Source organism: Pelobates fuscus, chromosome 11 (assembly GCF_036172605.1).
Source record: "Pelobates fuscus isolate aPelFus1 chromosome 11, aPelFus1.pri, whole genome shotgun sequence".
NCBI classification, from domain to species: Eukaryota; Metazoa; Chordata; class Amphibia; order Anura; family Pelobatidae; genus Pelobates; species Pelobates fuscus.
The window spans coordinates 6,901,013-7,007,728 of NC_086327.1; the positions used below are offsets into that span (position 1 = coordinate 6,901,013).

Here is a 106,716-nt window from a genome sequence, read left to right on the forward strand (position 1 = left end):
GGTCTGAAGGCTAATTCAGGACTTTATATCTGTTGAATTACCTTGGAGAAAACGTAAAATCACACTAAGTAATATTTAAACAGATCTGTCTTTGTATCTGATCAATCCATGCAGGTAATGTTAATGTTTAACTGTGCTTTGTGTTTGCTATGTAAACATCTATCACATTGTTTGAGTGTCTCTGCACTTTCTTTCACACAGAGAAATCTCCAAACATTATTTATTCTAATATTTACACAATGGCCCCTGCGATGGCTATTGACCCCTATTTAGATATGTGTCCTGGGGTGTACTGTGGAGGGGAGTGGGGTATGAGAAGCCCTGGGTCGAATTACATCCCCATTTCATTGTTAGCCCAAAGTCTCCGGAAAATAACACCTATATTGATATAATTTGTGATTGTGCCACTTTAATGCGTTGTGTTTGGATTTAATTATACAGCACAGTGTGGGGGTCTTCCTGTGGGTGCAGGATTTTAATGCAGTGAGGTGAAGGGTTAATGCAGCAGGTATGGGGTTAATACATCATGCTGTAGGGTTAATACAGCAGGTGTGGGGATAATACAGCAGGTATGGGGATAAAACAGCAGATGTGGTCTTAATACAGCAGGTGTGGGGTTAGAGCAGCAGATATGGGGACACTATAGTCACCTGAACAGCTTTAGCTTAATGAAGCAGTTTTGGTGTATTGAACATGCCCCTGCAGCCTCACTGCTCAATCCTTTGCCATTTAGGAGTTAAATCCCTTTGTTTTTGAACCCTAGTCACACCTCCCTGCATGTGACTTGCACAGCCTTCCATAAACACTTCCTGTAAAGAGAGCCCTATTTAGGCTTTCTTTATTGCAAGTTCTGTTTAATTAAAATTTTCTTATCCCCTGCTTGCTTGCTAGACCCTGCAAGAGCCTCCTGTATGTGATTAACCCCTTAAGGACCAAACTTCTGGAATAAAATGGAATAATGACGTGTCACACACGTCATGTGTCCTTAAGGGGTTAAAGTTCAATTTAGAGATTGAGATACAATTATTTAAGGTAAATTACATCTGTTTGAAAGTGAAACCAGTTTTTTTTTCATGCAGGCTCTGCCAATCATAGCCAGGGGAGGTGTGGCTAGGGCTGCATAAACAGAAACAAAGTGATTTAACTCCTAAATGACTTTGAATTGAAATAAACTGCTAAATGAATTGAGCAGTGAAATTGCAGGGGAATGATCTATACACTAAAACGGCTTTATTTAGCTAAAGTAATTTAGGTGACTATAGTGTTCCTTTAAGTTCTCAAACCTTCATTTACATAATGTGTGTCTCACGCGGATTTCGGAACCACTTGTTCATTTAAAGTAACATTCAGTTATCATCAATTCAATTACATATCTAAACAACATAATATTTACAACAGCTAATCACAAAAAAGGTAGAAATACTGTAAATAGCTATATCCCAGATATACAGGGCTAGTAAACAGCTGTATCCCAGATATACATGGTTAGTAAATAGCTATATCCCAGATATACAGGGTTAGTAAATAGCTGTATCCCAGATATACAGGGTTAGTAAATAGCTATATCCCAGATATACAGGGTTAGTAAATAGCTATATCCCAGATATACAGGGTTAGTGAATAGCTGTATCCCAGATATACAGGGTTAGTAAAGAGCTATATCCCAGATATACAGGGTTAGTAAAGAGCTATATCCCAGATATACAGGGTTAGTAAAGAGCTATATCCCAGATATACAGAGTTAGTAAAGAGCTATATCCCAGATATACAGGGTTAGTAAATAGCTATATCCCAGATATACAGGGTTAGTAAATAGCTGTATCCCAGATATACAGGGTTAGTAAATAGCTATATCCCAGATATACAGGGTTAGTAAATAGCTGTATCCCAGATATACAGGGTTAGTAAAGAGCTGTATCCCAGATATACAGGGTTAGTAAAGAGCTGTATCCCAGATATACAGGGTTAGTAAATAGCTGTATCCCAGATATACGGGGTTAGTAAATAGCTGTATCCCAGATATACAGGGTTAGTAAATAGCTATATCCCAGATATACAGGGTTAGTAAATAGCTGTATCCCAGATATACAGGGTTAGTAAAGAGCTGTATCCCAGATATACAGGGTTAGTAAAGAGCTGTATCCCAGATATACAGGGTTAGTAAATAGCTATATCCCAGATATACAGGGTTAGTAAATAGCTATATCCCAGATATACAGGGTTAGTAAATAGCTGTATCCCAGATATACAGGGTTAGTAAATAGCTATATCCCAGATATACAGGGTTAGTAACTAGCTGTATCCCAGATATACAGGGTTAGTAAATAGCTATATCTCAGATATACAGGGTTAGTAAATAGCTATATCCCAGATATACAGGGTTAGTAAATAGCTGTATCCCAGATATACAGGGTTAGTAAAGAGCTGTATCCCAGATATACAGGGTTAGTAAATAGCTGTATACCAGATATACAGGGTTAGTAACTAGCTGTATCCCAGATATACAGGGTTAGTAAATAGCTGTATCCCAGATATACAGGGTTAGTAAAGAGCTATATCCCAGATATACAGGGTTAGTAAAGAGCTATATCCCAGATATACAGGGTTAGTAAGTAGCTGTATCCCAGATATACAGGGTTAGTAAATAGCTGTATCCCAGATATACAGGGTTAGTAAAGAGCTATATCCCAGGGGATACAGCTCTTTACTAACCCTGTATATCTGGGATATAGCTACTTACTTACCCTGTATATCTGGGATACATCTCTTTACTAACCCTGTATATCTGGGATATAGCTATTTACTAACCCTGTATATCTGGTTAGTAAATAGCTGTATCCCAGATATTCAGGGTTAGTAAATAGCTGTATCCCAGATATTCAGGGTTAGTAAAGAGCTATATCCCAGACAGGGCCGGCCTTAGGCATTTGGGCGCCCTGTGCAAAAAATCTTCACAGCGCCCCCCCTTCCCACACACCCTGTCACACACACACAAGCAGACAGTCCCACACACACACGCGCAGACAGTCACACACACACGTGCAGACAGTCTCACACACACACAGGCAAACAGACACACACAGGCAGACAGCCACACACACACACACACACACAAACAGACACACACAGGCAGACAGCCACACACACACACACACACACTCACACTCACTAACAGACAAACACACTCACAGACACACACTAACAGACACAGACACACACTAGCATACACACACACACACACTCACCCACCCACATTAACAAATTTTTTTAAATTTATTTAGACACCCCCCCCCCAGCCTCCTTACCTTTGGGAATGCTGGGGGGGGGGGGGTCTCTTCCTCCCTGGTGGTCCAGTGGCTGCTGGGCTGGGCGGACGGCGCTGGCGGGCGGCTGGCGAGGGAGCACTTCCTCTGAGCTGTATGCTCAGCTCCCTCGCGCGCCGCAGAGTGAGACTGGGAGGCGGAGCCGGATATGACGTCATATTCCGGCTCCCAGCCTCACTCTGCGGCGCGCGAGGGAGCTGAGCATACAGCTCAGAGGAAGTGCTCCCTCGCCAGCCGCCCGCCAGCGCCGCCCGACCGCCCAGCAGCCCGGCATGTCTGTTAGCCGCAAGGCTAACAAGACATTTGCCTTGGGCATTTGGGGGCGGCTTTTTTTGCCGCCCCCTGGAAAATGCCGCCCAAGGCAAATGTCTTGTTAGCATTGCGGCTAACAGACATGCCGTGTGAGCTATGCGGACGCAGGGCGCCCCCTGCACCATGGCGCCCTGTGCGGCCGCACAGCTCGCACACCCCTAAGGCCGGCCCTGATCCCAGATATACAGGGTTAGTAAAGAGCTGTATCCCAGATATACAGGGTTAGTAAGTAGCTGTATCCCAGATATACAGGGTTAGTAAATAGCTGTATCCCAGATATACAGGGTTAGTAAAGAGCAGTATCCCAGATATACAGGGTTAGTAAATAGCTATATCCCAGATATACAGGGTTAGTAACTAGCTGTATCCCAGATATACAGGGTTAGTAAATAGCTATATCCCAGATATACAGGGTTAGTAAAGAGCTGTATCCCAGATATACAGGGTAAGTAAGTAGCTATATCCCAGATATACAGGGTTAGTAAAGAGCTGTATCCCAGATATACAGGGTTAGTAAATAGCTATATCCCAGATATACAGGGTTAGTAACTAGCTATATCCCGGATATACAGGGTTAGTAAATAGCTATATCCCAGATATACAGGGTTAGTAAATAGCTGTATCCCAGATATACAGGGTTAGTAAAGAGCTCTATCCCAGATATGCAGGGTTAGTAAATAGCTATATCCCAGATATACAGGGTTAGTAAATAGCTGTATCCCAGATATACAGGGTTAGTAAGTAGCTGTATCCCAGATATACAGGGTTAGTAAATAGCTATATCCCAGATATACAGGGTTAGTAAGTAGCTATATCCCAGACATACATGGTTAGTAAATAGCTGTATCCCAGATATACAGGGTTAGTAAATAGCTGTATCCCATATATACAGGGTTAGTAAATAGCTATATCCCAGATATACAGGGTCAGTACAGAGCTATATCCCAGATATACAGGGTTAGTAAATAGCTATATCCCAGATATACAGGGTTAGTAAATAGCTATATCCCAGATATACAGGGTTAGTAAATAGCTGTATCCTAGATATACAGGGTTAGTAAATAGCTATATCCCAGATATACAGGGCTAGTAAGTAGCTGTATCCCAGATATACAGGGTTAGTAAGTAGCTATATCCCAGACATACAGGGTTAGTAAATAGCTGTATCCCAGATATACAGGGTTAGTAAATAGCTGTATCCCATATATACAGGGTTAGTAAATAGCTATATCCCAGATATACAGGGTTATGAAATAGCTGTATCCCAGATATACAGGGTTAGTAAATAGCTGTATCCCAGATATACAGGGTTAGTAACTAGCTATATCCCAGATATACAGGGTTAGTAAATAGCTGTATCCCAGATATACAGGGTTAGTAAATAGCTGTATCCCATATATACAGGGTTAGTAAATAGCTATATCCCAGATATACAGGGTCAGTACAGAGCTATATCCCAGATATACAGGGTTAGTAAATAGCTATATCCCAGATATACAGGGTTAGTAAATAGCTATATCCCAGATATACAGGGTTAGTAAATAGCTGTATCCCAGATATACAGGGTTAGTAAATAGCTATATCCCAGATATACAGGGCTAGTAAGTAGCTGTATCCAAGATATACAGGGTTAGTAAGTAGCTATATCCCAGACATACAGGGTTAGTAAATAGCTGTATCCCAGATATACAGGGTTAGTAAATAGCTGTATCCCATATATACAGGGTTAGTAAATAGCTATATCCCAGATATACAGGGTCAGTACAGAGCTATATCCCAGATATACAGGGTTAGTAAATAGCTATATCCCAGATATACAGGGTTAGTAAATAGCTATATCCCAGATATACAGGGTTAGTAAATAGCTGTATCCCAGATATACAGGGTTAGTAAATAGCTATATCCCAGATTTACAGGGTTAGTAAATAGCTATATCCCAGATATACAGGGTTAGTAAATAGCTGTATCCCAGATATACAGGGTTAGTAAATAGCTGTATCCCAGATATACAGGGTTAGTAAATAGCTGTATCCCAGATATACAGGGTTAGTAAATAGCTATATCCCAGATATACAGGGTTAGTAAATAGCTATATCCCAGATATACAGGGTTAGTAAATAGCTGTATCCCAGATATACAGGGTTAGTAAATAGCTGTATCCCAGATATACAGGGTTAGTAAATAGCTATATCCCAGATATACAGGGTTAGTAAATAGCTATATCCCAGATATACAGGGTTAGTAAATAGCTGTATCCCAGATATACAGGGTTAGTAAATAGCTATATCCCAGATTTACAGGGTTAGTAAATAGCTATATCCCAGATATACAGGGTTAGTAAATAGCTGTATCCCAGATATACAGGGTTAGTAAATAGCTGTATCCCAGATATACAGGGTTAGTAAATAGCTGTATCCCAGATATACAGGGTTAGTAAATAGCTATATCCCAGATATACAGGGTTAGTAAATAGCTATATCCCAGATATACAGGGTTAGTAAATAGCTGTATCCCAGATATACAGGGTTAGTAAATAGCTGTATCCCAGATATACAGGGTTAGTAAATAGCTATATCCCAGATATACAGGGTTAGTAAATAGCTATATCCCAGATATACAGGGTTAGTAAATAGCTGTATCCCAGATATACAGGGTTAGTAAATAGCTGTATCCCAGATATACAGGGTTAGTAAATAGCTATATCCCAGATATACAGGGTTAGTAAATAGCTATATCCCAGATATACAGGGTTAGTAAATAGCTGTATCCCAGATATACAGGGTTAGTAAAGAGCTGTATCCCAGATATACAGGGTTAGTAAATAGCTATATCCCAGATATACAGGGTTAGTAAATAGCTATATCCCAGATATACAGGGTTAGTAAATAGCTGTATCCCAGATATACAGGGTTAGTAAATAGCTATATCCCAGATATACAGGGTTAGTAAATAGCTATATCCCAGATATACAGGGTTAGTAAAGAGCTATATCCCAGATATACAGGGTTAGTAAAGAGCTGTATCCCAGATATACAGGGTTAGTAAATAGCTATATCCCAGATATACAGGGTTAGTAAATAGCTGTATCCCAGATATACAGGGTTAGTAAAGAGCTGTATCCCAGATATACAGGGTTAGTAAATAGCTGAGCTATATCCCAGATATACAGGGTTAGTAAATAGCTGAGCTGTATCCCAGATATACAGGGTTAGTAAATAGCTGTATCCCAGATATACAGGGTTAGTAAATAGCTATATCCCAGATATACAGGGTTAGTAAATAGCTATATCCCAGATATACAGGGTTAGTAAAGAGCTATATCCCAGATATACAGGGTTAGTAAATAGCTGTATCCCAGATATACAGGGTTAGTAAATAGTTGTATCCCAGATATACAGGGTTAGTAAAGAGCTGTATCCCAGATATACAGGGTTAGTAAATAGCTGAGCTATATCCCAGATATACAGGGTTAGTAAATAGCTGAGCTGTATCCCAGATATACAGGGTTAGTAAATAGCTGTATCCCAGATATACAGGGTTAGTAAATAGCTATATCCCAGATATACAGGGTTAGTAAATAGCTATATCCCAGATATACAGGGTTAGTAAAGAGCTATATCCCAGATATACAGGGTTAGTAAATAGCTGTATCCCAGATATACAGGGTTAGTAAATAGCTGTATCCCATATATACAGGGTTAGTAAATAGCTATATCCCAGATATACAGGGTTAGTAAATAGCTGTATCCCAGATATACAGGGTTAGTAAATAGCTATATCCCAGATATACAGGGTCAGTACAGAGCTATATCCCAGATATACAGGGTTAGTAAATAGCTGTATCCCAGATATACAGGGTTAGTAAATAGCTATATCCCAGATATACAGGGTTAGTAAATAGTTGTATCCCAGATATACAGGGTTAGTAAAGAGCTGTATCCCAGATATACAGGGTTAGTAAATAGCTGTATCCCAGATATACAGGGTTAGTAAATAGTGTTATCCCAGATATACAGGGTTAGTAAATAGCTGTATCCCAGATATACAGGGTTAGTAAAGAGCTGTATCCCAGATATACAGGGTTAGTAAATAGCTATATCCCAGATATACAGGGTTAGTAAATAGCTGTATCCCAGATATACAGGGTTAGTAAAGAGCTATATCCCAGATATACAGGGTTAGTAAATAGCTGTATCCCAGATATACAGGGTTAGTAAATAGCTATATCCCAGATATACAGGGTTAGTAAAGAGCTGTATCCCAGATATACAGGGTTAGTAAATAGCTATATCCCAGATATACAGGGTTAGTAAATAGCTGTATCCCAGATATACAGGGTTAGTAAATAGCTATATCCCAGATATACAGGGTTAGTAAATAGCTGTATCCCAGATATACAGGGTTAGTAAATAGCTGTATCCCAGATATACAGGGTTAGTAAAGAGCCGAGCTGTATACTGGATGTAAAATGTATAAATTGTGTTTCAAGGAAGGTTGTACATGAAATCATATTTATGCTCTTATCCTGCATTTAATAGAATTCAGAGCTGACCTATAATTAGTGCTATTGTTCATGAGGAAGTAATGGAAGAAATGTCATGCAATGTGTACAATGTGCTGCTTTGTAATTAAATCGCTATTACAGTCGTAGTTCGAAATGTTTCATATTCCCTCTGGCTGATAGCGGAATCTGCTGTGTGTTCTGGCTGTGCAGGAATTCATGTTAATATCCAGATCGGAACAAAGAGATGGGATTCGTATTGCACCAAAATATTCCATGAAGCAGCCTGGAAAATCATTGAAAATATTGTTTCAGAATTACACAGTATAATCTCTAATTCCTGTCAAATTCCAGATTTTATTCTTCTTTATCATTTTGTATAATACAATTCATTATGTTCACATGGCAATGTGTCCAGTATTTCCTCATTTAAGTTATTGTTGTAAATGGTGATATAATTTCACTTTGTGTATGCCTCTTCTAATCGACAATGTAAGATAGTATCAGATTGCTTGTATGGATTATTTAAAGCCCCTGTTTCCATATCTCATCATTGGCCGAACTCAGGTTGATCTCACCCAGCATTCAAATTAAATAGTTTTGGAATCAGCCTGGAAATGTTATTAAAATTATATAGAACCACAGTACAGCGCCGCTGCAAATGTTGGCACTTTAGGAATAATAGATAATAATAGGTAATAGACATAGGCTCCTGTAAGCGGATGAGGGTGTCTTTCAGGACATACTAAACATATCCCCTGCAGATTATTAATTAATAATCCTGCTAACTTGCTGGAGACATTTCACCTGTTCTGTCATTGAGAGATTAGTGCCACAGCAGCTGTCCAAACATTGTCCCACAGGTAACTAAACACAGGTAGCACAGTGCTCGTAATGCCACAGGCAATCAATCATCGCTGGGTTAACGTGGGTATAAAATTAGTTTTTTCGGTTTAATGTTGTAATAAATGAATGGGGGTTTTCGGTTTAAAGTTGTGATAAGGCAAATTTTTTTGTAGAGAGTCATAAGTTTGAGCTTATAAATGCGATTGCTTCATAAAATGAAGATGAACATTTTGAGCGTGTCGGAAGGTAAAATGTTCCGTTCATTAAAAGGGGCACTCTAAGCATTATAAGCAGTACGGCTTGCTATAGGGGTTATGTTGCCTAGAGGGGTCTGCGCCAATCCCTGCCTTTTCTCTTTATGTGAATTGGGACGTTTCTTCGCTTCCAGGGATCGCCCACACCTCTCTCGGCTACTTTAACAATGCAGAATCAAAGGCAATAGGAATGTGCATGGGCAAAAAAATTGGTTCGGTTCGGCACTTCCGAAATTCGGGGCTTCGGGAATTAGGTTCGGCACTTCTGAAATTCGGGGACTTTGACAATTTGGGAATTCGGCAGTTCGGGACTTCAGGAATTTGAGACTTCTGCAATTCCCTAACCCTACCCCTGCTCCAAACCCTACTTCTACCCCTTACCCTACCTCTACCCCTTACCGTAACCCTACCCCTAACACTACCAGGGTTAGGGTTAGGGTTAGATTCCTCCCATCATTCCCTTAATTGTCCCTCCCTCTCCTGTGTAGCCACTATTCAGAAATCTGAAGCACTTCGGCAATTGGTTCGGTTTGACACTTCCAAAATTCGGGACTTTCGGCAATTCGGTTCGGTTCTGCACTTCGGGAATTCGGACATTCGGACATTCGGAAGCATCCGAATGACCGAATTGGCGAAATTTAATTTGGACCGAAATGAATCGCACATGTCTAAAAGGCAAATATTTTTCCATCCTAGATGACATTTATTGACGGAGAGTGCAGGGTAAGTATTAGATAAAAATTGCCAAATCTGAAATATTCTCCAAGTCAGCTATGTTTTCAATTCAACTACATTGGCTTAAAATTTCGAATTCACTTTAGAATCCTGATAATTCATGTATTTAGTTCTTTACTATTAATACATTTTCTTGGAACTTTTCTATTTCTGCTAAATATTATCCACATGGTTTACATGTCACTGCCCCTCCCTGCCAGTTATATGCGTATTGCAGCAGGTTATAATACATCACATATAATCCTATTATTCATTGTAGTGTTATCAGTACAAATCTGTAACAGCCTTATTGCTGCAATAATGGCAAACCTCGCCTATAGAATCCTTTGACACAGCGACATATTTTAAACATAATGTACCAGATCGCGGCATTCCGAAGGTTGAAGGCTGGATGCTATTGCTGATTGCTAACTATAGTGGACTTTGCTAGAGGCACAGGTTAGTCACCCCTGCATTACCCTTCTAAATAATGGCCCATTTATTCACCGACTTAGCCTGTAATATATTTATGGCAGTAGTAATGTCATAGATGACGTACAATAATCTATTTGTGATCTCTTAGAATTAAAGGCACCCGTACCACTTCGTCTCAATGCAATGGTCCTGCTATTTAGTCCTGCAATTAAAAACATTGCTGTTTAATAGACATGGCTTTGATCGCAGGAATAAGCACACCTCTAGTGGCGGTCTTTCACTCAATTATGTGACGTTTAACGTCGAACGACATCAAACGCTGATCATAGTGAAGCATTGGATCGCTGCACATGTGCTTCTTGGCTCAAATGCTCTTCTATGAGAACCAAGGAAGCAGATCCCGTGGACTCTCACTGCTGGAAAAAATGTAAGTAAAAATCATCTTCTTTTTTTTTTTACATTTCAATATATTGTTTTGAAAACAATCATTGCAAAAGTCTATCTAAAAATATGAAATCATTTTGAAACGCTTATCCAAAAATATTCAATTATGGACATAGTGTTCCTTCAAATGCATTGTTCTTGAAATCTACCATAACTCCAAATCCGTCTGTCCCTCTTTCCTAGCCCACTGTTCCTCTTTTCTAGGAACTCCATATTTTTGGTGTGTCAACAGAGCTCCACAGCAATAATACTCCCAGGAATGTGTCTGAGTGTATAACAGAGCTTCACAGCAAAAATACTCCCAGGAATGTGTCTGAGTGTATAACAGAGCTCCACAGCAATAATACTCCCAGTAATATGTCTTAGTGTATAACAGAGCTCCACAGCAATAATACTCCCAGTAATGTGTCTGAGTGTATAACAGAGCTCCTCAGCAAAAATACTCCCAGGAATGTGTCTGAGTGTATAACAGAGCTCCACAGCAATAATACTCCCAGTAATATGTCTTAGTGTATAACAGAGCTCCACAGCAATAATACTCCCAGTAATGTGTCTGAGTGTATAACAGAGCTCCTCAGCAATAATACTCCCAGTAATGTGTCTGAGTGTATAACAGAGCCCCACATCAATAATTCTCCCAGCAATGTATCTGAGTGTAGAACAGAGCTCCACAGCAATAATACTCCCAGTAATGTGTCTGAGTGTATAACAGAGCCCCACATCAATAATTCTCCCAGCAATGTATCTGAGTGTAGAACAGAGCTCCACAGCAATAATTCTCCCAGCAATGTATCTGAGTGTAGAACAGAGCTCCACAGCAATAATACTCCCAGTAATGTGTCTGTGTGTATAACAGAGCTCCACAGCAATAATACTCCCAGTAATGTATCTGAGTGTATAACAGAGCTCCACAGTAATAATACTCCCAGTAATGTGTCTGAGTGTATAACAGAGCCCCACAGCAATAATACTCCCAGTAATGTGTCTGAGTGTATAACAGAGCTCCACAGCAATAATACTCCCAGTAATGTGTCTGAGTGTATAACAGAGCTCCACAGCAATAATACTCCCAGTAATGTGTCTGAGTGTATAACAGAGCTCTACAGCAATAATACTCCCAGTAATGTGACTACGTGTATAACAGAGCCACACAGCAATAATACTCCCAGTAATGTGTCTGAGTGTATAACAGAGCTCCACAGCAATAATACTCCCAGTAATGTGTCTGAGTGTATAACAGAACTCCACATCGATAATACTCCCAGTAATGTGTCTGAGTGTATAACAGAGCTCCACAGCAATAATACTCCCAGTAATGTGTTTGAGTGTGTAACAGAGCTCCCCAGCAATAATACTCCCAGTAATGTGTCTGAGTGTATAACAGAGCTCCACATCGATAATACTCCCAGTAATGTGTCTGAGTGTATAACAGAGCTCCACAGCAAGATTACTCCCAGTAATGTGTTTGAGTGTGTAACAGAGCTCCCCAGCAATAATACTCCCAGTAATGTGTCTGAGTGTATAACAGAGCTCCACAGCAATAATACTCCCAGTAATGTGTCTTAGTGTATAACAGAGCTCCACAGCAATAATACTCCCAGTAATGTGTCTGAGTGTATAACAGAGCTCCACAGCAATAATACTCCCAGTAATGTGACTAAGTGTATAACAGAGCCACACAGCAATAATACTCCCAGTAATGTGTCTGAGTGTATAACAGAGCTCCACAGCAATAATACTCCCAGTAATGTGTCTGAGTGTATAACAGAGCTCCACAGCAATAACACTCTCAGTAATGTGTCTTTAAACTACAATAAATGTGTTTAGAAATTGGGTTTTTGTTAATATAATACTTTAGACTTGCTCTATATCAGTAACTTATATTTATCAGTAAATCACCTAAAATGTTCCAGAAAAGTCAGACCCTCTGTAATGGGTGTGTCCCTGTTTGGCCACCAGAAATATTAGGAGTCTTGGGTTTGGTAATAGATGTCATCAGATATTGGAAACCATTGTGGCAAATCTGGCAGGATCCTGGCTCAGGTGATGGCCCTCCTGGGGATAATTTCTATTATAGTCAATATTGGGGGTAATTCATTTTGCCCTGAGTGGGTCTCCGGAGAGCAAAATTCTACGGTAATTGGATTGTGGTATATAATGAAGAAATTGGCCCCAGTTATGGGAAAACTCGGCATCTTCTTAGAAAATGATTTAATTCCATATTATTCATAGAAATTAAATTATCCAAAACAAAATTTCCAAGTAACTTGGAAGATATTGGGGTAAATATGGGATTTTATCATTAGCATATCATTCAGTGCTGTATTTAACACGTGGCTAATGAGGCATTTGCCTTGAGCGTCACTTTCCAGTGGGGGAGGGGAGGGGGGCGGTAAAAAAAAATACCCCGGCATATGCCTTTTTAGCCTTGTGTCAAAAGGGGCCCAATAGCTGGTGGCTGCCAACCTTAGGGCCACTCAGTGAATGAGTGTGTGTCTGTTAGTGTGTGTGCGCATGTGGGTCTTAAACAGGAAGGGGTGTGGCCTTGACAGGAAGGGGTGGGACAATTTTAGATTAGGGGGTGCCCGAGTGTAGTCATGCCTAGGGCAGCACAAAACCACTTATATCTCTGGTGTAAATATGGGCATTCCCAAGCTATTTTGTGCAAAAATTATAAAATGCATTCATTGGGGCATATCTACTAAATAGTGATTTCAACTTTTTGGCCCATTTGGGAAGTGGAGTGTCCCTTTAGGACTACACCAGGCCCTAGGCAGGTTAATGGTTTGCCTCCACCTCCCGCTTTATTCTTCTAATAGGGATGGTGATTGGGCCTCTAGTTAAACCCTGTGCCGTAAATGTGAGATTGTAGCTAGTGCTGTTTTTCTGTTATTGTGTTCATGTTAAACACAGCTGCTGTTCTAGCTGGCATGTTCTGTCGTTGACATTCTGTTGCTTAGTGTTTATATTTTTGTGACAATTACATGTATTTGTGTTTGTATTGTGTTTGCATAAAGTGACGGACAAACAGAGAACTTTTAGAACAGGAGTGTGAGAGGGTCACTGAATGTACATGGGTGTGAATGTCAATGAAAATGTATTTGTGAGTGTGTGTGAGTGTGTGACGGCTGTCTACTTGTGAGACTCGATATACATCTTTACATAAGCAATTATTTGACTGTGTAAATAGTAATAATAATCTTGTCAAACTACATCCCCCTGTTGGTAAAATTGACCTCCCCCTCAGTTGCGCAGTGTATACGTGACAGCCGTGGGTATGTTGTGACTGTGTGCCTAACATCTAGTACCATATGTGGTCCCATCACAGACGGCCAGAGGCTTATCAGGCCCTACAAAGCTTATCGTACGCCGGGTTAATGATTAAACTGTGAGTGATTGTGTGTAATAACAGGTGAGCAGTAAGCGGACAGAAATCCCCAGACTTTACGCCAGAGCAGCAGAGAGAGATGTAGGATCATCTTGCCATTAGACAGTGGCATATCGCTGGGCTGGTACGGACAAGGAAGGCTCAATGGATTCTCACAGAACCACTGGAGAGAGTCTGGAATCGGCTGCTTACCTTGGGCCATGCACGGAAGAAGGGGCCAACAAACATGTCCTCCACACAGAAACTACCAAATCAGATACCACGACGATATCTGCCCAGGCAGTCCTACCCGTGGGCAAAGACAACCAGTCATATTCAGCAGCACCGATGCCAAGGCAAGACAGCCTTAATTCTCCTTCATCACCGCTCTCAGAAATGGACTGCCCTGTGTGCTTCAGCAAATATGACATCTACAGAATCCCCAAACGACTGGCTTGCAATCACAACTTCTGTGCGGTATGTTTAAAACTTCTGATCCGGAACGAGACGGGCAGCTGGATTATAACATGCCCAATCTGCCGGGCCTCCACGTCTGTCTTTGGGGGTCTAATATGTACCTTAGAAAACCAAGAGTCATTAATGAACAGACTGGAAAACCAGGAAACTCAAGCAAAATCTGGTGGACCTTCCCAAAGATCTAAGGTCTCTTGCCAGTTGGACATGGACTCCCACCTTGGTAGCATTGATGAGAGTAGTGGGAATTTGAGGATCGCAGCTCGTAGAGTCGTGTCTCTCTGTTTAATCCTCCTGATTGTTCTGATTATTATCCTACAATTTGTGTACGGGGGAATAATAAAATGGGTTCTTGGTTTCGTACTTGGGGTGGTAGTAATCATTGCAGTCCTGCTCTGTTTGAACCCAAACTGCAAGGTTAAACTGACTAGCAGCACTGATAATATTCAAAAGGACAATTACGCCAATTCATCTGTATGAGAAAACCACCGCCATGCCCGAAGATTGCCACCGTTGTTTGAAAGAACTGATTTTAGGACAATTGTTGCCCGTACCAATAAACATTTATACTGATTAATCAAGAAATAGCCAGGAAATCGCAAGAACGGTGCGTCTATAAAAACTGTATTGCACTGTAATGTGTAGTTTTATGTATGTTAACACCATAGTAAATAGGGAGGGATGGTAAGTGTTTGTTAAAAAACAAACAAAAAAAAACCCCAACAGATAAAATCTAAACTCAATAAATCACTATATCACTAATCTACTTACATTGAAATTTATATTTTGTATCTGTATAAGTATAAAAAAGGTTGAAAAAAAATTACTGTTTCTATGTTTTCAAGATATAAAAATTAAAGGTCTCATAAATATAGGGTTATGGTGTGATTCTGTGATAAAACTGATCATTTATAACCCATGGACAGAAAGTAACTGCGTGACTGTAAATTGTAGTGAATTGAAAAACAGAATAGGCGGATATTATTGTGGATAAAGAGTGCAGCAACAAGATTACTGCATATTCTGAGTTCAGGGTTTAGAAGATCTGTAGGGTTCAGTGTTCAGTCTATGGAGAGCTGCATGGTTCAGTGTTCAGTCTATGGAGAGCTGCAGGGTTCAGTCTATGGAGAGCTGCAGGGTTCAGTGTTCAGCCTATGGAGAGCTGCATGGTTCAGTGTTCAGTCTATGGAGAGCTACAGGGTTCAGTCTATGGAGAGCTGCAGGGTTCAGTATTCAGTCTATGGAGAGTTGCAGGGCTCAGTGTTTAGTCTATGGAGAGCTGCAGGGCTCAGTATTCAGTCTATGGAGAGCTGCAGGGTTCAGTGTTCAGCCTATGGAGAGCTGCATGGTTCAGTGTTCAGTCTATGGAGAGCTACAGGGTTCAGTCTATGGAGAGCTGCAGGGTTCAGTATTCAGTCTATGGAGAGTTGCAGGGCTCAGTGTTTAGTCTATGGAGAGCTGCAGGGCTCAGTATTCAGTCTATGGAGAGCTGCAGGGTTCAGTGCTCAGTCTATGGAGAGCTGCAGGGTTCAGTGTTCAGTCTATGGAGAGCTGCAGGGTTCAGTGCTCAGTCTATGGAGAGCTGCAGGGTTCAGTGTTCAGTCTATGGAGAGCTGCAGGGTTCAGTGCTCAGTCTATGGAGAGCTGCAGGGCTCAGTATTCAGTCTATGGAGAGCTGCAGGGCTCAGTATTCAGTCTATGGAGAGCTGCAGGGTTCAGTATTCAGTCTATAGAGAGCTGCAGGGTTCAGTTAATATAATACTTTAGACTTGCTCTATATCAGTAACTTATATTTATCAGTAAATCACCTAAAATGTTCCAGAAAAGTCAGACCCTCTGTAATGGGTGTGTCCCTGTTTGGCCACCAGAAATATTATGAGTCTTGGGTTTGGTTATAGATGTCATCAGATATTGGAAACCATTGTGGCAAATCTGGCAGGATCCTGGCTCAGGTGATGGCCCTCCTGGGGATAATTTCTATTATAGACAATATTGGGGGTAATTCATTTTGCCCTGAGTGGGTCTCCGGAGAGCAAAATTCTACGGTAATTGGATTGTGGTATATAATGAGGAAATTGGCCCCAGTTATGGGAAAACTCGGCATCTTCTCAGAAAAAGATTTAATTCCATATTATTCATAGAAATTAAATTTTCCAAAACAAAATATCCTGCCATTCAGAGGAAGACATTGGGGTAAATATGGGATTTTATCATTAGCATATCATTCAGTGCTATGGGGAGCTGCTGGGTTCAGTCTATGGAGAGCTGCAGGGTTCAGTCTATGGAGAGCTGCAGGGTTCAGTGCTCAGTCTATGAAGAGCTGACAGGTTTAGTATTCAGTCTATGGAGAGCTGCAGGGTTTAGTATTCAGTCTATGGAGAGCTGCAGGGCTCAGTATTCAGTCTATGGAGAGCTGCAGGGTTCAGTCTATGGAGAGCTGCAGGGTTCAGTGTTCAGTCTATGGAGAGCTGCAGGGTTCAGTCTATGGAGAGCTGCAGGGTTCAGTATTCAGTCTATGGAGAGCTGCAGGGTTCAGTGTTCAGTCTATGGAGAGCTGCAGGGTTCAGGGTTCAGTCTATGGAGAGCTGCAGGGTTCAGTCTATGGAGAGCTGCAGGGTTCAGTCTATGGAGAGCTGCAGGGTTCAGTGTTCAGTCTATGGAGAGCTGCAGGGTTCAGTATTCAGTCTATGGAGAGCTGCATAGCTCAGTATTCAGTCTGTGGAGAGCTGCAGGGTTCAGTGCTCAGTCTATGGAGAGCTGCAGGGTTCAGTCTATGGAGAGCTGCAGGGTTCAGTATTCAGTCTATGGAGAGCTGCAGGGTTCAGTCTATGGAGAGCTGCAGGGTTCAGTGTTCAGTCTATGGAGAGCTGCAGGGTTCAGTGCTCCGTCTATGGAGAGCTGCAGGGTTCAGTCTATGGAGAGCTGCAGGGTTCAGTATTCAGTCTATGGAGAGCTGTGGGGTTCAGTGCTCAGTCTATGGAGAGATGTGGGGTTCAGTATTCAGTCTATGGAGAGCTGTGGGGTTCGGTGCTCAGTCTATGGAGAGATGTGGGGTTCGGTGCTCAGTCTATGGAGAGATGTGGGGTTCAGTGCTCAGTCTATGCATATGTCTATGTCTCTCAAGAAGATATATCAGAAGATCTGCATAAGAGTTTGCATACTGATTAATCTGTAGGGAGCTATAAGGTCCATTGTTCAGTTTATGTTAAAGGTCTCTATGTATCTGACAGACTATTTTGAACAATAAAAATCATCACTATTATGCTGGTTAAATTCTTTGTTATCACTATTATCCTTTATTTATTGATATATTTTTACGTGACATTTTCCTAAATAAATTAATGGAAGAAACATTGTCTACAATAAAAATATATATTAAATATTAGGAAAACAAGGTGGTTGGTACAAACACACAAAAAAAAACGAGAAAGTGACAAACATAGTGAATATGACAGTACCTGCAACAGATAAGTATATTACAAATAAAGCCACTTGAATCTCTAACATTAGCATGAAGGCAATGATAACCGGGCGAGATATATGGGGAAAGCACCCGAGCAAGGGAACAAAATGGCAGAAAGGACGATGGAGGCCTCTTCATAAGACCCAGCCGGTGTTAGAGTGAAAAGCAAACTCAATAAGGTCTCACAAGATGGCCCAAAAGCAATTGACTGTGTCGACGTCTGCAAGATGACCACTGAAGCGTGATCCACACAGTTGAATCGATCGCTGATTCAGAATTCCTAAAGCTCAATAAGCACTCCAGTAATTGGGCAAATCATACGCTGGTGTGGCATCTTTCGTTAATGCCTCATAGGTCATCGTCCACAAGCTGAGTATTCATAACCCAGTAATCACCTTTGTTTAACAGAGGCTACCTTATAGCAAGTTGCTCAATATATATTTGTACTCGCCTAGAACCAGCACTGACCACACTGACTGCTATGTGGCATTAAGACAAATGTTGTGCTTATTGCCTCCGTGGACCTTCACTTCTATCTATGGGACCTTCACTGCCTCTGGGCTTGGTCTGCAGGTGCTGCTACTGCCTGCAGTAAGTCTCTGGCCCTTTACCTGCGTACTATCCACACTCCCTATGCACATTTCAATAACAGGATGATGTTAGTACTACTCAAATGGCTATTACAGTCCAAGTTCTCCTGCCCTGTGTTTTGACTGAGTACTGCTGTAGTCATTGCTGCCTCTCAGGAGTAATTGGGGGTTTGAGAGCAGGGCTTAGTTTGTGTGTTTGTAGTCTCTGGCCATTTACTGACTGTGTGTGCAGGCTGTGCGTGCTGTCATAGCTGCTTGGCACCTAAGGGTGGGAAACATGGCAGGTAGGTGCTGTTGTAAGTACCTCACATCCCATCGGCATTCTGCTGTAGTCAGTATGTGCAGATGTTCACTATGAGATACTGCGCACGGAGTTTAACCCTTTTTTCACTGGGGCTTCATTAGCCAGACGAAGTTGCTGGCTGGATAGTCAGTTTTGTGCAAATTTGACGTCTGGCACAGACAGCATGCTGGCGACAGGCGTCCAATGGTGGTATGATCCACCCTCTGTGCAGCCCAAATCCTCGCCTAAGCCATGTACTCCAGGATGTCTGATGTCCCCCCACCCCCCTTCAGCGATAGACAGTGATGTCAATAGAGAAGGATAGGGCTGCCAGGGAGTTTAGGCTTCTATTTATTTATTTTTACTTTTAGTAAGAGCACCAGGATTGGAAGGGTTACTATAACCAATATATTATTATAGTAAAACCCTGTTTTCTTAGGGGAGTATCCTAAAGGGACACTATAGTCACCTGAACAACTTTAGCTAGATGAAGCAGTTTTGGTGTATAGAACATGCCTCTGCAGCCTCACTGCTCAATCCTCTGCCATTTAGGAGTTAAATCCCTTTGTTTATGAACCCTAGTCACACCTCCCTGCATGTGACTTGCACAGCCTTCCATGAACACTTCCTGTAAAGAGAGCCCTATTTAGGCTTTCTTTATTGCAAGTTCTGTTTAATTAAGATTTTCTTATCCCCTGCTATGTTAATAGCTTGCTAGACCCTGCAAGAGCCTCCTGTATGTGATTAAAGTTCAATTTAGAGATTGAGATACAATTATTTAAGGTAAATTACATCTGTTTGAAAGTGAAACCAGTTTTTTTTCATGCAGGCTCTGTCAATCATAGCCAGGGGAGGTGTGGCTAGGGCTGCATAAACAGAAACAAAGTGATTTAACTCCTAAATGACAGTGAATTGAGCAGTGAAATTGCAGGGGAATGATCTATACACTAAAACGGCTTTATTTAGCTAAAGTAATTTAGGTGACTATAGTGTTCCTTTAATGTTGGCGGTGAATAATGCAGGAAATAACAGCTGTTGACGTACAGGGACACTGTGAGTGGGAAAGTGGGAAAAGATCATGGTAAGACACAACTAAGCCTTAGATGACACTGCGTGATATACTCTGTGTATGTTTCCCTGTAATATACAGTAATTAGTCATGGAGTCTGCTGGGTGGTGGTGACCATAAAATACATAGCTAACTAGACTTTGAGTCACAAACGCAAACAGTAGAGTCCTTGACACAGACATAGCAGATTGCCGCCTGGTACAGTATCTGTGCAGCACTGCTCGGCTGGCGCCCAAGGATTGGCACTTTAGGTGACGCTTGGCCCTGTGTTAATGAAGAGAACACAAAAGCTACAGCAACTCTTCACTTCATTAATGGGTCGATGAACGTCACTCGTTAGAACTATCAAGTGGAAATTAAAAAAAATAACATAACATAAAAACAAATATCAAACCACTAGTGTTGTCCTGTGTGCGGCAAAATGGCATCTACTCAGGTTGCAATGTTAATGGCCCTCTTGGGTCTCTCAAATAGAATCATTTGGTATCTCAAGATGGCCGAGATTGTGCCAGCACTGAACAGCTGGGAACAGAAAATCTAGAATACAGAAAGTTGTTTGTTCTCAGTAATAGATACACCTATGAACCATGCCTGCATTAACATGTCTGATTTGTCTAGAGAGCGGTTCAGTCAGAATTACAGGAATCTTACACCTTTTGGGTCCATTGGAGCAGTGACGGCTCTGGGCACATGGTATATAGGTCTCAGTGACACATCATTCTACCCAGGAACATGTCCACATCAAGCGAACCTTAGCTCTGAGTTTCAGGACCTCAAAACCCATACTTGAAGCCCCAGTCTGTACATTAGTTAATGAACAGCACTTGCGATTAACTGGATCCAAAACTCAGATAATATACTTCAATCAGTTGGTTATTGCAAAAATAAAATAGCCTAAATTAGAGCGAGATAAATCCGATGAGGCCATTTAAGGTCTTTATGTTTAACATTAATTCCAGGCAATTAAGAGATTGACATTTACCAACCTCTCTGAAACAACCAAAACCACCTACAAATTGCCTCAAAATATCCCCAGATTTTACCCTGCATAAAGTAATTACATTTGGACCAAATAACCCCAAAATTGCTATGGCTGTTGCCCCAGGTACAGGATGCCCAGTTGCTATGGCTGTTGCCCCAGGTACAAGGATACCTGGTCGCTATGGCTGTTGTCCCAGGTACAGGATGCTTGTTTGCTATGGCTGTTGCCCCAGGTACAGGATACCCTGTTGCTATGGCTGTTGATCCAGGTACAGGATGCCCGGTTGCTATGGCTGTTGCCCCAGGTACAGGATGCCTGGTTGCTATGGCTGTTGCCCCAGGTACAGGATACCCAGTTGCTATGGCTGTTGCTCAAGGTACAGGATGCCCGGTTGCTATGGCTGTTGCTCCAGGTACAGGATGCCCGGTTGCTATGGCTGTTGCCCCAGGTACAGGATACCCCGTTGCTATGGCTGTTGCCCCAGGTACAGGATGCCTGGTTGCTATGGCTGTTGCCCCAGGTACAGGATACCCAGTTGCTATGGCTGTTGCCCCAGGTACAGGATACCCAGTTGCTATGGCTGTTGCTCCAGGTACAGGATGCCCGGTTGCTATGGCTGTTGCCCCAGGTACAGGATACCCCGTTGCTATGGCTGTTGCCCCAGGTACAGGATGCCTGGTTGCTATGGCTGTTGCCTCAGGTACAGGATGCCCGGTTGCTATGGCTGTTGCCCCAGGTACAGGATACCCAGTGGCTATGGCTGTTGCTCCAGGTACAGGATGCCCAGTTGCTATGGCTGTTGCCCCAGGTACAGGATACCCCATTGCTATGGCTGTTGCTGCAGGTACAGGATGCCTGGTTGCTATGGCTGTTGCCTCAGGTACAGGATGCTCGGTTGCTATGGCTGTTGCCCCAGGTACAGGATACCCAGTTGCTATGGCTGTTGCTCCAGGTACAGGATGCCTGGTTGCTATGGCTGTTGCCCCAGGTACAGGATACCCCGTTGCTATGGCTGTTGCCACAGATACAGGATGCCCGGTTGCTATAGTTGCTATGGCTGTTGCCCCAGTTACAGGATGCCTGGTTGCTATGGCTGTTGCCCCAGGTACAGGATGCCCGGTTGCTATGGCTATTGCCCCAGGTACAGGATGCCCGGTTGCTATGGCTGTTGCCCCAGGTACAGGATGCCTGGTTGCTATGGCTGTTGCCCCAGTTACAGGATGCCTGGTTGCTATGGCTGTTGCCCCAGTTACAGGATGCCCAGTTGCTATGGCTGTTGCCCCAGGTACAGGATGCCTGGTTGCTATGGCTGTTGCCCCAGATACAGGATGCCCGGTTGCTATGACTAGTTGCTATGGGTGTTGCCCCAGGTACAGGATGCCCGGTTGCTATGGCTGTTGCCCCAGGTACAGGATGCCCGGTTGCTAAGGCTGTAGCCCCAGGTACAGGATGCCTGGTTGCTATGGCTGTTGCCCCAGTTACAGGATGCCTGGTTGCTATGGCTGTTGCCCCAGTTACAGGATGCCCGGTTGCTATGGCTGTTGCCCCAGTTACAGGATGCCTGGTTGCTATGGCTGTTGCCCCAGATACAGGATGCCCGGTTGCTATGACTAGTTGCTATGGGTGTTGCCCCAGGTAGAGGATGCCCGGTTGCTATGGCTGTTGCCCCAGGTACAGGATGCCCGGTTGCTATGGCTGTTGCCCCAGGTACAGGATGCCTGGTTGCTATGGCTGTTGCCCCAGTTACAGGATGCCTGGTTGCTATGGCTGTTGCCCCAGGTACAGGATGCCCGGTTGCTATGGCTGTTGCCCCAGTTACAGGATGCCTGGTTGCTATGGCTGTTGCCCCAGATACAGGATCCCCAGTTGCTATGACTAGATGCTATGGCTGTTGCCCCAGGTACAGGATGCCCGGTTGCTATGGCTGTTGCCCCAGTTACAGGATGCCCGGTTGCTATGGCTGGTTACTATGAGAGGTGACTAATCCGTCTCTGTAGCAACCGCTCAAAGTCCGTCTGCCAGCACACTACGCACTTAGCGTATCTCCGCCATTCACCAACCTGCTTCCTGTAACTGCGCTTTCTCCGTAACCTCACTTGCACTAACGTGGCATTCCCTGCGCCGGCGGCGTAACATTGCTATTCCCGTAAATCACGGCGTACATGCGGCCTGGATGTCAGTGATCGGAGTGCCGGCCGGACACGGGGTGAGTGTGAGTGAGCTCTGCACGGGTCTCACTCCCTGTCGAGACATTCCGCCCATTCACTAACCGCAGAGTGATTTAGGGGGTGGATCAGGATCTGCCCCCCGGCTGCGGTGGTTATATGATTCCCAGTTACCACCGCCGCCGGGAGGCAGATCCTCCTCACACAGATTGGGAGCAATTCATAGTCCGTGGTCAGTCCGTGTGTACCAGGGCAGCCAGCAGCACTCCGCAGGCTCTGCACTACATCTCCCGTGATGCTTTGCCGGCGTTATGGCTGTAAGAGCATTGTGGGAGATGTAGTCCATAACTTCCGGAGTGCTGGTGGTTGGCTGCCCAATCTGTGACCATTATACATCATCCCTGTGGAACCCAGTGCCCCCTGCTGACCCCAATCCCATGACCACCAATGGAGGGACTCTGCCATAATAACCACATTAATAACATTACTCATACTGTGCCATAATAACCACATTAATAACATTACTCATATTGTGCCATAATAACCACATTAATAACATTACTCATAGTGTGCCATAATAACCACATTAATAACATTACTCATATTGTGCCATAATAACCACATTAATAACATTACTCATAGTGTGCCATAATAACCACATTAATAACATTACTCATATTGTGCCATAATAACCACATTAATAACATTACTCATATTGTGCCATAATAACCACATTAATAACATTACTCATATTGTGCCATAATAACCACATTAATAACATTACTCATATTGTGCCAGAATAACCACATTAATAACATTACTCATATTGTGCCACAATAACCACATTAATAACATTACTCATATTGTGCCATAATAACCACATTAATAACATTACTCATAGTGTGCCATAATAACCACATTAATAACATTACTCATATTGTGCCATAATAACCACATTAATAACATTACTCATACTGTACCATAATAACCACATTAATAACATTACTCATATTGTGCCATAATAACCACATTAATAACATTACTCATATTGTGCCATAATAACCACATTAATAACATTACTCATACTGTGCCATAATAACCACATTAATAACATTACTCATAGTGTGCCATAATAACCACATTAATAACATTACTCATAGTGTGCCATAATAACCACATTAATAACATTACTCATATTGTGCCATAATAACCACATTAATAACATTACTCATATTGTGCCACAATAACCACATTAATAACATTACTCATATTGTGCCATAATAACCACATTAATAACATTACTCATAGTGTGCCATAATAACCACATTAATAACATTACTCATATTGTGCCATAATAACCACATTAATAACATTACTCATACTGTACCATAATAACCACATTAATAACATTACTCATATTGTGCCATAATAACCACATTAATAACATTACTCATATTGTGCCATAATAACCACATTAATAACATTACTCATACTGTGCCATAATAACCACATTAATAACATTACTCATAGTGTGCCATAATAACCACATTAATAACATTACTCATAGTGTGCCATAATAACCACATTAATAACATTACTCATACTGTACCATAATAACCACATTAATAACATGACTCATATTGTGCAAGTATCAAACTGCTTGAGTTAAATGGGGAGATCCCCAGGACTCCAGGGAAGGAATCAACCCAAATCCTTTAATGTTCCATCAAAGATATAATGTTTGTGAAAAAATGTCAAGAAATGAGCATTTAGTTAGCCAAAAATGTCAACATATTCAGAGAGACAAAATCCATTATTTAGGAGGGAGAGAAGAGACACACAATGTGTCAGGACGGGTAAGGGACAGGGACTGTCAGAAACCTGTTACCCTGTTTGGGATCCTGTACCTTACTACGTGTCAAATTACAGTACGACCCTATGTTAGCCCTAGCACACTAAGAGATCTTACATTCATAGCAACAAATGAGTATGTGCTAAAATTTAAAGGGAAAGCACATGGAGAGACAAAACACGTAAACAAGGCTAGGTGTAAACCATATAAACACTCCCTCAGGTGTTCAAAATATCCAAACAGCCATAAACTACAGAATGCACACTATAATCACTTATTAGTAAAAAAAAATACAATGTATTATGTACATAACTAGTACCTCACAAATAATACAAAAATCAGAAAAAAAATGACAGTAGCAAGGGCAAATACAATAGCAAATAGTACAATACCAATAAAAGCTCCACACAGCCCTAGGACAGAAACACGAGGCACAAGACCCCCAACATTTCGGCAACCAACTGCTGCCTCTATAAAGAGGAAACAAAAGTGAGATAAGGTTATACAATGTTTGTTTTTACATTTTCAAGGATGTGAATTACCGGTATATTGTATATTAGATTGTCATGGCACAGCCTGGCATATTATGTAAATCATGGATTCCCATAACCCACAGTGTGCATGAGCAAACACTTATATTATTAGAATAGAAGATGTACATATTTAGCTCTGCTGCACTTCTCACCCTAGTTAATACAGTCTTAGCATTTTCAAGGGATGGGGATAGATACCAAAGTTGCCCAAATTCGTTAGGTACAGGAGCACCGGGTGCCTGAACTCCACCAACTTCAACTTCATTGTCCAAGTTATATGGATGGAAATCACTACCTCAAACATCCGTTTTATTGAACTGATTCCTAAATTCTGAAATCCAATTTACCACCAAAATAAAGATGGGTTCTCAGCTACTTCCTATCTTGTTAACAATATAAATTCAGTCCTTGAAACCAAACTAAATGACCTAGTAATGTTCTCATTTAAGAACTTGTATCACTGTTAATTCATCCACCTTCAGGATAAGAGCTCAGTTTGTTTTTGGTTTTTTTCCTGTACAGGTCGGTCGCCAGGGTTACGCCATAATGCAGTCAGAATCAGATGGAAAGGCAGAGGGCGCTGTATTGGGACAATCCCTGAGCGAACCGGGAAGGTTTGCATATGCAGGCCTGTGTGCTCTCTCATTGGCTCAGTTATTTCCTGAAAAAGAACAGAGGTGCGTTGTATATTGTGCAGTGCGTGACCGTGTCGTAAGTAAGATTTGAGTTTTATTCTCTTCCTCGTCTTTCAGGACCTTCTGCACTGAGTTTGTGGAAGAATTGGTGCGATGGCTCGATCTGTCCGTGTCAGTGGTTCCAGCAATGGTGGCATTTGCCAGTGGCTTTGGTGGTGAAGGAACTGAAACATTCACTCAGGTTTTAATGGGCGATTCAGTCTTGAAAACAAACCCAGCAATCATTACTCGGGTAAATCTATCTGCGATGTCGCTAGCCTTGGACGTAGCTTCCTGTGCTCGCGCGCTCTCTCTCTGTCTCTCTCTCTGTCTGTCTCTCTCTCTCTCTCTCTCTCTCTCTCTCTCTCTCTCTCTCTCTCTCTCTCTCTCTCTCTCTCTCTCTCTCTCTCTCGGCACGAATTTGTGAAGATGTTGGGGATTAAATATATATTTAGGAATATTTGCTACACTGCATAGAATAGCGAAATGGTGATCTTTTAATACTTGATATCCTGCGAATAGGGCTATTATTGGCAAGTGAGATTAAATGTGTGTTTTATTGCAATTTGTTCCCATTTGTGTATATACAGCTATTTAGTATCAGGAGAAATGATATAAATAAGATCTATGGGGCTTGTTTCCATTCTTGTCCCAATGTTTTATTGGCTAGCCACTACTCCCTAAAGTGCATGTTGCCAGTGTTAGCATATAGTGACTGTTTACTGACTGCAAACTTTCACAAGGCATATTATTATGATTATTATTGCCATTATGTAGCGCCAACAGATTCCGTAGCGCTTTTATGAGAGGGGGGATTTAACTATAAATAGGACAATTACAAATAAACTTACAGAAACAATAGGTTGAAGAGGACCCTGCTCAATCGAGCCTACATTCTATAGGAGGTGGGGTGTAAAACACATTAGGACAGGAATTTGCAATCAAATAAGGTGGGCTGCCCTTTAGGAGAGAGCAAGAGACAGGTATGTGAGGTAGAGGTTACTCTGGGAGGCCATAAGCTTTCCTAAAGAGATGGGTTTTAAGGCACTTCTTAAAGGATTGAAGACTAGGGGAGAGTCTGATGGCGGTAGGCAGGCTATTCCATAGGAAGGGAGCCGCCCGCGAGAAGTCCTGCAAGCGCGAGTTGGTCGTACGGGTGCGAACAATGGACAGGAGGTGGTCACGGGCAGAGCGGAGAGACCGAGAAGGGACATACCTATGAATCTGTGAAGAGATATAAGAGGGGCTAGAGTTGTTCAGTGCTTTATAGGTGTGAGTTAGTACCTCAAATTGACTCCTATAAGATACAGGAAGCCAATGTAAGCACGGACAGAGGTGTGAAGTGTGAGAAAACCGACTAGAGAGGAAATTCAGTCTGGCGGCAGTGTTCAATATGGACTGTAGCGGTGCAGTACGGCTTTTGGGAAGACCAATCAGGAGAGGGTTACAGTAATCCATGCGGGAGATTACCAGAGCATGGACAAGCTCCTTGCGTAAGAAAGATAGCATCTACAGGATTTGGCAACATACTGGATGTGAGGCTCAAAGGTGAGGCCAGAATCAAATATGACACCAAGACAGTGCGCTTGCAAGGATGGACTTATGTGGATACCACTAACTTGAAGGGAGAGCGAAAGAGGAGGATCAGTATTAGGAGGCAAGACAAGGAGCTCAGTTTTAGAGAGATTGAGTTTCAGAAAGTGGGAGGACATCCAGTCAGAGATGGAAGAAAGGCAAGCAGTGGAGAGAGATCTGATAAGGTGGGATGGGACAGGATCGAATAGGCAAGTGGTGGGGCGAGAGGAACAAAGACGTGCAGCCACCTCTTGGTCAGTACCCAGGGAGAAAGTCTGAAAGGTAGGAAAGGCATGATCTACGTGTGGTTGAGAGAGAGAACAGCAGGGTGGGGATAATTTTTTCCTTAGCTGTTCAATCTTGTCGGTAAAGTAGCATGCAAAGCTATTGACTGTAAGGTTACTTTGGGGGGTGGCCACAGCAGGGCGGAGAATAGAGTTAATGGTGTCAAAGAGACGCCTGGGATTGCGGGAGCATGAACTAATGAGAGAGGAAAAGTAGGACTGTTTGGCGAGGGCAAGGGCTGTGCTGTATGAAAGCAACATGAATCTATAATGGAGAAAGTCTGCCTGGGTGCGAGACTTCCTCCAGGAGCATTCAGCACAACGGGAGCAACTCTGCAGATAGCGTGTTGTTTGGAGCGGTGCTGCAGCGTTCAAGGCAGAGGTGAGGCTAGTGTTATATGTGGAGATGGCCAGTGAAGGACAGGAGAGGGAAGGGATGGATAGAAGTTATGAATCAATATCAGCTGACAGCTGCTGGAGGTCAAGAGATTTAAGGTTCCTCCTGAGTTGAGGGGGGTTGGGCGAGGGGATACTCGAGAGCAAATGATCTATATATCCAGCTGCCTTATGTGAGTGCGCATGCTCAGGGCAGTGTGAGATTGCTATGGTGACAAGTGCACTGTGCCGATATAGGAGTGTGATGTCCCGTAGCGTGCCGGTCCTATTTTTTTAAATTGAGGTCTGTATGCTGCCGTATTCTGCTTGTGTTATTTTTACTGCAGTTGCTTTGTATCGTTGTATTTGTCCATATATGAGCTATTATATTGTATATATTCATTAATAGTTTATGGTATTGTGTATGATATGTATGAATGTGGGCTGTGTATGAGGGCTACTTATGGAATTGTGTGTGGATAGATATGTCACATTGTGTGTTTGGTAGTGTGTGTATGTGTGGGCTGTTTGGGGTATTGCATGTGAGAGGCTGCATGTGGGGTTGTGTGTATGTGTCTGGATTGTTAGTGGTGTTGCGTTTGTGCAAATTGTGTGTATGTTTGTTTGTGGGCTGTTTCTATTATTTGTATGAGGGGAGGGTTATTGTGCATTTCTGTGCATATTTAGCAGTGTGGGTGGCTTCCCTGGGTTCCAGTGGGGACCAGGCTGGCCAGGTACAGGAGCTGCAACAGCAGCTGTGGGCTGCTCTACTACAGTATGGATTCCCATTTACAAGTGCTGGAATGAAGTGATCTGAGATCAGTTTCTCTACGTGCTGCAAAGTATAAATTGAGGATTGTCCTTCACTACCTCTTCGTATTAGCAGATATCTGGTACTCCTGATAGGCCAGAGCCTGTTTGGCTCTAGCAGCCTTGAGTGCCGTGCATAGACACCTTGAGTGCCGTGCATAGACACCTTGAGTGCCGTGCAAAGACACCTTGAGTGCCGTGCATGGCACTAGTGCCGTAGGTTGCCTACCCCTGGTCTAGAGCATGCCGTTGGTTTCCACAGTGACTGCTCCACTTTTTTGAGAGTTTTGATGCAGAATTGCTCTTATACAGAACTCCACTTGTGACTCTGTTTGGGGCATTATTCATAGTAAGAATTACCTTTCTCCGCCACTTGTTTCCCGGGCACCTGGGAGCTGATGTAAAACGTCCGCTATCTGTTCCTAAATTCAGACTAAAACAAGTTGGAGCATTTTCCAAATTCAGCTATTTTGGCCTAGATTTTAAATAGTTTTTTTAGTTCAGTACAATTCAGTCTTTAGTGAATATACTTTATTTGTAGGTCTTATTTTAAGCAGCATTCCACAATGTGGTCATCTTTAGACAATATTGGTTGTAAAGCCAGCACAATTCACTGTTTTCTGAATGTACCCCATCATCTGTTTTCAGGAATGGAGATAAATGAGACTGGCTGTGGAGGGGCTGGGATACAAGATTCATATTTCCTGTTATTTTAACATCCTAGATAAAAGGTGAACTGTTTTATTTTTACTGTATATTAATCTCCTATATTCTATTTCTTTATAGGATCTGGTTTCTTTCTGCCTCAGGGAGGGTGAGTGTTGTGTGATTTTTTTTTTTTTAAACAAAATTTTAACGCAAATATTGGAGTCTTAAACTGTACGATTGACATTAACTCCTGACCCATTTTATTTCCCCGTCCCACATTTTGACATGTGAAGGAATAATCTTTGCATTCGCCATTCAAAATGTTACATCTGTGAGCATGCACATTACTTTAGAAGGATGTATGATGCTTTCTTCTCTGGCACTCAAAGGGTTAGTGCTTTAGGAAGCAGTGCATTGTTTGCCTCTCTGGCACTCGAAGGATTAAATGGTTCCCCCCCAGCCGTGCCCATTAAGCCGCTGTTTCTTCCAGCCGAGCAGCACTAAAACCTGTGATTGACTGAGCTGTTCGTTTCACAGAAGTGAAGTGATAATTGGTTCGATACAGTAAACGCACTGTGAGCACAAAACCCAATTCTTGGGTTTTCCGATTGGGTAGAAATCTGTAGTTTTTTGTTTATTTTTTGTTATTTAAATGCAAATTCTGAAGGTGGTGTGTTTTTATGGCAGTTTTGTTGTAGAAATAGAAATAAACATAACATATGTCAGTCCTCTGCAGCTCTGGCGTCCTGTGCCTCTGATACTGCATGATGCGCAATACTCTAAAACAAACAACGGGTAGTCTCATTAATGATATTGTGCTATCCAGACTGCTAGTAAATTCACAGGTTCTATATCATTCTTAAAGGGCCATGTTAAGCATCATAACCACCCTGTTTTATTGGATAGGGTACACTGCGGATATTCACAAACGGGTTCACTTGTCAACTGAGTGTCACCTTTCAGCTGTTCAAAATAAAGTCTGATTTTGTTATTTTGTATTTATACTTAAATTCAGTAACTGCTAAAATCAGGCGAATCTCTATATATCTGTGTTGATTTGGTGATTCCCTTTAGCTATTTGCTCTCATTTCTCAGATTCAGATCGGGGATATTGCATCCATTCATCTGAGCCCCCCTAACCCTAACTTGCCATAGTGATTGCATATTAGCTCAATAGAAGGCAATTAACTGATCACATTTTTACAGATAATTTGGTGAATAAACTCATGTAGTGTGATCTCCTCCGGTGCTGTAATCTCAGCCCCTGTTCTTCTACACCAAACGTGTGTTGGCAGATCTGCTCATAACCGCATTCATTGAAGAAAATGAATGATGAAAGAGGATCAAATCCTTGGGATTTGCAGCTGGAATAGAATCATGAATGTTAAATCAATTCCTAGAAGTTCTTGAGAATCTATAACTGATTTATTATTCTAACAAACAGGATATTATGACGCTAGAAGCCGCGTCCTCATCTCACACGTGTCGTGGCTGCTGCGTGTCCCACCAGAGACTATGGAAATCTGTGAGGAATCCCTATTGAAGAGTCTGAAGCAGTACACGGATAAACCCTCAGAGTAAGAACCTGGAAAGGGGCACTGGGGTAAAAGGTACACCCCAAAATCTAGATCCCAGTATGTGTTTTCTCTCTTTCCAGGATCCCATATCTTTCCTGGGTCCCATATGTTTCCAGGGTCCCATATCCTTCCTGTACCATATCCTTCCAGGGTCCCATATCCTTCCTGTCCCATATCCTTCCTGTACCATATCCTTCCTGTACCATATCCTTCCAGGGTCCCATATTCTTCCTGTACCATATCCTTCCAGGGTCCCTTATACTTCCAGGGTCCCATATGCTTCCTGTACCATATCCTTCCAGGGTCCCTTATACTTCCTGTACCATATCCTTCCAGGGTCCCATATACTTCCTGGGTCCCATATCCTTCCTGTTCCATATCCTTCCAGGGTCCCATATCCTTCCAGGGTTCCATATCCTTCCTGTACCATATCCTTCCAGGGTCCCATATACTTCTTGTACCATATCCTTCCAGAGTTTTATATCCTTCCTGTACCATACCCTTCCAGGGTTACATATCCTTCCAGGGTCCCATATCCTTCCTGTCCCATATCCTTCCAGGGTCCCATATAATTCCTGTACCATATCCTTCCAGGCTCCCTTATACTTCCTGTGCCATATCCTTCCAGACTCCAACATACTTCCTGTACCATATCCTTCCAGGGTTCCATATCCTTCCTGTACCATATCCTTCCAGGGTCCCATATCCTTGCTGTACAATATCCTTCCAGGGTCTCATATCCTTGCTGTACCATATCCTTCCAGGGTCCCATATCCTTGCTGTACCATATCCTTCCAGGGTTCCATATCCTTCCAGGGTTCCATATCCTTCCTGTACCATATCCTTCCAGCGTCCCATATCCTTCCTGTCCCATATCCTTCCAGGGTCCCATATCCTTCCAGGGTCCCATATCCTTCCTTCACCATATCCTTCCAGGGTTCCATATCCTTCCTGTACCATATCCTTCCAGCGTCCCATATCCTTCCTGTACCATATCCTTCCTGTACCATATCCTTCCAGGGTCCCATATCCTTCCTGTACCATATCCTTCCAGGGTTCCATATCCTTCCTGTAGCATATCCTTCCAGGGTCCCATATCCTTCCTGTACCATATCCTTCCAGGGTCCCATATCCTTCCTGTACCATATCCTTCCAGGGTCCCATATCCTTGCTGTACCATATCCTTCCAGGGTTCCATATCCTTCCAGGGTTCCATATCCTTCCTGTACCATATCCTTCCAGCGTCCCATATCCTTCCTGTACCATATCCTTCCAGGGTCCCATATCCTTCCAGGGTCCCATATCCTTCCTTCACCATATCCTTCCAGGGTTCCATATCCTTCCTGTACCATATCCTTCCAGCGTCCCATATCCTTCCTGTACCATATCCTTCCTGTACCATATCCTTCCAGGGTCCCATATCCTTCCAGGGTCCCATATCCTTCCAGGGTCCCATATCCTTCCTGTACCATATCCTTCCAGGGTCCCATATCCTTCCTGTACCATATCCTTCCAGGGTTCCATATCCTTCCTGTAGCATATCCTTCCAGGGTCCCATATCCTTCCTGTACCATATCCTTCCAGGGTCCCATATCCTTCCAGGGTTCCATATCCTTCCAGGGTTCCATATCCTTCCTGTACCATATCCTTCCTGTACCATATCCTTCCACGGTCCCATATCCTTCCACGGTCCCATATCCTTGCTGTACCATATCCTTCCAGGGTTCCATATCCTTGCTGTACCATATCCTTCCAGGGTCCCATATCCTTCCTGTACCATATCCTTCCTGTACCATATCCTTCCAGGGTCCAATATCCTTCCTGTACCATATCCTCCAGGGTCCCATATCCTTCCTGTACCATATCCTTCCAGGGTTCCATATCCTTCCTGTACCATATCCTTCCAGGGTCCCATATCCTTCCTGTACCATATCCTTCCAGGGTCCCATATCCTTCCTGTACCATATCCTTCCAGGGTCCCATATCCTTCCAGGGTCCCATATCCTTCCTGTACCATATCCTTCCTGTACCATATCCTTCCAGGGTCCCATATCCTTCCTGTACCATATCCTTCCTGTACCATATCCTTCCAGGGTCCCATATCCTTCCTGTACCATATCCTCCAGGGTCCCATATCCTTCCTGTACCATATCCTTCCAGGGTTCCATATCCTTCCTGTAGCATATCCTTCCTGTACCATATCCTTCCAGGGTCCCATATCCTTCCTGTACCATATCCTTCCAGGGTCCCATATCCTTCCTGTACCATATCCTTCCAGGGTCCCATATCCTTGCTGTACAATATCCTTCCAGGGTCCCATATCCTTCCAGGGTCCCATATCCTTCCAGGGTCCCATATCCTTCCAGGGTCCCATATCCTTCCAGGGTCCCATATCCTTCCAGGGTCCCATATCCTTCCGGTACCATATCCTTCCAGGGTCCCATATCCTTGCTATACCATATCCTTCCGGTACCATATCCTTCCAGGGTCCCATATCCTTTCTGTACCATATCCTTCCAGGGTCCCATATCCTTCCGGTACCATATCCTTCCAGGGTCCCATATCCTTGCTGTACCATATCCTTCCAGGGTCCCATATCCTTCCTGTACCATATCCTTCCAGGGTTCCATATCCTTCCTGTAGCATATCCTTCCTGTACCATATCCTTCCAGGGTCCCATATCCTTCCTGTACCATATCCTTCCAGGGTCCCATATCCTTCCTGTACCATATCCTTCCAGGGTCCCATATCCTTGCTGTACAATATCCTTCCAGGGTCCCATATCCTTCCAGGGTCCCATATCCTTCCAGGGTCCCATATCCTTCCAGGGTCCCATATCCTTCCAGGGTCCCATATCCTTCCAGGGTCCCATATCCTTCCAGGGTCCCATATCCTTCCAGGGTCCCATATCCTTCCGGTACCATATCCTTCCAGGGTCCCATATCCTTGCTATACCATATCCTTCCGGTACCATATCCTTCCAGGGTCCCATATCCTTTCTGTACCATATCCTTCCAGGGTCCCATATCCTTCCGGTACCATATCCTTCCAGGGTCCCATATCCTTGCTGTACCATATCCTTCCAGGGTCCCATATCCTTCCTGTACCATATCCTTCCAGGGTCCCATATCCTTCCTGTACCATATCCTTCCAGGGTCCCATATCCTTCCTGTACCATATCCTTCCAGGGTCCCATATCCTTCCTGTACCATATCCTTCCAGGGTCCCATATCCTTCCTGTACCATATCCTTCCTGTACCATATCCTTCCTGTACCATATCCTTCCTGTACCATATCCTTCCTGTACCATATCCTTCCAGGGTCCCATATCCTTCCTGTACCATATCCTTCCAGGGTCCCATATCCTTCCTGTAACATATCCTTCCAGGGTTCCATATCCTTCCTGTAGCATATGCTTCCAGGGTCCCATATCCTTCCTGTACCATATCCTTCCAGGGTCCCATATCCTTCCTGTACCATATCCTTCCAGGGTCCCATATCCTTCCAGGGTTCCATATCCTTCCAGGGTCCCATATCCTTCCTGTACCATATCTTTTCAGGGTCCCATATCCTTGCTGTACCATATCCTTCCGGTACCATATCCTTCCAGGGTCCCATATCCTTCCTGTACCATATCCTTCCAGGGTCCCATATCCTTCCTGTCCCATATCCTTCCTGTCCCATATCCTTCCTGTACCATATCCTTCCTGTACCATATCCTTCCAGGGTCCCATATCCTTCCTGTACCATATCCTTCCAGGGTCCCATATCCTTCCTGTACCATATCCTTCCAGGGTCCCATATCCTTGCTGTACCATATCCTTCCTGTACCATATCCTTCCAGGGTCCCATATCCTTCCAGGGTCCCATATCCTTCCTTCACCATATCCTTCCAGGGTTCCATATCCTTCCTGTACCATATCCTTCCAGCGTCCCATATCCTTCCTGTACCATATCCTTCCTGTACCATATCCTTCCAGGGTCCCATATCCTTCCAGGGTCCCATATCCTTCCAGGGTCCCATATCCTTCCTGTACCATATCCTTCCAGGGTCCCATATCCTTCCTGTACCATATCCTTCCAGGGTTCCATATCCTTCCTGTAGCATATCCTTCCAGGGTCCCATATCCTTCCTGTACCATATCCTTCCAGGGTCCCATATCCTTCCAGGGTTCCATATCCTTCCAGGGTTCCATATCCTTCCTGTACCATATCCTTCCTGTACCATATCCTTCCACGGTCCCATATCCTTCCACGGTCCCATATCCTTGCTGTACCATATCCTTCCAGGGTTCCATATCCTTGCTGTACCATATCCTTCCAGGGTCCCATATCCTTCCTGTACCATATCCTTCCTGTACCATATCCTTCCAGGGTCCAATATCCTTCCTGTACCATATCCTTCCAGGGTCCCATATCCTTCCTGTACCATATCCTTCCAGGGTTCCATATCCTTCCTGTACCATATCCTTCCTGTACCATATCCTTCCTGTACCATATCCTTCCAGGGTCCCATATCCTTCCTGTACCATATCCTTCCTGTACCATATCCTTCCAGGGTCCCATATCCTTCCTGTACCATATCCTCCAGGGTCCCATATCCTTCCTGTACCATATCCTTCCAGGGTTCCATATCCTTCCTGTAGCATATCCTTCCTGTACCATATCCTTCCAGGGTCCCATATCCTTCCTGTACCATATCCTTCCAGGGTCCCATATCCTTCCTGTACCATATCCTTCCAGGGTCCCATATCCTTGCTGTACAATATCCTTCCAGGGTCCCATATCCTTGCTGTACAATATCCTTCCAGGGTCCCATATCCTTCCAGGGTCCCATATCCTTCCAGGGTCCCATATCCTTCCAGGGTCCCATATCCTTCCAGGGTCCTATATCCTTCCGGTACCATATCCTTCCAGGGTCCCATATCCTTGCTATACCATATCCTTCCGGTACCATATCCTTCCAGGGTCCCATATCCTTTCTGTACCATATCCTTCCAGGGTCCCATATCCTTCCGGTACCATATCCTTCCAGGGTCCCATATCCTTGCTGTACCATATCCTTCCAGGGTCCCATATCCTTCCTGTACCATATCCTTCCAGGGTCCCATATCCTTCCTGTACCATATCCTTCCAGGGTCCCATATCCTTCCTGTACCATATCCTTCCAGGGTCCCATATCCTTCCTGTACCATATCCTTCCAGGGTCCCATATCCTTCCTGTACCATATCCTTCCTGTACCATATCCTTCCTGTACCATATCCTTCCAGGGTCCCATATCCTTCCTGTACCATATCCTTCCAGGGTCCCATATCCTTCCTGTAACATATCCTTCCAGGGTTCCATATCCTTCCTGTAGCATATGCTTCCAGGGTCCCATATCCTTCCTGTACCATATCCTTCCAGGGTCCCATATCCTTCCAGGGTCCCATATCCTTCCTGTACCATATCCTTCCAGGGTCCCATATCCTTGCTGTACCATATCCTTCCAGGGTTCCATATCCTTCCAGGGTCCCATATCCTTCCTGTACCATATCCTTCCAGGGTCCCATATCCTTGCTGTACCATATCCTTCCGGTACCATATCCTTCCAGGGTCCCATATCCTTCCAGGGTCCCATATCCTTCCTGTACCATATCCTTCCAGGGTTCCATATCCTTCCTGTACCATATCCTTCCAGGGTCCCATATCCTTCCAGGGTCCCATATCCTTCCTGTACCATATCCTTCCAGGGTTCCATATCCTTCCTGTAGCATATCCTTCCAGGGTCCCATATCCTTCCAGGGTCCCATATCCTTCCAGGTTCCCATATCCTTCCAGGTTCCCATATCCTTCCAGGGTCCCATATCCTTCCAGGGTCCCATATCCTGTCAGGGTCCCATATCCTTCCTGTACCATATCCTTCCAGGTTCCCATATCCTTCCAAGGTCCCATATCCTTCCAGGGTTCCATATCCTTCCTGTACCATATCCTTCCAAGGTCCCATATCCTTCCTGTACCATATCCTTCCAGGGTCCCATATCCTTCCTGTCCCATATAATTCATGTACCAGGGTCCCATGGCTTCCTGGGTCCCATATACTTCCAGGGGAGAAGGAATCAGGCCGTAATTAAACATCATACATAAAATGTAAACAATAGCTTGAGAAAGGCCTCACAGGTCGAAACGTTGCTGTTTGACATTTGGTTCAAATATAAAATTGCCTTCTTGAACCTTAGAGTGCCTAAACCTCTTTCTATTGTTTACATATTGTACCTGGGACCTGGTGCTGGGTGCAGGTTTAGCGGCACCCTGGCTCATATTGATGGGATTGAGTGCAGTTCCTAACTCATTTTAGAAAAACATCGGACATAGGCATGCATAGGGTTAATCCTCCTAACCTGCTGGATGATGGCTGAAAGGGTTAATTCTGCTAATCTGCTCGATGATGGCTGGAAGGGTTAAGCCTCCTTCTTACCTGCTAGTTGATGTCTGGAAGGGTTAATTCTGCTAACCTGCTAGTTGATGGCTGGAAGGGTTAATCCTTCTAACCTGCTAGTTGATGGCTGGGTGCCACTGTGCTACCTGTATTTTACTCAGCAATCTCTGTAACCTGACTGTGACTCCCCATTAATAGGCTTTAATGTTGTCTGTTTCCACTTTCTATTCCCTGTGTTTATCACTTGTAAACAGTTAGTGTCAGCATTCATCATTCTGCCCCTCATTGATCTGCGCATTATCTCTGCTTTATAGCAGCTCTGGTGTAATTGCACTCAATTCTGGGAGGGAGGGAGGGGGCGTTAAGAAAACTCAGAATTCATTCCACAAGGATTCAGTATAAACACGCAAAGGAATGGAAAGAGTTAAAGTGAGGAGCAATGAGCCAGGTGTGTTTGCAGGATTACTCTGTGTTTATTATCGGCAGACAGATCTGTGGCTGATACCAACTCAGATCACATCTCAGGCCTCACCTAGAATGCAGCATCCGGAACTGGAGACAGTGTCCTCAGAAAGACATAATTTAGGATATACGAGATATCCACAGAAGGGTTACTAAACTGTCACAGGGTCTGCAATCTAATTCATAACATCATAACTATTCCATGGGAGTGTCATAGAACCTGACATGCCAGGGATTTACCAAAGTGCAATTAACTCTATAGAACAATAGGCCAGACTCTGAATGTAGGGATAATGTCAGGTAATACTTCTTAACAAAGAATTGTAGATGCACAGACTAGCCTTACAGTTGGCACAGAGTCCAAGGAGGAGTGAAATAGAAATAAGAAGTTTAAATAAAATGAAATTAAACACTGCTGTGCTTTTTAGGAAATAAAACCAAGAATAAGCGTTGTAGGTTTATAACGTATCGTTTAGCCAGTGATCTCTACGTGATTTATTATATCGCTGTTAGTTATAACGTATCGTTTAGCCAGTTACCTCTATGTCATTTATTATATCACTATGAGTTATAACGTATCGTTTAGCCAGTGATCTCTACGTGATTTATTATATCACTATGAGTTATAACGTATCGTTTAGCCAGTGATTTCTACGTGATTTATTATATCGCTATGAGTTATAACGTATCGTTTAGCCAGTGATCTCTACGTGATTTATTATATCACTATGAGTTATAACGTATCGTTTAGCCAGTGATCTCAACGTGATTTATTATATCGCTATGAGTTATAACGTATCGTTTAGCCAGTGATCTCTACATGATTTATTATATCGCTGTGAGTTATAACGTATCGTTTAGCCAGTGACCTCTACGTGATTTATTATATCACTATGAGTTATAACGTATCGTTTAGCCAGTGATCTCTACGTGATTTATTATATCGCTATGAGTTATAACGTATCATTTAGCCAGTGATCTCTACGTGATTTATTATATCACTATGAGTTATAACGTATCGTTTAGCCAGTGATCTCTACGTGATTTATTATATCACTGAGTTATAACGTATCGTTTAGCCAGTGATCTCTACGTGATTTATTATATCGCTATGAGTTATAACGTATCGTTTAGCCAGTGATCTCTACATGATTTATTATATCGCTGTGAGTTATAACGTATCGTTTAGCCAGTGACCTCTACGTGATTTATTATATCACTATGAGTTATAACGTATTGTTTAGCCAGTGATCTCTATGTTATTTATTATATCGCTATGAGTTATAATGTATCGTTTAGCCAGTGATCTCTACGTGATTTATTATATCGCTGTGAGTTATAACGTATCGTTTAGCCAGTGATCTCTACGTGATTTATTATATCGCTATGAGTTATAACGTATTGTTTAGCCAGTGATCTCTATGTTATTTATTATATCGCTATGAGTTATAACGTATCGTTTAGCCAGTGATCTCTACATGATTTATTATATCGCTGTGAGTTATAACGTATCGTTTAGCCAGTGACCTCTACGTGATTTATTATATCACTATGAGTTATAACGTATCGTTTAGCCAGTGATCTCTACGTGATTTATTATATCACTGAGTTATAACGTATCGTTTAGCCAGTGATCTCTACGTGATTTATTATATCGCTATGAGTTATAACGTATTGTTTAGCCAGTGATCTCTATGTTATTTATTATATCGCTATGAGTTATAATGTATCGTTTAGCCAGTGATCTCTACGTGATTTATTATATCGCTGTGAGTTATAACGTATCGTTTAGCCAGTGATCTCTACGTGATTTATTATATCGCTATGAGTTATAACGTATTGTTTAGCCAGTGATCTCTATGTTATTTATTATATCGCTATGAGTTATAATGTATCGTTTAGCCAGTTATCTCTACGTGATTTATTATATCGCTATGAGTTATAACGTATCGTTTAGCCAGTGATCTCTATGGGATTTATTATATCGCAGCAAGTTATAAAGTATCGTAATTAGGGATCGACCGATTTTTGAGAGCCGATACTGATAATCTGTGAATTTTCAGGCCGATACCGATATTCTATACATTTACCGTTTAAAAAAATAAAAAGTAACAATTTTAACACAAATCTACTGTTAACTGAACATGTTTAATTTTTTTGCAAATCTTTTTTTTTATTAAGTGTTAAATGCACAAAATATACATGCCGGTCAGATTTTTTTATGTTTTAAAGAATATTTAGTTTCCTCTCCCCTCTCTGTCCCATAGTGTACCTATCCCCTCCCTGTCCCGTTTTATTCCTCTCCTATCCCTTCCCTGTCCCTTAGTGTACCTATCCCTTCCCTGTCCCTTTGTATTCCTCTCCCCTCCCTTCCCTGTCCCTTAGTGTACCTCTACCTTCCCTGTCCCTTTGTATTCCTCTCCCCTCCCTTCCCTGTCCGTTAGTGTTCCTATTCCCTCCCTGTCCCTTAGTATTCATCTCCCCTCCCTTCCCTGTCCCTTAGTGTACCTATCCCTTCCCTGTCCCTTTGTATTCCTCTCCCCTCCCTTCCCTGTCCGTTAGTGTTCCTATTCCCTCCCTGTCCCTTAGTATTCCTCTCCCCTCCCTTCCCTGTCCCTTAGTGTACCTATCCCTTCCCTGTCACTTAGTGTTCCTCTCCCCTCACCTCCCTTCCCTGTCCCTTAGTGTAACTTTCCCCTCCCTGTCCCTTAGAGTTCCTCTCCCCTCCCTGTCCCTAAGTGTTCCTCTCCCCTCACCTCCCTTCCCTGTCCCTTAGTGTACCTTTCCCCTCCCTGTCCCTTAGAGATTTTATCTCCCCTCACCTTCCTTCCCTGTCTTTTAGTGGTCCTTTCCCTTACCTGGTGTGCCTCATTACCTCTCTTGTAGCGTGGCGAGCATAGCGGACCACGGTACAGGAGCTTCACTTTCCTGTACCCGGCTGGACTCACAGGAAGTGCTCTCTCATTGAGCACTTCCTGTCAGTCCTGCTAGGTTCATTAAAGTGAAACTCCTGTACCGTGGTCCACTGTGCTAAGCTCGACTACGCTGCACTGAGTGACTGGTAGGGGGGAGCGCTGTGTGCTTCCCTCCTGCCAGCCACACGATTGTTGCACCCCAATAGCCGGTGCGCCCTAAGGAGGCTGCCTGTGCCGCCTTATGGATGCGCCTGCCCTGCATGTGCTAGGCCACCGCCACCTCTCACTTTATCAGTATCAGCAGTGGGCAATACCGATATTTGCCAAAATCCGGAATATTGGCTGATAATATCGTAATCTTTAGGGATCTTTTTATAATCGAACGGACGGTACATTATATAGGTGTGTAACTCCCATTGTACAGCACTGCGGAATTTGTTGGTGTTAATAAATAATAATAATCTGTCCGTGCTGCTCAGTGCAGGTGCCAGTATAACATTCACAAAACAGAAGCAAAAAAAAAAAAAACAGGAAATGAGAACAAATCTCACTTTACACGCAGCAATAAAGTGTTATTAGGCCAATAAACTCCCTTTCTGGGAGATCGTGCTGTGCCAAAGTGAGTGGTTTTATCTTGTTTACAGTAGCAACCAAATATAAATACAAATGGAAGCTCCATGGTTCCTGTAATAAGTCCATTATATGGGACTGTGCTGTCAGTCACCATATCCAGCCGCTATCTGTAATCCCAGCACCTGCTGCCAGACAACATGGAAATGAAGTGTTCCGCTTGATTGAGAGCGCTGGCCCCCTCTACTGGTTATAATATAAACCACCAGCCTAAATAAAGATTCTTCTCTCTAAATGGAAGGCGTTAAGGGAGTTTTTCAATGACATTTTGTTGTTTGTTGTAAACAGACAGTAATTTTAAAAACGGACTTACCTGTCAATGCCCTCTACATAAATTACGCGAGTAAAGGCTACAGTGAATCTGGCTGACAATAATAAAACTGGGGAAAACTTGAGCTCGTTTAAAGATGAATTTCCTTTTTGTCCCCGCCGGTGTTTGACTCCCTGTCTGTCTCTTTATTTGAAAGAGAATATGCAGCTTTGTCTCCATTTCAGCTCCGTACTAGAGCGTTTACAATTCTAAACGGCCAAACTAGTGCTGACAACGTTTCTGCTGTATCCTGCTTCTCCCTCTCATATTAACGATACAGAACATGTTTCTTTGTCATATGAAATTGCTGGACATAATGTAAACCCAATTAACAATAAATACATGAAACATTTATTTTATAATGAGATACAATAAATGCTTGTGCTTTCAGTGAAGCAGTGCTGGTGTTTAACGTTGCTGTGAACATGTGATGGTTTAAGGTGCATTCTGTGCGGGCAGATGATGGGATATTTAGACATGTCAGTGAAATCAGTCCTTGTTTTGCCATTAATCTCTCTCTTTCCCTCTGTCCTTGCTGCCGCTGAGATAGGATGTGTGAGGAAGGTATGTAATTGGTTTGAAATCAGTCTCACTCATGCTTGCATGGTAAGGCCTCTGTCAGGGTGGGACCACACGGAGACAATTCCCATTCCCTTCTATCGAAGTGACATCGTTTTACAATGTTGTTATTATACTGCAGCTCGGTGTATATTATAGAAATGACCTAATAAAATCTAGCAGGTCTATTTAAATTGCTGCTGCTGCTGCTGCAACATAAAACAATTACCCAGAACTGGGATGTCCAACTTTAACCCCCAGCTGTGCGTAGTTCACAGAAATTCACATCAACCATAACTGAGCACCATGAGTTAGTGTGCTGTGTTTTATCGTAGTGCTGTCAGTGTGTGTGCTGTGATTTATTGTAGTGCTGTTAGTGTGTGTGTGCTGTGTTTTATTGTAGTGCTGTTGGTTTGTGTGCTGTGTTTTATCGTAGTGCTGTTAGTGTGTGTATGCTGTGATTTATTGTAGTGCTGTTAGTGTGTGTGTGCTGTGTTTTATTGTAGTGCTGTTAGTGTGTGTGTGTGTGTGCTGTGATTTATTGTAATGCTGTTTGTGTGTGTGCTGTGATTTATTGTAGTGCTGTTAGTGTGTGTGTGCTGTTTTATTGTAGTGCTGTTAGTATGTGTGTGTGCTGTTTTATTGTAGTGCTGTTAGTGTGTGTGTGTGCTGTGTTTTATTGTAGTGCTGTTAGTATGTGTGTGTGCTGTTTTATTGTAGTGATGTTAGTGTGTGTGTGTGCTGTGTTTTATTGTAGTGCTGTTAGTGTGTGTGCTGTGTTTTATTGTAGTGCTGTTAGTGTGTGTGTGTGTGTGTGCTGTGTTTTATTGTAGGGTTGTTGGTAGTGAATCTAAAGAGTCAGTGGATGTCAGGATAAAATCACATTTTCCCCAAGTACCCTTGAGAGTGACATTTACCATGTTCTTTGTTATAATATATACGTGGAATGAATTTTAGTAGATTTCTAGCTTGTCTTGTAGTGACCGTTAATAATCTGTGTGCTATTAAACCAAGCTGAGCAAATATTACGTCTAACACCCGCCTATAAAACTCTCTATATAGAGTACGGCATCTGCTGGATTCTAATGACTAGTAACGCCACCCAGGCCTTTTACGTGACATATATTGCGTGCCTGATCGGTGCCTTGATTATATCCGGCATTATTGAAATGTATTTCATGTTCACGTGTCTGATTGAGGTCTTTATCCTCCATGGTATAATTTTTGTATTAAATTTAAGCTGTTATAGCTGGGAAAAGACAGTCTGTAATTTAATGTTCTCCAATGTCTCTTTAATTCCTCATCTTCCGATCTGCGTTTTTAACATATGTAATGATAATCAGCCACAACGTGCTGTCTGTTAGCCTATTTAAATATGTTACTTCTTTTTAAACAGGTCCACGCAAGAATCCCGCCGAAAAAAGGAAAATCGTAAGAAGCTAAAACGGTACCTGCTCATCGGACTGGCTACGGTAGGCGGAGGGACTGTAATAGGTTAGTACCAGCTGTCTGCACATGGGAATCCACTGGTATACAAACAGGACGCTCTCTGTGTCATCAATGGCGGAAGGGGGTATTAAAGGGACACTGTAGACGTCTCATTGAAGTAATTATAGTGCCTGGAGTATTCTGGCACCGTCACTCCAGTGGTAAACCATTTTTAAGAAGATTTTGATTAAAAGAACAATTTTGAAGGAAAGGCTAACAGTGGAGCAAACACTTGTTGGGCATAAAACTATCAGGGAGTTTAAAGAACGAATTCCTGCACAATGGAATTCTGGGAGCTTTAATGCAAATCACACTCTCTGATTGGTAGCGGACATCATTTTCTCGGCATCTTTATTTGTTTGTTTTATCAGCAACTTTCACAGTTTAAAAATGGTGATGCAAGATGACCGTCTCCGCTATGAGTCCCAGTAAGATCTTCACGTGTTACTCCCAGCTAAACGTGCTATAGCTGGTTAGATGAAAATATTATTAATCTGTTTGCATTATTCTTTTTAACTGATTCATGGAAATAAATGTTGGGATAACAAGTTCTAGCTCTCATTCCCCATAATGCTCGGGGTTGTACCATTCTTGTTATACTCTGTGGCCTGTGACAAAGTCTCATTTTCCACGTCATGCAGGTCTCACTGGGGGTCTGGCAGCTCCTTTTGTAGCTGCTGGGGCGGCTACCATCATAGGAAGTGCCGGAGCAGCAGCACTGGCATCCACGGCTGGCATTGCAATCATGGCGTCGCTCTTTGGTGCCGCAGGGGCCGGGTTGACAGGTGAGCTGTAAGAAGCTGTCGGTAGGGTGTCTGTCCGCGAGCAGGGTTTGGGCAACGCTAATGGACCTGTTTCCATGCCTAGGTTACAAAATGAAGAAAAGAGTGGGAGCCATTGAGGAGTTTGAGTTTTTACCGTTAACAGGAGGGCGGCAGCTTCGTATCAGCATCGCTGTCACAGGCTGGCTGAGCACAGGAAAATATGGTAAAAAGACTTTACTTTTACAGCATCTATAGAACAAAATAAACCTTGTGCTTTATTCACCAAATACCTGTTTCAATTGCATTTACTTGTATAGCACCAACATATTCCACAGCGTTGAAGCTTGTCTTGTATTAGTGGAGGATGACTTCTACGTATTTCATGCTCTAAGAGATTTGGGTTACTCTGTTCACAGATGACTAATGACCAATTAAATTTACTGTGTAACCTTCCTGCTGAAACATATCATGGGGAATCTATGCAATCCCGCCCCAGCCATCCATAATTACTCATTTCAGTACGAGAGCAAACCATAATCCTGGTCATTGTTCTGAATGGAGACATTTAGCATGATACTAAATGCTAAGCACAGTAATGATGGGACATCAACCAGCTCCCAAAATGAAAGCTTTTCCAGTCTGTTCCAAAATATGATGTGAGGCTAGCAGCCGAGGAGCTGTCAGTAATAAGAAAATAAAGTAAAATGGATATTTGGATTTAGAATTGTTATAAACGTTTAATGGCACTCTAAATGAAAGTAAAGGAGCGGGTCATGTCTGGACCAGAGTGTCCCCTTAATACATCATTAGAATAGGAATAATTTGATGAATACATTAGATTCATTAAAAGTAAAATGCATTTATAATATCAATCGTATTACAAATAATTTCATGGGTTAAACAACACCAAGAAAATGAAAAAAAAAATGTTGAAAGCTGAATTTTTGGAAAGCTTAACTTATGTTAAGTTGTTTATCATTGTTCTAATAATTGCACTTTCTTAATTAGTCAGCGTACTGGGGTCTGAGAAGTGGGACGCCCATATCGTCTAAGGAAGTGCGTTTTGTGAGCTCGAGGTGTGTAGGCAGTGTTCCAGCACTATTAAGCTATCCACTTTCTTCAAGTGCAATTTATTTCTTTTCAGAGGTAATTCATTGTTTTAATATTACTCGAGGTTACATGAAATACATTCACATTGATTTTGTGGGAACCTCGTGAATAGAGACAGATGGCGTGCTCTGCTTGGAGGGGCACTTCAGGCGCCAGAATATGTTTGGTGCAATATGTAGGTTAGGTTACATTGTGTCAATTTTCCCCTCAATCTTTGTTAGCTAATTAGCATCTTTATTTTTAGTTTTTTTGGTTTAGGGTTTCTTTTGGGCATATTGTGAATATACAGTACATTAAAAAATAGAAGTGTTTTTTTTTTCCCCATTAAAGGAACTGTATAGAGAAAAAAAAAGTTGCATATCCTCCCCACTCCCCAACAGTAAACCTACATTTTCGATTTTTACTTTGATCGGGTTTTTTGCTCCCCCTCTGATTGCATGTCATTTCCCCCTTTGCGTTTTCCCTGATTCCTCTTTTTCAGCTGAACCGTCCAATTGCCATGCTTCAGTGATTCTCTATGAGAATCAGTAACCGTAATGCAATTTGCATTATTTAACACATGCCCACAATGCCTGCCCAAGAAGTACTCCACCACAGTTACTGTTAACCCCTGTTATCTGCAGATCCGTCTGGTAACCCCTTCCCTGCCAGTCCCTGTTATCTGCAGATCCGTCTGGTAACCCCTTCCCTGCCAGTCCCTGTTATCTGCAGATCCATCTGGTAAACCCTTCCCTGCCAGTCCCTGTTATCTGCAGATCCCTCTGGTGACGCCTTCCCTGCCAGTCCCTGTTATCTGCAGATCCGTCTGGTAACCCCTTCCCTGCCAGTCCCTGTTATCTGCAGATCCCTCTGGTAAAAACATTCCCTGCCAGTCCCTGTTATCTGCAGATCCCTCTGGTAAAAACATTCCCTGCCAGTCCCTGTTATCTGCAGATCCCTCTGATGACGCCTTCCCTGCCAGTCCCTGTTATCTGCAGATCCCTCTGGTAACGCCTTCCCTGCCAGTCCCTGTTATCTGCAGATCCGTCTGGTAACCCCTTCCCTGCCAGTCCCTGTTATCTGCAGATCCCTCTGGTAAAAACATTCCCTGCCAGTCCCTGTTATCTGCAGATCCCTCTGATGACGCCTTCCCTGCCAGTCCCTGTTATCTGCAGATCCCTCTGGTAACGCCTTCCCTGCCAGTCCCTGTTATCTGCAGATCCGTCTGGTAACCCCTTCCCTGCCAGTCCCTGTTATCTGCAGATCCCTCTGGTAACACCTTCCCTGCCAGTCCCTGTTATCTGCAGATCCCTCTGGTAACACCTTCCCTGCCAGTCCCTGTTATCTGCAGTTTCCTCTGGTAACGCCTTCCCTGCCAGTCCCTGTTATCTGCAGATCCCTCTGGTAAAAACATTCCCTGCCAGTCCCTGTTATCTGCAGATCCCTCTGGTAAAAACATTCCCTGCCAGTCCCTGTTATCTGCAGATCCCTCTGATGACGCCTTCCCTGCCAGTCCCTGTTATCTGCAGATCCCTCTGGTAACGCCTTCCCTGCCAGTCCCTGTTATCTGCAGATCCGTCTGGTAACCCCTTCCCTGCCAGTCCCTGTTATCTGCAGATCCCTCTGGTAAAAACATTCCCTGCCAGTCCCTGTTATCTGCAGATCCCTCTGATGACGCCTTCCCTGCCAGTCCCTGTTATCTGCAGATCCCTCTGGTAACGCCTTCCCTGCCAGTCCCTGTTATCTGCAGATCCGTCTGGTAACCCCTTCCCTGCCAGTCCCTGTTATCTGCAGATCCCTCTGGTAACACCTTCCCTGCCAGTCCCTGTTATCTGCAGATCCCTCTGGTAACACCTTCCCTGCCAGTCCCTGTTATCTGCAGTTTCCTCTGGTAACACCTTCCCTGCCAGTCCCTGTTATCTGCAGTTTCCTCTGGTAACGCCTTCCCTGCCAGTCCCTGTTATCTGCAGATCCATCTGGTAACCCCTTCCCTGCCAGTCCCTGTTATCTGCAGATCCGTCTGGTAACCCCTTCCCTGCCAGTTCCTGTTATCTGCAGATCCCTCTGGTAACGCCTTCCCTGCAAGTCCATGTTAGTATTACTAGCATCGTTACATTACATTTCAGTACATGTAAAATTGAGGTGCTCTATGCCTTTAAATATAGTGAGTAAAACTAATATATAAATTGATTGATAAAAAAATTAAAGAGTAAATAACCGTATATACATATAAAAAACATTTAGTTGATAAACCCCTAAGTGCAATTACAAACAAAGTGTGTAAATTCAATTAGTGATAGTGATCACTCTAATTAATTTACTGACAGATAAAGGCTTTATGGAAGATCACACAGGATTTGTCAGTCAGTTCATTCCTTGGAGTGATCACTATCACTAATTGAATTTATGCACTTTATATTGTTTCATCTTTGTTTGTATTTGCACTTAGGGGTTTATCAACTAAATGGTTTTTATATGTATGCATAGTCGTTTGCCCTTTTGTAAAATATTTTTTTATTTTTGTCGTTCACGATTGAACACGTCCGCAATATGCCACAACAGCGGTATCAAAAGACATAGGGATGCAATCTGCAATACAAGGTGTGACAGTTGGAAATCAACAATTTTATGTTAAAGGTATCAGATAGTTATGACCGATCAGTAGATTCACAGCTAGAAGAGTAAGTAGATGAGGTTGACTTGCGTGTGTACATAAAGGAGACAAGTGTGGCCAAGCGTGTATTATTGGGCTGATCTAGTGATTATACAAACAGTGTACCTCACTTAACGCACTTGCAGGTATATTGTCAGCTATGATGGTATGAAAAAGCTAGTGACGCCTCCCTTGTCTGTGAAGTATGTAGAACTAGGCGGTAAGGGGTATTAAACATGTGTTTGTGTCTGCCGTGCTATATCATCAGGGGTGGTTCTCGCAAAATAAGAGCTATACGGTAATAAAACATAACAAAGTATAAAATAATGCGAGAAAAAACTAAACCTGTGCCTTTAAAGTAGGGCTGAGTGTGAGACTGTTCTCAGGCCGTGGCTGTCGCAAGCTTCCACTGGATGAAAGGGGTGATTGCCGCCGATATCCATGCGCCTGGAGATCTTTGAGCGGTGGTGGGGTCTTTACTGATCAGATTGTCCTGCAGTAGACCCAGGTCGCGTAGCAACGCTGTTGCATCTTGAAGGTCTTGGAGCGAGTGTGTGGAATCTCTATGCATGACCAGGAGTGTGCGAGACAGGCGCCAGCGGTAGCGTATATTTCTTTGTTGCAAAAGTAAGGTAAAAGACTTGAGGGACCTCCACCAGGCCAGGGTGCTGCTTGAGAGATCCTGATAAAAAGCTAGTGACATGTTCTCAAATTGATATAGGGACGTCCCCTTGAGGGCCGCAAAGACTGCTGCTTTGTCTGACCAGACTGGAAGTGGACCACCAGATCCCTCGGGACAGCTACTGGTGCTTTAGCCAGTTTGGTGATCCGGAATAGGCCATCAAGAGCTACAGCTGTGGCCTGCAGCAGGGCTACCATAAGTCTCCTCATTAGGTGTGGTAATTCGGCGTCGGATATCTTCTTGTGCTGCGAGGCGGCGTTCATATGTTTGGTTCTGCCTTTGGAAGTCTCGGACCTCTTGTTGCAGTGTGTCCATGCGCTGTGTGCCTTTGTGGGAGGCTTCCTCCACCACTCCGAAGTGGCCTGTCAGGCCTTGTAGCCCTCCGCGTATTGTGACTATGTCTGCCTGGAGAGTGGTTTTCAGATCCGCCAGGAGCTCTTTGAGAATGTCAGTGGGGACTGGAGCTGAGTCTGGTGGCGTCGGACCCGGCTTTGGCTTCGGGATTGCAGGTAAGAGTCCATAGACCGTCCATAGACAGCTCATCAGAAAAATCAGAGCAGCCTCCCGAGAAGGCGGCCATTTTAGGTCCCCATGCTTGGTCTATCGGTCTTGGGCTTTTTCGATTTGCACCCCATGTCTCCTGGCCAACTGGTGATGTCCCCAAGTCCAGTAAGTGGGTGTACAGGCTTCAATAAACAGGTTTTCAGTGGCAAGCTCGGAACTTCAAGAACATGCGACCGGTTGCTTCAGTGGCTAAGCTCCATCCCCTGTCATTTGCCCTTTTTTAATTCCTTTTTTGTTAGAAAGATAAATGTATTAATCAATTTTTGTATTTGTTTTACTCAGTATATTAAATGTTTATAATGTTTTACATGTATTGCAATAGGGGTCGTTTTATCTGGTCTTTGCATAAGTTTGCTGCTGTATATATTAAATTGTTCGCATAAATTAGGGCCATATATTCACTTTTATAAACCACAGAGGAAATCGATTTGTTTAACTGTGAATGCAAGTGAATAACCCCCTTGGCTCATGGTATCGCTCCTCTCCTGCAGGCAGTTTTGTTGCACCATGGCAAAGTTTGCTTCACTCCACGGAGCAGTATTGCCTGGCGTGGGAGTCAAAATATCTCATGGAGCTTGGAAATGCGTTGGACACCCTACTGAATGGCATTATGAATATGGTAGCCCAGGAGGCCCTGAAATTCACTGTGCTCTCAGGTAAGAGGTGTGCTTGGTGGCTAGCCACGTGAGATCACACTATCCATTCTACAGAAAGCTGACCCTGCTGCTCTTTCCAGGTATCGTCACCGCACTGACATGGCCAGCATCACTGATTACTGTGGCCAGTGTGATCGACAATCCCTGGGGTGTTTGTCTCAGTCGGTCGGCAGAGGTGGGAAAACATCTGGCACACATTCTGCTAACCAGAAAGCAGGTACCACACAAGGGGCAATAGCTGGGCTATGTTACTAGTCTCTCCTACTAAGTGAGGGAAAACCCAACTACAACTTCCATGATGCTTTGCCAGCCTTTAAAGGACCACTTCACCTACTTTGGCAGTTAAGTGCTTTATATGTCTGGAGTCTGCCATATTTGTGACAGTTTATGTTCCCCTTTTTAAGATTACAGTTCTATAACAGCTGGTATGATACATTCTGGCCACCCTTCATATAGGGCTTGGAGATTGGTGATCCCAGCTTAGTATGTTCCCTCCAAAGCACAGAGAGGGCAGCAATATATTAATTAAATAAACTAAAATACATCGGGTCACCCAATTCACAGGAAGGCAAAGTGGACTTGAACAAGATCTACACTCCTCCCCCAGTGGGACCAAATAAAACAAAAGTGGGGGGTCCCTAGACCATGGAAACAGCTCCAACCCCTTCATTTACAAAAACAAACCCAAAGCAGAGGGACTCTAACAATAGAGTTTCATACTACACCCCAATTCCCTTAATTGTCTCTGACACCGGGGGGCGTGTCCGACTTCCGGTCTGAACGGACGCATGGAGTAAGAGCTCCTCTCCACATTGAGCCGTAAAACTGCCCTAATTGCACAAAACACGACTGGAAAAGCAACTAATAGAGGAAATATAGCGGGGAGCATACTCCTTCCACGATAATGTCCCCCTCAAAGCAAACAAAACTAACTGATCCGACCAGACCGCCGAAGAAAGACAGGCACAAGCCGTCCCAAGATGGCGCAGAGACGGTTCCCGCCAACCCAGCTTCGGATCATGGGACAAGCACGGACCAGCTCTCTGACCCTGATCTGGAGGGACAGGTCACCAAACTCTACCTAAAGACAATGCTGCAGGATCTACGATCCACTATCAAGGAAGACTTCACTACCGCAGTCTCCAGCATCCATCAAGAATTAGCGGAACTAGGAGACCGGACTGACCACCTGGAGCAAAAAACCGATGAGCTCTGCTCGGCACATAACGTTGCAGCAGATAAAATTCAATCTTTAGAAGCTGACAATGCAAGATTATGGCAAAAACTGGCAGACATAGAAGATAGATCACGTAGAAACAACGTGAGATTCCGGGGGATAGCGGAATCAGTCGCCACGGATCAGCTCTACAACTATGTCACTGCCATGTGTGCAGAGTTAGTGCCAACGATAACCGGCATGGCGTGGGAGCTAGACAGAATTCACCGACTACCAAGGCCCCCGCGCCTCACTCCTGATACACCACGAGATGTGATCGCAAGGTTTCACCACTACAAATCCAAAGAGGCCCTTCTCCAGGCAGCGAGAGCAGCGAAAACCTTACCATCACCTTATGGCGAGATTCAACTGTATGCTGATCTCTCGGCCCTAACAATGGCACGAAGACGAGATTTCTCCACGATCACCAAGACCCTACGAAACCACAGAGTGGCGTACAAATGGGGATTCCCGACTAAACTCCTGGTGTGGCGTAATGGCAAACAACACGTGCTGGCGGATCCGGACCAAGGACTGTCCGTTCTGAAAGGCTGGGGCCTTTGGGATCCTCGAAGTCCGGACAACCCTACAGGACTATCCCCACAACGTATCCGACCAGAATGGAAAATGGTGGGCCAGAACGAGCGTTAGCCCGACATAAGGCACCGGACTTAAAGACTGCTCAAATGACTCTTGCCGCTACCTACCGAACGGCGACCTGCTGAACTGGTATCAGTATCTGTGATGCGCTCATTATGTTTGTCTTTTTCATCTTTTTTTTGTGTTTGTGTATATAGTTCATAGAAGTAATTTCCACTATAATTCCCGCGCTCAAGTATATACTAATATATAGTAGCATAGAGGTGTAACTTACGAGCGGGCACACTGCCAACCCCTCCCAGCCCACCGGCATACTGGCGGTACGTGTGACACCCTATAATGTCCGCGAACAATACACCACCGACCCCACTCAGTAACACACCCCTTAGATCCTACTGGTACACCATGATGTTAAAGGCATGCTTAATCAATGCAGTCTAAACTCCAGATCTTCATATATATGCCCAGCACAATAAGCACAGACGCACCATTTATCCGATCTTAAGGGGCCAACGCTCAAATGTGCTCAACTACTACTAGGCCTAAAACTATAACTACATGGGTCAATATACACAGCGCTACATCAAAGTATAGTTGGTAAAAGTAGAAAACACAAAAACAGAAACAAACAGAAGAAAAAAAAAAAAAAAAAAAAAAAAAAAAAAAAAGAAAAAAAGAGAAAAAGGGAAAAAGAGGAAAAATATTTAAATAAATTAAAAATTATTTGCAAATTTACGTACACGTCACAGATTACCAGCTTCACGCAGAAGATAGCAGGTACGCCTACAACTCCTCCCCTTGTTATAAAGTAGACGGCCAAACTAACACTTCTAAAAGCCTGGTGCCGAAATACAGAATTTACCCCCAGGCTACCAATACTGACGCATTGTTACCTCCTCTTAGCATTCTCATGTGCTGTAATTCTACTTACCTCATTTGCTACGGCTCTGGAGCGAGCCAGCTCCACACGTTCCCATAACAGGATGGTTACTGGAAGCGAGCATGTTCGACTTCCAGCCCACCCATGGTTAAACTCTCGCAGTAGAGAGTTTGGTTTATACTTTATTTGTAATTTTGGTTATGCTTTCCCACGTTGTTTTCCCCCCTTCACCCCCCCGAGCCTATGTTTGTTTTACCTCCAAGGTACAATAACTCTGTCTAGATCCAAGCCAAAAGATAATTTTCGGCATCACAATGCTATCACCCGACCACAGGGGCATTGCAGGTCCCACCATGCAGCATCCCATGCCTCACGGCAATACAACCAAAATATTGACCCCCCATCTCCCCCATAATGGCACACCAATTCAAATGCCTCTCTATGAACGTAAATGGCTTGAACAGCCCGTTCAAGAGACATTCAGCGTTGAGAGAAATACACAACTCTAAAGCAGCTATCGTCTGCCTACAGGAAACCCACCTCTGTATAAGGAACCCTCCAACATTCAGACCCCCCTGCTACCCACAAACGTACCATGCACTCTCACCCCACAAGTCTAGGGGCGTCTCTATATTATTTCACCAAGATTGGGTCTTTCAACAGTCTGAGATATACCAAGATACACAAGGCAGATTACTAATTCTGGTGGGTACAGTAAATGGCATTATGGTAACAATAGCTTCTCTATATGCTCCTAATGAGGCCCAAACCCCCTTCCTACACACGGCACTCAACAAAGTGGCTAGCATCAGACAAGGCCACACCATCATCTGTGGGGACTTTAATTGCACCTTAGACCCCAAACTGGACATTCAGAGGACCCAGAATAAACAGCCTTCACACCAAGCTATGCAGCTTAGTCGTAAACTGTCAGCACTCCTTCACACGCACAACCTCTATGACACTTGGCGTAACCTCTTCCCCAGCGGGAAGGACTACACATACTTCTCACACGTACATCACGCATATTCACGCATTGACATGTGCCTGGTAGACACAATAACACTACAAAACGTAACAAATGTCGAAATTGGTAACAGAACATGGTCTGACCATGCCCCCGTTATCACAACGTTCAAAACCCTATATCCAGCAAGGGGCAGAAGTACATGGAGGCTAAATGACTCCCTACTAAATGAAACGACATTAACAAACAAACTGACTAATACTATTCAGCTATTCTATCAGGACCATACTAACGATGGGACGTCCATCTCGACACAATGGCTGGCTCTTAAAGCCGTATTGAGGGGCCTTCTCATACAAGCAGGGGCAAACCGCAAAAGGAAAGGGAACCAAAAGAGAGAGCGCCTGTTAAAGGAGCTAACTCAAATTGAGACCCAAAACAAACACAATCCCTCTAAAAAATTGACCGCCTTGACAAACAAAATTAAATCAGAGTTACACACATTATCCCTACACACTATGGAACAACGCATGCGCAAACTAAACTTAACTCACTACATGCAGGGCAACAGGGCCGGCAAATTACTGGCACGACGCCTGAAGGCACGTAGCCTGCAATCCAAACTCCCATACATGACATCTTCCACTCACGAAAAACTCTATAATCCACATGATATAGTGGAAGAATTGGCCTCCTACTACGATTCGCTCTACAATCTACAAAATGCGGTTGACACTCACCAGCCCTCCAAGGCTGAAATCCTAGATTTCCTCAGTTCAGTAGACCTTCCCACCCTGACAGACGCACAAAAATCCTCCCTGCTAGCACCATTCACAGAGGATGAAATACTCCAAACCATCAAAACGCTCCCCAAACACAAAGCACCAGGGCCAGACGGCTTCCCCAACTCCTTCTATACTAAGCTGGCTGTGCACCTCACACCTCATCTTACCAACCTATTTAATCACATTAAAGACACAGGGACTATCCCGACCGAAATGCTCCTAGCTCATGTCATAACTTTGCCGAAGCCAGGGAAACCCCCCACAGAATGCGCTAACCTGAGACCGATCTCATTATTAAATGCTGACACCAAATTATATGCAAAGCTCTTAGCATCACGCATCAAACCAATGCTACTAGATCTGGTTTCCCCGGAACAAGCAGGGTTTGTCCCTTCTCGCCAACCAGGAGATAACACACGCCACTTTCTAAACATGATACATTGGGCACAAACTACTCAACAAAAAGGCATACTGCTGGCACTCGACGCTGAGAAAGCGTTCGATCGCCTACATTGGGGTTACATGTCAGCAGTGATGACTAAACTGGAGATACCTACACAATTTCAACATAGCATAATGGCTCTATACTCAAATCCCTCGGCCAAAGTATACAACACAGGGTTTCTCTCCAGACCGTTTTTAATTACCAACGGCACGAGACAAGGTTGCCCTCTCTCCCCACTGATTTTCATACTCTGTCTGGAACCACTAGTCAAACACATAAAACAATTGAACGACATCAAAGGGCTCCAAACACCCTTAGGGCCGATGAAAATTGCGCTATTTGCAGACGACGTTCTGCTTTTTCTTACAGACCCATCTCACTCCCTCCCCCATCTCCTAGCGTTACTAGACAGATATGGCAGAGTATCTTACTACAAAAACAACGCGAAAAAGTCACAGGCCCTAGCGATTCGTGTGCCACACCACATGCTGCAACCCCTCCAATCCAAATATCCCTTCGATTGGCGGAAATCTTCAATCTCATACTTGGGCATCCAGTTGCCTACCTCACACACCCTAGTTACCAAAGCAAACCATTTACCCCTCTTGCAAAAATTAGACCTCCAACTCAAACAATGGGATGATAGAGGAACATCATGGCTAGGCCGTATAAACACAATTAAAATGATGATCCTCCCACACATACTATACCTCTTTCGCACTCTCCCCATAGCGGTCCCAAACACGATACTAAAGAAACTCCAATCTACTATAAACGCACACATTTGGAAACGGAAACCCCCCCGAGTTACACAAAAATTGACATGGAGGCCCTTCTCAGAAGGAGGCCTTGGCATACCCAATATACAGTTATACTACAAAGCGGCAATCATGGCACAGGGCATAACTGTCCTGGAAAGCAAAACATCCCCCATCTGGTTGGCATTGGAAAATGCCTGTATGCCGAGGGGAACAGTAGAGGATGCACTGTGGGCACGCCCAGACCAGAAACTACCAACCACCAACATGCTACCCCCGACAGCAAATCTTCTCCGTATATGGAATCAGGCGCTGATCCAATTAAACATTAGTAAAGACCTTCTGCATGCTGCACCACTAAAGATACTCACACTCCACACACCAGACTTAAACCTTGACCTGTGGACAAGGCATGGTATCCACCATGTCGGTACCCTGATCAATACAGAGGGTATAATACCATACCCACAGCTACAACAGTCCTTCAATCTCCCCCCTAGGGAACTATTTACATATCTCCGCATAAAAAACATCCTACAAAACCACAAATTACACGGGGACAGAAAAGCACAAAAGCCACGGCTTGTCCTCAAATGCCAAGGTACCTTAAAAGGCGCCAAGACACTCTCCCTGTGCTATAACTCCCTCATGTCCGCAGGGGATAAAGAAACTCCCTCCTACATGAAGGCCTGGGAGAAAGACCTGAACTTACAGGTAGAACAGGACGCATGGAAAAAAACATTGAGTCAGATTAAAAAAGCCACACGCAGCATTGCCCACATGGAAGCATACTGTAAATTACTAATGAGGTGGTATCTAGTACCATCGCGACTAGCACATATATACCCAGGTACCTCCCCCTTATGTTGGAGATGCCACAGTACCACAGGCACGCTTGTACATGTGTTTTGGTCATGTCCGAATATAGTGAAGTTCTGGGGAGAGTTGGAAACATTTTTAGCAAAGAAGCTAAACATCAAAGTACCCAAGACCCCAGAAAGCTATCTCCTACATCTTTTCCCACATTCCCTAGAGAAGGAGGAATTGCACATACTTACCCATTGCCTCCTAGCGGCAAAGATAGCGATAGCACACAGGTGGAAATCACCACAAAGCCCCAGCTTATCCGAAGTCATTACTCGCATTGACACGACAAGTAGATATGAACAAATGGCTAGTCGTCTTGAAAATAGAGAACACACATACACCGCACGCTGGCACAGATGGGCCCAGTTCAGAGCCCAAAAGGAACTATCCGAAAACTCGTTACTACACGCTAGCCACAAAGCTCCCCAAACCTCCCCAGAATAAGCAAATATCTATCCCAGATGTGCTAATGTCTATCTCACCATTGGATATGTTTTAATGTATGGAATGATGTATTAGTATGTCTGTAAGATCTCTTGTAAATGCCCAGTATGAGATGAACACGGTACCTACATATCATGTTGTCGCCTATCATTAATTGTGACTGTGCACGAGTTCCCCTGTACACTTGATCTGCGTATCAAGCACATTGACTGGATCTACAAAAAGGCTGTTCCCCCTCCCCCTTTTTCCTTCTGTATCCATGTTTATTTTACCCTCATATGTATACAATATTGAAAAATGTCAATAAAAATTAAGACATTGAAAAAAAATTGTCTCTGACACCCCAACTTTTACCCAGGCACTCACCAGCCAGCTTTCTTATTACTTCATACACAATATTATTATTATTGAAGGCGACACATTCCGTAGCTCTGTGCGATATACACCATTTACTATTTCCCAGCAAGATGCTGTGTGACAGACTGACTCCCATATAAACCCCCTTGTTGTTCTATCGGGATAAAAAATGAAACATGGCTGTGTTTCTGGATTGGATGGTGGGGGTCACAGAGCTGCCGGCGAGGGTTGAATCAGATGGGTTTTTGGAGCATGAGTGGGATTGTACTTGTAATTTCCATCAGCCTTTGTGTGACGACCATATGTTCCTATTAGTTAAAAATGCTAATTGCATAGCTGAGTGTGGATTAAATGCAGCTCCTTGACAATGTCTATCATAAGTAATGGAAGCATCTTCCAGTATCAGCCGCAAAGTGCGCTACAGGAAACAGCTGCGTGGGAGGGGAGCATGTCTCCCATGTCTAGTGAAAGGGAACTTGTTAACCCTCTGATAGGTGTAGGTTTATTCTATATGTCGTGCTGAAAAATCAACAGTAAATTCTAGTTTAAAGGGACCCTCCCGGCTGGAGTTATGTAGATAATGAATTAAATTGCAATAATACTCATGCGTGCTATATTTTAGTCTGTGCAGGTACAGTGTGCAGTAGTGGTTATAGTGCCTGTAGTGTCCCCCATTTATCTGGTTCTTTACCTGCGCTTAGCTCAGACAAACACTTTCTAACTCTCTGTTTGCAGTAGTGGTTATAGTGCCTGTAGTGTCCCCCATTTATCTGCTTCTTTACCTGCGCTTAGCTCAGACAAACACGTTCTAACTCTCTGTTTGCAGTAGTGGTTATAGTGCCTGTAGTGTCCCCCATTTATCTGGTTCTTTACCTGCGCTTGGCTCAGACAAACACTTTTTCTTACTCTCTGTTTGCAGTAGTGGTTATAGTGCCTGTAGTGTCCCCCATTTATCTGGTTCTTTACCTGCGCTTAGCTCAGACAAACACTTTCTAACTCTCTGTTTGCAGTAGTGGTTATAGTGCCTGTAGTGTCCCCGATTTATCTGGTTCTTTACCTGCGCTTAGCTCAGACAAACACTTTCTAACTCTCTGTTTGCAGTAGTGGTTATAGTGCCTGTAGTGTCCCCCATTTATCTGGTTCTTTACCTGCGCTTAGCTCAGACAAACACGTTCTAACTCTCTGTTTGCAGTAGTGAACTCAGGGAGCGTTGCCTGGTAAACCCCAGGTAACAAATCGAATTGTTCTGAAATAGTTTAACACTTCCAACAGGCAGGCACAACAGCACTCCTGACACCATAACCACAAGAGCACACTGTAGCAGTTATGGGGCAAGGAGTGTTCCTTTACATTTTGGAAGCATTGTTCTTTATGAGATTTATGAAATGGGACAGGATTTGTGCGATCTATTTACCCGCAGTGTCTTAGCTACGTTGCACTTTATTCATTTTAATGATATATTAATTTAAAGATAGTGCTGGATGCGATCTGATGAACGGTATCTATGGCTTTTCAGTGGGCACTGGGCAGAGATAGAGAGGATACATAAGCGGTATTTGCCATGATTTGTTGGTAATTAGCCAGTTTTTTTAATCATTCATAAAGTTTGTCATTGAGCGCCGTGGGTGGGGCGAGTGCTCTTCAGATTGTGATTAAATTAGTCTGAAATGAGCTGCGTTGTTGATTTTAATGCACACACAGGGAGTATAATTATCTCTGTAGGGCTCTTCTGTGTCTGCAAGGTTTTGAATGACGGTAATAAGCCTGTTGCTCTCTGACCCCTCTATTCTCTTGCAGGGAAAGCGTCCTGTGACTTTAATTGGTTTCAGCCTGGGAGCGCGAGTTCTATACTTCTGTTTGCAAGAACTGGCCCAGGAAGCAGGTAATCAGAGCTATTAGAACAAAGGATATAGGTGGCGCCAAAATGAAAACCGTATAAAAACAATATTGTAATTAGTAATTAAAAAGGTACCAAGTAAAAAAGATAACTGTCCTTTTGAGGTCTTAAAAAGTCTTTAAATGTTGAATAAGATGTCTACGGCTTGGTATAAAACATCAATGGCATATGTAAAAGAGAATATAGGAGACCAATAGTGCAGTATTGTGAGTCTATGGACTATAGACAACATAAAAATGACCAACTCACGTTTTTCAGCGCTATAACCAGCTCTCAGAAAAACAGCTTACAGTGGTATTTAAACTCCCCACTTGTAGGATATCCCTCTGACAGTAGTTGTAGTATGGATAGTATGCAATTAAAGAGAAAGAAGGCCCATAGTGCTCTCCATATATGCAAATATGTAATATTATAATGAAATGTACTCACAATTTTGAGAGCAGACAAACCGCTCTATGGTAACAGCGCAGGTAGAACAATCTCCACCTAGGATACTTTTGATGGTGGACCTGATGTGTTTGGAAGATAGGTTGTGCCAGGTACAAAAATAAAATGAGAACTAAATAAAAGTATAAAAGACTGACCCAAAGCAAATAGGTAGTCTAAAAACTTTATTTTATTTTAATTATAATACAAGGACAACGGGTTTTGCCCTGTTAGGCTTTTTCACGTGCAGCCCCCTTGTGATCAGTTATTGTAGCGCTGTTCCACCCTTGCTTTTTGTAATCAGAGCCATTAACCCTTCGACACCAACAAGGACCACACATCTTTCCACCAATGTAATGTTTCTGTTAATATACCTTTTATCCGGTAGGATTTCTTTTACAGCTGTGATTGATAACATTTCCCAGTAGGCTCAAGCCACAGATTGTGTGTGTCTGTGGCAGATAGTGACACATAACGATCTGTATAGTCCACGTAACGATGTGTGAATGGGTTACATATTTAACATTATAATTTATAACATACAAAACTGAATTATCATTTGTCTAAATATTGCCCAAAGCTGTGTCTAAGTGATGGTTATCAATGAGCTGGGCACGGCCGAGCACACAATGTTAAATTCCTTTAATCTCCGTCATGACGAGTGTTAGGGTGTGGAAAGGATATGCCAGGGATTGCAATGACTTGCTGTATAGATACCTTCCTTGCAATCCTCACTCTGTTAAGTCCTCCAGTAGGGATCGAGACATTTCAATAAATAGCTGAAGTGGTGACAATAATGATTTCATTGCCCTCTGCTTTTTATATCTTGTGGTAACTATTATTTGATATCAGTTTGTTGCTCACACACTTATCACACTGTTCTCCATAATAATACATTATTCAGGGCCCCCCACTAGCCATTGGCAATTAGAAATTCACCCCTGATCAGTGTGCCATGGGCCATTTGGGCTTACATTGGTGAGCAGTTATTGGCCTGGCTAGTAGCCGCGAATGAATAATAATATATTAATAAAGAATATTTTACTTGTTCTTTTTTTGACTCAAAGGGGGTGATTTGTAAAAATGTTACTAAACACAAAAAAGAAAGGCAATTACCATGGGAACCAATAGGATAAACAGGGACATTCTGTTGCATCGTACCCAGTGCTCTTTCCTCCTAAATAGAACACTGTAGACCAGGGCTGCCCAGAAGGTGATGTAGAACTACAACTCCCACAATGCTTTGAGTGCCTTTAGACTGGCAAAGCATCATGGAAGCTGTAGTTTTTAGACATCTGGACAACCTTGCTGTAGACAATATAGCTAGTTCATCTAATTGAAGTGGTTATAGTACCTGGAGTATCCCATAGTCCTGCCCACACTGGAGGTGTGGCTAAGACAGAGATTACACACTTCCTTCTAGCCATACCCAATCGTACCTGCAATGGGTGCTGTGATAGGCTGGAAGCAGTCAGCTGACACTCTCAGGCTTCCTCATTAGCCCAAGCAGCACAGAGGGGATTGACTGTTGGTGAATCTTGTTTAACATTAAAACATTAAAAGTGGTTTAATGCTGAATGGGAGAACAGCTCCAGGAGACTCCAGCCACTATAACCACTTTAATGAGATGAATCAGTTACCGTGCCTACAGTGTCCCTTTAATAGGGTGAGTGTACTGAGGCTAATAGATTATCAGGGACATTTGTTTCTATCCTTTCCAGGTGCCGAAGGGATCATTGAAGACGTGGTGCTGTTGGGGGCCCCTGTGGAAGGTGACGTTAAGAAATGGAAGCTGCTAACGCGGGTTGTTGCTGGAAGGATCATTAACGGATATTGCAGGTAAACTGTCTAGAGGAAGGAGGGAGCAGTTGGAGCGAGTGGCACCTAGATAGTATATGGATAGATTCCAGGTGTAACTGGTTCATACATTGGAAGGATTTGTAAGCTTTGATTGCTTGTGACGCAGGGGAGATACAGCAAGCCTCCAACAACACTGCAGTCAGCAACATAATAATAGATAATGAAACCAAATGTAAACTGTATTTTACTTAAAGCTGTATCTAAGGGCAGGGAGTGACTCATTCTGATGAATCACTTGAAGCAAAATATATATTGGAATATATATAGTGCTGTCTCTATGTGCATAACATCCTTTCTCGTCACTTTGCGGTCTGTTTATTAAAGGCCCAGTAACAATGTACATATTCGATAAGTTATTTTAGCCAAGGATAAATAAAACTAAAAACTAATGTTGAACCCGAAATTTATCTATATCTATATAATGGATCTAGCCATGCGTTCGTTCATAAACTATAAATGAGAGCCAGTCTGGATGATGCCATCTCGTACATTCTTAAAGGAAAAAAAACAAAACAAATGTGCTAGTCTGGCTAAGCATCATAGGAGTTACACTGTATGGGGAAAAAAGACTGACAGCATTCCATGGCTAAGCGTCATGGGAGTTAGTTTAATTATGGCGCAAGGCTTGTCTAACAAATCTCCTGACTGAACCCTTACCTTTCTTTCCCTCTCTAGAGGAGATTGGCTTCTGAGTTTTGTCTACCGCAGCTCCTCCGTGAAAATGAGTGTGGCCGGACTACAGCCAATAAACCTGGATGACCGAAGAATGGTGAATGTGGACCTGTCTTCTGTGGTACGTGGCGAAATATTTTCAGGGATTACGGAGCGTCTGTCAGACATATGAACCCTCCTGGCAGACACTGGGCATACAGGACGTACAATCACACGTACACATTCCTTCGTTATTGGGATCTATTCCTGCAAACCCATCTTCTACCTGCACTTCTGATTTGGCGTTAGTTTGTGCAGCAAATATTAACCCCTTATAGGCCTGCTAGATCGCACAGCTTGGAACAGAGATAGAAACATAGAATGTGACGGCAGATAAGACTCATTCGGCCCATCTAGTCTGCCCAGTATTCTAAATACTTTCATTAGTCCCTGGCCTTATCTTATAGTTAGGATAGCCTTATGCCTATCCCACGCATGCTTAAACTCCCTCATTGTGTTAACCTCTACCACTGAAGGAGTTTAAGATATTTTAGGATTACTTGTACAGAGCAAGTGTTCTGAAACTCATTATTTGTCTCATATAATTCATGCAGGAAATGAGAATCACTAAACCTGGGAAAGGAAAATGATTCAAGGAATTGCGAAACTCATTCATTTTGGTCTAAATTTGCATTTTCCCTGCCGTGAAGTAAATGTCTGTTTTGGTGTCGCCATAACTTGTAGTTTAATGAATAGATCTCTTTGTGTCATGTAACAACTTAAAACTTGTAATGATAGGGACAGAGTGGCAGTGATGTCGCCCCGGTAACTCCTCCAGTTAAAGCTTACAGGTTATCTATACGTGGCCCTAGCCAGACTGATTACAAATGTGTAGATGGAGAGTTATACAGCTGTTCATTGACATAGCAATAAAATCGAGAATCCTGGAAGTTTGTGAGGAGCGGTGTGTGTGAACGGCAGGTAAGGTGGTGATGGACAACCCATCAGGAATCATCGTTTGCCTGTTCTCCATTGACTACAGGACACCATGTGTGAGGTGGACTCGCTCACTTTATAGCTCTTGGCTTTGATGCTTACACCAAGTGATGTCCTAATAAACCAGTCTGTCAGATCTGCTGCTGGTATTCTCCCCTATCTGTGATTAAATTGCTCTTGAGGGAAATGAAGGCTCAGTCTGCATTCTAGTCCTATTCAAATCTAATTATTTTGAAATCCACTTTCCGCCACTTCTATATTTATGACTCTTAATAAGTTCCCACATGATACCAGCAAGGTTCCATGTGCGATGGGTTTCAGAAAATCCGGGCTTTACTCAGATCCGTGATAATCCCCAGAGAGATTTCTGTTTACAGCTCTGAAACTCTTACCTTTCAATGTCATTGTCACCCTTTCTCCCTGGAGATAGCACTAGCGCTGTGAGAGACGCATAGAGATCTCCCATGTAACACAACGCTGCCGTTGCCCAATTTATTTTTATTCCTGGTCTATTAGGAAAAAAAACTGTGTCTCCAAGTAACTTTCTTATGCTGAATTTCTTACAAATATACATCAGAAAATTGCGGCAGTGATTGACGGTTAATAAGCTCCTCTTCCCAAACGGAGTAATGTTTCTCTGTTGGAATTTACGTATTTTCCACCTTTTTTTTCCAATTTGTTTTTAATTCAACTTCCCCCTGCTTAAGGGTTCCTGTTGGTCGAAAAGAACACAGTATGTAATTAGCAGGACGCCCCCACTTTGTTGAACTAATTTCACCTTGGAGTTCTAAGCTGTTCTTACGCTGCATACATTCTGCCCATAACAGCCTTTCCGCAGGGAGTTAATCAGATTGCTCTGGGACCCCGGGGCCTCTCAAAGCGTTCTTTTGTGTGCATGTTCATAGAGGCTTGTAGAGCCTGGCAGGGAACAGCTGGCACGTACAAAGAGGGCACTGAATCACCTACTTGTTGTATTATTCACAATTTACTCCGGATACTCTGTGTATTGTTAGCGTCTGTTAACTCTTCCAGTCTGATCTCTGTCCCTATGCTGCAGGAGAAAGTTTATCAGTATCCCTTAGCGTGTCCCTCTGTTTCATTACAGGTTAAAGGACATCTGGATTACATGAAACAGATGGATACAATACTGAAAGCTGTTGGCATTAAAACCAAGGAATGTCGCTTTGAAGAACAAAACAGCCTTCTGTACAATCCGCCAGTACCAATGGCAGAAGAATTAAACCGTGTGCCGCCCATGGACTCAGCCGGTGATCCAGACACATCCTGGAACTGGGAACCTGTAACCTCAACAGAGACATCAAATTCTTTAACTAGACAGGATTCTGTCCCAGAGCCCGAGACGACAGACTTAGAACCTCAGGAAGCCTTGCAGTCTCTCTGCATCAAGTGTTCTACTACAGAAAGAACCAAACCGCCCTGTGCTGACTGCACAAACAACAACGACACAAGACTGTACAAACAAAGAGACACAACTGAACAAAGACACAAAATTAAGGAACAATGACAGACTCCCATTACAGACTCCCATTAAAGCGTGGACTCCTGACAGGGCATCCATGCATGGCCACACACAGAGATGATGCATCTGTGACCCACTTACTCATTCTAACTTGAAGCAAAGAATAATAAAAACCTTAATGAATCCGATCACTGTGACAGGGGGAATGGGATTTGGGCTGAATCACTGAAATTGCACTATTTTTTAATAATAAGCTGTTTTTGCTAAGAGCACAGTGGGCCGTCCTGGATGCCATCCTTCTTCCGTGAGGCTGCGCTCACAGTATAAACGCCAGAATGCGCAATAAGCTAAACAACGTGCGCACGGCAGCCAAGCAAATTTACCGGAAGTGCATCCGTTCTTATCACAACCTCCATTTATAAAAAAATGGACAAAACTGTTTGTTTACTAAATAGCCGAAAGTCAAATTATACAATATTTGATAAATGTTTCTCTTGAAGAAACGAACCCACAATTTGTGGAGAAAAAAAAAGCAAAGAATGATTTAAATAAAATATTTATTATTTTAGGGGAATTTTCTGCAAGTTCTGCCCATAGAGTTGGGTGTCGAGCAGTTAAAGTCCCTTAAAATAGTCGTATTCACTGGTCGCCTTTTGCTTTGTGTGTCGAGCTGCCTGTGCAAATGCCGTGGGTATACCATAAGGTATTAATAAAATCATTCTGATACTTAATGCATTACTGAGATTTCCTTTTCGGTCATCGGGGTCTTTGCAACATTCTAACCAGGATTTCTGATACGTAGCATTGAAAAGGTTCATTTAGTGCCTGTTCACCTGTCTGCTGCCGGCACTAATTCATTTACCAATAACTCTCTATCCTTATGTATTGGTCATTAAACCCTACAGCAATGCACAGGATAAAAAGGGGCGTCTGCCCTCTATAAATAATGCGCCATAATTTGTGGAAGAAGTTTGTATTAGATTGTAATATATTCTTGGAGTAAGAGTTCTTATAATTTGCTTTCCACCAGAGGAGCGAGGTCCTAAACTATCTTATTTTCCGGGTGCAGGGAGTTTCCTGGTTTTAGATAGTTGTTAAACTCTGCTTTTCCTGGGTTCGGAAAGTTATTAAATGCTGAATTTCCTGAAGGAGGGAGACTGCTTTCTGCTCCTGAAAACGAAAAGTCAATTAAACCCATGATTGCTCTGAACTTACCTCTCTTTATTGTTCCTAATGTGGGAGGTTCCAAGTCAAATCAGTTAATGAAATGAAAATAAACATACTTAGAATTTTTTTTTTATTAAATAAATATGAAGACGGAGCCATTTAGTGTTTGCTGGTTGATCAAATACTTAATTTGGATGTAGTAAAAATACAGAGTCTTTGGCGAACGTGTGAAAATGGACCAGCGGACCAGATTCTTGTTTGTGCCATCAGTGTGGAGTAAACGCAGGTTTGCAGAGTGACACACTATGTACCTGGGATCCGCTGCTGACTGATTGTCCAGAAGTCACAGCTGTTTAACCCCTTAAGGACCAAACTTCTGGAATAAAAGGGAATCATGACATGTCACACATGTCATGTGTCCTTAAGGGGTTAATCCATGGGGGTGTTGAGGTGGTGAATCTGCATTTCCTGCTCTAAGTCGAACAGATTGACAGAGTCAGCAGCCGTTACCGGCAGGGGGTCCGTACTGTGGTCTTTGTCGTTTGGCAGAAGGTGCTCGTTGCCCATGGTGGCTGAATACATAGAATCGGTCTCTCCCCGCAGTGTCAGGACATTGCGCAGCGATAGACCCAGCCGTGGTGCACTGTTCGAATTGCGCATAGACAGGGAGATGACACGAGTTCGTCGGCAGCAGGGTAGATATTTACCCATGGCCCGTTTGAAATCCCTCATGAAGAGCGGGTAAATGATGGGGTTCATTGTGCTGTTGCAGTATCCGAGCCAGGTAAGGACATCAAACAGCCCCGCAGGCACACAATCGCAGACCGCCTGCAGGATAGGAAAGGAGAGATGATCGTCCCATATATCAATAATGGTGATATTGTCTACAATGTGAATCTACTTATTTCTTACTTTACAGTGGCATAGGGGTGAACACGTATTTCCATATGGATACATATGCCATATGAGTAGTTTTGCAAATGATATAAATCACAAAATTCCCATGATGCAGTGCACCTAGACAGCCAGGTGATCGAAAAACTCATCCCTACCTGTGGCATATGACAGGATCCTTCAGCCATAAACATCTTGGGTTAGAAAGTATTAGTCTCTATGGTCATCCCTGTTTCTTTGCAGGGAGTGTACCTGGGCAGACCATAGAGACTAAATGTTGGCGCTCAAACACTGTCTGACCCAAAGTGTGTGTATATGACTGAAGGCAGATATACTAAAGGTAGGGATGTGGTTTTCGATTATTATATTAAATGTTTTGTTTTTTAACCTATACTTGATTTAAAAAAAACAAAACAAAATTTATTTACAAAACTTGATGTAAGGATTATTATATTAAAAATTAGGTGACAGTTGTCCTTTACTGTTTATTTACACCATATATATGGTAGGAAAATTCTCTTGTGGGAATATCTTCATGACCTCAATAAATAAATATTTATTTTCCTACAGTTGATATGTATTGGGGTAAATGATCAACTTTAAAACACATACCGATAATTATAATGATCTCGATAATATAAGTATAATGATCATTAAACAGAAAATATGTGATTAGATATTTACTATTTTAATAAATATTTGTAAACTTAAACAATTATCTTTTATTTCGATATTAAAGAAAACTTACCTGGACCACATTGGCAACGAAAAATGGTAGCCAGGCCACAAAGAACATGCCCAACAGGATTCCCAGGGTTAAGCTGGCTTTCAGTGCCTTTTTACTGTGCTTTGTGACAAATTTTCTGCTCTCCACAACAGGTACCGTGAGAACCTGGCACAGAGAGAAAAAATGTCAGACTTCCTACCAGTTCCTCATCCTTCTCGCATTTGTTTACAGTGATCTCCCAGCACCACCTCCTTGCACTGTCAGGTTGCATCTGCCATTTTCTCTACACCACTTACTCCCATCTCCATCGAAGACAAACTCTCAAGCCTTCGCTTTTGTCTCCATCAATCTCCTGTCTCCATTAATCTCTCCATGAACTTCTCCTGTCTCCATCAACCTCTCCTCAAACTTCTCCTATCTCCATCAATCTCGCGGTGACCTTCCCCCATCTCCATCAACCTCTCTTTGACCTTTTCCTGTTTCCATCAATTTCTCCACAACCTTCTCCCATCTCCATCAACCTCTCCTCAACCTTTTCCTGTTTCCATCAACCTCTCCTCAAACTTCTCCTATCTCCATCAAACTCTCCGTGACCTTCCACCATCTCCATCAACATCTCTTTGACCCTTTCCTGTTTCGATCAATCTCTCCACGACCTTCCCCTTCAGCCTTTCCTCAACCTTTTCCTGTCTCCATCAACCTCTCTTCAGCTTTCTTCTGTCTCCATCAACCTCTTCCTATCTCCATCAATCCCTCCAAGGCCTTCTCCTGTGTCCATCAACATCTCTACCACTTTACTCTATTTCCATAATTATCTCTAAAATCTTATCCCATCTCCCTTATTCTCTCCGCCATTTTCTACCATCTCCATTAATCCTTCCGCCATCCCTCTTCCATCTAACTATTCAGAATACCTTCATCTCCACAAACTTGCAAGTCTCTCTAATTTACAAAGACTATAAATATACCTCACCAATTGCATCCTGACACTCTCAAACAGCATCATTTCCAACCTTGATCACTAGGGCTTATCGGGTCATTTTTCTTTAGTATTTCTTCTCACTTTTTTTCTTAATTTGCCTACAGCCAGAAATGATTAATGTCTCAGAGAATGCTTTGGGTTTTGTCAATGGACAACATTTATGGAAACCACATTTTTCCTCCATCTATTTTTAACCATTTCACTTACAAAAATGTGTATTTACACCAATTCAGAATTAGTTTTAGCCCATTTAGCCGCACCTACCACTGCTGATTTTCACCCGACAGAGAAACAAATATCTCTGCAAAGGTCCTATTGTGTCCCTTTACATCTCTGCCAAGGGATTGTAAAAAGTAAAACCATTCTTCATGGTAACCTTTGTAGGTTAAACCTCATGGTGGTATTCTTGTAGAGTATGTCGAGTACTAAGCATAGCAGCTGCCCACACACAAAACATTTCCACTTTTGGCAGTATTATTATTATTATTATTATTATTATTATTATTATTATTGCAATTTATATAGCGCCAACAGATTCCGTAGCGCTTTACAATATTATGAGAGGGGGATTTAACTATAAATAGGACAATTACAAATAAACTTACGGGAACGATAGGTTGAAGAGGACCCTGCTCAATCGAGCTTACATTCTATAGGAGGTGGGGTGTAAAACACATTAGGACAGGAGTTTGCAATCAAATAAGGTGGGCTGCACTTTAGGAGAGAGAAAGAGACAGGTATGTGAGGTATTGGTTAGTCTTGGAGGCCATAAGCTTTCCTAAAGAGATGGGTTTTAAGGCACTTCTTAAAAGATGCAAGGCTAGGGGAGAGTCTGATGGCGGTAGGCAGGCTATTCCATAGGAAGGGAGCCGTCCGTGAGAAGTCCTGCAAGCGCGAGTTGGCCGTACGGGTGCGGACAACGGACAGGAGGTGGTCACGGGCAGAGCGGAGAGACCGAGAAGGGACATACCTATGGATCTGTGAGGAGATATAAGAGGGGCTAGAGTTGTTCAGTGCTTTACAGGTGTGAGTTAGTACCTTGAATTGAGCCAATGTAAGGACTGGCAGAGGGGTGAGGTGTGAGAGAAACGACTAGAGAGGAAAATCAATCTAGCAGCAGCGTTCATTACGGACTGTAGGGGTGCAGTACGGCTTTTGGGAAGACCAATCAGGAGAGGGTTACAGTAATCCATGCAGGAAATTACTAGAGCATGGACAAGCTCCTTGGTAGTATCTGGTGCAAGAAAGGGGCGGATGCGGGCTATGTTTTTAAGATGAAATCTACAGGATTTGGCAACATGCTGGATGTGAGGCTCAAAGGTGAGACCAGAGTCAAGTATGACGCCAAGACAGCGCGCTTGCAAGGATGGACTGATGTTGGTACCACAAACATGAAGGGAGAGCGAAAGAGGAGGATCAGTATTAGGAGGAGGAAAGACAAGGAGCTCAGTTTTTGAGAGATTGAGTTTCAGAAAGCGGGAGGACATCCAGTCAGAGATGGAAGAAAGGCAAGCAGTGACACGTTGCAGGACGGCAGGGGAGAGGTCCGGGGAGGAGAGATCTAGCTGGGTGTCATCAGCGTACAGGTGGTAGTGGAATCCAAAAGAGGTAATAAGTTTGCCAAGAGAGGCAGTATAAAGAGAAAATAGAAGGGGACCAAGGACGGAGCCTTGGGGGACACCAACCGAGACAGGGCGAGGGGAGGAGGTATCATTAGAGAAGGAGACACTGAATGAGCGTTGGGAGAGATAAGAGGAAAACCATGAGAGGACAGAGTCACAGAGACCAAGCGATTGAAGAGTTTGAAGAAGGAGAGCATGATCAACGGTGTCAAAGGCCGCTGAGAGGTCAAGAAGAATTAGTATGGAGTAGTGGCCTTTGGATTTAGCTGTGATTAGGTCGTTAGTGACTTTGATAAGGGCAGTCTCTGTAGAGTGGAGCAAAGAAGAGCAGCCACCTCTTGGTCAGTAGCTGGGGAGAATGTCTGAAGGGTAGGAAAGGCATGATCTATGTGTGATTGAGAAACAGAAAGGCAAGGAGGGGAGAATTCTTTCCTTAGCTGTTCAATCTTGTCAGTAAAGTAACATGCAAAGTTATCAGAAGTAAGGTTAGTTTTGGGGGTGGCCACAGCAGGGCGAAGAAGAGAATTAAAGGTGTGAAAGAGACGCCTGGGGTTGCGGGAACATGAACTAATGAGAGAGGAAAAATAGGACTGTTTGGCAAGGGCAAGGGCTGCACTGTATGAACACAATATGAATCTATAATGGAGAAAGTCTGATTGGGTACGAGACTTCCTCCAGGAGCGTTCAGCACAACGGGAGCATCTTTGCAGGTAGCGCGTTGATTTAGTATGCCATGGTTGGGAGCGGGTCCTCCGCGAGGTGCTTGTTTGTGGTGGCGCTGCAGTGTTCAAGGCAGATGTAAGAGTAGAGTTATATATGGAGATGGCCAGTGAAGGACAGGAGAGGGAAGGGATGGACAGCAGTTGTGAATCAATGTCAGCTGACAACTGTTGGAGATCAAGAGAATTAAGGTCCCTCCTGAGTTGAGGGGGGTGAGGCTGAGGTTGTTGGGTGAGGGGGTACGCAAGAGCAAATGATAAGAGGTGGTGATCAGAGAGTGGATATGGAGTGTTGCAGATATTAGTTACTGTACATGCATAAGTGAAGATTAGGTCAAGGGTATTGCCAGCTACATGGGTGGGAGAATTTGCCCACTGCGATAGCCCGAGGGAGGAAGTCATTGAAAGTAGTTTAGTGGCTGCAGAGGTCAAAGGTGGGTTTATAGGAATATTGAAGTCCCCGAGAATTAGGGATGGAATGTTAGAAGAGAGGAAATAGGGTAGCCAGGCAGCAAAGTGGTCAAGGAAGAGAAGAGGGGAACCAGGGGGACGGTAAATAACAGCAATGTTAGCAGAGAAGGGTTTGAAAAGGCGAATTGAATGTATTTCAAATGACGGGAAAGAGAGGGAAGGGGGGGTGGGAAGAGGTTTAAAAGAGCAGTGAGGGGAGAGGAGAAACCCAACACCACCACCTTTACATTCAGAGTTTCTTGGGTTGTGGGTAAGTTGGAGACCACCGAAGGACAAAGATGCAGGGGTGGCAGTGTCAGAGGGGGAGAGCCAGGTTTCTGTTATGGCTAGTAAATCTATAGAACGAGAGATGAAGAAGTCATGGACAGCAGTGGATTTAGTTATATTGCAAACAGAGCGTGCGTTCCAGAGGGCAGTATTGAAGGAGGATCTAGAGGAACATGAGATGGGTATGAAATTAGTGTGGGTCCTTGTGTTAGTATGTGCTGTGTTTGTTGAGAGGGGACCGGGGTTTGGAGAAACATCACCAGCTGCTAGGAGCAGAAGGATAGAAAGGAAGTGAAGGTGGGAGTAGGATTTGAAAGTTTTGTAGGAGGGTATGTATGTAGAGGATTTGGGAGGAGTTGGTGGAGATAGGCTGGAAAGGTATGTGTAGAGTGCATGGGATGAATAGAGAGGGGAGGGGAGTAAGGTGGAAGTAATGATGATTGTGTTGCCAGGGACAGGTGAGCGAAAGGATAGGGATATTTTAGTGATCAGAGAAGTTAGTGTTAAAGTGAAAAATAGAAGGGAGAACATTAGAGAAAATGTGTATTATATAGATAGGTAGATCATATATACAAACACACACAAATATCAATGAGTGTTTAAACCAATGTAAGGATGCAGTGTGTTAAATGAATTCAGGTGAGGAGAGGTTTAGTGACTTGATTGGTGTGTTAAGGAAACCAGCTGATGTGCACTATCTATAAGTAAGCTGTTGACCATGGGGTAGGGTGGGCAATCTTCCAGAGATGATACCTCTGCTCAGAAGATTCTGCAGGACTTGGTTGCTTGGGAGTGCTGGGTGTTAATGCTGTTTTAAGGGGCCCAGTCTGAAATATAAGGTCTGAGGTTAGAGAAAAAAAAAAAGAAATAAAACACTATTATGGGTGGGGAGACATGGGGCTATTGAGGTAATTAATTAGAGATGAAAAACTAAAGGAGAGAACATTTGGGATAAATAGATAGGAAGGATCAGATAGATGAAAGTCATAAACCATGAACATAAATTTACTAGATTATCAGTGAGAGTAGTAACACTAGCTAAACAAACAATTAACAAAGTCTTAGAGAATGAACATAAAATGACATGATCATACCAGCTTTAAGAAAAACAAAAACAGAAAATCAGGATGGGAGATATAGTTATCAATTAAGTAGTGATAGTATAGAAAGGGAGATGGAATAGAACACAATTTTAAAATAAGAGTTTAAAGGAAACAGTAGTACAGGTATTCTTGAGTAGATCTTCCAGAGATGATACCTCTGCTCAGAAGATTCTGCAGGACTTGGTTGCTTGGGAGTGCTGGGTGTTAATGCTGTTTTAAGGAGCCCAGTCTGAAATATAAGGTCTCTGCTCAGAAGATTCTGCAGGACTTGGTTGCTTGGGAGTGCTACATTGGCTACATTGCTAAAAGATGAGGCCTGTTACTACGTCTATATATTCCGTTTCCTCTGTTCATTATTCGAAGGCAGGGCCGCCATCAGGGCATGACAACGTGACAATTGTCACGGGCCCGGCGGCCCTGGGGGGCCCGGCCGCCCGGGCCCCACGTGTTTTAGCTTAACTGCCGCCGGTGCATCTGCACCGGGGCCCACACGCTGATGGGGCCCATCAGGTGGCCCAAGCATTTAGGGCCACCCAATGGGCCCTATTATCTTCAGGGGCCCGGTCAGCGCTGTAATAGCGCGACCAGGCCCCTTTAAAAAGAAAATGCAGCCGGAAAGCAAGTGCTGCTGGGAGGGAGTGACGTCCGGTCACTTCCTCCCTGTTTACTCCGCGCAGGGGAAGGAGAAGAGAAAAGCCGCGAGGAGAGGCAGCCGACGCACATCATCCCCAGCCACCCTCCTGCGACGAAATGGTAAGGAAGAGAGGAGGGTGGCTGAAAATGAGGTGTGTGTATGTAGGCCAGTGTATGTATGCCAGTGTGCCAGTGTATGTATGTGTGTGTGCCAGTGTGCCAGTGTATGTATGTGTGTATGCCAGTGTATGTATGTGTGTATGCCAGTGTGCCTATGTATGTGTGTATGCCAGTGTATGTATGTGTGTATGCCATTGTGCCAGTGTATGTATGTGTGTATGCCAGTGTGCCAGTGTATGTATGTGTGTATGCCAGTGTATGTATGCCAGTGTGCCAGTGTATGTATGCCAGTGTGCCAGTGTATGGCAGTGTATGTATGTGTGTATGCCAGTGTGCCAGTGTATGTATGCCAGTGTGCCAGTGTATGTATGTGTGTATGCCAGTGTATGTATGTGTGTATGCCAGTGTATGTATGTGTGTATGCCAGTGTATGTATGCCAGTGTATGTATGTGTGTATGCCAGTGTATGTATGTATGTATGCCAGTGTATGTATGCCTGTGTATGTATGTGTGTATGCCAGTGTGTGTGTATGTATGCCACAGTGTGTGTGTGTGTGTATGCCACAGTGTGTGTGTGTGTATGCCACAGTGTGTGTGTGTGTATGCCACAGTGTGTGTGTGTGTATGCCACAGTGTGTGTATGTATGTATGCCACAGTGTGTGTGTGTGTGTGTGTGTATGCCACAGTGTGTGTATGTATGTATGCCAGTGTGTGTGTATGTATGTATATATCAGTATGCAGTATGTGTGTCAGTATGTATTTCTGCATGTATATGTGTGTGTGTGTGTGTGTGTGTGTGTGTGTCAGTATCTCCCTATGCATGTGTGTATGTTTGTTTCAGTATTTGTATATGTTAGTGTGTGTGTATTCCTGTGGGCGGGATTTGGAGGCGGGCCCTGTGGGCGGGCTTGAAGGGGGGCCCAGACCTTGAGCTGTGTTAGGGGCCCCAAAATTTCTGATGGCGGCCCTGTTCGAAGGTCTACGTGTTTGGGTAAACTCACCTTGACAGATATTCCTTCAGAGTAGGGTCAGATAAGAAGTAAAATCTCTGAGGACCTTTCACTACGAATCAAACACCGAAATACACATTTGGCAAAACTGTTGGGCTCCTTTAAGGATCGTTTCCTATTTCAAGTCGTCGTCTCAATAGGCCGATGCATTCTCAGTCTTGGAAATGTCACTAGCGTTATTAAAGCTATGGAAATTAGAACGCGTGACCTTTTGCCGCTCCACTGTCATTATCTGCACCTCACCTCCTTTGAGTGATTTTTTCCCCCCAGAAATCAAGATGTGCAGATTAAAGGGACGACCTGTGCATCAATCAAAAGGAGTAAAACAGCTGTGGTCTCCTTATAACCAGCAATTTCACTGAAAAGCCGTTCTCCACACCCTGCAATCACTACAACAACTACTACTGGCAATGCACGCAGGTTAAACCGGCCTAGCGATTCAACCACGCGCTTCCCGCAATACCAATCCCGCTACGTCCTTAACCCTTTTACTGCCAGATTGAAACGACTTCCTTTCCGCTCAGTGGGATGTATTCACTTTACTCTGAAAATGGCAAAACTCAGACTAAAAAAGTCAATTATTTTCCATATCCGCGACTTCGGCCTAGATTTTACAGTTTGGTTTTCAATCCAGTATGATTATTTTTTTTTTAGTAAATACAACCCATTGATTCGTGTTTAGTAACTCACACAGGGGTATTTACTAACATGTGAACCTTTGGAATTCTAATGAGATCAAAGTGAGTTTAACATTTTTAGTCCAGAATTTTCCCAATAATTAATATTTCAGTGAATTACCATGGAAGGATTTAGTGAAAGACAAAGGTAAACTCCCATTGAATACAATGGTTTCCGGCAATGCGCAGACTGAGGGGAGAAAGACAAAGATCTGTCAATGTGTGAAACGTTGGCAACTAACCCAGAGAGCGACAATTCGCCAATATTTTGAACCTTTTGTTTCTTTGTAAATGAACAAAGTTCTAGTTTTATCTCAAAAGGCATAACTTGTAGAATTTACCAAATCTTAATTTATGTTCTCTTCAAATTTACAAGACATAGAATGTCAATCAAATCAAACCAAAAACCTAAACCCCCAACATGTCAAATGGTCACAGAGGGACCCATTCATATAAGGGGTGTGGCTGTAGGTGTGACATGGGGTGGGGCTTATCCAGGAGACGTGATGACCTAACAAGAACCGAAAATGTAATTTAGAAGAAGAACAATTAATCTTATTTACACCGACTGATTTCTAAACACATTTATTACACTGTGAAGCTCTGTTATACACTCAGACACATTACTGGGAGTATTATTACTGTGGAGCTCTGTTATACACTCAGACACATTACTGGGAGTATTATTACTGTGGGGCTCTGTTATACACGCAGACACATTACTGGGAGTATTATTGCTGTGGAGCTCTGTTATACACACAGACATTACTGGGAGTATTATTGCTGTGGAGCTCTGTTATACACCCAGACACATTACTGGGAGTATTATTACTGGGGAGCTCTGTTATACACAGACACATTACTGGGAGTATTATTGCTGTGGAGCTCTGTTATACACTCAGACACATTACTGGGAGTATTATTGCTGTGAAGCTCTGTTATACACTCAGACACATTACTGGGAGTATTATTGCTGTGGAGCTCTGTTATACACTCAGACACATTACTGGGAGTATTATTGCTGTGGGGCTCTGTTATACACTCAGACACATTACTGGGAGTATTATTACTGTGGGGCTCTGTTATACACTCAGACACATTACTGGGAGTATTATTGCTGTGGAGCTCTGTTATACACACAGACATTACTGGGAGTATTATTGCTGTGGAGCTCTGTTATACACCCAGACACATTACTGGGAGTATTATTACTGGGGAGCTCTGTTATACACAGACACATTACTGGGAGTATTATTGCTGTGGAGCTCTGTTATACACTCAGACACATTACTGGGAGTATTATTGCTGTGAAGCTCTGTTATACACTCAGACACATTACTGGGAGTATTATTGCTGTGGAGCTCTGTTATACACTCAGACACATTACTGGGAGTATTATTGCTGTGGAGCTCTGTTATACACTCAGACACATTACTGGGAGTATTATTACTGTGGAGCTCTGTTATACACTCAGACACATTACTGGGAGTGTTATTGCTGTGGAGCTCTGTTATACACTCAGACACATTACTGGGAGTGTTATTGCTGTGGAGCTCTGTTATACACTCAGACACATTACTGGGAGTATTATTACTGTGGAGCTCTGTTATACACTCAGACACATTACTAGGAGTATTATTGCTGTGGAGCTCTGTTACACACTCAGACACATTACTGGGAGTATTATTGCTGTGGAGCTCTGTTATACACTCAGACACATTACTAGGAGTATTATTGCTGTGGAGCTCTGTTATACACTCAGACACATTACTGGGAGTGTTATTACTGTGGAGCTCTGTTATACACGCAGACACATTACTGGGAGTATTATTGCTGTGGAGCTCTGTTATACACGCAGACACATTACTGGGAGTATTATTGCTATGGGGCTCTGTTATACACTCAGACACATTACTGAGAGTATTATAGCTGTGGGGCTCTGTTATACACTCAGACACATTACTGGGAGTATTATTGCTGTGGAGCTCTGTTATACACTCAGACACATTACTAGGAGTATTATTGCTGTGGAGCTCTGTTACACACTCAGACACATTACTGGGAGTATTATTGCTGTGGAGCTCTGTTATACACTCAGACACATTACTGGGAGTATTATTGCTGTGGAGCTCTGTTATACACTCAGACACATTACTGGGAGTGTTATTACTGTGGAGCTCTGTTATACACGCAGACACATTACTGGGAGTATTATTGCTGTGGGACTCTGTTATACATTCAGACACATTACTGGGAGTATTATTGCTGTGGAGCTCTGTTATACACTCAGACACATTACTGGGAGTATTATTGCTGTGGGACTCTGTTATACATTCAGACACATTACTGGGAGTATTATTGCTGTGGAGCTCTGTTATACACTCCGGCAAATTACTGGGAGTATTATTGCTGTGGAGCTCTGTTATATACCCAGACACATTACTGGGAGTATTATTACTGTGGAGCTCTGTTATACACTCAGACACAGTACTGGGAGTATTATTGCTGTGGAGCTCTGTTATACACTCAGACTCATTACTGGGAGTATTATTGCTGTGGGACTCTGTTATACACTGAGACACATTACTGGGAGTATTATTACTGTGGAGCTCTGTTATACACTCAGACACAGTACTGGGAGTATTATTACTGTGGAGCTCTGTTATACACTCAGACACATTACTGGGAGTATTATTGCCGGGGAGCTCTGTTATACGCTCAGACACATTACTGGGAGTATTATTGCTGTGGAGCTCTGTTATACGCTCAGACACATTACTGGGAGTATTATTGCTGTGGAGCTCTGTTATACACTCAGACACATTACTGGGAGTATTATTGCTGTGTAGCTCTGTTATACACTCAGACACATTACTGGGAGTATTATTGCTGTGGGGCTCTGTTATACACTCAGACACATTACTGGGAGTATTATTGCTGTGGGGCTCTGTTATACAATCAGACACATTACTGGGAGTATTATTGCTGTGGAGCTCTGTTATACAATCAGACACATTACTGGGAGTATTATTGCTGTGGGGCTCTGTTATACAATCAGACACATTACTGGGAGTATTATTGCTGTAGAGCTCTGTTATACACTCAGACACATTACTGGGAGTATTATTGCTGTGGAGCTCTGTTATACAATCAGACACATTACTGGGAGTATTATTAGTGTGGAGCTCTGTTATACACTCAGACACATTACTGGGAGTATTATTGTTGTGGAGCTCTGTTATACATTCAGACACACCAACAAGACGGAGCTCCTAGAAAAGAGGGACAGTGGGATTTGGGGACAAAATAAGGACTGACATTCCTAAATACACTTCGGAGATATACACAAAGGGAGTACAGGTATGAAATGTGATCAGTTTAACATTTTATAAAATATTGAAAATGGGAAGGATATTTATAATTTAAAGCCGGAGGTTTTAGTTCTGGAAATTCTCTGGTTAATAGCTGTTCTTGCAGCCTGCCGAGTTGGCAGCAGTGTGGCGCTGAGCAGAGGGTACAGGGGTGGGTATGTTTTCTGCACGGTGGGCTGCATACATTCCTGGCAGGAGTTTGTTTGAAACTAGAAATTACAATCAGTTTGGGGGAGGGAGGCGTGAGTCACTGGTAACGGCATTGGCTCAGGATGGGCCCAGTTTACTGAGCAGTGTTCTCTGACTCATGTCATGCCCACTGATGCTGGCAAGAGTAATAGTGGGTACAACAGCCTCGAAATGGAGGTTATGTATGAAAAGTGTACTTTCCTTATACACCAGTTCTGTGCCCATATGCCATTTTCTTTGCACATTGTATCGACCGCTCACTAGAATCAAACATCACTCATTGTTCTACGTTTCTTTTTTAAAGTTTAGAAGTGATAAATTCGTCATGTAAGGAAAAGTCGGTGCAAATTCAGTAAATGAAAAGGTGAAAATAGATAGAGCCCAGGAGAGCCCCATAAACGCCAGTCAGGCACCTTTTATGCTCTGAGTGAATTTCCCATAGGGTCTCACAGTGACAGCCTGGGACGCCATCTTTGCATTGCTGGGGGTGAGACTCTATCGCCCACACTCTGCCCATTCATAGAGAAAGCAGGGACTAGCTGGCAGCCAATGGGAGAGCTGGCCCCTGCACTGTGCGCCCTCACTCTCAGTGTTTTAATTTAGAATATTAGACTTGATGGGCAATAAAAACGCTTTGATCGCCACCAACGAACACTGCCATCTCATTTAAAGGCACAGAGTATATTTAATGACCAGAAATCTTTGCTCACATTATACGTCCTGTCTGGATGGTAATCTCATATTTTCTGTACAATAAATACAGGGTTATTAAACGGAACCTGTAGTCCTCTTGGGATTCTATAGGTTCCTCTCTATCACTGTGAGCTCTCTCCACTACCCTTTACTGCTTAAATTCTAAGTTAAATTGTGATAACTTACTGCATTTCCAGAGCTGAGACACATCTGCAGTAGCCATCTGCTCCACCTTCGAAGATGTCAGCATGTGTATAGACATCTTCCGCGATCTCAACCAGCCTAATGCTTGGAGATATGAATGGCCTGCCAAACACCGCACTTCTCCAATCAAACCCTGCTCTGAGCCATGATCCATGAGCTATGATCTACTAGCCATGATCCATGATCTACGAGTTATGATCCATGAGCTATGAGCCACGAGCCATGATCCATGAGCTATAATCTACTAGCCATGATCCATGATCTACGAGCCATGAGCCATGAGCTACGAGCCATGATCCATGAGCTACGAGCCATGAGCCATGATCCATGAGCTACGAGCCATGAGCCATGATCCATGAGCTACGAGCCATGAGCTAACTTTAGCCATTTGTATTTTATTGCATTTTTTTGTGTAATGTGTAATTGGTGCTAAATTTTATATTTGTTTAATGAGACAAGTGGTTCTTCTAAATCATTCAATTGTCTACCAGTGAGGCCTTCGTGAGCAGCAAGATGCCAACGCGTTTTGAATGGCTGTGTATTGTTTTGTCTTGTTTATCTGAATTCCCTTGTAGTGATTGTTCTACTTGCATAAACCTGCAGAAAGTGATGGTTCGTCATAAATAAATCATAATGGGGCGTACATGCCTTGAAGCCCTCCAGCTAACAAACATTTCCTTTTCACAACTTGTTAGTCAAGGCAGCCGCGTTTTGTAGACAGCTGCAAATGGATTTGAATCAATTTATCTCAGCGCAGACTGAAACCACGTGGGGATTAAAAATTTCATGTTCTGAACTATGGAGGGAATTGGGTCATGAAATAAACTGGTACACCTTTTCTCTGAGTACTTGGGACAAGGTATTGCCTGTAGCCCCTCCCCGGCCCCTCCTCGGAATTTCACCAACTCAGGCACAGAAGTTCACCTCCCAGGGGAACAATCCTAGCTTAGCATACTGAGCTCACTGCCTGATCAGCTGTCAGTGGGAAAATACCAAAACAATGTGTTACGACACAATATACAGTGATAGAATGTAATATTATACAATATACAGTGATAGCATGTAATATTATACAATATACAATTATATAATGCACTAATATGAGATATATAATGATAACATGCAATATTATACAATATACAGTGATAGCATGTAATATTATACAATATACAGTGATAGCATGTAAGATTATACCATGTACCGTGATATAATGCAATAGTATGAAATATATAATGATATAATGCAATATTATATAATATACAGTGATATAATGCAATAATATGAGATATATAATGAAAGAATGCAATATTATACAATATTCAGTGATAGAATGTAATATTATACCATATACAGTGATATAGTGTAATATTATACCATATACAGTGATATAGTGTAATATTATAAAACATTCAGTGATAGAATGCAATATTATACAATATGTAATAATAACATGCAATATTATACCTTGTACCGTGATATAATGCAATATTATGCAATATACAGTGATATAATGCAATAATATGAGATATATAATGATAGAATGCAATATTATACAATATACAGTAATATAATGCAATAATATAAGATATATAATGATTGGATGCAATATTATACAATATACAGTGATAGAATGTAATATTATACCATGTACCGTGATATAATGCAATTTATGAAATATGTAATGATATAATACAATAATATGAGATATATAATGATAGAATGCAATATTATACAATATACAGTGATAGAATGTAATATTATACAATATACAGTGATATAGTGTAATATTATAAAACATTCAGTGATATAATGCAATATTATACAATATACAGTGATAGAATGTAATATTATACAATATACAGTGATATAGTGTAATATTATAAAACATTCAGTGATATAATGCAATATTATACAATATACAGTGATAGAATGTAATATTATACAATATACAGTGATATAGTGTAATATTATAAAACATTCAGTGATATAATGCAATATTATACAATATACAGTGAAAACATGCAATATGCAATATTATACAATATACAATAATAACATGCAATAATATTCTATATACAGTGATAGAATGCAATATTATACAATATATAATAATAACATGCAATATCGTACAATATACAATAATAACATGCAATAATATACAATATAACATGCAATATTATGCAATACACAGTGATAGAATGCAATAATATACAATATATAATGATAACATGCAATATTATACAATATACAGTGATAGAATGCAATAATATACAATATATAATGATAACATGTAATATTATACAGTGATAGAATGCAATAATATACAATGATAACATGCATTAATGGATATAATGATAGAATGCAATATTATGAGATATACAATATTGTGAGATATACAATGATAGAATGCACTATTATAACTTATACACTGACCGATCTACGGTAATTCATTATCACAGAATGTAATATGATAGACAGTGAGAATTGTTGTGACTACAAAGTGAATTTCAAATTTAAGTTCGAAGTATCAGAACTGGACGCACAGCTGACTCCGATCATTTTTCCACTTTGGTTATTTTGACTTTAAATTTGAAATTCAGTTTCAATTCACTTGGAATTCTTACTTTAGTAAATAATCCTGTTTAATTATTATACCTTGGGATACATGTTGGCGATGGCGCTGGGATTTGGTCTAAAAGTGAGAGATTGAGTCTAATGTTCCAGATTAGGGTTACACAATAAAGTTTGGGACAGCCCCGGGCCCTAAATATCAACATTACCTTAATTAAAATCCCAAACTCTAACCACAAATCTTAATAATGATCCTAACCTCAAACCATAATAACAATCAAAATCTATTCTAAATAGCTTCATAAAAATTGGAAAATGAGTCTGTTTTAATTATTTCTATTACATGTGTAGCTTATTTAATACGTCATCATTGCTTCCTACAAGTTGGCTTTCACATTACATTTGACTTATTTGTTATGGAATCTCTGCCTTGTCTGCCTGGCTGTCAGTCGGTCAGTCTCCACTCCTTCAAAAAAAATCATTAAAAACTCACTTTTTCACAAAAGTGTATCAATTAAAATGTTAATGGCTCCAAAAAAACCTCACACTAAGTCTTCATTGAATACTATTCTACCAGTCTACTTCCCTAATACTTCATTGTATATCTCATAATCCCCACTCCCTCCAACATGTAAGCTCATTGAGTAGGGCCCTCAACCCCTCTGGTTCTATTTATCACACTTGTCTGGTTACAATTAGATGTTTGTTAGTGCACCAATGTACAGCGCTGTGGAATTTGTTTGCGCAATATAATAATAATAAAAGAATTGAATATTTTTAATTTCCTACTTTTTTTTAAATTGCTAAATTAATTATGTTTGATTTTGTCTGATCCACAAATGGACCAGTCTGATGTTATAACTCTCTTAATCATATTTGGGGGTTTACATTATTTAGCAGTTTGAAGATTATAGTAAGAGAACAAGCTGAGCATATTGTGGACTTTATTAACTAAACAGGCAACAATCCATCCAGCTTTAGTGGCAGCGTGGCTACTTTAGGTTGAATTTGATCGATTTGGTTTTCAACTCTTCACAATTCACTGTTCAGACAATAAACCCTGGAGTAATAGTTAATGGACAGCAGCTCCGGTTTAGAAGTGCTGAGCACATAAAGACATTTAACCCCCAGCCATCTCCCTGGTTTGTGCTATCTATATCTCAGGAGCTTGTCTATAATCTGGGGGGCAGACAACGAGGTGGACACACAAACCTGAGTAATACTCCGTGGCACAGACCCACCTGGGCATGTTCTTCAGATAGATTTGGCACATTAGTCGTCAGAGAAGCCACTTGGACAGCCTGCCTCCTGGCAGCCAGGAGGATCCTGCAGTACGTGAAGGAGATGGCTGCTGATGGAAGGAAAAAGGTAAGACAAGAAGCAACCAGGGCATAGGGTAAACTGACCAGCAGACGACATTGCTTCTCCTGGGGCTCAGAGGTCAGGTTCCTGGACTGTATAACAAGGTCCTGTTCATGCCAACCCATCTCGATAGGCAGGAAGGAGGCCAATGCGGCCAAGGTCCAGGTGGCCAAAATCAAGCCGAGGGCTCGACAGGAGGTCATCCTGAGCTTGTACTTGAGAGGGGAGATGATGAGTAGGTACCTGTCCAAGCTGATGACACAGAGGTTAAGGATGGAGGCACTACAGCACATGACATCAAATGAGTACCAGATACAGCAGAAGTTTACATCCAAGACCCAATGGCCATAGAGTTCGTTTAGCATTGCGGGTGGCATCACCACCAGTCCCACCATGAGGTCCGACATGAAGAGGGATACCAGGAAATAGTTAGAGGTGTTCCTCAATGACCTCTGGGTGAAGATGAGGAGAATCAGCAAGGTGTTCCCCAAGGTGGTGAGAAAAATGATCAAACACAGGAAGGTGGCCATCCAGACATTCCGTCCATGTGGATGAGAAGACCCTTCCCTTCCCATCCCATCCTGTCCACCCCATTGTTCATCCATCCCCTGCTTGAGGAAGGGTTCTCCTACTAGCAAGAGCCCATTGTGGGTCTCCCATGCGTCTGTTTTATCCAGTCCTCCATGTGTCTCTCCTCCATCACGTCTGCTTTACTTTCACTCATTCATCCAAGTAAGCCCCTCTCTCAGACCTTTTCTGCCTTTGTCATCTCATTATTTCCAGCCTCCTTGATGCTTGCTGCTACCCCCCACCCACCCCCCTCTTAAGCAAAGCCTCCTCTTGTGAGTCTATTAATAATCTGCTACTATGATTCAGGTCTCATTTGCTTTTCCTCTCGTTCTTTCTTTCTGCTGTCCATCTCCATCTAAGTCAGTAGCCCTCTCCTCCCCCTGAGCTCGTCGCTCCTGGATCCGCTCCCCATCTCCGAGGCTCTGAGCACATCTCGTAGACATGACTTGGAATTACATGGGGAGGTTTCCTGACACTGAAAAAAAATATCATCTGTAACAGAGCAGCGAGGGCATTGGAGAATGGCAGGGGTGCAACCAGGGGGCCCAACAGCCCTTCCAAATCTTACACCCCCCAATAATATACTAGAAGGAGAGAAAGAGACACAGAAAGAAGAGACTGATGGATAGACGAGAGAGAGAGAGAGAGAGAGAGAGAGAGAGAGAGAATACTTTTTTTTACTTTTAAAATTACTTTATTGATAAAAAAGATTATCAACAAATTCAAAAATCTAAAATATTATCCTGTAAGAAAGAAAGAAAGACTTTGTGATTTGAAAGTCCGCTAGCATCTAGTGTAACTTTTAAAACCATTACCAGATCACTGTTTGGTGAATAAGCCCCATTCTCCCTACTCTCAGAATGCCATGTCTATATCGTGATCACTTTCTGCTAATAAGTTTCATTAGATTTCAGTGTTTATGTCATATATTGCTTATGGCAGTAACTTTAACTCTATGAATTCAGGAGGGAAATAAATAGATATTAAATGACCCTGATTTTATTCCATTGTGTATAGTATACGTTTCCCTCTATTTGGGAATTATTATTATTCTACCAGTTTTAACCCCAGCCCTTAATGATAATTGACACTAATTAAGATTGTCAGTGCATTTTCAAACAGAAACACAGCCCCACCCATAGGTATCTCTTAATTAGATTTTTAATTATCCGCTAATAGACTGTGCATTAACCTCACGTGTGACAGTTCGGATTTAAAATTCATATTCATTAAATTTAATTTTGATAAGCTTTTTCTATTTGAAACCAAATCTGTCCTAATTTGCAATACTGGGTTATACTCTACCACCTCTGCTGGGATGATATTCCATTCACCTACTACTTTTTCTGTAATCTGTTTCTGACATTACCCCTAAATGTAACTCCCTCCCGCTGCTGGTTATGTCTGTTTGCTGGAGGTCAGTAAGTTTGTATCACCCCCGGTTCCCTGCTCCAGCTGTTTTAGCCAGCGTTCTGGTATCGGTTCTCCGAATTATCCGTACTGTATGTGTTTCCAAGGGTAAGTAGCTTCAATCACTGAACTGCAAATTGTAGTGAACTGAAACTGATTTAGGGTAAAATATCTGTCAAGCTGTGACAAGAGATGATTAGGAGATTATTTACAAATGAGCTATTTTGTCTACATTTTGCAGTTTGGTTTTCAATCCACTGGGATTCCCTGTTTAGTGAATAAACCCTGGTCTCCCTACACAATTCCTACAGATCTACACGTTTGCCACTCTGTATCGAGGACGGCAAAGAATTGGCGATTTTTCCTGCGCGGTTTGGATCTTTGGCTGACATCAACCCACATTTTTCCAGCACAGAGGAAACTAATGCACGCGATTAATTAACACAGTTTCCAGCTCTCCCCAGCAGAACGAATAAATAAACCGGATAACTGGCTCAGCCGCAGCCTCCAACGTAATAATATGTTTAACTCGCTAAGTGCAAAAACTTGATGCAACAAATTGCAACACATTGTCCGTTAAGCACTCTGTAACGCTAACACGAGGGATCTTCATTGAGAGAAATTCTGGGTAAACATTATAGAATTGGAGCAATCTCACCCTGGAAACCAGTTTATCTCCAATTTATTAACTTTGACCCAGAAATGTTTCTTAATCCCTCCTTAGTGAATAAATGGATAAAATATTCTATGAAATGAACTCAGAGATCGACTGATATATTACACAAATGATCTTTCAATCAGTCACTTTGACATTTTAGTAAATAGGACAGGATCCCTTTAGGGTGGTGACGTGTGCGTTAGGGGAACATGATGGCTCATAGTGTGAGAATCTTCAATGTTTACGGTTTGGAGCTGGCCAGAGTGCTGAACATTCAAAAAAATAAACTTTCTAAAATCTGTGAGAAACACAACTAACACATCCCTCTGCCAGCCTGGACGCCAACCTGTGATAATCCTGACAGAAGGTGGACTTGTAGCGACCTTGTCATGGGTATAGATATAATCATTGTGACTGCGCTGGAATTTCAATGAGTATCCAACCAATTCATAGATAGAACAAGATAACGTAGAGTCAATAGCAAGACTGACACAACCAGACAGAAAGCAGAGCAGGGTCTGTCAGTTCCTCTCTAAGCCCCCTCTACACAGTGACTGACAGGAGCCAGCATGGAGGCCCCCAATTAAAGGTTAGAGGTAACAGTACAGTGGTGTAAATTTCTACATCTGATAAATACACATTTTATTAAATATAATGGATTACTAAACATTATAATAAAAAAAACACATGGGATTTTTTTTTACTCTATAATTAAAGAACTGCCCCCCCCAAGGTTAATGAATAATTAAAACTCATTTTTTAGGTAATTAAACTAAGATTGTAGGGAAAAGCCAAAAAAATGCCTCGCTAGGTTTTTAAAACACAAATAGTTGAATTAAAGAAACAGTAACCCTCCGTCTTCAGCTCAGTGTATCGGAAAGCTAGAGATGGAGATATGTAAACATTTCAAATCTTTATCATTATTTTGGTTTGTAATCGCTTCAGTAAGATTGCATTTTATAGCAGCTCGATAATGGCCGCCATTCGTATAACAGCAATGACAAAAAAGAGGCCCATTTGGAGGAGACCACAGGAAGTTATATATTTGAGGTGGTTTTGGACAGTAATGTCACTTTTATTATAGTTTTCATAGAGCAGATATATTATTTGCATTGTGAGTATATGTTACATGTTCAGCCTCATCTTGCAGTATCTTCTTGATAAATGCGGAAGTGCCGTTCAGCGGTCATGCGGCAATATATCTGACTCCTGCGACATCTTGGTGGCCGCCAGCCGCTGTGGATCCACACCAATATGAAGCCCCTCGTCCGCCCACGCTACTGACGACGTCGATGTGCGTGTGATGTCCCGTAAGGACGCGCATGTATTGGGGTCAAAGGCCGGGTGTGGCCAATCGGATCTGAGGGAGGCTTATTTTTTGTAATTTTTTTGAAATTCTTTATTTTTTGTTGTGACAATGTGCAGTTGGTATTACAATGGCTTGGCTTGTGCAGAAGCCTGTATTGGCATAGTAAGACAATTTAATGGTTGGACAACATTGCGGCTTACGCAGAAGCCAATATTGACGTAGTGTTGCAGCCTTGTTTATTCAAAATTGCAGGTATAGTCATGTTCCGTCACTGTTTTATTTTTTATTTTTTCAATTTTTTGTCGAAATACTTATTTCGGTTGTGGCGAAAAATGGTACCCAATTGTTGTAAAATTTTGAGGGCTTACGCAGAAGCCGGCATTTACTTCTGCAATACAATATTTCGTGGTTACAGTGTTGCAGTTTACGCAGAGGCCTTTGTTAACATTGTATTACTGTGGCGGTTCATGCGGTCTCTGCAATATAATGTACTGTCACTTTTAAAGGACCACTCTAGTGCCAGGAAAGCCGGGCTCTGGAGAGAGGAAGGGGTTAAACTTACCTCTTTTTCCAGCGCTGGGCGGGGAGCTTTCCTCCTCCTCTCCATCTTGATCGCGACGTCATCGGCTGAATGCGCATGCGCGGCAGGAGCCGCGCGCGCATTCAGCCGGTCGCATTGGAAAGCATTTACAATGCTTTCCTATGGACGCTTGCGTGCTCTCACTGTGATTTTCACAGTGAGAATCACGCAAGCGCCTCTAGCGGCTGTCAGTGAGACAGCCACTAGAGGATTTGGAGGCTGGATTAACCCTCATTATAAACATAGCAGTTTCTCTGAAACTGCTATGTTTATAAAAAAAAAGGGTTAATCCTAGAGGTACCTGGCACCCAGACCACTTCATTAAGCTGAAGTCGTCTGGGTGCCTAGAGTGGTCCTTTAAGTTTTATACCTTCTTAACATCATTAAGAACTTAACACCAAGCAAAAAGAAAAAAGGAAAAGAAAAGGGGGTATAAAAGGAGGAAAACGGAGTGGATGGCGGTGATATTCTCCCCATGGGTGGTGTTGTTTAAGGTAAGGGGCCGTGTGCGTTGGTAAAGAGGTTCGTTATGTGGTCTAGTCATTGGCCCATGGTTGCTAATCTTAGCACAAGTGTGTGCATACTCGCCCTTTGCGAGCTATCATAGTTGACCCTATTCCCTTTGGGGTAGACCTGTCAAGGGTAGTTGCTGTTCATTGCAACGGGCAGTACAGTGGTACAAGGGAGAGAGCAATGGGTGGGGGGGGGGGTGAAGGCAGAAGTCTGTAAAAGAGGGGTAGTCACTATCCCCCTGAGGGCGTGTGGAGTACATGCTCAGGGGTCAATGTATTCTTCCCATGGCTCCCAGACCTTAAGAAAGTGTGTGTATGTATCTCGCACCTGTGCCGTGAGTTTATCCATGAGGAAGGCTTCTTTAATGTTGCCTATAACTCTGTCCGTGTGTGGAGTGTCTACTTGGAGCCACGTCTGTGCCAAGGCGCGTCTGGCCGCCAAGTTGTGAGGGAGGCTTATTTAAACTCCTTTTTTCCTTTTCCTCATTGCCCTGTCGTGGTTTCCCTTAGTGGTTGTCAGAGAGTGTGTTCCTGAGCGTTTTTTTTCTTTGGCTTCATTCTGACTTCCCCGTATTCTGGTATCCCTTACTTTTGGCTTTCCCTTATCGTTGTGTCCCATTCTGTGTCCCCGACCTCGGCAAGTATCCTGACTATTCTCTGGTACGTTAAGTCCGGTAAGACTTTGCCTATTCGTTCTAGGTGTGATACAGTTCTACGTGCTGGATCAATTAGTAATACCGACAGTATATACATCAAAGCACTATCACTTTAATTGTTTAGTTTGCTGCATTTTTAAAATTGCATTTATCACATTAATGTTGCACTATATATATATTCACGATGTTCTTCCAACAGATTATTATTATTATTATTAAAATACACTTTAGCTCATTTAGCACTGGCACTATTTAATTTGTAATTAGTGTAGGATCCACCGATATTGGGGTTCTGTGATGTAATTAGTGTAGGATCGCTCGATATTGGGGTACTGTGGTGTAATTAGTGTAGTACCCCCCCGATATTGGGGTACTGTGATGTAATTAGTGTAGGACCCCCCGATATTGGGGTACTGGGATGTAATTAGTGTAGTACCCCACCCCAATATTGGGGTATTGTGATGTAATTAGTATAGGACCCCTGGATATTGGGGTACTGCGATGTAATTAGTGTAGTACCCCCCGATATTGGGGTACTGTGATGTAATTAGCGTAGGACCCCTGATATTGGGGTACTGGGATGTAATTAGTGTAGTACCCCACCCCAATATTGGGGTATTGTGATGTAATTAGTATAGGACCCCTGGATATTGGGGTACTGCGATGTAATTAGTGTAGTACCCCCCGATATTGGGGTACTGTGATGTAATTAGTGTAGGACCCCCGATATTGGGGTACTGGGATTTAATTAGTGTAGTACCCCACCCCAATATTGGGGTACTGTGATGTAATTAGTATAGGACCCCTGGATATTGGGGTACTGCGATGTAATTAGTGTAGTACCCCCCGATATTGGGGTACTGTGATGTAATTAGCGTAGGACCCCTGATATTGGGGTACTGGGATGTAATTAGTGTAGTACCCCACCCCAATATTGGGGTATTGTGATGTAATTAGTATAGGACCCCTGGATATTGGGGTACTGCGATGTAATTAGTGTAGTACCCCCCGATATTGGGGTACTGTGATGTAATTAGTGTAGGACCCCCCGTTATTGGGGTACTTGGATGTAATTAGTGTAGTACCCCACCCCAATATTGGGGTATTGTGATGTAATTAGTATAGGACCCCTGGATATTGGGGTACTGCGATGTAATTAGTGTAGTACCCCCCGATATTGGGGTACTGTGATGTAATTAGCGTAGGACCCCTGATATTGGGGTACTGGGATGTAATTAGTGTAGTACCCCACCCCAATATTGGGGTATTGTGATGTAATTAGTATAGGACCCCTGGATATTGGGGTACTGCGATGTAATTAGTGTAGTACCCCCCGATATTGGGGTACTGTGATGTAATTAGTGTAGGACCCCCCGATATTGGGGTACTGGGATGTAATTAGTGTAGTACCCCACCCCAATATTGGGGTATTGTGATGTAATTAGTATAGGACCCCTGGATATTGGGGTACTGCGATGTAATTAGTGTAGTACCCCCCGATATTGGGGTACTGTGATGTAATTAGCGTAGGACCCCTGATATTGGGGTACTGGGATTTAATTAGTGTAGTACCCCACCCCAATATTGGGGTACTGTGATGTAATTAGTATAGGACCCCTGGATATTGGGGTACTGCGATGTAATTAGTGTAGTACCCCCCGATATTGGGGTACTGTGATGTAATTAGCGTAGGACCCCTGATATTGAGGTACTGTGATGTAATTAGCATAGGACCCCTGATATTGGGGTACTGTGATGTAATTAGTGTAGGACCCCCCCGATATTAGGGTACTGTGATGTACTTAGCGTAGGACCCACCAATATTGGGGTACTGTGATGTAATTAGTGTAGGACCCACAGATATTGGGGTACTGCGATGTAATTAGGGTAAGACCACCCGATATTGGGGTACTGTGATGTAATTAGTGTAGGACCCAAAGATATTGGGGTACTGCGATGTAATTAGTGTAAGACCACCCGATATTGGGGTACTGTGATGTAATTAGTGTAGGACCCACAGATATTGGGGTACTGGGATGTAATTAGTGTAAGACCACCCGATATTGGGGTACTGTGATGTAATTAGTGTAGGACCCACAGATATTGGGGTACTGCGATGTAATTAGTGTAAGACCACCCGATATTGGGGTACTGCGATGTAATTAGTGTAGGACCCACTGATATTGGGGTACTGTAACATAAGTATAGGACCTCCCCATATTGGGGTATTGTGAAGTAGTGGTGGGCTTAACACAATATTGCCGTATGGTAAAACTGAATTCCCATATTTGTTTTCTGAAACAGGTTTTATTTTCCTGCACCCACATGACTTTTTTTGGAAAACTCGGACAGTGCACCAATAAAAACGCACAAGAGACAAATCACGTGACTTTTACATAATTGCATCTGTCTTAATGTTCCATCTCCTAAAATCTCCAATACTATTATACACAACTGACCTTTATAATCTCCCTGCCTGACTTCTACGACGATGGTCTGATTGATGATAAAATATGGTATAACATACAATCTGATAATACAATTCACATACTATGATATTATAGGGTGTGGTGCACACAGGAGATGGGATCTGATCTAAAGAACGGTTTGTGTCTCGGCGTTATAATACTGCGAATACTCTACCTGTCCTCTAACATTATATCTGATCTGTGCCAAACTGCACCACTGGGGGACAAAATACCATAGCCATATTACCGTTGCCAAGGCCCTATGCAGGGTGCTAGATTTGGACTTCCTACAACAGCTCAGGGCTCTATTTCTGTAAGTGGTGTGTGTGTGTGTGGAGGAAGCTGAGAGCTGTGTGGGGGAGGCGGAGTGTACAAGTGTGTGCTGGTTGAGTGTTGTGTGCGTGGTCGCTGACTATTGTGAGTGTATATGCTTGCCTTCTTTGGTGGAGGGTGAGCTGGATTCCTGGTAGTTCTGTGGAGTGTGAGCTGGATCCCTGGTAGTTCTGTGGAGGGTGAGCTGGATTCCTGGTAGTTCTGTGGAGGGTGAGCTGGATTCCTGGTAGTACTGTGGAGGGTGAGCTGGATTCCTGGTAGTTCTGTGGAGTGTGAGCTGGATCCCTGGTAGTTCTGTGGAGGGTGAGCTGGATCTCTGGTAGTTCTGTGGAGGGTGAGCTGGATTCCTGGTAGTTCTGTGGAGGGTGAGCTGGATTCCTGGTAGTTCTGTGGAGAGTGAGCTGGATTCCTGGTAGTTCTGTGGAGGGTGAGCTGGATCCCTGGTAGTTCTGTGGAGGGTGAGCTGGATCCCTGGTAGTTCTGTGGAGGGTGAGCTGGATTCCTGGTAGTTCTGTGGAGGGTGAGCTGGATTCCTGGTAGTTCTGTGGAGGGTGAGCTGGATCCCTGGTAGTTCTGTGGAGGGTGAGCTGGATCCCTGGTAGTTCTGTGGAGGGTGAGCTGGATCCCTGGTAGTTCTGTGGTGGGTGAGCTGGATTCCTGGTAGTTCTGTGGAGGGTGAGCGGGATCCCTGATATTTCTGTGGAGGGTGAGCTGGATCCCTGGTAGTTCTGTGGAGGGTGAGCTGGATCCCTGGTAGTTCTGTGGAGGGTGAGCGGGATCCCTGATATTTCTGTGGAGGGTGAGCTGGATCCCTGGTAGTTCTGTGGAGGGTGAGCTGGATCCCTGGTAGTTCTGTGGAGGGTGAGCTGGATCCCTGGTAGTTCTGTGGAGGGTGAGCTGGATCCCTGGTAGTTCTCTGGAGAGTGAGCTGGATTCCTGGTAGTTCGGTGGAGTGTGAGCTGGATCCCTGGTAGTTCTGTGGAGGGTGAGCTGGATCTCTGGTAGTTCTGTTGAGAGTGTGCTGGATTCCTGGTAGTTCTGTGGAGGGTGAGCTGGATCTCTGGTAGTTCTGTTGAGAGTGTGCTGGATCTCTGGTAGTTCTGTGGAGGGTGAGCTGGATCTCTGGTAGTTCTGTGGAGGGTGAGCTGGATCTCTGGTAGTTCTGTGGAGGGTGAGCTGGATTCCTGGTAAGTCTGTGGAGGGTGAGCTGAATTCCTGGTAGTTCTGTGGAGGGTGAGCTGGATTCCTGGTAGTTCTGTGGAGGGTGAGCGGGATCCCTGATATTTCTGTGGAGGGTGAGCTGGATCCCTGGTAGTTCTGTGGAGGGTGAGCGGGATCCCTGATATTTCTGTGGAGGGTGAGCTGGATCCCTGGTAGTTCTGTGGAGGGTGAGCTGGATCCCTGGTAGTTCTGTGGAGGGTGAGCTGGATCCCTGGTAGTTCTGTGGAGGGTGAGCTGGATCCCTGGTAGTTCTCTGGAGAGTGAGCTGGATTCCTGGTAGTTCGGTGGAGTGTGAGCTGGATCCCTGGTAGTTCTGTGGACAGTGAGCTGGATTCCTGGTAGTTCTGTGGACAGTGAGCTGGATCCCTGGTAGTTCTGTGGAGAGTGAGCTGGATTCCTAGTAGTTCGGTGGAGTGTGAGCTGGATTCCTGGTAGTTCTGTGGAGGGTGAGCTGGATTCCTGGTAGTTCTGTGGAGGGTGAGCTGGATTCCTGGTAGTACTGTGGAGGGTGAGCTGGATTCCTGGTAGTTCTGTGGAGGGTGAGCTGGATTCCTGGTAGTTCTGTGGAGGGTGAGCTGGATTCCTGGTAGTTCTGTGGAGGGTGAGCTGGATCCCTGGTAGTTCTGTGGAGGGTGAGCTGGATCCCTGGTAGTTCTGTGGAGGGTGAGCTGGATCTCTGGTAGTTCTGTGGAGGGTGAGCTGGATTCCTGGTAGTTCTGTGGAGAGTGAGCTGGATTCCTGGTAGTTCTGTGGAGGGTGAGCTGGATCTCTGGTAGTTCTGTGGAGGGTGAGCTGGATCTCTGGTAGTTCTGTGGAGGGTGAGCTGGATTCCTGGTAGGTCTGTGGAGGGTGAGCTGGATTCCTGGTAGGTCTGTGGAGGGTGAGCTGGATTCCTGGTAGGTCTGTGGAGGGTGAGCTGGATTCCTGGTAGTTCTGTGGAGGGTGAGCTGGATTCCTGGTAGTTCGGTGGAGGGTGAGCTGGATTCCTGGTAGGTCTGTGGAGGGTGAGCTGGATTCCTGGTAGGTCTGTGGAGGGTGAGCTGGATTCCTGGTATTTCTGTGGAGGGTGAGCTGGATTCCTGGTAGGTCTGTGGAGGGTGAGCTGGATTCCTGGTATTTCTGTGGAGGGTGAGCTGGATTCCTGGTAGTTCTGTGGAGGGTGAGCTGGATTCCTGGTAGTTCTGTGGAGGGTGAGCTGGATTCCTGGTAGGTCTGTGGAGGGTGTGCTGGATTCCTGGTAGTTCTGTGGAGAGTGAGCTGGATTCCTGGTAGTTCTGTGGAGAGTGAGCTGGATTCCTGGTAGTTCTGTGGAGGGTGAGCTGGATCTCTGGTAGTTCTGTGGAGGGTGAGCTGGATCTCTGGTAGTTCTGTGGAGGGTGAGCTGGATCTCTGGTAGTTCTGTGGAGGGTGAGCTGGATCTCTGGTAGTTCTGTGGAGGGTGAGCTGGATTCCTGGTAAGTCTGTGGAGGGTGAGCTGGATTCCTGGTAGTTCTGTGGAGGGTGAGCTGGATCTCTGGTAGTTCTGTGGAGGGTGAGCTGGATTCCTGGTAGTTCTGTGGAGAGTGAGCTGGATTCCTGGTAGTTCTGTGGAGGGTGAGCTGGATCTCTGGTAGTTCTGTGGAGGGTGAGCTGGATCTCTGGTAGTTCTGTGGAGGGTGAGCTGGATTCCTGGTAGGTCTGTGGAGGGTGAGCTGGATTCCTGGTAGGTCTGTGGAGGGTGAGCTGGATTCCTGGTAGGTCTGTGGAGGGTGAGCTGGATTCCTGGTAGTTCTGTGGAGGGTGAGCTGGATTCCTGGTAGTTCGGTGGAGGGTGAACTGGATTCCTGGTAGTTCTGTGGAGGGTGAGCTGGATTCCTGGTAGGTCTGTGGAGGGTGAGCTGGATTCCTGGTAGGTCTGTGGAGGGTGAGCTGGATTCCTGGTAGGTCTGTGGAGGGTGAGCTGGATTCCTGGTAGTTCGGTGGAGGGTGAGCTGGATTCCTGGTAGGTCTGTGGAGGGTGAGCTGGATTCCTGGTAGGTCTGTGGAGGGTGAGCTGGATTCCTGGTATTTCTGTGGAGGGTGAGCTGGATTCCTGGTATTTCTGTGGAGGGTGAGCTGGATTCCTGGTAGGTCTGTGGAGGGTGAGCTGGATTCCTGGTATTTCTGTGGAGGGTGAGCTGGATTCCTGGTAGTTCTGTGGAGGGTGTGCTGGATTCCTGGTAGTTCTGTGGAGGGTGTGCTGGATTCCTGGTAGTTCTGTGGAGAGTGAGCTGGATTCCTGGTAGTTCTGTGGAGAGTGAGCTGGATTCCTGGTAGTTCTGTGGAGAGTGAGCTGGATTCCTGGTAGTTCTGTGGAGGGTGAGCTGGATCTCTGGTAGTTCTGTTGAGAGTGTGCTGGATCTCTGGTAGTTCTGTGGAGGGTGAGCTGGATTCCTGGTAAGTCTGTGGAGAGTGAGCTGGATTCCTGGTAGTTCTGTGGAGGGTGAGCTGGATCTCTGGTAGTTCTGTTGAGAGTGTGCTGGATCTCTGGTAGTTCTGTGGAGGGTGAGCTGGATCTCTGGTAGTTCTGTGGAGGGTGATCTGGATCTCTGGTAGTTCTGTGGAGGGTGAGCTGGATTCCTGGTAAGTCTGTGGAGGGTGAGCTGAATTCCTGGTAGTTCTGTGGAGGGTGAGCTGGATTCCTGGTAGTTCTGTGGAGGGTGAGCTGGATTCCTGGTAGTTCTGTGGAGGGTGAGCTGGATCCCTGGTAGTTCTGAGAACGGTGAGCTGGACTCCTGGTAGTTCTGTGGATAGTGAGCTAGATGCCTGGTTATCCAGAGGGGAGCTCAATTGACTGCACCAGTATCAGGTGCAGACCACTTTAAGAGCACCCTCACAGTTCCGGAGCTCAGTCAATAAATACAAAGTCTATGTGGCAGCTCTGACTTCCCAAAAATAGTTTCTTCCTTCTGGCCGTAGGCGTTTCACCTTCACACAGGCTTTTTAAAAGTGTCCACAGGCTTTTTTTCAAAAGCCTGTATGAAGGTGAAACGCGTTAGTGCTTTATTGATATTTTATACTATACTTTTGGTTTTATTTTGGTTATAAATAAAACTAGTTTTTATCGAATTTGGACTTTCCTGTTTTTATCTCTTAAGATTTTTACCCGGAGGATTCATTCTTTGGTTTCCTAGGTGGGGAAGATACCATCTCAGCTATATAGGATTGAGTATACCTTCACTGTGCTCCCCGTTTGTGAGTATACCCCCTTTTATTATTTTAGTATGTTTTAGCTATACAGAGGGCAGTTCTGTTTTTTGTTTTTTTTCATTTTATTCGCTGATGAACTCTCACTGTGACATAATGGCATATTGAAAGATACCACTTCTACGAACGCTGACCTCCACTCGCTGCTGACCAGCATAAGGATACCTTTCCACATAAGATCAAGACTGAGACCAAGATCCACATATCCACAGACGGGGATTGTACCATCCAAGAGCCAATATCTGGAGCTGATCTCAATCTTCAGAAGATTGTAAGTGTATTTTCTTTATTTCATTTATAATCCACAGCATCAAAAATACTGCACCGTATTCCGTTTTATTTGTCCTCTTGTTTTACATATTGTTTCATCTTTGAGTTGAGGACACTTGTGAGGGCGCTTCTTCCCTGCATTCCTTTTCAATGATTTAGAGTGCTAGCTTTGCGCTGGGGAGGGGTTGAGCACTGGTGGACCATAGGGGTCTTCTGGAGAGTACCTGATATTGGAGACCACAAAGCTCACTTAATGTAGTGAGGAAGCACAAGGCCATGCAGGGAGGTCTGTTGGTCTGCCTGCTGTCTGGAAGAGGGCCTGATCAGAGATGAAGTTCCAGTCCCAGACAGGGCCCTAGGCAGTCACCTTGGTCCCCTAAAGGGTATTCTTGCTCTGCAAAATACCCAACGTGACTGGAGATCAGAGGAGCTTTGCATTACCCGGTCATGGAAAATCCCAGCCAGAGGCAGAGCCCAAGTAGATCCTTGTCAAGTCCTAGCAGAATCTTATCAGAATCCAGCAGAGCCTTATCAAAGCCCTAGCAGAGCCTTGTCACAGTCCTATTAGAGCCTTGTCACAGTCCTATTAGAGCCTTATCATAGCCCTAGCAGACCCTTGTCATAGCCCTAGCAGAGTCTTATCATAGCCCTAGCAGAGTCTTATCATAGCCCTAGCAGAGTCTTATCATAGCCCTAGCAGAGTCTTTTCATAGTCCTAGCAGAGTCTTTTCATAGTCCTAGCAGAGCCTTATCATAGCCCTAGTAGAGACTTATCAGAATCCAGCAGAGCCTTGTCATAGCCCTAGCATAGCCTTGTCATAGCCCTAGCAGAGCCTTGTCATAGCCCTAGCAGAGCCTTGTCATAGCCCTAGCAGAGCCTTGTCATAGCCTTAGCAGAGCCTTGTCATAGCCCTAGCAGAGCCTTGTCATAGTCCTAGCAGAGCCTTGTCATCGCCCTAGCAGAGCCTTATCATAGCCCTAGGAGAGCCTTGTCATAGCCCTAGGAGAGCCTTGTCATAGCCCTAGGAGAGCCTGGTCATAGCCCTAGGAGAGCCTGGTCATAGCCCTAGGAGAGCCTGGTCATAGCCCTAGGAGAGCCTGGTCATAGCCCTAGGAGAGCCTTGTCATAGCCCTAGCAGAGCCTTGTCATAGCCCTAGCAGAGCCTTGTCATAGCCCTAGCAGAGCCTTGTCATAGCCCTAGCAGAGCCTTGTCATCGCTCTAGCAGAGCCTTATCATAGCCCTAGGAGAGCCTTGTCATAGCCCTAGGAGAGCCTTGTCATAGCCCTAGCAGAGCCTTGTCATAGCCCTAGCAGAGCCTTATCAGAATCCAGCAGAGCCTTGTCATCGCCCTACCAGAGCATTGTCATCGCCCTAGCAGAGTCTTACCATAGCCCTAACAGAGCCTTATTACAGTCCTAGCAGAGCCTTGTCACAGTCCTAGCAGAGCCTTATAAGAATCCAGCAGAGCCTTATCATAACCCTAACAGAGCATTATTACAGTCCTAGCAGAGCCTAATCAGAATCCAGCAGAGCCTTATCACAGCCCTAGCAGAGCAGACATTTAGGAGAATTTCTTTCTCATTATGAACAAGCGCCAAACACCCTCACATCAGGAGATGTCTCCAGGGTCCATCCCTGACTTGGCATCAGGGCTTTTTCACAAAAGCCTGAATCAAAAGCTTAACTAGCCCAAGTTCTGCAATGTTGTTTTCTGTTCACTACCGTTCAGAGTTTAGTAATTACACCCCACTGATGGCTGTGTGCATTGACAAGCTGGGGGGCTTTTCATTATGTACAACCCTTAGGCTGCGTTAAATGTATACTTAGAACCCGTTGCCTTCAGAGAAAGCCACGTGTATGCTCCAGGAATCTGCGGAAACCAGGTCGATGTCTGGTCTACGATGTGTAGGCAGCCGCTTGCTCAAATAATGCTCTTTACTTTATTATTATTATCATTTATTTATAAAGAGTCAGCGGATTCAGTATTTTGCTGGATCCCAGAGGAATGCTCGTGTAATAATGGAACCAAGACTGACAGACAGAAAGTGGTTTTAAGTAAGAGTTAAAAAAAAGCTTTGAGAGGTGGTGAGTACGTGAGATGTAGGACAACTCGGAAAAAGTCGTACAAACAGGCGAGGGACGGTTTAATAGGAGCATAGGGGCTGCGAGAAGAGCAGAATAGGGAAAAGGACCAGAATTGAGAAGGGCTTTGTAAGTCGAGACAAGAGAATCCAGAGAGGAATTTTGATAAATATTGAGAAAGTGGAGGGAGAGAAGATGGTTAGCTCAGTCTTAGACATGTTCGGTTTCAGCTAGAAAGTGTGGTGTCTATGAACAGATTAAAGGACTTTGATGACATGAGATTTAGACAGAGAGAGAAGTTCCTAGAGAAGAGTCAAATTTGAGCATCTTCTACAAATCAGGGGAACCCTACAAGATACTTTGTGATTGGGAAGAGCAGGGCAGAGGTGAATGAGCTATAATGGTTCGACTCCAATGGAGGCAGAGGTCTTGTAAGTCACCATTCTAAAAAACGAATGGACAGGGATAAGGAGAGCCTGAATGGACCTGATTCAAGAATACCTACCGTAGAGATCCGGTTGCAGGAGCAGAGGGGTCCATGTCGATTATTAAGGGAATTGTCCTTTGGATTTTCCAGAGATCAGGCCATTAGGCGAATCTCGGTGGAAAGTATGGTCGATATGATTAAAAGAGGGGAAGGAAATCATTAATGAAGAGAAGGTTCATTAGGTGATTATTCACAATTCTCTAAAGTCTTTCAGATGCAAAACGAAGATGAGAATTTCACAGTATTTATAGAGAGTAGAACAACGTGGGGAAGGTTTATTAAGGATGGGATAGACTCAAGGGGGTGTGAGGAGGAACAAAGGACAGCTAAATGTTTTTTGGCTGCCATAGCTAAGAATACAAGGTCTGAGTGAAGAGCTACTCTAAGAAGCGGTTGTAGCTTCTGACAATTTCTATCCTGTCCTTGAAATTAGTTCCAAGATCTTACACTGTAAGGAGGGGGGTTCAGGTGCTGAATGTGGGGTGAAGGGCATCTAGTTTGGTGTAATAAAGCAGGAGAGCTGTATAGTAAGTGAAGGTGCAGTAAAGTTATAGAGAATAGAAACCATGCTGTATCTCAGTTTCCTAATTCGATGTCTGACATTTTTGAAGCCCGCAGTTGGAGTGTGCGATGGGGGCAGTTTTGAGGGTAGCAGGGCAGATTTGAAAGTAAAAGGGGTAGTTTGTCCATGATCCAGAATCTTGTGTTATTACAAAGGTAGGTTTATGTTACCCAGTAATCCACCACAACTGTAAGTAGTAAGACTAACAGGCGTCCAGTTGTGTTGTTCTTCCCTTGTGGCTTTCAGAGGGTTAATGGTTTAACCCCTTAAGGACCAAACTTCTGGAATAAAAGGGAATCATGACATGTCACACATGTCATGTGTCCTTAAGGGGTTAAGCAGTGTTTAAATCGATTGAAACATGACACGTTTGAGTGGCAGTTTTGAGAGATTGCAGGTAATTGGCCTCTGCAGACAGTATTGACTCTGTCTCATTATTAATCTCCCCTTCCGTTATCACATCAAACACATGTCTGCTATGCCAATATCATTAACCTATTCCCAGCAGACTGGGGCTGGTTGCCTGGCAGTGATAGGGTTAATTCTGTCTAGTTCCAGGCAGCCGGATCTCAGGCAGTAATTCACGTCTAACCATTTCCATTAACAAATACTATAACCACTTCCATTGCCTCTCTGTATTTTATTTACTAAGTAAATGTGATTTTATTAAACAAACTTTTAAGACAGAAAATGATTCTCAGAAATATATATATCTCCTTGGTAAATCTATATATATTGTGACAAAAGTACTCCTTTACCTTGTCCTGGGATTGGGGTGTTACACAAAGTCTTTTCAATCTTTTAGAGACACTTCACACGCTGGATGAGGTAAAAGGAATATATACAACAAAATCCTTGCTCTTCTGAGCACTAACTAAACAAAATAATCAGCTAACTGGGTTGGATGGCTTGTCCATTTCCCAACATAAACAACCTTACTGTTTCAGGGTTTTCAGCTCTCTGTTTCCACTCACAGAAATCAAACACAATCTCCCTCCTTCCTTGGCAGGGGAGTACTTAATAGCACCGGTAATTGACAATCCTTTTCAGGTGAGTTAAATTAGGATTCAAACTCTGGAACTGGACTTCTCACCTGTAGGTTCCAAGCAACTTCCAAAATGTGGAGTGGAGCACTGGCCCACCCTACTCTCCAAGTGCTCCACCCCAGGGCCCAAATATACACATATTTAAAGTGCAACATACATTATAACATTACACATTTCCCTGGGGCTAATTACACTAAGTAGGAACCTTGCAATATACATACTTGGTAATCTATATAAATCTATATCCTTGGTAATCTATATAAATCTATATCCTTGGTAATCTATATAAATCTATATCCTTGGTAATCTATATAAATATATATCCTTGGTAATCTATATAAATATATATCCTTGGTAATCTATATAAATCTATATCCTTGGTAATCTATATAAATCTATATCCTTGGTAATCTATATAAATCTATATCCTTGGTAATCTATATAAATATATATCCTTGGTAATCTATATAAATCTATATCCTTGGTAATCTATATAAATCTATATCCTTGGTAATCTATATAAATCTATATCCTTGGTAATCTATAGAAATCTATATCCTTGGTAATCTATAGAAATATATATCATTGGTAATCTATATAAATCTATATCCTTGGTAATCTATATAAATATTTATCCTTGGTAATCTATATAAATATATATCCTTGGTAATCTATAGAAATATATATCATTGGTAATCTATATAAATCTATATCCTTGGTAATCTATATAAATCTATATCCTTGGTAATCTATATAAATCTATATCCTTGGTACTCTATATAAATATATATCCTTGGTAATCTATAGAAATATATATCCTTGGTAATCTATATAAATATATCTCCTTGGTAATCTATATAAATCGATATCCTTGGTAATCTATAGAAATCTATATCCTTGGTAATCTATATAAATATATATCCTTGGTAATCTATATAAATCTATATCCTTGGTAATCTATATAAATATATATCCTTGGTAATCTATAGAAATCTATATCCTTGGTAATCTATATAAATCTATATCCTTGGTAATCTATATAAATATATATCCTTGGTAATCTATATAAATATATATCCTTGGTAATCTATAGAAATCTATATCCTTGGTAATCTATAGAAATATATATCCTTGGTAATCTATAGAAATATATATCCTTGGTAATCTATATAAATATATATCCTTGGTAATCTATATAAATCTATATCCTTGGTAATCTATAGAAATCTATATCCTTGGTAATCTATAGAAATATATATCCTTGGTAATCTATAGAAATATATATCCTTGGTAATCTATATAAATCTATATCCTTGGTACTCTATATAAATCTATATCCTTGGTAATCTATAGAAATATATATCCTTGGTAATCTATAGAAATATATATCCTTGGTAATCTATAGAAATATATATCCTTGGTAATCTATAGAAATCTATATCCTTGGTAATCTATAGAAATCTATATCCTTGGTAATCTATAGAAATATATATCCTTGGTAATCTATAGAAATCTATATCCTTGGATTTATATAGAGTACCAAGGATATAGAGTATCCTTGGTACTCTATATAAATCTATATCCTTGGTAATCTATATAAATATATATCCTTGGTACTCTATATAAATATATATCCTTGGTAATCTATATAAATCGATATCCTTGGTAATCTATAGAAATATATATCCTTGGTAATCTATAGAAATATATATCCTTGGTAATCTATATAAATCGATATCCTTGGTAATCTATATAAATCTATATCCTTGGTAATCTATATAAATATATATCCTTGGTAATCTATATAAATCTATATCCTTGGTAATCTATATAAATATATATCCTTGGTAATCTATATAAATCTATATCCTTGGTAATCTATATAAATCTATATCCTTGGTAATCTATATAAATATATATCCTTGGTAATCTATATAAATATATATCCTTGGTAATCTATAGAAATCTATATCCTTGGTAATCTATAGAAATATATATCCTTGGTAATCTATATAAATATATATCCTTGGTAATCTATATAAATATATATCCTTGGTAATCTATATAAATCTATATCCTTGGTAATCTATAGAAATCTATATCCTTGGTAATCTATAGAAATATATATCCTTGGTAATCTATAGAAATCTATATCCTTGGTAATCTATATAAATCTATATCCTTGGTACTCTATATAAATCTATATCCTTGGTAATCTATATAAATATATATCCTTAGTAATCTATATAAATATATATCCTTGGTAATCTATATAAATCTATATCCTTGGTAATCTATAGAAATCTATATCCTTGGTAATCTATAGAAATATATATCCTTGGTAATCTATAGAAATATATATCCTTGGTACTCTATAGAAATCTATATCCTTGGTAATCTATATAAATATATATCCTTGGTACTCTATATAAATATATATCCTTGGTAATCTATATAAATCGATATCCTTGGTAATCTATATAAATATCCTTGGTAATCTATATAAATCTATATCCTTGGTAATCTATAGAAATCTATATCCTTGGTAATCTATAGAAATATATATCCTTGGTAATCTATATAAATATATATCCTTGGTACTCTATATAAATCTATATCCTTGGTAATCTATATAAATATATATCCTTGGTAATCTATATAAATATATATCCTTGGTACTCTATATAAATCTATATCCTTGGTAATCGATATAAATATATATCCTTGGTAATCTATATAAATCTATATCCTTGGTAATCTATATAAATATATATCCTTGGTAATCTATAGAAATATATATCCTTGGTAATCTATAGAAATATATATCCTTGGTACTCTATAGAAATCTATATCCTTGGTAATCTATATAAATATATATCCTTGGTACTCTATATAAATATATATCCTTGGTAATCTATATAAATCGATATCCTTGGTAATCTATATAAATATCCTTGGTAATCTATATAAATCTATATCCTTGGTAATCTATAGAAATCTATATCCTTGGTAATCTATATAAATCTATATCCTTGGTAATCTATATAAATCTATATCCTTGGTAATCTATATAAATCTATATCCTTGGTAATCTATATAAATCTATATCCTTGGTAATCTATAGAAATATATATCCTTGGTAATCTATAGAAATATATATCCTTGGTAATCTATATAAATCGATATCCTTGGTAATCTATATAAATCTATATCCTTGGTAATCTATATAAATCTATATCCTTGGTAATCTATATAAATATATATCCTTGGTAATCTATATAAATATATATCCTTGGTAATCTATATAAATCTATATCCTTGGTAATCTATATAAATCTATATCCTTGGTAATCTATATAAATCTATATCCTTGGTAATCTATATAAATCTATATCCTTGGTAATCTATAGAAATCTATATCCTTGGTAATCTATAGAAATATATATCCTTGGTAATCTATATAAATCTATATCCTTGGTAATCTATAGAAATCTATATCCTTGGTAATCTATAGAAATCTATATCCTTGGTAATCTATAGAAATATATATCCTTGGTAATCTATAGAAATCTATATCCTTGGTAATCTATATAAATCTATATCCTTGGTACTCTATAGAAATCTATATCCTTGGTAATCTATAGAAATATATATCCTTGGTAATCTATATAAATATATATCCTTGGTAATCTATATAAATATATATCCTTGGTAATCTATATAAATCTATATCCTTGGTAATCTATAGAAATCTATATCCTTGGTAATCTATAGAAATATATATCCTTGGTAATCTATAGAAATCTATATCCTTGGTAATCTATATAAATATATATCCTTGGTACTCTATATAAATATATATCCTTGGTAATCTATATAAATCGATATCCTTGGTAATCTATATAAATATATATCCTTGGTAATCTATATAAATATATATCCTTGGTAATCTATATAAATATATATCCTTGGTACTCTATATAAATCTATATCCTTGGTAATCTATATAAATATATATCCTTGGTAATCTATATAAATATATATCCTTGGTAATCTATATAAATCTATATCCTTGGTAATCTATATAAATCTATATCCTTGGTAATCTATATAAATATATATCCTTGGTAATCTATATAAATATATATCCTTGGTACTCTATATAAATCTATATCCTTGGTAATCTATATAAATCTATATCCTTGGTAATCGATATAAATATATATCCTTGGTAATCTATATAAATCTATATCCTTGGTAATCTATATAAATATATATCCTTGGTAATCTATATCCTTGGTAATCTATATAAATATATATCCTTGGTACTCTATATAAATCTATATCCTTGGTAATCGATATAAATATATATCCTTGGTAATCTATATAAATCTATATCCTTGGTAATCGATATAAATATATATCCTTGGTAATCTATATAAATCTATATCCTTGGTAATCGATATAAATATATATCCTTGGTAATCTATATAAATATATATCCTTGGTACTCTATATAAATATCCTTGGTAATCTATATAAATATCCTTGGTAATCTATATAAATCTATATCATTGGTAATCTATATAAATCTATATCCTTGGTAATCTATAGAAATATATATCCTTGGTAATCTATAGAAATATATATCATTGGTAATCTATATAAATATATATCATTGGTAATCTATATAAATATCCTTGGTAATCTATATAAATCTATATCCTTGGTAATCTATATAAATCTATATCCTTGGTAATCTATATAAATATCCTTGGTAATCTATATAAATCTATATCCTTGGTAATCTATATAAATCTATATCCTTGGTAATCTATATAAATCTATATCCTTGGTAATCTATAGAAATCTATATCCTTGGTAATCTATATAAATCTATATCCTTGGTAATCTATATAAATCTATATCCTTGGTAATCTATATAAATCTATATCCTTGGTAATCTATAGAAATCTATATCCTTGGTAATCTATATAAATCTATATCCTTGGTAATCTATATAAATCTATATCCTTGGTAATCTATATAAATCTATATCCTTGGTAATCTATATAAATCTATATCCTTGGTAATCTATATAAATCTATATCCTTGGTAATCTATATAAATCTATATCCTTGGTAATCTATATAAATCTTTATCCTTGGTAATC

General features: G+C 42.4%; 3 protein-coding genes across 3 annotated transcripts; 2 read left to right on the forward strand and 1 right to left on the reverse strand.

Moving 5' to 3' along the window:
• The first annotated feature begins 14,258 nt into the window (after positions 1 to 14,258).
• On the forward strand, positions 14,259 to 15,475 carry RNF186 (ring finger protein 186). The gene has a single exon (XM_063435873.1). The coding sequence runs from the start codon at positions 14,362 to 14,364 to the stop codon at positions 15,148 to 15,150; it is 789 nt and encodes a 262-aa protein (XP_063291943.1). The 5' UTR covers positions 14,259 to 14,361; the 3' UTR covers positions 15,151 to 15,475.
• Positions 15,476 to 23,208: 7,733 nt separating this feature from the next.
• TMCO4 (transmembrane and coiled-coil domains 4) lies at positions 23,209 to 66,336 on the forward strand. The gene is made up of 14 exons (XM_063435728.1): positions 23,209 to 23,263; positions 26,130 to 26,284; positions 26,360 to 26,534; positions 30,112 to 30,139; positions 31,418 to 31,550; positions 44,241 to 44,338; positions 44,974 to 45,117; positions 45,200 to 45,319; positions 50,576 to 50,740; positions 50,821 to 50,957; positions 59,857 to 59,941; positions 62,104 to 62,221; positions 62,918 to 63,035; positions 64,995 to 66,336. Exons 1-14 carry the CDS (start codon positions 23,231 to 23,233, stop codon positions 65,412 to 65,414), a joined length of 1,929 nt encoding a protein of 642 aa, XP_063291798.1. The 5' UTR covers positions 23,209 to 23,230; the 3' UTR covers positions 65,415 to 66,336.
• Positions 66,337 to 66,965: 629 nt separating this feature from the next.
• Positions 66,966 to 84,913, reverse strand: HTR6 (5-hydroxytryptamine receptor 6). Its single transcript, XM_063437091.1, has 3 exons — positions 84,032 to 84,913; positions 68,179 to 68,322; positions 66,966 to 67,364 (listed from the first exon to the last, which is right to left on the reverse strand). The coding sequence occupies exons 1-3, from the start codon at positions 84,755 to 84,757 to the stop codon at positions 66,966 to 66,968; spliced, it is 1,269 nt and encodes a 422-aa protein (XP_063293161.1). The 5' UTR covers positions 84,758 to 84,913.
• Between the last annotated feature and the right edge of the window lie 21,803 nt (positions 84,914 to 106,716).

What these genes read in the sequence shown, in the direction of transcription:
- TMCO4 (XM_063435728.1), top strand. Translation starts at nt 23,231, where the DNA reads ATGTCAGTGATCGGAGTGCCGGCCGGACACGGG. An exon ending in TTTCCTGAAAAAGAACAGAG is followed by an intron (nt 26,285 to 26,359) that starts GTGCGTTGTATA and finishes CTCGTCTTTCAG; the next exon opens with GACCTTCTGCACTGAGTTTG. An exon ending in TTCTGCTAACCAGAAAGCAG is followed by an intron (nt 50,958 to 59,856) that starts GTACCACACAAG and finishes ATTCTCTTGCAG; the next exon opens with GGAAAGCGTCCTGTGACTTT.
- RNF186 (XM_063435873.1), top strand. Translation starts at nt 14,362, where the DNA reads ATGGATTCTCACAGAACCACTGGAGAGAGTCTGGAATCGGCTGCTTAC.
- HTR6 (XM_063437091.1), bottom strand. Translation starts at nt 84,757, where the DNA reads ATGGATGAACAATGGGGTGGACAGGATGGGATGGGAAGGGAAGGGTCT. An exon ending in TATCTGAAGAACATGCCCAG is followed by an intron (nt 68,323 to 84,031) that starts GTGGGTCTGTGC and finishes TCTCTGTGCCAG; the next exon opens with GTTCTCACGGTACCTGTTGT. An exon ending in TCGTTGCCAATGTGGTCCAG is followed by an intron (nt 67,365 to 68,178) that starts GTAAGTTTTCTT and finishes CCTATCCTGCAG; the next exon opens with GCGGTCTGCGATTGTGTGCC.